Below are 134,390 nucleotides of genomic sequence, written 5' to 3' on the forward strand. Positions count from 1 at the left end.
CATGAGCCTTCTGCGCATGTGTCCGGCCTCAAAAACATGCCTATATAGGACGGCATAGAGCTGGGGCGGGTGGGCGGACCCACCTGTGATTTCTGCAATTGGTTCGGCAAACCGGTCCGAACTGGCTGAATACCACATCTGGTCAATTGCCACTTCAAGGATCAGAAATAATTATTGTATTGTATGTTATTCAAAATATGTAACAAATTAAAGTGTTTGAAGAACTTTTATACTCTAAAAGTCTGGGATGAAGACTTCACTTTGCCAAAATGGAGTCATGTGAACATTTCCTTGCAGGATTAACATCACGTATGTATTGCTAACATCTGTCCAGTGCAGATATATGCTACCATATATGTATGGCTAACTGCCATATATGTATTGCTAAAATCTGTCCATTATATGGTGATGGTGGTGGAGGTGGAGTTCTGAGTCTCTTTGCTGCCACTTTGAGGTTCCCTGGATTTTTGTAAACCTGATATGGTAGCCCTACATCACATGATTTATCTTCTTCTAAGCCAAAACTCGTTCCTCCCTTCCAGAAAGATCCCAACATATTTGCAGCATACGGTATGAAAGTCTGTTGGCTGGGTTACTAGATGGCACAGAGGGAGATAAATGGAAAATATATAATATTGACTGTGCATACACTGCACAAAGGCAGAGTTAAGCAAATATTGTATTTCCATTATCATCATATCATCAGTGACCATACTTCTGAGGTAACCAACATCTAGAACACCACAAATTGCATATTAAATTGATGTAAACTATGATAAGGTGTACATAAGAGTGTGACTGAAGCATTTCTATTTAAGTCACTAAACCTGCTGTATGTTTTGTAAGGTTCCAATTTTAGAGACAATTTGCACTGCAAGTAGAGGAAAACATTAATATAGTAAACACTGGCAATTCTGTTTTTTTTTGTATATGATTATAAAAATTCCATTAGTAAACTACTTGCCTTTAGTAAACTACTTCCAACAAGAACAGCTAAAACCATTTTAGGCTAATTGATGAATTTATTATTGTAAACACTAATAACTTGGAAAATAAGCGTTGGACTGAACAATGTTTGGACTGAAGCAACAGCAGAGTCCTAGGCTATGTATGATTGTACTCTAGTATTTGCAGAGAAACACTGTGGTACCTGTACCCTCTTTTGAATACCACTCTTCAAAAATGTATTTTATGAATTATATAAAATTTCATCTCTTACATTCCATAATATGTACTGCTTTGGGCAAAGTATTATGATGACATGATGATTTATTTTTACACTGGGAGTTGTGATGGCTATCTAAAAGAAACATTTTGAAAGAACTTTGAAATGAAGAATTACATCCTCCACGAGTCAAAATATTTGAAGTTTAAAGCCAGGTTTTGTGGTTTTAATTTCATTTTGTTAACATTTGTGGGTTACTCGCTTTTTATGAGAGGTAAATCTGAAATTACTTACAAAACACATTTAATGTTCATGAAAATTCTGAAAGAACCATTTAAAAGCTTTATTTATGGACTATTAACAATTATCAATAGGAGAAATTTTAAATAATTACACACTTCAACTAAATGCTATGAGAAATATAATGAAATGAATACTTTGGTTGTGATTTCTATAGCAAAGAACATCTTACCGCTGACATCAAACTTAAATTAAGATTTTCTTCTGACTGATGCCAATAAATTGTGGATTAACAACCACTAACTATTGATGGAGAAAATCAAGTCACTATTAAGGTACTATAATTGAAGACATAAATAGATTCATTAATTGAATTTTACTATAATTCTATCTTAAAATGAATTTTGAGAAATTCTTTGTTTTGAATTTTTTAAATATTCATTTTACCTGAAAAAGCAGTCAAATACTTACCATTTCTATACTCTATTTGGATTATATTTATAGATATATTTTTATCCTTTGTTCTTTTACTGCTAGAGTTCTAGATGACCTCTGCCACAGAGGTCATCTTCAGTTAGTTTTTTTATATTGATAATCTTTCAGTAAAGTAACAAAAACAAGGAAGATGCCAAATATAAATAGGCAATGTTAGGTAATACTAACATTGTCATACGAATAATTCCAAACAATAAAGTAAACAATGAATGACACCACCAGTTGGATCTCAGCTGCTTAGTGCAACTGTTTTGTAATACATTCAAATGATCTCAACTTTTAAAGCACACTTATAAGCCACATGCACAGTATAATTTCTGTAAGTATAAATACTGTAATATATTATGGCAATATATTCTCTAAGCTGCCTTGAGTTGCCATGGGTGAATAGGTGGCAATATAATTCAACAATTCAATAAATAAATAAATAATCCACAGTAAGTTTGTCTTGATTCTTGGAATAAGTGCAGACCAGTGTTTATTACCTGAAGGGAAAGTGGCTATAATTCCAAGCTCTCCTGATTTTCGGATCATTACCATAGAATCATAAGTTTGGAAGGAAACTTTGAGGTTTTCTATCCTTGGTGGATAACTGATTTCTTCTTCATCTCCCCACTTTTGAATTTGACTAGGTTCACACAACATACAAAACCAAACTGCTTTGTTTGTGGCTTAGTGTAAGGCATTAATCCAGCCAGAATAATTTGTAAATCATGGACTATTGGATAGCATATTGAATGAATGTACCAATTATTTGGTAGATTCATTGTTATTTAAGCATGAGAATTACAATAATAGTGACATTGTTAAGAGGCTATACTTCAGTTGTCACATCTTCATTCCCAATATTGTCTCTTTGTTACGTATGAATAGAAATAACTAGGAATTCTCCAAGGGACTGAGTCAGAGGTGGGTTGCTGCTAGTTCAGCCCGGATCAGGCAAACTAGTAGTAGCGGTGGCAAGAGCGTTGAACACGAGCGAGTGCGGGAGCGCGTCTGAACTGGTAGTAAGAAAATTGGCAACCCACCACTGGTCCCACTGTCCTTGAGTGAGAGTCCCAGCTCCAGTCTCACGATCCTCCAGGTTAGATTACTGCAGCAGACATGCACCGCACCCCCAAAGATCTGGTTAGAACACTGTAGCTACTAGTCTCAGAAGAACGGAAGATAAGCACCTGCCAATTCTCTCCATCTATTGCGCCTTTTATTACCATGCAAAACAAACTTTTATTACTGTGTCGCCACAGATCCGCAGACTTTGAACGGGCGGAGAACTTTGTTTTCGTGCAGAAAGTAACCTTGGCTCTATTACCTGTAATAACTTCAGATCCTTTATCTATGAATATGTTTGGTTTACACCATCTGTTCTCATACAGTCTCTCTCGCCTTTCAGCGAGCAACCAATAACAATGCCTCCCTTTGTAGAGAGGAGTTTCTCTCAGGGGTCTCTGGAAAGAGTCCCACCAGCATTTCTTGTCTAACAAACACTGCATTAAACCTTGATTCCTTGCCATGGGCCTGGTTTCATTCCACAGAAGAGCTTCCCTAATTTTTTATGATTGGTTAGAAAGGGGATATAAATAAAAAAGAGAAGATTACTGAACAATGTTCCCTCTAATTTTTTTTCAGTGTGTGCGGAAAAGTATAGTATTTGAGCAGCACATTTTCATGCCTGAGCACCTGAATTTTTTTCACAGATGTTTCACAGAGCAATTGATTTATAGGATCCGAATTGGAATGGAGAAAAATGGTTTTGTGCGTGAGTGTGTATGTGTGTGTGTGTGTGTGTCACTGTTCCCTCTAAGGTGCGCGGATGAGCGGCCGCGCACGTGGCAACAAAACACCGCGCAGCAGTTTCCAACTGCCGCCCAGTGGTTTTTGTGAGACGCTTTCCACGAGGGAAGAGCCAGCCTGGAGACAGCAATCACGGCAGAAAGTAGCTGAGAGAAGGGGTGCGGGGGTTGGGAGAAGGCATGGGACCGGGCCGGCTCCCAGCAGTGGCTGCTCGGATTTGCCATTTGATTGAGAGAGAGAGGAAGGGAGGGAGGAGGAGGAGGGGAGGGAGGGAGTGAGGGAGAGCGTGAGCTTCCGCTTTCGATCTGCCGCCCAAAGACTGGCACAATTACTTATGGTGTGAGGGAAATAAAGTCCACAATTATTTTAGAAGACACCATTTAAGAGGGGTACTGATTAAGGATTGGCTGGAAATTAGAAGGAAATTCTATATCCAACTACCCAAATGGATATCCCCGACGGAAGCCCTGATATACCCAAATTTGATAAATTTTGACAAAAATGTTATTTACAAACAGCTGTTAGATGACCAAAATAGACTAAATTCCAGGGAAAATTTGGCTGAAATGGGAATAAATATTGATTGGTGGCCATACTTTCAAATACAAAATAAATACAAATCAGATCTAGCACAATTTGGCTTTCAGGACAAGGACCAGGAATTGAATAAAATCTTAATAGGACCAGACGAGAAATTAATCTCGAAAATATATAACTGCTTGCTGATCCGAAAAATGGAAGCAGAAAGAGTGAAAGAAGTCATGGTAACCTGGGCCCAGAATATCGGCCACACAATTGACCTGGATGACTGGGAAAGGGTATGGGAGTGGAACCTGAAATTAACGAAGTCGACAGCCTATAAAGAAAATATATACAAAATGTTCTACCACTGGCATCTCCCTCCGACAAGACTGGCAAAAATTTCCTCAAAATTATCGGCCAAATGCTGGAAATGCAAAACAACGCTGGGCACGTACTACCACATGCGGTGGACGTGTCCGGTGGCTAAGACATATTGGAAGCGAACCCTAAGATGGCTGAATGAAATCATGTCAATTAAATTAAGTCTTAAGCCGGAAATGTTTCTATTAGGGATAACAGATCAAAAAATATGTAAAACCAATCAATACCTTCTCGTCCACATCTTGACGGTGGCAAGGATCGCTTACGCGCAGTGCTGGAAGAGTGAAAATGCCCCCACTAGCACAATGGTGATGAACAAAATCTTAGAATTAGCAGAAATGAACAGATTGACAATGCGGATTAACGATAAAGAAGACACGGACTTTTACAAAGTCTGGGAGAAATTGTACAAATGGCTTGATGAGACAGTGAGGATTCAGATATAAAAGGAGATAGTTGACTAACTTAAAATGATCTAAGCAACAACTCAAATAAACAATACACAAAGACAGAGGGACAAATGAGAGTAGAAATGTATTAGAGGTGAGAATTCACCGTTGAGTAACACCATTAGACCACAACGTTGGAAAAACTTGAAAAGCTGATAGGTAATCCGTTATAACTACCTGCATGGAATTAGCAACCTAGTTTCATACTAGGTAAGGCGAGATAAGCAATGGGAGATGAAAATATGTAAAGAGCTTTATCTATTTTTGTATCTTGTATTTTGTAAATCTTGCCTTTTTTTATATAACTTTCAAATAAGGGGGGGGGGGAAAAGAGAACCAGGTCATCCCCTGAAGAGAAGAATATGTAAACACAACAACGGATAGAGTGGATGGAGGGAGTAGTAGAAGGAAAGATAGGAAGGAGAGGAGAAAGGAGAGGAATAGGAGAAAGGGAAAGGCAGAGAAAGAATGGGAGGGAATGTAAGAGTAGGAAAGAGGGGAGGAATGGGAAGAAGAGGGGAAGGGGAAAGGGGAGGAAGGGGAAAGAGAGAAGGGAAAGGAGAGGAGGAAGGAAGGAAGGAGAGAAGAAAGAGAAGAAAGGGGGGTAGGAAGGAGGGAAGGAGGGAGGGAAGCAAGGAGGGAAGGAAGAAGGAGAGAAGAAAGGAGGGAAGGAAGGAGGGAAGGAAGAAGAGAAGGAGAGAAGAAAGGAGGGAAGGAAGGAGGGAATGTAGGAGAGAAGGAAGGGGGGAAGGAAGGAGGAAAGGAAGGGGGAAAGGAAGGAGAGAAGGAGAAAAGAGGAGGGAATGAGGGAAGGAAGGAGGGAAGGAGAGAAGGAGGGAAGGGGAAGGGGAAGGAGGGAGGGAAGGAAGGGAAGTAGGAGAGAAGAAACAAGGGAAGGAAAGAGGGAGGGAGGGAAGAAGAAGTAGGACCGTTGTAAGATAAGATGGATCTATGGGATGTTAAAAAAGCAATCTTCAAGTATATTGTTAACAGTAGGGAAAAATTGTTATAAATACATATTATTAATAAGTTATGAGATCATATAATTGTGAATGTATATATGAAATTGATAAAATAAAATAAAATAAATAATAATAATAAAAAAAACAAAGACTGAATGGAGAAGCAAAGAGGCAGGAGACACAAAGCAGGAGAGATGAAGCGAGAGCCAATCTGGGTCATTCCTTCCAAGAGGCAACTTTCCCATCGAATGACTCGCTGCCCTAGACTCGAGGAGACCCTCTGCAGTCCCTCTCATTCGTCCAGGAGGCCAGCAAGAGTGTTGGGCTGAAGGAAGGAGGGATTCTCTCTCTCTCTCTCTTTCTCTCCCTCTCTTTAAGAGAGAGAGAGAGAGAGAGAGAGAGAGAGAGAGAGAGAGAGAGAGAGAGAGAGAGGGAGGGAGAGAGAGAGAGAGTTAGTTAGTTGGTGGGCAGATTTAGCACTTTGTTAAGTTTGTTTCTCTGTGTGTTGTGTATATATACATGTCTCAATGGGTGCAATTGTGCAAGCATTTTTTTCCTCTTTAAAAGAATTTTTGGATTTCTCCTCACCAAACCTTTAAGACTGAAAGAGTTAGAGTTGAAATATAAAGAGATTGTCAATCGCCATACTGTTAGATTGATAGGCAATTATGGACTATCTTGATTATATCCTCCTTAGAAAGAATATGCTACTGTATGGTTGAGAAAAAGATCAAACTTCATTCCATGGAAACCCAACAAAGTTCATAGGGAGCGTTTATTTCTATGATGGGCTTTTTGGGTCAACGTGAATATCAGTTATCAAAAATGTAGGTAGAAAATTAAGCAGACAATAGGCAATTACAAAAAGGGAAGCCAACTTTCTGAATCTGTTTCTTTGCACTTAGTGACTTATAAATAGACTAATGTTCTGAAAACCTGACCTAAATTACTATATATTTTAAATAGCTGTAAAGCTATGCTGAAAAAGTTGTTCTCATGGTATTGTAATAAATTCAATAAAAAGAAGGGAATTCTTGATAAATTTAAGGAGAAATGAGAGTATTGGATAGTAAATGGACAAAAAAAATTACCAATCAAAGAGAATATTTGCACCTCAGGGTTGAAATGAGATGTTCTCTCTTCCTCTTCCTCTCTTCTTTCTCTGTCTCTCTCATCCTCTTTCTCTTTGTCTCTCTTCTCTTTCTCTCTCCCTCTTTTCCATTCTTCTGTCACTTTTTCCTTCTCCCTTCTCTCTCCTCTTTGTCTCTTTCTGTCTCTTTCACCCTCTTTCTCTTTGTCTCTCTTCTCTCTCCTTCTTTCCCACTCTTCTGTCACTTTCTCTGTCCTTCTCTGTCTCTTTCTGTCTCTCTTCTGTCTCTCTTCCCTCTTTTTTTCTTCCTCTCTCCCACTCTTTTATCACTTTCTCTCTACTGCCCAACCTGTCCCCATACTTATCTTTGATTGATCATGTTTGCAATAATTTACATTCTTTCCTAAATAAGCGCAGTTCCCTTACTGGATCCCTCGCTCACTCAAACACACACACACACACACAAACACACACACTCACGCACAAAACCATTTTTCTCCATTCCAATTCGGATCCTATAAATCAATTGCTCTGTGAAACATCTGTGAAAAAAATTCAGGTGCTCAGGCATGAAAATGTGCTGCTCAAATACTATACTTTTCCGCACACACTGAAAAAAAATTAGAGGGAACATTGCCACTGGACTGAGTACCATTTACTACCAATGTCTTATGCTGTATTCGTAACATTGACTTTGAAAAGTTATAAAATGACATCTACCTAGCCAAAACATGGCATCTTTCTTTAAATGTAGATAAGTGCAATTAATTTAATATGTAGCAGCTAAACAACAACAACAAATTAATACTAAATAATAGAGAACTCAACAACATATTTTTGATGGTACTGTATAAGAATGTTGAAAGTACATGAGCAAATAATTATTTTATTCTGTTATTTTAGAAATATTAACCTCAAACCTCCTCCAATGTGAATCTTAGTTATTTTGCTTTCAAGCAATTTCATATTTTTATAAAAGATTAGTATTTTGGACCCATCCTCAGCCCTTCCAGTCACTCAGGACACTTTCAAACAAGGATATTTGTTCTGTATGAATGATGGAGTATTAGGAAAACCGATAGAGTGACAAACTATCCAACTAATACAAAGTAAGTAAAACTGATAGTTAAGATAGTTAGGCATAATGAAAAGGAAAATTTGCCCTATTTTTTAAATTTAAAACATTATTATTTTTAAACAGTTTTATTTAAAACATTTGTAATTTACAGCAACTGCAAGAAGTGACTTTATAAACAAATGTCTGTAAATTAATCATTAATGAAAAACAATTTATCATTGTCAAATTTCAAATATGGATGTACACTACAGCCCTGTGGTATTACTTTCCTAAAATCATCTGTCTGCCTTTTAGATTAAGTTCCTAAACTGTTTTTAATGTTATTGTTAACAAAAAACAAAATTCACTGAAACCACCTATGTAATCATGTGTATATCTGCATGTATTACCATAATTATAAAGTGCCACTCATGAGATATATTTATGTATTACTACACATACATTCCCTATGGATATGCACCTAAATTTAAATCCAAATATTTATATATGGATAGGTATTTTAATACTCACAGATATGAATCCAGAAGTCATCCATCTGTTTCATTTTCAATTAGAATGAACATTATTTTGTAGCAGTGTTAAGCCACAATCAGACATAAGTTTGCATATCTAGAATGTCTTTAAAGGAAAATGAAAATACTAGAACTAGGATTGCAAAGATCTGATCTAATGATACCAAGTCCTGTGTTATGATAAAAAACATTATTTCAGGAAAGGACATGAAAATTTATTTTTAATATAACCATGATCTTATTTTAGTATTTTCATTTAAGGCTTCTAAATAATGTTTTCTTATAAGCTGTTGGGCAACAGGTTGGACTATATGTAATAAAGGACTGCATGCACTAAATTGCATGCAAAAAAATAAATATTTCAATCTCATAAATCATTTGTTATCTTATAAATTCTGTGAATTAATTTTTGGACTATTGTAGAGAAGGCTTCATCTCCCTCTTGACAATGCTAAGGTTTATGAGTTTTATTTAAAGATTAAATAGGAATGCTGATATCCCAACAACCTGAACTTGTAGCCATATTTATGTATTTGCAATGTGTAAATATGAAATGTATAGAATTCTTATTAAAAGAACTAGTATACAAATGCAGCTTCTACTTGTTCTTAGGTACCATCTGTTAGATTCATAAGCAATAAACAATCTGGGCCTTATGCTAAAAACTTTGATATAAAATATATGCAAAAGAATATAGATATATAACATATAGTAAAGAGATAGTAAAAATTGCTTATGAATTGATATTGAGAATTAACTTTTCAGAAATTGATATAAAGTTCCTAAGCCACAATTCATTCTTGACTTTCTGTTTGGAATAAAACATCCCCTTCCAATGTATAAAAAACTAGAACCAATGAAAAATTCTGAAAATGAAAGTTTAAAAAATGAAAATTATTAATGGTCACTTTTGCAAGACTGGCAAATTTGTAAGGATGTGGAATTCTAAATAGAAGCAAAACGCTTTCCCCATGCATTTGGGAACATCTAAAGCATTTGGATGCATCTAACTACATTTTCATGATTCACTTTATATTTAAATAACAATTCAAACAACAGAGAAGAAAATAAGCATGGCAGAAAACAAGGCTCCAAATTCAAAAAACCCATCTACCCCAAATCCAAGTTTTATTAAATAACTTTTGTTCATTCAACATAACATTATTTTCTACTTCCTTCCCCTTGTTCTATCATCCACCAGTCCTATTTACTCCACCATTATATATTTTGAAACATGAGGGATTTGGGGGAAGGGGGAGGGATACTTCTCTTCAGCTGATAGCCATTCGACAGCAAGAATAACTAACTGGATTTGATGTAAAATTTTCATTTAATCCTAATCATAAGAATAATGCCATAGTTTTATGGGAAAAAAACACTTTGTAAAAATGTGTTGGGTCTCAAATAATTTCTCCAAAAGGAAAAGAACAAATCTGTACAGATAGTTTTGCAGAAATCTATTTGTTCTTATTTGGGCTTATTTACATATTTGGATTAAGCATCATCCCTCATTGCAGCTTTATACATATATTCATACTTAAATTCTCACTGAAACTTACGAATATAAATGATTATCTCTTAAATATACATTTTAAGTCATTACAGTACTTTATGTTAAACATTCTTACACCAGGAATTTACATATCAGGTTTCTAAATAGTGGTCAACCACTAAATATGGTCAGCAGAAAACAGAAAAATGTCCACAATCTCCTTAATGCTCTTAATGTCCATTTGGAAAGGGCAACTCATAAATAAGAATTCAAAAGCATTTTGCACAAAAAATAATGGCATTTCTAGTTCTTGCAGAATTTTAAGAAAGCATTCTTTTTTTACAACCAGTTATATCAGAGTTCAAGAATGGTGTGTGTGTGTTTGAGAGAGAGAGTGGGGTCAGAGAAAAAGAGACAAAGACTGAAAGAGAGAGACAGAGAGAGAATGAAGACAAAACTAACCCCTCCTAATGTATATGTTCTATCTCAGCCAAGTATTACTTAGCCATCCAGAGATGACATTATCTTGTTTTTAATATTTTATGCTCCCCAAATACACTTGATCAGTTGATTCATATTCTTTTATAATTTCTTTTGATCTAATTCTGATCACAAAAATATTCCAGATTGATACTGTAATTGGATAATATGCAATTCCTCATTTAACAGAATTCTGCTCCAGATTAGATCAGAATCTGACTGAATTGGGATGTCACACAGAGCAGAAGATAGTTCCTGCCTGAACATTCCAGGCCCTCTTAAGGTGTGAGAGGGAATAGCTACAGTGGTATTTTACTAAACCAGATGGGTCTTCCAAACCATCTATTTCTATCACTATCGAACTGGATTTATACATAAGGACACATTAAAATAACACAAACAGCAGATGCCTATTGAGGAAAAGGAAAGGGAAAGGGGGATAAAGTGTGATTAGACTGACAGCAGTATGTAGAAACTGGTGTTGCATAGTTGAAGAATTATGAATAAAAGATTTAGATAGCCAATACTTTTTTGTTTTTACCTGTACAATGCTTTACTCTTAAAGTTATTGAAAATTAACAACTTTTTACAAAAGGCCTCTTTGTGATCAATACAGTATAGTATGTTTAAAGTGCTTTTCTCTTCAATCCATCCAAGTCTATTGCTTTAATAGGTCTTTTAAAACTGCACCTGCACTAGCATCAGGTGCTACTGGCATTGGGGTGAAGGTGGGCAAGGCATCTGAAATTGGTTTCATAAGCAGATGCCCAGATCCGCTAGTTCCAAGATTAGCTGGAGAGATGAATGGGACTGCTGCTGATCGAGGCGCAAGGAATGGATTTATATCTGGTCTTCGACTGGTTGAGCCTGTTGCTTTAATACAAAACACAGTAACACAATTAATTATTCAACAACACACAAGACATTCTTCACAACTGTTTTGTTTTCAGTTTACAACTCCATATGCTGTTCTTTTATCCACCACAAGACCAATTTAATCCTTTCTAAAGATTTAATATGCAGACATTAATAACACATTATTATTTATTTAGTTTATATCTCACATTTCCATTTGAATATTGAGAATGGTATGCAAAAAATAAAGAAATAACTCTACAATGACATGTAAATTGTAAATTTTACAGTAAATTAATTTACAGCCTGGAAGAAAGAAGAAACACCTTTAAAGATTTTCCAAGCACTAAAAATATGAGAGACAAAACCAATATACATTTCATATACATATGCAGGCAAATCATAATAAAGTAAAAAAAAAACCTTTTATTTTATAGGTATTTGAAGCTTATAACTAAATGAAGTACAGAAAATAATAAATAATGAAAAGTGAATTAACAACAAAAATATCATTTTTAAAATATAATCGTATAAAATTTAACTATGAAATTGAATTGTAATTTTGTAATGCTGAAACCTGATGAAAAATGTAAAGTTAATGTTAAATGCTTCTGGTGATTCTATTACTATGAAATTGATAAAAAATTGATTGTATAATGATACTGATAGTTAACATGAGACTTACAGTGGCCAACAATTTAATTTTGGACTTCTGTCTGAATCCTCGTTTGTCTAGTCTTTTTGAAACTAGTCATTTATGTTTCTGGAATCGGAATATTTTCATGTCAAAGTTATTTATTACACAATGCCATTAAGAGATCCAAGACAATCAGAGGTGGTTTTTTTGTGTGTGGCATTCTCCTTGTCCATTTTCTGGTCCAAATGCCCTACCAATAATACCAAGTCAATTTTCCAGTCTAAAAAGTGCAACAACTTATTTATTGTCTCAACTGTGCTTTTTGAAGAGGCAACTAGACTTTTTGGCTTTTCTTTGAAGACATTTTGCTTCTCACCCAAGAAGCATCTTCAGAGCTTCATACATTTGTATAAAGGTTTGCCACTGAGGCCTTTAGCTTTGCTTTCTCTAAAGAATCTGAACATAAACTTTGTTTTCTTTAAAACAAACAGAATTCACAAACACCAGTCACAAATCTTTCATTCATAGAAATTGATATGAGAAATGTATTTGTGGCTGTCAATCGACTGTTAATATAAAAAGCAATCCATTATCCAAACAATTAAGGGATAGAGGGTATATGTCTGGTTCTAAAAGGCAACAATCCAATTCCTGGAATAGAACTTGTCTTTCCGAAGATTTAGCCAGACAAGAAAACTGGGTGATCGCCAAGCAAAACAGGGCACTTTCACTATTATACTAACAGCAACAAGAGAACAAAAGGAATATAAAACATAAATGACTGAAAATACAAACTTTCAAGATAAGGTTTCAGACTGGAAATCTTTCAAGTTTACTACAGTAATTTAAAGCCAACATTCATAAGTGCTAAACTTTAGCAACTCTGCAGCAAGCAATGTTCTTTTTACAGGACCAAGCTTTTAATGTCACATTAAAACTATATTCAATACCCCATGTATTATTTTGCTGCCTTTGAAATGCAGATCATAATTCATAATCCTGTAATAACAATAAAAATCAGAAAATTCATTTTTAATGAATTCATTTATAATTTCTATGAGCTCATATCACACTTAGTGCAGGTAATAGAGTATTAAAAATTGCCATATTAGCATGTCTAAATCTACTCACCTTTCACCTTATGCTCTGCAACCATTTAAACAAATACAGCCTTGAAAATCCAATATAATATTATAAAATTCAATGTAATATAACATTTATGAAAATGGGAGACATTACCTGCCACATTGCTGGAAGAACTAGTACTTCCTGTCATTCCTAAAGGCTTCATGTTATCAAGAGAAAGTTTTGGTGGGGGGAGAGTTGGGCATGATTCTGTTTCAAGGAACTTCACAAACAGTTCTGAGAAAGACTGAAAAGATGATCCCAATTAAAGTACTGCAAACAGTTCAGTACAAGACATTATGCGTTTCACTTATCAATTCAAGATGGGTTGCTTAAGAATTTGACACCTTCATTAAAATTTTGACAACTTGGTAGCTAATTCCTAGGAATCAAGTTCCTGGATCATATGAAGGCCAATGCCCAAAAGAATATTCTTAATTTATCAAATTGTCTACCAGTATATTTACTTGAAAGGAAAGTAACCTGAGTTTATGATATTCCCTCTCTATTCAATACTTGATTCTGTTGCCAGATTTTCAGTTAACCTATAAATGTTACCCACTCTAAAAGGATATTGTTATGGAAATAATATTTCAACTTAGGTCAACATGATTCTAGAGCCTATGAACAGAAAATCAGAACCAGCTGGAATTTTCATTAATTACAATATCTTTGTCACTTTGTGTTTTTTTAAAATAAAAATCAACAGACGTTAAGAAGAAAGTTCTGGAGCAAAATCCTGAATGAATTGTATATAACAAAAATTTATCAACAATGTAAATGTAAAATAAAAATATAAAAGTAGAGCTTCAACCCTTAAAGTCTAAGAGTAATGGCTCAAACATCAGCTTTTACGGCATAAAATGTTCTACATTTTCTATAGAGGAATTACTTAACACACTTACCCTGTTGAAAATCGATTGTTGGCTTGGTCTGAGAGGTGTGTTGGGGACACTTTTGGATTCAGCAGCTCTTCCACCAAACCAACCAGTTACCCATTGTGTAACACCTTTGTGATCTTCAGTCAATAACTAAAAAGCAATTTGAATCAAAAGGAAAAATACAAATTGGCTATTTTTCAAGTAGAGAATTAGACTTTTCTTTTTCATTATTGACAAGAAAAAACAATTTATGCTTAAAGAATGGGAATACTACATTGCTTCAGATTGCAAAATCTACTCTTCCATATGGAATACTGTTGTTCTCCCATGTTTATCAGAATCTATAGCTAGAAAGTGGAAGAACGTTTGTCTCAAAGGATTTTTTTTCTTCTCACTAATAATTAAATCAACGTATGGCACTAGATCCATCAAGTTTAGCCCAGCATTTAAATAAGAATAAGAGTACATTGTTGATATTTAAATACACAAAACACAGAGAGATAAAAAAAAATTACCTCCTCCAGTTCATCCTTTTTTATTCCTAGGATACTTCCCATTAGCTTTAGTACCTCATGACGCTTATTCTTTGGAGTATGGAAATGCCCAATAAAAAGATTTCTCATCAAGACTCTATTAAAATGAAAATAAAACAAATGGCTTAAATCTGAGAAAAGAAGATGGGGAAGCATACAATATGTATTTTGCCATGATTGTGTATCTCTCCTAATGCTATTTTTAAATAACAAGGAATATCAGTTATAATGTGGAGGCAGTTTAAAAGGAGGGGAGAGAAGAGGAATGGAAAGGATTTCTAAATAAGAGATTAGAACATGGATATGTTTGAAAGCAATTTTGACCCTGATAGGGAATGAAGGATAAAGATTATGTGTTCTCCTATTCTGTGTCAAGCACAGAACGGAAGCAGTGCATATGCTATTCTTGTATACTGTCGCCTATTTGATACACGTTATACACTAACTCTAATTCATATTTTCTGTGCCACTGATAATGTATTAGCCTGAGGGAAAATATATGAAGAAAAATGCAAGTTTATCCCAATTGCACTAAAATTAATGGCTATCATGAAAAATATGAAGAACTTCCATGCAGAGCTTTGCATATATTTACTTGTAACAAACATCACATTTGATATGAAAATTACGTAGCAACACAATAGCCTAGAAGTGATGATGTGTGCCCTGTGCCTTCTCAACCATCATCAGCACTATGGTATTGCAAAATAATCATGTAATCATGTAATCATGAGTACCAGTATTGATACCTAATTATTTTGCTGCTTGATTTTTGTCAGTTAATCAAGTTTATGTAAAAGTAGTCATTACGGAAGAAAGTAACATACAGTATTTCCAAATAATCTGGTCCAGATTACAAAAAGTTAAACTAATACATTTAATGCTAACTAACTTTCCAAAAGAATGATCCTTAAAAGATCATGACAGGATTAGCACATGCAATTGATAAGCCAGAAATTACAAAAGTTCTATTCTGAGCACCAGCACAAGACTGCAGAAATAAAATACAGCTAATTTTTAATTTGCAGTGCTTTATTTCTTCAACTAATTCAACTATTTAAATTAGTTTTTTTAAATTATTCCCTGTTAATAAAATATTACATTGAAGAAAAATGTCATCTCTCTTCCTGTTTTAAATTATTGTCATCCCTCCCATTAAGAGCACTTTAATTAATTGGACATATTGAATAATGAATTTAATAGTGTATAATATTTAAAGACCATTTAAAAATCAGTTCGGTTTTATTTTTATGAACTTGTGCTGGCTCTCAAACTAAAGAATTTGCATCTACAAGTAAAATATAATGTGGAAAAGCAAATACTCACTTATCTACTTTTCCTTCAGTACTATTTATGAGGTTCATTAATTTATTTTGCGCATCTTCCAACATTTCTTGTTTGAGTGCACCTAGAGAAAAAAGTTACATTTATTGTATTAAGTAAGACATAAACAAAAAGAGATGCATTAGTTGAGTCTTCAGCTGGAAAAAGATTTCTAAAAATGAGATATGCACTAATAGGAATAAGTAAAAGCTATCATATACAAGCATGTTTTTCAATTTCTATTAATCGTTTTTATTATCTTAGATTTGTTTTTGTGCTGTGTTTTTCACTGTCTAGAATCTGTCAGATTCTGTCAAACAGCAGGGTATACATTAAAGGTGTGAGATTATGAAAGCCATTCAGCTTCGGTTAAATGAATTAAAATTGAGAAATTAAGTTCCCTCCATAAAAAATATGATTCTGATTAAATACATTAGTGATGTTGAAATTGTCTTTTTTCCCCATTCCATGTGCACTTCCAATCTCTTCCAGATGTTACCCAATGTCACAACTAGATATAACCCATTCCCTATCTAGTGGAGAATTGTCATTTGAGAAAGATAGATTCTCAAATGTTTGCACCATTAAATAAAACTGCATGAAGCAAGAGCGAGGTTTTTTAAAAATCTCATAAATTATAGAATAAAAAGTTCACAGATCTAATAAAGTCATTAAAAAAAGACCATCATAAAACCCATAACTATAAAGCTAATGTGGTCAAGGGTGACATACTGCATTTCATAAACAATTTATTAAAATAGTGGCAAAAGTGTGTCATTGGAAGACCAGATTAAGAACAGGCTGTCATGGGGGAAAATATATCCATGCCATTGCTAAAAGTCAAGTGACACATGATCAAAGAGATGAAGGAGCTGTCGAGTCCCAACTGAGCTCCAAACAAGTCTAGTTGACAATACCTCTAGTGCAGCAGTATAAATAATGCATCTCTAGAATAGTAATCACCCTGCCAACAAAAGTGTGTATAGGCTATGGTTTTCCCAGTCGCAATGTATGGCTATGAAAGTTGGACCATAAGGAAGGCTGAGCGCCAAAGAATTGACCCCTTTGAACTACAGTTTTGGAGGAGACTCCTGCAAGTCCCTTGGACTGCAAGGCGATCAAACCGGTCAGTCCTAGAGGAGATCAACCTCGACTGCTCTTTAGAAGGCCAGATCCTGAAGATGAAACTCAAATACTTTGGCCACCTAATGAGAAGGAAGGACTCACTGGAGAAGAGCCTAATACTTGGAAAGATTGAGGGCAAAAGAAGAAAGAGACAATAGAGAATGAGGTGGCTGGATGGAATCACTGAAACAGTTGGTGTGAGCTTAAATGGACTCTGGGGAATGGTAAAGGACAGGAAGGCCTAGAGGAACATTGTCTATGAGGTCGCGATGGATCGAGCATGACTTCACGACTAACAACTACAAAGAGTAATAAAATACTTAGATTTAAAGTTGACTCCTGTAAATTTTAGATAATACAATTCTGTAAGTGCACCTTACAAGGTGAATTAATTTAATCAATAAGTATCTGCCTAACTCAATTTATTCTAAAACAGGACGAAATTCAGAAATTGATATAATACTTTATCAATGACAAAACTGATTTAGACAGGACTAAATTTCAAAACTTCTGTTGACCCAGACACTTAAAATATTGCCTTTCAATTTGTTAACCATTTATGGAAATTCAAAAACCTAAATCTAGTATGTCTTTTGTTTTTCCACAATTGTAATATCTGGTGCCAAAATAATCAATTTAAAAATCCTTCAGCAGTTCAGGCCAAGAAAACCTTGTCTAGGAATGTATTTGGCCACTATTCAACACGACATTATATGTTTTCTTGTGCAAATAATAGTCTTTGAATAAAGTCTCCATTACTTGAGAAAAGAAAAAAAGTAGACTAGTTAAAGGTAAGATTTGATAGATATTAACCTCCAATCATTGCCATGACCTTTAACTGGGCGAAACGGTGTGTCATAGGATAACAATTTCTGAACCAAGTTACCTTAAAGGGGTTACAGAATATGTCCAAAATCTGGGACCCACAATTACCAAAGGAATGAAATTTGGGGAAGTTGTGGATGCTTCAGTGCTATTGGCTGTTGCTGCGGTCATGTGATTTTCATTTTCAGTAAATGACGGTATATAAACGTGACCCAGGATAATGTTCCAGGATCCAGTATGATTTGGTCAGCGGGACCAAATATTTATTCTTCTAAACTCTGGGCTCGTGCTTGAGCTGCTCATCAGGGAAATTCTCTCTCTCCAGAATATGTGCAAATAGAACTGCCCTGTGCATATATTCTGGAGAGAGAGAAAGGTTCCCTGATGATGGGCTCCAGCATGAGCCCAAAAATTTGGAAGAATAAAACTTTGGTCCTGGTGACCAACTGAGATTGGAACTTTCATTTCAACATTCCTTGAGAGTTTCCCAGCCAATCACCCAATCCCTTGCTCCCTCACTGCACAGTTTCTCGTGCAGTGGCTGCTGATCTCATGTGGCCATCCAGGAGCAGCCACTTACCTGCCTGCTGACAACTGTTTGTGTTAGGCTTAGGGAAAGGAACAGGGAAGATTTCTGATCATCCCTTCCAGATTCCCACAAGGAAACTCAATGGAGAAGTTGGCAGGAACTACCAGTTTTTGTTTCCACTGGTTTTTGCCTGTCTTGCTGATTGAAGCTCTGCTAAGATAATGTAATATCTCTGAAACAATGCCATTAGGGCATGGGTTCTCTAGTATATTTTAATAGCTCTGAATCTATCAAGAAACAGGCTATATAGAGTATTGTTCTTCCTTTGTCTATTACACAGTAATTTACTGAAGTATTTTTGCAAATTTCCTCCCCCTATACAGTGCAAAGCATATCTCTGTGAGATAAACTTTGTCCTGTGCCCTGAATATTTGTGTATTCAAAAGAAGCACTTGCCCTTTTCCTTGGATTTAAAGCCAATGACTTCCTTACAGAATAGAATAGCTCAACTGCATTGACAGCTGCCAAACTCTGAGTTCAGGCACACGTTCTGCTTGCTGCTGCACGAAGTTGCTTCACTGACCATTTGCAGGAAACATAACATCATAATGTCCATTTCAATATAATACTACTGTTGAAACAGACCAAAAGTGCTTTAAATGTTCCTTCTTATTCCAACAAAAGGCAATATAAGGTGTATGAAAGGGGGGCCTCATCACATTCGTATCAGTGAGCTGTTCATCTCCAAATGGCTTGATTCGTTCTACTACAGAACATTCCCTCCTGTCCAACTGCTGGGCCATATATCTGTTCTGTGATATTGCTTTTGAGAACGAAATTTCAGCCACTTTATTTGCTGAAAATATTGACATACTGATCTACAAATCTCAGAATAAGATTTGATATGGCAAAGAATATCCCATAACCTAAAATATGTTGTGCATGCCAATTACAAGAAGGCAATTCAAAGGTAAAACAATGGGTATGAAGCACAGTGAAACTTGGCTGCAGGATGTACTATGTACTTTACGTGCTAATATCCCATTAAAGTACAAACTGAAAACACACAGCTGGAATTTAGGGCAATGTTTATGCAATTAAGCAATAAACATCACAGTTTCTTGTACAGTGGCTGCTGATCTCATGTGGCCAAATCCCAAATTGCTCCACATCCCCAACTGCTTTACAGACCACAAATACTATTCTCACATCTAATGATCAAAGCAGATGTGCATTACATGAGGGTAAGGTGAAATAGTATCTTGCTCAGAATAACCCAGATACAGTTTATAGGCTTTGAACTGATTCTAATTACTGTAAAGCACTTTGATTTTATTTACTTTTTTTAGTAGAGGTAACTGCTTTCTTTAAAGGACAATAAACAAAACAGAATGTTTTTGAGAGCATTATTAAGTAATGATGAAAATACAATCTGGCTTTTTGCCTGCTGTTCTTTCTCCTGTAAATATTCTCATTTTGGATTGACAGAATCGTCATTCAGGAAATCAGCAGAATAACGAATGATTGCCATGAGAGGAGAGCTTTAAAGGCATATTTATTTTATTAAAAATATTGCCATAAAGAGAATTTTGGCTACATTTTATTAAAATACAAGTCCATATGAGTACATTTAAATTGCACTATTAAGAAACAATCTCCATCTGAGTTATGCAAAATAAGTTTGTCTGCACTGCTATTCTTACATATATATTTGCAATACTAAGATAAGCAGAATTAGCTTCATTTTTGGAAAAAAAAGTGTTTATCTTGGCAAATCTTTCTACCGTCTGGCCAAGATGTAAATAAAATATATTGTGACAGCATTTATCAACACTTCAGTATATTTAGTCCAAAAATAAGGAGGCAAAGTTGAAGGCAAATGCACAAGTGGATTCACTATATTTGTACAGCCGAGTGCGTGCTTGAAATGGTTGTTTTTTAGTCTAGAACAGTGATGGCGAACCTATGACACACGTGTCAGTGCTGACACGCGTAGCCATTTGGGGTGACACGCACAGGATTTCATGCGATTTATCCTCGGCTCCTGCACGGCCGCCGAGGATGAAAGAATCTGTGCTGGAGGAACGGGGGGGGACGTGTGATCTCCCCCGCCCACACTCACTTACTGTATCGCCGCTGCCCCTTTCTGAGCGCAGGGGCTGCTGGTAAGGCGTGCGTGCCGTGCGCACACACGTCATCAGCGCGGCGAGGGAGGACCCGCAGGAGAGGAGCGCGGGAACAGTGCGCGCCTCTCTCCAGTCAGGCCGGCACAGAAAGTCTACTCCTGGGACTGTCGGTTACGACCGCACCACAGCAGGGAACAGCGGAGTGCCAACGGGAACTGTGAGCGCCATTAGCAGCAAGTATAAATTGCGCAAAATTATGTTTTTGTCAAAGTGACACACAACGCGAGTTATGCTCGATTTTTTGCCGATTTTTGACACACCACGCCAAAAAGGTTGCCCATCACTGGTCTAGAAGTTTGTATTTTCTGAATAGAAAAGCTACCTAGTACAGGTTTCTTCTTGTGAAAGGAGATATTGATACATATTTCATTGCATCAATATAATACTTGTAATCGTCACTACATTTTAGCAGCTGTCAACCATCTTTGGCCCTACCACATTTCTCTCAGCTTCAAATCCAGTTGTTTAACCAATATGGCCAATTATGACAAATGCTGGAAAATAGAATTCAGAAATACATGGAAGGTAACAAGCTGCTGACCCAACTTTAAATTAATGAAAGCACTTCATGTAGCAGGAATCAATATTAATAGGGTCTTTTCAACTTCTGAAAAAGGTATGTATGTATCTGGAATGTATTTCCTGACAGAGGAATGTAATGGGAGCAGGGATTAAACAGCATTATAGCATAAGTACAATGAATCTCAACAAACCAAATTAACACATACCTTACCTGTAGCAATATTCTTGGCTCTCATCTGCCCAATGAAGAAATTAAATATTTGTATTTGGAGAAGATAAAAAAAGTTGAAAACAGAGGATTTACTTTTTGATGAAATATTATTTATGAAAAATTGTTGGAATTTGATTAGATTATATTCCTCACAAAGCAAGTTTCCAATTCCCATTTTCTTACAAGGACAAAATGTCTTAATTTTAATGATCAATAGATTTTATAGAATAGAATTTATGTGCAGTACAGAATTAAGGAAACTATTTTACCTTACCTGTTTTGGAAGTTTTCTAATAAAAATAAACAATGTCCAGAAAATATGTGTAAATTTCTAATGGTGTTCAGGGAAAAGTTAGCAATCAAAAAGGATCTTTTTATTTTCTATTAATGTATTCATGAAAGTATACGGAAATAATTCAATTGTACGTCCTCAAGATACAGAAAGATTCTTGACAGACTAGAACACTGGACCCTATCAAACAAAGTAAAATTCAGTGGCGAGAAAAGTAAGATTTTACATTTAGACAAGAAAAAACCAAGTGCATAGAATAGGTGGTACTTGGCTCAGTAATAGTATTGTTATCTATTATTACTATTATTATATCAATTATAATAGTAACCACTTAAATATGAGCCAGCAGTGTGCTGCAGCTGTCAAAAAGGCCAACACAGCCTCAGTCTACATTAACATAGGGATAGAATCAAGATCATGAGAAGTGTTAATACCACTTTATAATGCCCTGGTAAGGCTAAACGTGGAATATTGCATCCAGTTAGTCGCCATGATATAAAAAAAGATGTTGAGGCTCTACAATGAGTACAGCAAAGAGCAACAAAGATGATATGGGAAATGGAGGCTAAAACATATGAAGAATTGTTGCAGAAATTGGGTATGTTTAGTATAATGAAAAGAAAGACCAAGGATGGCATAGTAGCAGTATTCCAATATCTAAGGGGTTGCTACAGAAAAGAGGGGGGTCAACCTATTTTCCAATGTTGCAGAAAATGACAGGGCTTAGACGTCTCGGGATTCAAGGAGAAGTTTATTGGCAGCCAGGTTCAGAAAACTAGTCAAAGGCTAGTATTGCAAGTTCTGAACAACCTTCATCATTGAAGCACACATTCTTATACATTCTCAATGGCAGCGTAACATGGAAACACTTAACTCATTTCTTATTGGTTACCTTGAGGAAAGAAGCCTCATAAGCAGATATTGTCTGTCTTCTCCTTTTGTCTTGGACCATAGGTACTGACTACGTGTCTCAGTATGAACTTTAGCTGAACTCTGTGGTTTTGGACATTTGACATAAGAACTTTTACTGGAACTTTTACTGGACTTCTGTGGTTTAGGGCTTGTGACATTTTCCTGTTTTTGTACAAGTCTTACAAGCAGGCTTTTATCTCTCCCTTCTGCCACGTCTTTCTTTTATATTTTAATTCACATTTTTATCCTGCTTTACCACTGTACTGAAAGCAGAACAAGAAGCAATGGAGGGAAAACTAATCAAGGAGAGAACTGAGGAGAATTTTCCTAACAGTGAGAACAATTAACCAGTGGAACAACTTGCCTCCAGAAGTTGTGAATGCTCCAACATTGGAGGTTTTTAAGAAGAGATTGGACAACCATTTGTCTGAAATGTTATAGGGTTTCCTGCTTGAGCAGGCGTTTCTATTAGAAGACCTCCAAGGTTCCTTCCAACTCTGTTAAATTAAACTGTTACAGTATGTCTTATTCTGATTCTAGAATTGCCTCACTGGAGTAAGAACAACATGGGGCATACTGTGGTTGTGATCAGTGAATCCACTACAATACTAATGAAGGAAGAAATATTTGTACAAATACAAAGGAGCTACTTACTTTCTTTTTCATTAATTGTAGAAAGTAAAATGACTTTTAAAGAGGAAGATTCAGTCATAGCTTTATACTGACATTTAATCTTAGTAAAATAGAAGATAGTTTACATACTAGCACTTTGTTTACTTTTTAAAAAAATAATAATCTTGTTACCTTGTCTTTTAAATTCTTCAATTTGTTCTTCTTTCAGATCTAGTTGCTCTGTTAATCTTGATGCAGAACCTAGAGCTTCATTTGCTTCATCCAACCTTTCCTGTATGATGAGATGAATTGTTAAAGTAAGTTTACCATGGTTATCAGAGCAAACAAAAAATTATCTTATATTTCACTTTTATGGATCACACATAAACACATATATTAATTTTATTAAAGTAAAACTTGTTATAGACAGTGAGTGCAAGAAAGCAGTGAGACATTTCTATCCTTCTCACAAATTCTTTCATACACTGTTTACTCTTATCTTTCTAAATCTGTCATCTAGCATCTTGCTTCCTACAGTGGTGCTTAAAAGTTTATGAGCCCTTTTGAATTTTCAATATTTCTGAATAAATACGTAGATTAAAATATAACTTTTTGGCTTGAATGAAAACTAAACAAAAGGCAACACCACTTCCCAGCTTAATAAAGTTATTATACTCATCTGTGAAGCATGGTGGTTAGCATATAATATTTTGGGCCTAATTTGCTGCCTCAGGACCAGGACAGCTTGCCACTATTAATAAAACTATGAATTCTGAATTGTACCAGCAAATTCTACAGGAAAAATGTCAGAGTATCGGTCTATAAACTGAAGCTTAAGAAAAAGTGGCTCATGCAGCAAGGCAACAACTCAAAACAAGCAAGCTGTATGATTCAAGATTGGCTAAAGCAGAAAAAAAGTTAATATTTTAGAATGGCCAAGTTAAAGTCCTAACTTGAATCCTATAGAAATGTTAGGGAAGAACTCAAGGCAGACAGTTTATGCAAGGAACCCCACCAACATCCCTGAGTTAAATTGCTCTTTAAGGAGAAAGGGATTCAAATTCCTTCAAACTGATGTGCTAGATCAGGGGTGTCAAACTCGTGGCCCGTGGGTCGGATGTGTCATGCGCTGGCCATGCGCACCCCCATTTTAGCGAAGGGGAAAAGTCGTGATATGTCATGTGATGACAACGTGATGCTGCAAGTTTGACACCCCTGTGCTAGACTGATCAACAGCTATTGGAAACATTTAGTTGCAGTTATTGCTGCCCAAGGGGGCCACACCGGTTACTGAAAGAAAAATCATACTTTTGCCACACATAAATATGTACACAGATCATTTTCCTTCATAAATAAATGAACAAGTATAACACTTTTGTTTTATTTGTTTAACTGGGTTGTTTTTACATAGTGTTAGGACTTGCGTAGAGAACAGATCATGTTTTAGGTTGTATTTGTGCAGAAATATTGAAAATTCAAAAGAGTTCACTGATTTTAAGCAGCATTGTACAACAACTGTTACCGTTCCTTAAAATTTTTCTGATTCTTTTTCTTTGCTGAGTCAGTTTGAATAAACAAGCTGAGCTAGAGAATCATCTCAACTTACTTGCAACAAAACCACTTTGTCTTGTAACTGCTCTGCTTTCTTCTTCCATTCTGCAGTCTGCTTTTGGGCTTTTTGTAGCTCAGCTGAATACATGGCTTTCTCTTCTAAAGTTAAAATATGCTTATTTAGCTCTTTAAAACACATTCATGATTAAAATCAGATATTGAGAGAACAGCTTGTTCAACAGATTTAGTGTCATCAAAACGGTACCCAGGGGCTTCCTGGGGGCGTGGCCTGTTGCCGAGGAGGGCTCCACCGAGCTCCTCAGAGATCTGGTCTGTATATCTAAATAACATCACAGATAGCACCCCTTTTTGGCTAAGAAAGGGGCAGGGAGGGTAGCTCCGTAGACTAGGGTCTATTCGTAAGCCACAGCCTTTTTCTTTTTTTGGCTGTGGAAGAGATTAGATCCAGCCGAAGCGGAGCTTTTATCTCCGGCCAGTTCTTCTCAGCTGCCTTTTTTTTTTTTTTTTGGCAGCCCCAGACAGGCCAGCCCCCCCCAGGACAAAACAAAGTTTTTTTTCAAGCTAGATTTGATACGGGAGGGTACCACCCCTGTGAGATTTATGCTTTTATTACTATCTTAAATACCAGCACCATTCGTCTTAAAGACTTCTTTGTTTAAATAGACTTCAAAATGGCGATTTCTCTCCGTGGATGATTACTGGATGTACTTAGCCGGGCTTATCTTCCTGCAGACCGCTCCTTAACAAAATAAACTCTTTTTCTTTGGAAATAGAGGGGAGCGAAGCGCTGCTTATTTGTTTATTTATTATGGCACCCAGATCAAAGAAGCGTCTTGCTACAAATGTGTCTAAAGAATTTAAAGAATCTTTTTTGGAAATACAGCCTTTGTCTCCTACGCCCTCTACTGGAGAAGTTTTAACACAGGAATATCTCTTTAAAATCTTTGATGCCTTTAAGCAAGAACTTAAGGAATTTGTATTGCAACTTTATGATGATCTAAAATCTAAAGTTAATCAAATGAAGGCGAATACGTTTGCAGCCGTGTCTGCCCTGTCGGATTACTCTGCTGAAATAGAGAACAAATTGGAAAGTCTGGAGAAGGCTAATTTTGATTTGACTACCAATATTCAAATTTTACAAGAAAAAATTAGAAATAACGAAGAACAGCTTATGATGCTAAATTTTGATAGGAAGGCATTTTCAATAAGAGTCAGAGGATTCCGTGAAAAGGAGCAAGAGAATTTGAAACAGACCTTTGCTGAAGCCTTCAGCCATGCGCTGGGAAGCCCGGGACTTAACTTTGATTGGCAGATTCGGAAAATCTATCGCCAGAATTCATTGATAGCGGAACAGCGACAGCTCCCGAGGGATATAATTATACATTTCTCTACAAAAGAATCTAGAAACGCGATTGTGCAAAAGTTTCATAATAACAGTCTCCGAGTTGATGACCAGGACGTGATTGTCTTCAAAAATATACCTTCCCAGATGTTGAAAGCAAGAAGGGACTACACCTTTTTAACTAAAGAGCTTAGGAGTCAACAGATTCGATACAGATGGGAGGCCCCTGCCGGCATCACGGTTACATTTGAGAATCAAAGATTTCGTCTTAATTCTGTTTCAGAGGCTCAAGATTTCTATTGTAGGATTCTGAAGGCGGGACTTCCTGATGCGCTTGGAAGAGAGGAAAGACAAGCGGAAGGAGAAAGCAAACGGCTGGCCATGCGGCTGCAAGATGGAGGGGGTAGCCCCTCCTCCCTCGGAGAAGCAGAAGAACGCAGATCGAGAATTTAGATACTTCAAAAGACTTCCTAAAGTTGAGGACTGAATGGGGGTTTGAGACCTCTCTCCGGTAGAAAAAGTGGACTAATTTTTATCAGAAGGGAAAGCTGGGTGAAACTACTTTGAGCTAGATTCTAAAGTAACGTTAGCATAAATTTGATAGTGGATAAAAGAATGCGGAATGATTTATGTTTTTTAAACTTTGTTAGATGGGACTATTTTAAAATAGAAGGTTAACTGACTTCTGCTGAAAGTATTATTTGAATATGATCCATGCTATTTAACTTTTATTTGAAGGGAAAGTTGGTTGTAATAGTTTTGAGTTACATTTCAAATAAACGCTAGTATAAATTTGATAGTGGTAAATATTAGACAAGCAAGAGATGAGGGTAAAATGCATGTGGAATGAACTACGTTATTTGAGGTAAATACCAGACAAGCAAGGGAAGAGGGCAAAATTTATGTTGTTTAAAGCTTATTAGAATAAGAAGCCGCTTGGGATTATTTTAAGATAACTGTAAAAAGAATGCGGAATGATTTATGTTGTTTAAACTTTGTTAGAAGCGACTACCTTAAAATAGAAGGTTAACTGATTCTTGCTGAAAGTATTATTGGAATATGTGGAATGATTTATGCTACAAATCGCTCTGAGTTATATTTTAAACAAATGTAGTATAAATTTGATAGTGGTAAATATCAGATAAGTGGGGGATGAGGGTAAAATACATGTGGAATGAACTAAGTTATTTAAATCCTATTAGAAGGGGAAGTCGGTTGGAATTATCTTAAGATGAAATTGATTCCTGTGTAAAGTAATATCTGATCTACGCTGCTTAACTTTACTAAGAAGGGGAAATCTGGTTAGATTATTTTGAATTACTGTTTGAAAAAGGGGTAAAGAAAGATCACTTACGTTGTTTAAATTTTACTAGAAGGGAAAGTTTGATTACTTGTCTGTAAAGTTATATTTGAATATATGGCATGAACCACGTTGCTTAAATCTTATTGGAAGGGATCATAAGGTTTAGGAAGGGAACGGGAGAGCCTACAGAAGGTCGGGGTAAATAGCAAAGAAGTAAGAGATGAGAATAAAATATAGATAGAATGATTTATACTATTTAAGCATAGATAAAGATGGGGGGCTGAGATCAACACAAAGAGTGGTTTCTTTTTTTCTTTTTTCTCTTTTCTCTTTTCTTTTTTTCCCTTTTTTTTTTTTTTCTTTCTCTGCTTTTCTTTTCTTTTTTTTTTTTTTTGATATATTACTTTTATTTTTTAATCCATATGTATACAAGATATTTTAGATAGAAGGTAGTGCCAGGTGTGGGCCCTGGGAAGTCGGGAGGATTAGGGATGGGGATTGTGGGGGGTGGGGTGGGGGGGTGTTAATATAGTTTTAATAAGAACAAGAATGTATTTATATACGGTGGTCCTTTTTTTATTATTATTATTATTATTTTCCTTGGTTCACTTTACTTTTATCAGATCAAACAATACTCGAATAAAGGCATACACCAAGGAGGGAGGTAGAGGGAAGGAAGAGGGAGGAGTAAGGAAGGAGTAAGGGGAATGTAAGGAGTAGGGTGTCTGGGGAGTAAGGGGAGAAGGAAGGTTTGAGGGGAAAGGGAAGTAGGAGGGGAGTGTTAGAGGGAGAAAGGAAAGTTGGAGGGGGTAGATGGGGTGTATGGAGGATGGAAGGGTTAGGTGGGGTTGTGAATGATGAGTTGTGTTTCCTTTTTATTTGTTCGTTTTATTCCCTTTTTCTTTTTTTTTCTTTTCTTATAGTAAATACCCTGTATATAAATGATTGCAAATGGAATGTGAAAATTGAATAAAATATTTTATACTCAAAACGGTACCCAGGGCTTACCATGAAGGTCTTTTTTTCAGAGTGAAGCCAGGGAATTCTGAAATGGGGCATACCATAGGGGTGTGTGTGTGTGTGTGTGTGTGTGTGTGTGCGTGCGCGCGCGCGCGTGTATGTGATATCAGTCTCTGAGGAGGCGGCTGGCTTTTTTGCTGGAGTATTTTCTGAAGTACATTCCTAGCAAAAGATCTTTTGGCCAAGAGTTAATCTTATAGAGCTATATAAGGAATGGCACAAATACCAGATAGCAATCCTACAAATGTTACCAGAGTGCCAAAAATGTCAAGGGGAGCCAAGCTGGCTGTGCCATCTTGTCAGCAGTGCAACCATCTTGCCAGTCAGGGATATGATTAAATCAAACAGATAATCCTAGCATCCTTAAATGTTTTCACTGTCGGCATGCATGAACTGATTTTAGCCTTCCTAAACCAAGGAAGAACTTTGTAGCTAGCATGTCCAAGGGGGACCCAGTAGAAAAATAAGATTGGTGTTTTAGGCCTAAGTTCTCACAGACTTCTCTGAGTGGAATTAGATGTCCTTGCCCCTACCAAGTGACTTTTTTCTTTCCTACAATCTTCACCCTCTACAGCAGGAGTCATGAGAATGATCCAAAAAGGTACAGGACACACAGGAGGGATTGGTATGATTTTCCCCCTTACTTTACTTGCTCCTCTGGCTACAGGTCCCAAGACTGGACATCCTGCTTTTCCAGTTTCTGCCAAGAGTGTGTGGACACAGGGTTGGACCTCTTCTGATATTAGGAACCTATTGCCTTCACTTCTTTGGAGAAGAGAAAGTCATTGATGCTTCACAAGGGACTACAGGTAGTCCTAGACTTACAACTGGTAGCTTAGTGACCAAAGTTATGATGGACCTCCCCATGGCTACTTGTAATCCAGATTTGAAGTTCCTATAGCTGCCACACTCCCTGAGGTCATGTGATCGCCTTTTGGGCAACTAGTCCTCATTACAGGAAAACCTGGTCACATTTTTTCTGGCATTTACTTCCTTTTTTTGGCAAAAAAAAGTCCGTGCAGACAATGGATTCACTTAACAACCACTTAACCATTTAATAACCACAGTGGTTCATTTAATGCCTGCTGCAAAGAAGATAGAAAATTGGTCATCGTGGTACACACAATGCCTTGCTTAACAACTGGCATGGTCCATAATTCTGGGCCCAATTATGGTAATAAGCCAAAGATTAATTGTATTGCCAGTTTGATGGCAAAGATCCAGGAGATGGTGGTGAAAAACTGGTGCCTTTGGTTTTCATTTCCTCTGGTTGCCCAAGCCATAAAACATTCCAGTACTGATAAGAGGCACATGGTTTTTTATTTATTTGACTTAAATGGTTGCTGAATCAGAAAGAGTCAAAGTAATCTGCAATGTTTAACTTGGGAGTTTTGGTTTGATTGCATTGTTCTGAAGGAATAAGAAGAGGGAGATAAGGGAATATGATGCTGTAAAACTTTAAGGAATTCCTGGACAGTGTATTTCTGCCTTTACTTTGTTAGTCATTGACCTGAGGTTACTCTATAGGATGCCCAGAATACAGCAAATGGAAAAAGCAAACAAGCAAAATGTGTAATGAAGGTATATGTGTAGTGAACTTTCCAGGTGGAGGTTCGGCAGAGTTCACAATGTGTCTAATCGCCACAAAAAAGGAAGTGTTGGAATTAGAGAACATAGACATCTCCTGCTACAGAAAAGAAACTTTTCTAACCCTGCCCCTAGAGTGAATGGGATGGAACTTCCATTTTAAAATGCCCCACTACAGAAAAAAAAATCAGTAATAAAATAGTATTACATTTTTAGATTACAAGGAAAGACAATCATGGCAATGTATACTTAAACTTACCCCGTTGAAATTGCTCTAGCACCATCTGCAGGTTTGTGAGGGATATGGCATACTGTTTAACTTGGTCTTGGGAAAGTGTTAGCTGAAGCATAGTCTCATCTCTTTGTGCGGTAACAAGGTTCAATTGTTCTTGCAGAGATTCCACCTGCATGCTTGCCTGATGGCTTCAAATAAAACATAAATAGTATTAGAAATACTAATGTTTTATTTCCAATTTGTATTATCTTTTATTACACACATGCCTAGTTAAAATGTTTGGGGAGGAGCCTTTATTATACTCTGCCCAGAGTCCATTATGACTGGGCCAAGTAACATTTCTTGCATCCGTTTTTTGAATATGTCTCCATGCAAACAGCAGTTACTGAGGAGACAAACTATTACCTGACATTTTCCACTACAGTTGATGAAGACTGAAGCTTTTCCTCCAAATCGCGGACTTTCTTTTTTAGCTTTGATTCCCGATCCTCAGCGGCTAAAGCTTCACGTGTGGAGGTATCTTCCCTTTCCAAAAGATGATTGCGTAACCTGTCTAGCTCTTGATTTAGTCGCTGCTCCTTCTCACGTAAATATTGCACCTGCATGTGGATTGAAGCAATATTCTTTCAGTTCCTTATGTTACTATCACCTATGAATCACTCACTAAATTCTTGCACCCTTTATTTACCTCATTCTGTAGCGCGCTAGTCTCCATTTGTTTCTGTTTGAGGGCCAACATGACTTGGTCTCGCTCTTGTTGAAAGGCAACAGCTTTTTCATGCATTGACTTGGCTTCATTTAGCAGCTGGTTTAGTTCTCCTGTCTTTCCCTTTCACAAATAAAAATAACAAGCGGATTAAAGCTCTGGGATATCATGTCAAGATAAGCAGATTTTGTTTGTTTGAACAGGCAGAAGAGTTCAAAAAAATGTGGCCACCCACCAATTTTATTTTCTGCCGTTGCCTATGCAGCTCACATGGATTCCCAAAACATTCTTTTAAGTAAAATTGATTTGACAAACTGAAGTTTTGCATTATGCCAACTTCCTATACATGTTAATTAATTAAAAGACCTTAAGAATATAAGTGTAGCCCTGTGAGGAGTTGATGATCATGATGATAATAAATAATTTAGAGATAGTCCTTGACTTACAAGAGTTTGTTTAGTGACCATTTGAAGTTACAACGGCACTGAAAAAAGTTACTTATGACCATTTTTCACACTTCTGACTGTTACACCATCCCCATGGTGACGTGATTTACAATTGGAGGCTTGACAACTAGTTCATATTATTCATGAGATAGCTGCAGGGCCCCCGGGTCACGTGATCACTTTTTGCAACTTTCGGACAAGCGAAGACAATGGGGAAGCCAGATTCACTTAACAACCATGTTACTAATTTAACAACTTAAATGATTCACTTAACAAATGTGGGAAGAAAAGTCATAAAATGGGGCAAAATTCACTTAACAAATTTCTCACTTAACAACATAAATGTTGGGCTTAATTGTGGTCATAAGTGGAGTATTAAATTTATATGTTGCATGACCATCACATCCAATTAAGGCCCATCTAAATTTGCCATTGTGTTTCTCCTATGGCCAACCAGAAAGTAATTCAAGTCAGGTGGCCATTCCCAGGCTCCATTTTCCTTACCTATGCTCTGAATTCACTTTCTGAATTCAGCATAGGAAATGGGAATCCTACATCAAAGTTTAAGTAACATGACATAATGGCAGTCACACTTCCTATCGTATGACTTTGATGGAGAAGAATTCAAATTCATCGCATACCTGTTCTCTTTCTTTCAGCATCTTTTCAAATGTAAGCGCTTTCTCCTTCATGGAATTATGTTCAAATTCCTTCTCCCTTAACATTATTGAAAACTGCATGTTGGTCTCTTGTAGTGCTCGGAATTCCGTTTCTTTTTCCTGGCTTTTTGCTGCTATTCTGTCATTTTCTTCCTTCAATTTACAAACATCCATTTCTAAAATCAGCGTCCTCTCTTTCAGGTTAGTGACACTTTGCTTCAGCAACTCATTTTCACTCTCCTTATTACCAAGATTTTCTCTCAGAGAAAGCAACTGGTCACCTTTTGATTTTATCAGCAGATCTTTTTCTTTGAGGGACATCTGTAAAATGTCAGATTTCTCCTTTAACTGCTTTATTTCCAAGCCAAATTCCTGTTGACACTTTCTTTCGGCCTCTGATGATACAGCCATAGAATCAGACAGTCTCTGATTATTTTCTTGTAAAGTCTGGATAAGCAAATCCTTTTCCTGCAATGTTTTCTTCATGAATTCTTGCCCGTCGTTTACTGATTTACACTCACTGTCAAACATCTGAGAAGAAGTATTACTGGGAACTTCAAATGATTTCCCCTCAATAGTAGAAGTTACCAACAGTGGTGGTGTTACCATGTCAAGCTTTCCAAGAATTATATCCCGGGTATTATTAAGGTTTCCTATGCTCTGCTGAACTTGGGCTAATTCTTGAGTAAAGGTTTTTAACTTTTTCTCATTTTGTTCATAGCCCTGTATTAAGCCATTGTACTCTAGCTGTAGGTGGGAATTGTTTTCACTATCAACTGAAATTTGTACCTGAAGTTTTTGTAGTTCTTCTTGGAGATGACCAGACTCATGCTGCATATTTTGAACAGTAGTCATTACTTGTTTCTTCCACTCTTCCATTTTCTTTACTTGCTGTTTTAGCATGTCACGTTCTTGTAAAAGTTCCTCAAACTGATTACTATTAATTCCTGGTAACTCATTGCCTGAGTTTATATTGGAAGACTGCAGGACAGTTAATAAAGTTTGGCATTTCTGACTTAAAGCATCAATCTCAATATCTTTCTCTCGGATGATACGGGATAAGTTCTTTATAGTTTCTCGAGACATATCATGACTGCTACTTTCAAATTCGCTGGATAGCTTTTGGTTTTCTTCTAGTAACTTTTTGATGGCTGATTCCTTAGCTGCAACAATATCCACTAATTTGTGATAGTCTGTTTTTAACTGACTGTTTTCTCTAGTTTTTTCACTAAGAACTGCTAGCACTTGTTCCCTTTCCATGGCATAGGCCTGTAATTGCTGTTGAAGGAAAAGAACATCTTGCTTGTAAGATGGGGAGGAAACCGTTGCATGCAGTGCTTGTATTTCTAAGTTTTTTTCTTGAATGATCTGGGTAAGTTTGCCAACTTCATCATTAGATAACTGGTCAATCTGTCTACTTAGCAAAATGTTCTTTTCATTCAGAAGCTTGATTTCCCTTTCTCTCTCCTTAATGCCTCTTATCAGCCTTTCAATTTCAACCTTAGATAGGTCATACTTCTCATTCCCATTTTCACCATTAAGTGCCTGAACTTTAGATTCCTGAAAAAGATCAGGAGAGTCTTGCTGAATTACCTTTCTTTGGTTGTTTAGTTGTGTCTTCATTTGTTCTACTGTTCTCTGCAGGCTTTGGATTTCTTCATCCTTCTCCATGCATACCTGCCTATGTACTATGTTCATTTGGTCATGCTGAAATTTGGATTCCTCAGTTTCCTTTTTGTATTCTTGTAGGGATTGCTGCAGTTGAGCCATTTTCAAGTTCTGATCCTCAAATGTCTTTTTGTTTAATTTCACCTCTTCTTCCAGACTATTTTTAAGTATAGTTACTTGTGTTATTTCTGCTTCAAGTTCTGTGATGATATCCAAGGTTTTGCGCTCAGCCAAAGGAGGGGACCTACTTTGTTGTTCTTTTAATCGCTCATTCTCTTCTTTCAAATGACTGGTCTCTTCTTTCATAGCTGAAAGACTTTTCTCCCTTTCCTCTAAATTCTGCTTTAGTCCCTCAATTCTTTTCATGTTCTCAATATAATCTTCATGTTGCTGCTCTAACTCAAAAACTCTGACTTTAAATTTTTCAACAAATACTTCTTTCTCTTTTATGAGCTCTGTCAGTTGTTTTTGCCCATCTAAGCTAGTAGTTAACATCTCCTTAGTTTCTTCATGATCTATTTCCATCTGTTCAATGTTCCTTTTGAGATTTGCTATCTCAAAGTCTTTGTCTTGAGAAAGTTTTACTAACCGTTCATGTTCATATTGTAATGCAGTGGTATCCATGTTACGTGCATTTGATAACTCCTCAATGGTCTGTTCATATTTATGAGCCTGCTCCAACAATCGTTTTTCAGTCTGGTTTAATTCTCTTTCTAACTGTCCCTTCTCAAGTTTCAAAGCTTCCAGCAGAGTATCTTTTTCAAAACCAATTTTACTCTTCTCACTATTAGCTATTTGCAACTGCTGTTTAAGTTCCTCACATGCTAAATGAAGTCTTCCCTTTTCTGTTTGAAGATTCGTGATGGATTTCTCCAAATCTGTATTTATTAATTTATTTTTAGAAATTTGCTGCTTCAGGACTGATATTTCTTCTCCTCTTTCAGTGACTGAATGATCTTGATAACTATCAGATTTTTGACATAACTTGGTTAATTCATTTTTGAGAAGAGAACATTCTTCTTCTCTTTCAGTTAGATTTTTCTTTAATTCTATAATTTCCTGTTCATTTTTGGAGCTATAATGTTGGGATATTTCAAGTTGTTCTTTTAACTCTTTTATTTTATTTTCCTGGTGTTGGTTAGCCACGTGCAAATTGTTAAGGTCAAGTGAGCATTGATTCAATGCTTCTTTCTGGTTTTGCACCTCTTTGCTCATTTCCATTTTCTGCGCCTCCAACATAGATATTGTTTTTTCCCCAGATTTTACATCCTGTTTTAGCTGCCTGATAACTTCAGCGGCTTCTGCATTTTGTTTGGCTAGTTGTTCCTTTAACATAATCATATGCTAAAATAAAATAAAAATATTTTTATTTATGACATACAAGTAAACCTTTAAGTCAAAATACTCTTATTTCACAATGTTTTCAAAGCATTGTATTTATGTTACTGTAAAGTGCCAATATCTTTTCCCAAAGAAATACTCTCTCTAGCAACACTGCATTTTACTATTTTTTTTAACTAGGAAAAATTGTCTCCTCTTTTACAGAAGACTGACATTCAGGGTTTCATTAATTCCCAATTCATGATACTGACATTTGTTCAACTTATTCAATCAGAGAAGGGGGAGGGAGCATTATTTCAAGAAAATCTGTTAGGGGTTATATGGGGGAGGAGACATCAGCCAAAAATTACTGGAGTTACCTTTTTGCTTTCCCCCTTTTCAATGTATTTTTTCATCTTTTCTTTTCTTTTTTCAAAAATGCTAATTCCTCTTTTTCCAGGAAAAAGTAAATTATACTAGTTAAGAGGTCTGAAGAGGGCATTTGAAATATTTAAAAAAAACAGTTGATCAGGAAAGCCTAGAAACTCTTATAGTTTTGTTGCAGATATTTAAACACAAAAGCACATCTTTTGTAAATTACACAGTATTCTTGCCCCTCCCTTACATTTCTCACCTGGGTAGCTTCTTGGTTCTGCTTGTCCAGTTCTTCCAATTCTGCTATTAGAGTTTCTTTTTCAGCACTGCTTTCATTCAATTCATGTTGTTTCTTTAACATGTGTTGTAGCTGATTTTCCAAGTTCTGTTCTTTCATAGTACTAACAGGTTGTAAACCTCGCATTTCTTGGTTAACTTCTCCCTTAATTTAGACACAAAAAATATCTTAAATTTAATAGGATAAAATCAATTTGAACATAATTGTTTAAAGACTTATTTTTTTCTGAAATAAACAGCAAAGGAGTGATTACATTTTTAATTTTAGAAAGTTTCAAATGGGCTCAGGGACAGGTAAATATGAAAGAAGCTTTTGGATTCTTAATTATAAGAATCCTTTCTGTTGGAAAAACATGGTAGGAAGGGATTTTGAAGGTTAGATACTAGAGGGAAGTAAAAGGAACAAAATATTATAATTAAAGGTGAAGAACATTCGATATCCTGAAGGATATTTTTGAACAATAGACCTTTAATGTTGGACATATTGAAGGTTATTTTTGAACAATAGATCCAAAAATGAATTTTAAGGGTGTAGAGATACGATGAGTTTAAAAGATGTTACAGAAGAGGAAAAAGTTCTATTGAACAAGCCTGAGACTGATCTGAAAGGAGGTTTAAAGATACAAGAATGGTATGAAAAAAGATGCTACACTGGACACAAAAAAAGAAACTGGTTGATGCCTTAATAATTAAAAAGGATATTCAAATAACAAACCGAGAGTGACCTGATTAATTTTCCTATACTGGATTTACAAAAGAGGGATGTTAAAGTTTGAAGAATTTTGTTAGAAGAGACAAAGAGAAAAATGAAAAGATTTCAAATTTTAGACCATTATATGAAAAGACTAATGATTCAGATTGCTAAAAGTAAATGGAAGGAATATAAAGTTGGTTTATTTGGTTAAAATAGCTATATTGTTATTTTTTGTAACCTTTTATTGATCAAGACTGAAATGATGAGGTTTTTAAGTACTTTTCTATGGAATGGTAATTTATGGAATGATGGAATATGGGAAGAAGATACCATTTGCTGCATTTTAAGAAAAAGTGGTAAGTTACTAAAAAAAATTATATTTGTTCTCTTTATATTTGTTTTCTCTTCCATTTTACTATATTATTTTTCTTTCTTTTCTATTTTTCTATTTTCTTTTGCACCTTCATTTTTTTCTTTTGTTAGTTGCAGTTTTTAATAAAATTACTATTAAAAAAGGATTTTTGTGTGTTCAATAACTGATTCTCTGAACTGCTTGCCTTATTCCAAAACGAGTTAAGTTCAAATATTTGCCTGATGCTAAATTGAAAATAAAAGAGTATCCCTTTGTGGAAAATGTAAGCCAATGACTTCTTAAATGATATGTGCATACTGAAGGGGAAAAAGGGGGAGGGAAGAGGAAAAATATTGAGTTACAGAAACCAAGGTAAGGCACATTACTTGTTGTTTATGTTTACTCATACTGTAGCTCTGATATAGAACTGGGCTATATTTAATATTTACTTTTGATTTTTTGTCATAACTGGTTGAATTATAATTGTCTTAACTTAAGCAATCCTAAAAAAGCTTTGTTCTTGTAGTGTTTTATAAATTTTAGTATTATTTATGTCCTTTTATAGTGATCTAACATCTCATAGCATTTACATAATTCATTGTAAAAGTATTTGTAATTTGATAGGTTTTGATGTTTTTTAATTCCTGTATTCTGTAATTTTACATTAATAATATTCTTTTTATCTTATCTTAGTCTATCAATATGATTTTGTTTATTTCAGACTGAAGTGATTAGTTGTATAGTTATATTAGTTATTAGTTTTGGAAGGTTAATGGTTTACAACTGTTGCTCTAAATTTTTTATTTATATAAGAACACTAGCTTTTCTAACATCTTAAAATGTAACAAAAATCTAATTATACTTACAGCATAGTTTTTGCATGCTATATTGCACTATACTCCATTTGATGCAGAAATGTTATACTTATTGGCAAACGACAAAATAAACATATAGTGCTTATTTTTATTTATCAAATGTACATGGCCACTCATCTCACATAAGGTGACATTAGGCAGTGTACAATAAAACTAACAATTGGAACATAAAACCTGTTAAAACAATTAAATTAATTAAACATAATTAGCAACATGTTTGCATGGGAGTAGAACATAGTGTGATAAAAGGGGTAATGCAAGAACTACAGACCAAAAATAGTAGTGCCAATTTTAAAAAAATAGGTAGTATTGTGTTTCTCCAAAAACACAACCCACCCCAATAATAAGCCCAACCCTAATTTTTGGGGGATGGGCCTAATATTACCTCTACCCCGAAAATAAGTTCGGGGGGAATAGGTGTGGCCAACACAAGTGGCAGCGCAGGGGGGAAACTGTCCAGCTGCAGCCCGCTGGTTCCTTGTAACAGCGCAAATACCACTTTTGCCCTTCTCTTTCTGGGCACAGTGCTTCTGCTTGATGGGCCACTTATAGCTCACCAAGTCCAGCCTGCTGCACCTCAAAAAAAGTAAGACCGCTTCGAAAATAAGCCCAAGTGCTTATTTTCAAGAGAATTGTCTTTATTATAATCAAAATAGAACCAGGTTTCTTGATTTCAAAAACTTTATCTCATATAGCAAATATTTACTTCTATACAATAATACAATTTCAGGAACATTATTTTTTATTATTTTTATATTACCTTTTACATAGTTACCTGATTTAATGTTTTCAGTTTTGTTATTTCACTTTCTGCATCTGTAAAAATGTAAGCAGAAAGTTCATTGAAACAGAGAATTCAAATTGTTAATAGAATATTTCTTCAGGTTTTATTTATTAAGTTTATATGCCGCTCATCTCACTCTGAAAAGTGACTCTGGGCAGCTTACAATTAAAATTATAAATATAACAGATATTATAAAGATTAACTACAAAGAGAAGCAGGAAAAAAGGAAGATCAATAAAGCAGTAGCATCTTCTCAGTTAATTCACTAACAACTTCCAACTTGGAGCACTCCCATTAAGGTAGGATTTTTTAGGATTTTATTGGAAATTTATATGCCGCCCTTTTCCCTGAGGGGACTCAGGGCGGCTTACAACAGTGAAGCTGTTGTCTCTGGACAACAGGCAGAGCTAGGTTTTATCTCTTTTCCAGAAAGCCAAAAATATGGGAGCAGACTTCAACCCAGGTAGACCTCAAATACAGACATATTTCATAATGTGGAGGTTATGTGTACCACTCTAGGAGCAGCTAAAAGTGGCCAGTGGCGGATTCTATATAAGCTATACCTTCCAAACACTCTTCATGGATAGCCCCACTTGAAGCTCCTTGCAATAGTCCAAAAGGGAAGGTGATTAAAGCATGAATGACTGAGTGCATGTTCTCACGATCCAGGAAAGGGTGCAAGCAAGAGTTGTAATTCCAGGATGACTCCAAGTTGTGCAACTTTATCTAGAACTATAGATGATGAACTCCCAGATCCCAAGAAACTCTGCAGTCACTCTCTCTTACCAAGCTTCAGCTGAAGCCCATTGCCCCCTTCTAGACCACTACAAATGTCAGCACCATAAGGGCAACTTCAGCATCACTTGGGTCAACCATGATGGAGATATACAGTTGAGCATCATCAGTGTACTGAAGATCTCTCGTCTCATGGTGTCCGATGATCTCACCCAGTGGTTTCATGTAGATACTAAAAACAAGCGGAGCAAGTGCCAATCCTGCAACACCCCACAAAGGACAATCCATGGGCTAGACCTCTTACTCCCTATCAACCCTGACTGGGACCAGCTTGGAAGGAGCTGAATCAGCAGAAAACTGGGTCCCTCAACCTCAAATGCTGCAGCTGACCCAAAAGGATACTATGGTCAATGATACTGAAAGCTGCCCAAAGATCAAAGAGATCCAGATGGAGGCATTACCCATATCCCACTCTTGCTAGAAATCATCTATAATGCAACCAATATTATTTCTTTCCCAAACTAATTAAACAGGTCTGAAACCCAACTGGAAGGGGTCTAGATAATTCACTTCATCTAGGATCCTCTGGAGCTGCAATGTGACCACCTTTCTACCACCTTCCCTAAAAACGGAAGGTGAGAAACTAGATGAAAAATTGTCCAGATAGGTGGAGTCAAGTGATGGTTTCTTGAAATATACTGAGTAAAAGTACAGCAACAATTAAATATGACAAGTCCATTTATTATCATCTTTTGTATCATTTCAATACAATTTGGGGTAGAAAGAAAGACAGCCAAAAGAACTGTTTTTCAATATAATAAAGTACAGCAATACAAACAGGCCAACGGGTTTGGGATTTGTTTCCCCTTAAACTTCTTTTTCTAGAAAGGCTTGATCATCTCTTTTTAGGTATGAATATTTTCCTCACATACAATACTTGGATTAGGAATCAAAGAGCAGTATGGGAATCAACCAGCTTTCTTCTTTGAGCAGCAGCTTCTAATGCTGAAAGAGGCAGAGGAAACCACGAAAGGAAAGTACCAGAATAGAACACTGCTAAATGAAGAAGCACTTTGTGCATAAATCTCCAATCTTTGTTTCATGAAACTGTGTTCAGATGCTAAAATACAATATATTATATGGTGAATTTGCAGTGTTTTCATACCAAGTAGTGCTTGTTGCAATCGTTCCACTTCAGCCTTCAACGATTCTTCTACAAAACTAGGGACTTCCTCTACTTTTACACTGGCCTGTTTTTCAGGAATAGATATTTGGCATTCAGATTTTAGACTTTCGTATTCTTCTCTTACTTGATTTTTCTCTTTTTTTACAAATTCAAGTTCTTTCAAGAGAATATCTTTCTCCTCTTCTGCTGAAGACAATTGTTGACTTAAACATTCCACTTTATTTTGTAAGTCACTCAGGTTTTGTGGTTTTGATCCATTTTGTAGATCTATTTCAGAAGACGCTTCAGTATTTCCACCAACTAAGCAAGGAAACATAAATTTATATTAGAACTCAGAAGCACTGTATAATAATGCTATAATTATTATATTCACATAAATAAAAATAACAAAGTTAAAACATCAATCAAAATATTTTGTAAAATTAAATATTTCTTAATTTCTTTTGCATGAAAATTAAAAACAAGTATTTTGCAAAGCTTTTTGCAGCATTTCTACTGGTACTGTCAAGTTTTGTAGAAACTCACAGCCATGGTTTGGTTAAATTAGAATTTTCACTGCCAATGATAAGGAAGCAATGTACTTGATTGCTTACTGCACTACAAAAATGTCTGGACTGTATATATTCTCATAGTTTTAAATTAAGCTTTATTTCTCATGATCTACTGATTTAATGGATACTTTTCCATTAGTAGTTACAATGGAGAGTAGTCATTATAAACACAGCAGGCATTCTGTGTTTATATAACATGAAGAGAGATGAATTGCAAGGCCTTTCTGTTGGATTTGCAAATATTGCTAAATACTTGAAACAAACATAATATGCCCTGCATGCATAGCTTCCTTACTTTTCCTCTTTTCCATTGTAGAGAAACTACACAGAAAACAATAGATATCTTGGATATCTTTAATAGTATAAAACGGAGAACACATGAATATGAAGAACTAGGAAGTACCAACATCATTAATGCCATTAATGCCAAACAACTATACCCTAAGTTTTAAAGAAATTAACTGAAGGATTATCAATTAATTTTATCAATGTTTCACTTTACATAAAAATCTTATTTATGAATGAAATTTGTAAGGTTGCCCAACTCATAGTTATGACTCTAGGTGAGCTATATACACAAAAAATAGACAAAATGAAACAAAAAATAAAAAGTATTAGAAAACCAAAATATCAACAACGATCATAAAAATAGTTAAGGATGGATGAGAGAGGTAATCACTCTATAGGAAAACAGGCTCAATTACCATCCATGCTGTACAATATACAAAAGAACAAGCATGCTTTCACAACTCTACAAAAGGCTAACAGTTTTGGGATTTGTGATCTGAATCTCAGTGGATGAAATTCCAAGGCTAACAGGAGAATCAATAGCAATGTTCCTTACATTCACATCATGCCACTATTACTCTGAGATCCTGCTCTACTTCCACCACCCCAATGTACTTCACACACTCAATGGCTCAAGTCAGGCCCTTAATTGCAATAGTAGCCATGAATTCCTAAACCATTTTCAACTTTATGCTCAAGATAGATTTGTTTGTTGGTTTGTTTATTCATTTATATATTTATCATATTTATACATATGACCAATTTACTTCAAGTTAAGTCCCCAAGACCATAAGCCTGAGAAACCCAACCATCAATGTGGTCATGGTGTCCAATCATTTCCACATTTATAAAGCTCCCTTTTAAACTCATTTACAGTTGGACATAACAGAGAACAAAGAAATGATTTTTAAAAATTATTTCTTGCAGGTTACCAGTCAGCCAAACAGAATCAAAGAATCAAGATTTAGCTTAAGGAACTTCCTTACTGATGCTATTTTTAGTATTTGTGTCACAATGTTGCACTTTGGTACTTAACAGGCAAAGCATGTATCATAACATTATAATACATATTTTGTCATCCTGACAAAATCTGTGTTTTCTGTAAGAGGTTTGTATGGTAGCATCAAGTCTCTGAAGTAATCCCAATTACAAAAATATTTCTAGCATTGGAAGTACAGCATTTCCAGCTTCAGGACTAGGGATATTTATATTTCCAAGGATTTTAACTGGCCATATAATTTCACTGATTATAATGAATGTTTCCTGTTTCACAAATGTTATAGTTCCAGTTTTTCTTACGAGAACTGTACTGGTAAGTTAGAAGGGTTATACCTATGAAGATATTATTCATTTTGGGTGCTCAGTAGTCCAGAATTTGCAAATTATATAAACTACTGCTTGGAATAAAATTATACTTGAAATCAGGTACTCTTTCTACATGTTTAATATGATAACAACTTTTTAAAAATCCTTTTGGAATTCTGAAGAATAAACAAAAACCTTTCTGTAATTGATCCTCCAATTCTTCTATTCGTTCCTCATATTCACTTAGTTCTTCTCTATGACGTCGGCTTATCTCTGTTAATTTCTGATGGTGTGCATCTTGCAATACTGAAAGCTCATGCTGGTGCTCGTCTATTTCTTGGCTCAACTTGTGTTTCAGTTCCTAAAATGTGTAATTAATGAAAAGTAAATTTCATGATTTGAAAGTTTAAAGTTCATTATGGTTTTAAATTTTAAATTTAAAGTTTAAAGTTCATTCTGGGATACTTAATTCATTAACAATGCAAAATATCTGAAGACTCACTCACTTATAAAGGAAAATATGAAACTTTTAGTAAAAAAATGTCCATGAGTGATTCTGATATTGTACCTTGTTGTTTTATTAAGGAGCACTCAAAAGATACAATGCAAATCATTGCTTTCCTTCATAAGAAAGCATTATTTCTAAATATTTCAAGATGTATATTTATATTCATAGTCATATTCAAATATTTTATTCAAAATAACTTCAAAAAGCATTCATAAATGTCCCTGCATTAGAGGATTATCCTAAATCTATAGCAATTATGAGTGATCTCACTTAGGAAAAAAGGGGTGGGTGTTGTTTTTTTACCTTGATAATATTTTGCAGCTTGCAGATTTCATTTTGATCTGTACTGTTTTCTCCTTGAGGCTTAGAAAACTAAATGAGATGATGGAGAAAAAAGATTTAAAATGCTGAAAGTTTAGGCTTAACAAATTTAAAAAATGGTGTGCAGCAGCAACAAGGCAGGATCTTAAGAAAATTATTCTTGAATGGTATTTAATAAATCAAAAGTTTCAAGCTATATGACGAGTGTGGCCTAGTGAACAGAACACCAGGACCCACCACAAGGATTAAGCACGTGTCTTATGTTATACAAATTGCATCTGTTAACTTCAATTCAGTTAATAATTTAGGAGCTTCATAAGCTAAAGCTCAGCTCTATGTGCAGCAGTTTACAATTTGCCTTTTTTTCCCACCCTGCCTCATTAAACATACTGAAGCAATGCATTCCCAATATAAACTTATGATTCATGTTTATGCTGAAAGATGAAACTTTTACAGAAATATACACAGCTAACTATTCAGAAATCCTGATGCTGGGGGGTGGGGGGGCTGCAACATAGTTATCAATGTTGGTACAGGTAATCCTCAGCTTACGACCAAAATTGAGCCCAAAATTTATGTTGCTAAGTAAGAAATTTGTTCAGTGAGTTTGACCATTGGGATGATGCAATAATCATAAGTGAAAAAAGGTCATGCCATTTTTTTCAGTACTGTTTTAACTTTGAACGGTCACTAAATTACCTGTTGTAAGTCGAGGACTACCTGTATATTTTTTATTCATTGCCATAAATAAAAAAATATGTAATGATATACAATTAAATTACAAACCTGCAGAATTGTGGACTCTGAATCAAATATTAAACAGAACACTGTCACTGGAAATAAACAACTCTTGTGCCACTCAGGCAAGTTCCATTAATATTAAATTTAGAAATTAGATAATTAATAATACCTCTCTTACTAAGTCATACTGCCACTTAAAGGAAAAAGGCAGGGAGCAGATCAGGTGGAGCTGGCTGGTTGGGGAGGGGGGAGTCATGGCTGCTTAGGTGGCTGCCACCACCACCAGCAGCTTGAATGACCCAACTGAAGCCGGAGTTCATCACTACAGGGGAGAAATGAGAGGCCCTGCTGTCCCGCAGAGCCTGCCACTACTTGAGCGGGGAGGAAGAGGAGAAGAATGGCAAGACCAAGGGAGCAGGTCAGGCGGGGCTGGCTGGTTGGGGAGAGGGGGATCATGGCTGCTCAGGTGACTCCTGCTCCCCCTGCCACTGCCAGCAGCATGAGTGCCCCTGCTGAACCAGGGATCACAGTCTCTCTCTCTCTCAACCACACACAACAGTTTGAAGAGCCCCCCTCCTCCCTCTGTCTCCCTGCAGCGGTAATTGCAGCACTTCAGTGCCTGGCTGGCAGAGCCCTCAAGTAAGCTGGTGCAGGTTAGCTCCACACCTCCTGCCTAACTTAGTCCTCCACTCCCCACCACCTCGCTTTGTGGCCGCTGCACCAGTGCGTTGTTCAGCCTCCTGCTAGGTTATGGTGGCAAGCAAGGAGAAGTGATGAAGAATGAAGCAAGGCAGTGGGGGTGTGTGGAAGACAAAGCAAGGCAGGGGGTGCAGAGTTGCCCCACCCTGGCTTACCTGAGAGCCCTGCAGCCAGGCCACCCATACCAAACCCTCAACCACCCCCCCAGGGCAGCCACACCTCTTCACTAACCTGCTTTCCAGCTCCATTTTTTGTCACTCTGCAGGGCAACTAAAGTAGTCTGTGGGACTACAGTAAAAAAAAATAGTTCAGGTCTTCCAACTTCTCACAGAAAAAAAAGTGATATCGTGAGGTTGGAAGGTCTGAACTATTTTTTTACCATAGTCCCATAGAGTACTGGCGATGGAGAACTGACCCTGTGTGCGCGTGCAGGGATGGTGTGGGCCGAGCCGAAGAGACATGGGTCAGACCTTATAGTTTCCAGGATGGCCATGCAGGCTGAATTCGGCTTCATTGTGGGCTGTATCTGGCCCCTGGGCCTTAAGTTTGACACCCATGATATATGTAATCTATATTATGTTAATCTGAAAAGAGACACACCTGTGCAATCTGTTTCCAGTGCTCAATTTCAGATTCGAGCCTAGAAATTTCACTGGACAGTCTGTTTATTTCTTGTTGAGACCAGATCACATCTCCAAAATCCATATCATCTCTATGAAAATCAGAAGAATGATGTCTAACAACAGGAACAAAAGAAGCTGATGGAGAAACAACGGGTTTTAACTGTGATGACTGAGCAGCTGACTGTACTTTCTGTAGTTGCTCCTGTAAAGCATTCTGCCTGGCTTTAAGATGGCTGATTTCCACCTAGATCAAGACATGTACATTTCAGTAAAGAAAATGTTCAATCCAACATTAATGGTGACTTTTAATTTCAATTTATCTTTTAAATATTGTTTAATTTAGCTAACAGCTACTAAAATTATCCTTATTGCATTAAAATATTTCATTAATTGTATCTTTTTCTTTTGTTTCAGTACTAAGAAGAATCCCTTAAATTAAGACCAACTTCTTTCAATTGCATGGACATTTCCTTGTCAGTTTTTGTCAACAACATAGTGGTTATCCACTACACTCTTGAGACTTTTATTTCTGGCTTCCCAGGATAAGATTTGGTTATCTCCCACCTGAAAACTAATCAAGCCACTTTTACTTATCTTGTTCATAATAGAATAGAATAATAGATTTGGAAGGGACCTTGGAGGTTTTCTAGACCAACCCCCTGCTTAGGCAGGAAACCACTTCAGACAAATGGTTATCCAACATCTTAAAAACTTCCAGTGTTGGAGCATTCACAACTTCTGGAGGCAAGTTGTTCCACTGATTAATTGTTCTAACTGTCAGGAAATTTTTTCCTTAGTTCTAAGTTGCTTCTCTTCTTGATTAGTTTCCACCCACTGCTTCTTGTCCTACCTTCAGGTGCTTTGGAGAACAGACTCCCTCTTCTTTGCAACAGCCCCTCAGATATTGGAAGACTGCTATCATAGTTCAAAGCCTTTATTGTCATTGCACTTCAAGTATACAACAGAATTGGTTATCATGTCACCCCTAGTCCTTTTTTCATCAGACTAGACATACCCAGTTCCAACAACCATACATCAATCTTACATGAATAATATCGTCAAGGCTGCTGAATAGTACCACTTATGTGATTATTTTTTAATCAGAATCCTACAATAATGCCTCCATGAAATCAATTACCGTATTTTTCAGACTATAAGATGCACCTAGTTTTGGGGAGGAAACAAGGAGGAAAAAAAATCTGCCTCGGCCTCCCAGTAATTTGCCTCCTTGTAGCAAACAGCAAACAGCCTGGTCAGTTTCTGCACAGCCTGATTTAGCACAAGCAACTGATTCACGGTTGGATCTGCCTCCCGGAATACCGCATATCAGCTGTTGAAACATAGTCTATGCTGTACTGATTTTTACATATCTATATACCATATTACTAGGGTTCAATACTCTAGAGCAGTGTTTCTCAACCTTGGCCACTTGAAGATGTCCGGACTTCAACCAGGGAATTCTGGGAGTTGAAGTCCGGACATCTTCAAGTGGCCAAGGTTGAGAAACACTGCTCTAGAGAAATTTCAGCAATCTCCCTGAACTAATTCCACACTTCATAAAGAACAGTAGCTATTCCTGTTTCAAAAAAAGTTATATTACCAATGAACCATAAGCTTTCTTAAACATAAGTAGAACAATATAAAGACAACATAAAGAATATCTTGTTATGCCAATTCTTAACAATTCAAGGTAAAGTATGACTTGTAGAAAGGTTTGATGCCACATAACACACCTTTACAAGAAACAGCCATGTTGCATGCCTGGCTTTACAAAATAGGTTGCCATCCTATTTAGTATATAAAGTCACAAAATTAAACATTGTTCAACTAGCTTGAGCCATCATTTACCTCTTTCTGCTGTAGCTGATTGCGGTAATCTATAGATTTTTGCTTTATCTGAAGCTCTGCTACTTCGTTCTTTTCTTCAAGATCATTACAAAACTTTTTCAACCTTTCATTCTAGAGAAAAATGCATTGAAACATTAATAAACAAGAGCCTAAAACTAATTTAACCCAGAATACATACTAGGTCTGACTCCCAAATACAAGAACAAATATGTATTTTTTCTATTTGCTTTTATTTGTTTTTTAGAAATAGCATCGTACCTCTGATCGCAGTGTGGAATGAAGGCTTTCTACATCTTTCAGACTATTGTCAGATACAGGAAAATCAACTGCAGCACCTGAAAAGAGCAGAAAGGGAAAGAAGATGAAGATATTATATAGTCATTCTCTCTCTCCTTCCCCCCTCTCTATCACACACACACACACACACACACATACATAGACACACATTACACCACCACAAGTACCAAACATGGAATTTCTGTTTAATTCTAGGGAGATGAAAGTGCCTCACTTTGAATGACCTTTAATATCTTTTGCAGATAACATTGATCAAGTCTGCCTTTACATTTCAGCATTAAGCCAACAGTGGGATGTGACTCCAAAAATGCAAATGCACCAAAACAAATAGAATTGTGGAACTCACAATAAGCATTTATTCAACTATATCTTTCTTTAAATAGATTTCTACCCTTGAATCCTGCACTCTTTGAACAGAACTCAGAAAAAATTATGATAAGTTCAGACCAATCAATAAGAATGATTAAGGGACTAGAAACTAAGTCCTATGAAAAGACATTAAAAGAGATGAGCAAGTTTAATCTAGAAAAATATATCCAACTGTGGGGGGAGGGATACAATAGCACTGTTCAAATCCCAATGATGTCATACATAAAGTCAAGAATTGCTCTTTCTCATTCCAAAGTTCCGACACAGAAACTTTACTAGATATCACACACAAAAAAACCCAGCCCAACAGTGTGACAGTGGAACCAAATACCCAACAAAGTGGGTAGAGCCTATGCCAGGCTCCTCTTTCACAAATTCCTCTTCCTTTTGCTCCTTTTGTTCAATAGAAGGCTAGACTGCAATCCATCTGGTATTCCTGCATTGAACAGATGTTAGACGCAATAGCCTAAATGGCCCCTTTTAACTGTATGATTGAATGACTAAATCAGTTAGGCAAGACTCAACCCAAAATTAAAGGAGATTATCTACTGCATATATATCTCCTTTAGATGAGGTGAGGTTTATTCCACCCTGCTTTTAAAAAGCCAGTTATAAGTCTACTCTTGAAGAAACATTTCCTTGCATCAGAAGATTGAGCAATTATAAGTCAGTTTCAAGCATCCCATTTCACAAAAGCAACTGAGAATTTAGCAGCTTCACAATTCCAGGTGCTTCTGGATACTGTTTATCTGGCTAATTTCAATTGGACTTTCAGTTGGCAAAGCCACAGTAGCCAAAATTGGAAGAGACGGGGTTACATACAATAGCAAAGAACTGAAATCTAACAAACTGTACAAACTATTGCATAATATCCATAATTTCCCATGCTAGAGAAATATAATACTTAGGTTCGTCCAATGTAGATTTGAGTCCTCTAGGTAAAGGGAAATATTAGACATTCAAACTGGCTTTAGAAAAGACTGAGGAAGAAGATACATTATTGCTGTGGCATGCTGTATAAATGAGAAAGCCAAAAATCCTCAAAAGTAGTCAAAATATGCTTCACTTACTACACAAAACCTTTGAGTTACGTCAGCTCTGAGAATGTCCTTATGAAAAAGAAATCCCAGAATATTATACTGTCCTCATGCCAAATCTATGTGCAGGACAGATACCACAAGCCAAACAGAACATGGCAAAACAGACTGGCTCTGGTGTGGTCAAGTGGTCAAGTAATAAGAAAGACTGCATACTCTCTCCTTATTTATTCAAGCTGTATTCTGAATACAGGTAGTCTTACGACCATTCATTTAGTGACTATTCAAAGTTACAACAGCATTAAAAAAAAAGCAATTTATGACCAATCTTTGTACTTAGGACCATCACAGCATTGCTGTGGTCACCTGAACATCATTTGGATGCTTAACAACCAGCAGGTATTTGTGATATTTGAAGTGTCCCAAGGTCACATGATCATCATTTGCAACCTTCCCAGCTGGTTTCTGACAAGAAAAGTCAACAGGAAAACTGCCAGGAGGTTATAAGACACAGTCATTTGATCTCTTGCTTAGTGACCCTGGCAAATATGTTTATAAAATCAAATGCAATCGTGTGAAACCTGATTTAATGACTGCCCTGCTTAACAACAAATGTTCTGGCCCCAATATTGGTCATATGGCGAGGAATACCTGTATACTGTACATTGAATTGGAAACAATGAGCATGGTTTTAAAACTGAAGAAAGAAACATGAATAATCTGCCCCTTGAGGTTAACATAATTTAGATAATTGCACAGCCACCCAGTCATTGAGAGTTGGGTGGCATGCAAGTTTAATTATTGTTGTTGTTGTTGTTGTTATTATTAACATTCAAATTATTTGCAAGATCTAGTAATAAAACAGTGAAAAACTAGGACTGTGGTTAATTAAAAAGACCATGTCAATAGGTTCAGTAAACAGCCTTAGAACTGACAATGAAAACACAGAAATAGTAGATATTTTCTGTTTTAGAATCAGCTCTCTACAGTAAAGGAACCATCAGTCAAAAATACACTACAAACTAGAACTTAGTGGGGTATAAATGAAATATACAGCATCTGATTATATTTTCAAATAAACTTTGTAAAAGATAATCAGATGCTATAATATGTCATTAGATTAGAGATTAGAATCATATAAACATTGGCTTTCCTTGTGACATTCCATAGATGTGAAAGATTGACCTTTGAAGAAGCAGAATAGAAAGAACACTAAATTTTGGTGTTGGAAAAACAATAAATAGCAATGAAAACAAACAAATGGATCAGGGAATAAATCAGAATTCTTAGTCAAGGTGTAAATGACCAGGTTCAAGCTGTAAGAATTTGGATGCATTATGCAAAGATCTACATCCCCAGATAAATCCATAACATTGGGAAAAGAAGAAAGAAAGAGGCTAAAAGAGGCAATAAGAAGGATGGAGTTGATTACAATAGTAATGAATACATCACTGAGAAACTTTAAAAGGCCAGACTGAAGACAAGAGCATCCTGAAGAAAGTCTATCTATATGTTTGCAAAGAGAGGAAACAAACTTAAGACCACATAATCTATCAATTAATTTTCAATTTAGCTACTGAGGTCCTTTCTAACCAATCTGCCAGATTAATTTCAAATCTGGAACTATAATGCCAATCATCTGGTCTGCCTCTTTGGCGTACAAATTCATCCAGACCGTTTTTCTTGTTTGGCATCATATTTTGTAACACTCAAGAGTATAGAAAAACAACAACTCCCTACAGGGACAACTATCAAAACAAGCCCAAAGCAGATAAGACAGAAGGTTATATAAGCCCTCCCAACCAACTTTATTTCTTCAGAATAAAATAAAGAACTTCTACAACAAATTATGATATCTAAGAGGTGACTTTATTAATACGTGATTGTTGGGAAGGCCACGTCCATGCAAGAAAAGAATGAGTACTATACAAATAATGAGGTACAGAAAGAACCTATTATTTTTTTAGTTTCAAGAAATTACTTTGCGATAGTTTACTACCTTGTATACCTATGGCTTTTGCTTTGGATCAAAAATGGAGAATAGAATCTATTCTATAACCTGTATACTGTGCATATTAATTAAGCAGCTTTTCTGAAAAGAAAGTAATCCATATGGAAGAAAACACTAATCTGTACAGGAATTATGGAATGCTGCTGTTTTATATGAATGTAATACCATAATAATACTTATAACATGGGTCTTCGACTTTGGCATTTTCTCTCTTTTATCCCATCTGTTGTTATATAGCTTGCTATTGGTGTGTGTGTGTGTCTATGTTCAGATTCATCTGGTGTGTAAAGTGGACTGTAAGGCCTTGACCACTTTCCATATGGATTACATCAACATGCTGTATATGTGGCTGCATTTGAAGACTTCTCAGAAGCTATACCTGGTCCAGAAAATGGTGGTGCATGCAGTTATCAGTGTCCCTAGGTTTACCCATATTGGACCTCTGTTGTGTGAGATGCAATGACTCCCAGTTTCCTTCTGGATGCAAGTCAAGATGCTGTTTATTACCTTTAAAAGCTTATATGGCATGAGATCCGGTAATCTGCAGGGCTGCCACTCCCTACTAGACTAGATAGGGTGGGCATGTTCCTAGTCCCTTCCCTTAAATATTGCCATCTTATTGCTCTAGGAAGTATATCTTTTCCGTGGCAGTCTTTACCTTCCCAGCCTTCCTTAAAGTGCTGGGATAGTTTTAATTCATATATATATTGCGTTGCTTTAATTGTTGACCGAGAGACACCCAGAGCTTGATATGTCGAGTGGCTACAGTATATACATATACTATACATATTTTAAATACTGTATTTTTCAGAGTATAAGACGAACCTTTTTTCCTCAAAAAAGAGGCTGAAAATCTGGGTGCATCTTATACATTGAATACAGCATTTTTTGCCTCCCGAAAGCCCCACCTCCTTCACCAAAATGGCAGTGCATACCTTTATGGAGGCTTTCAGAGAGCTCCTGAGGGCTGGGGAGGGCAGAAATGAGCAAAAAATGTGCCTTTTTTGCTTCCCCCCCCCAGCCCCCAGCAGCACTCTATAAGCCTCCCTAAGGCTATCCATGCATTTTTTTTGCTTATTCCCGCCCCCCCGAGGACTCTGCAAGCCCCCCAAGGCTATTCATGCCTTATTTTTTGAAAAAAAGGCGGGCCCGTTCTCGCGAAAAATGGGTCATTTTTGGGAGGTTTGCAGAGTGCAAAAACTTTTTTTTTTCCTTTTGGAAATCTCTTTAACTGATTGATGAGAATTACATTGATCAAGTGCTGCACCAGCAGAAACAAAGTCTTAGGTGCTGCAGATTGTCAGCGATTTCCTTCTCCGGCACATGGATAAATACACCTGGAAACATCTCCCTACCTACCTACTCTCTTTCTCTCCCTACCTACCTACTCTCTTTCTCTCTCTATTTCTCCCCCCCTCTACTTACCTACTGCATTTCTCTGTCTTTCTCTCCCTCTCTATCTACCTACCTACCTACTTTTTTAAAAAAAATGCCTCTTCAAAACCTTGGTGCGTCTTATACTCTGGTGCATTTTATACTCCAAAAAATACAGTATATAATGAAAGTTGCAGTTCCACATTCTTTGTAGTATACCAGGTGGGAGATATTCTTTTGCTTGCTTGTTCCAACATTCAGAGTTGTTATTATTTAAGGGACAGAGGCTGAATTAAAAAAGAAAACATCCTACATTCAAAACAACTGCCTTCCTCTCTTTCAGAAGTACCTGGTCCAAGATCTCTTCCTTGTTTTTCCCACATAAGGGAAACATATGCCGCCATTCTCCACCTGCAGGACACAGGTTAATCTTTACAGAGAATATCTCCACAACCTCATTGGAGAAATTTTTTGGGGGGGGGAGGGGGAATCCCCATCGCCAAATCCGAAAACCTCTAACCTGTCATACCCTGACCTTCTGGGTCTTTGCCGCTTGATCCTAACCCTAACCCTAACCCACCCACCCCATCCCCGCCTTTTCTTACCTCCCACCTCTTCTGTCCCTTCTAACAGCATATCCTTGGTGAAGCTGGAGATTTGCCCGGTTAGTGTCGACAAGCTGCCTCCGACCTGTCCCACCAGGGACTGGCCGAAACCCGCACCGAGGCCCCCCAGCCACGACGACATCCTAGTCCAGGCTCAACACAGTCCTCGGAGAAAGAGAGAAAGCACGGCAGTAACAATCAGCTGGGGTCTCCGACGCCGCTTTCCCCCACCCAAGTCGGGTGCGTCCCTTGGGTTTAGTCGCTTCAAGCAGAGCAACAAGCTGCCGGGTGACTTTTTTGGGTAGGATTTCTACCGGCCAGCTGTCACGACCGGGGTTATTCAATCAGCTGTAAGGCCTCCAGATCGAGCTGCCACCTCAACGGCCGCCATGACACCTCCAGTTCATCATAGAGCACCACAGGGTAGAGAGCCCTGTTGGCGTTTCAAGAAACAAAGGTCGACGGGACGCTGGAGGGCGGAAAGTTTGCGCGCTCTCAGCCTAAGGAGGACCGGAAAGGTAGCTTTAGTTTCACCTGGCTTTACCCCCCGACCCCCAGTCCTTCCAAAAATTTGGGCGGCGCAAGCACGGCGCTTTTTGGAAATCCATTTTACCGTGGCTAATCCCCAGCTCGACATGCAACTGCATTCCTATTCTTTGAGGATAGATCTTAGAGTTAGACCTTTTCCCCGCGTAGGCAAATGTGAAATATTTAACAGGATTATAAAGTATCCAGAAATACTTGTGGCTTCCCCTCCTTTGTGATTTCCTCAGTGTTTATGAACAGTAAGAGCCCTTTTTATTCAGTTCCAGTACGATTAAAAAAAATACTTTCGCAATAGATGCCGTCTTCCTTTTTAGTTCGTTTCCCAAATCTTTAGACGGTTATAAGCGCAAAGACGGGTTGTAAGTCACTTTTTTTTCAGCGCGGTTATAATTTTGAATGGTTGCTAAAGTATTGGAAAGTTATCCAGGCCACTGGTTAGTTATTTGTATATCCCTGATCATTATTAAGACATCAGCCAGTTTCATTTGTATATCCAATATAGTATCTTTTTCTGTATCGTTTTTGTAGTCTTGAACTTTGTAGTGTCAGTCTTGTCCAAAAAAAATGTGTTCCTCTTCCATCACATTAAAACAATCTATTTATAGAGGCAGACACTGTTAATATTAACTTCTGGGTCCATTGTTCAAAAATATCCTTCAGTATGTCCAATGTTAAAATAGTTTGCTCCATTCTTTATTAGAAAGTCAAATTTAAGTGTTTAATTGTAAACTTTTTTCAGGTTCCCTCTAGTGTCCAATATTCAAATGTATCATGTTTCTTTTCAAGATACTTCAAAACCAAAGAATTTTCCCACGGGAAGGAGTCTTATAAGTAATTGAAAAATATTATTTCAAATCCAAAATCATAGTGCTAATCACCTTTTGCTGTTAATTTCAAAAGAATTTTCTTTTTAAAAAAATTAAGTCCTTGGATTTAAAATGTCTTTTGGTAAGACTGATGCTGTAAAACTGGTTGCTTCAAAGGTTCCTAATATCTGTTAACAACCAATTTCTAAAAGTGGTTAGAAAAGTAAGTGTGTGAACCCAGAATCATTTGGAAAGCCCTAACTTGGTTTGAGAGAGATGGCTATTCTCATTGCCAGAGCTCCAAACCTACCAGAGACTACTGCATTCTCCTCACAAGGAGTACTGTACGGAGCACTTCTGGGTCTTCTCTGTCCAAAGAGAAATTATGAAGAGACAGTCTACTTGTTAGTTCTTCTGCCAGAGTTGTCAGCTCTGTCTTCAGTTTGCCATTTCTTCTTTAGAAGTCCCCATTTGCAGTGTTTTTTCCCCCAGGTTTTTTTCCGTGTTTTTTGTGAAAATGCATAATTCAGCCGTTTAAAAAGTTCATGTTTGGACCTGAATAAGCATAACACTACTATTTGATGATTCAAACCAAATATGGTCAGAAACCTGATGAAGATTCTTCTCTCAACTCTAGGTGGCTTACAAAAAAAAAACCAGGCAATTGGTAATCATAGGCGCCCTGGCTCATATTTATACTTTACTCCCCATGGAGCTGTGCTTTTCCTGGGCCAATGCCCAGAGGTATAACCAGATTTCAAAACCCTTTCTGAAGCCAACAGGGTTAATTTATATAAGCTAATTTAGGCCATAATATAGTACATCATATTCCTGGGCCCAGTGGCCATAGTCCTTTGTTTGTTTGTTTGTTTTACATTGAGCATGCATTTTGTCCTGTGTGATACACTATTATTTTCAAAAAGTTCATAAAGGAGCCATTAGTTATCACAGAGCTGAAGGTAAACTGGGCTTTGCTTTGCCCTCAAATTATAGCTTGTTCTTATTTATACAAAAGTAATTGTTGTATCACAACATATTTTCATTTTGTTATTAAATTTTTATGCTGTCCATCTCCCTTATAAGGCAACTCTGGACAGCTACAGATTATTACAGGATTGGGACTGTATCTTCAGCATGTATTTTCCCAAGCACCTACCTTTGACGGAGGACAATGAACCAAGCAATGTTTGCCCTTTGGAATATTATGCCATCCCTCCCGAGGGAGTGAGATTGGCTCCATCTCTGATGTCCTTGCAGAAGTCCCCCAAAACCTGGCTCTCGGTAGGCTTGGGAATCTCAAGGAAGTGAGAAACATTCAACATTCAAGTGATTTAATGAGGTAGCTACATTGCTTGTAACATCTAATAATCTTTTCTAGCAATTAAATGTTTTAATTTTGAAATTAAAATATATTTTAAGAATAATTTTCAATATTGTGACTTTGTTTTTTATTGTATATTGCTCAGGATCATTTTTGCGAGATGGGGGCATATACGGTAAGTATGATAAATAAATTCTAGAGCATTGATCTGGTTATAATGCCAATGGAATAAAAAACTCTTAGAGGACATTATTTAAAAAGGCCTTGGCTATGAAGGAAATCCAGATTTTTTTTCAGTTCTTCCACCAAAAGTGGATTCTATAAGTTTTCAGTTTTAGGAATGTTCACTATTAGAAATGGACAATTTTCAAGGCTGTGCATTAATGTAATCCCCAAGTAGAGAAAATTTTAAACTACTAAAATCTCTCCCAAAATCTACTGCATTAACTTTATGTAAACCACGAAATGTTTTACCACAAATTGACACTTAAAGAAGGGTCCCACCTTTTTTTAAGTGTACATGTTAACTGGAAAAATTATTTTTAAAAACTTTGCTTCATAATTTATATTGTATATGTTTTGAAAAGATAACTTGCTTTGATGAAGACACGCATTTGAAAGAAGTGGACCTAAATTCATCCAGATTCAACTTGTCCACAAGGACACAATTTATTGAAAAAATAAGAAAAAATAAAACTATGGTTTTTACAGACTAGTATGATTTCATTTCATAACTTCTATACATCTTTTCATATATTTCTTTTCAAGTAGTAACTTAAACACAATTAAAATGAATGCATGTGGCTTTATGTAATTAATGCTGTTTTTTTTCCCCAAAACAATGTGCAGTAAATATGGTAATTTTTTGTTAATAAATAAATTAGGCAGATCTAAAATAGCTACCTTCTGTTTACTGACTGGCAAAGCTAGATACACTCTTATAGTATTTATCCCTGGAACAAATCGCAGTGCTTGTACTTCTGTAATAGTTTCACAGAAATCAACAGCATATGAAACATGAAAATAAGAGGCATTTGGCTTTCATATTTAACTCTCTCCTTAAATAATTTTTATAAACAGATATTATCAAAATCAATTTTAATATTGTGTTATTTTATAGTACCATAATGTGTACATTTACTAATCATTCAGTAGCAAAGAATGACACATCAACATGGTGCAATATAATAATTTTAAAATAATTTGCAAAACCTAATCAATTTCACAAGATTTTTTGTATATCTGGCAAGTATCCATAGGTTTAATGAGTATTTCATTTGTATCCAAAACTATAGCCTTAATATGTATATGTAAACAGAATGCATTTTTAAAGCATTTTTTTTACAAAAAAAAACTATTTTAATACAAAATGCCAAATTCAGTCATCCTGCAATATTTGTTATGTAACATTTGACTATCAGAATAAAACTAGCTTACAGAATTTGCTTCCCAGTTTCCCTTGGTAACAGAAACAGAATAAACAGTAAGGTGCATGAATGAAGACCATTCATGAAAAGCTGCAAATCTGTTACAAGAAGACATTCATTAATATCTGATAAAGTACATACTCATACACATTCATTTATGTATATCCATTTTTAACACCTAAGTAACTGTGCAGGGTTCATTTCAGATGTTACTAATGCATATTAATAATGTGGCACTGAAATCATGGCATCAAGATCTTTTTTAACTTCCTCACTTCAAAATTAATATGGAATCTTGGAATTGGAAAGGCTATTAGCTCAATGTAGGAAGTCCCGGTTTAATTCTAAGTGTCCTCCTTTAAAAGCAATTCAGGTAGCAGATTCTTGCTTGAGACTGGAGAATCACTGCCAGAGTAGGTAACTCTAACCTAAGTGGACCAATAAGCTGATTCAGTACAAAGTAACTTATGTCCAGCTTGATAGTATTAATACTTACAGAAATATCTAACAGAAGATAACATATTAATACCAAGTGAAATAATTATAATAACATTTATCAACTATATCCAACACTTTTGACTTCAGTTAATCGGATTCTAGGTGTTGGCTTAATATATATACTAGATCAGTGCATCATAGCCAGTATTGGCCCAACATTTAGTAAAAAAATACTAAAGGCATTTTTAGAGCAAAACAAGGAAGAAGTCTTGAGTCTGCTATTGGAGCGGGTTCCTCCTGTGTGCCCATCAAATCAGCTTTGGAAGATTGGAATGCGTGGAGGCAGATCTGGAGGAGCAGGAGAATAAAAGCAGGATGTTCCATTTTATGATGATGATTGTAATACTCTAGCACAGTCTTCCAAAATAAGTTTGATGGTCTGCAAATATCTTGCTATTCTTAGTCAAATGTTGTTAACTGATTAAATTCTGGAATTAAGCTGATGCATGTAATTCAAATATCTCACAAAAGTGAAGGTGATTTGTGTTATATTCAGTCTCTTAATCTGGAATCTTGGAAGTGCACTGTAAACATGATACTTAGAATGCCTTTGAGCATATATGTGAAACTACAATTTTTTACATTTCACATAATCTTATTTAGCAAAATTCCAAGCCTTATTCTATAATCAGGTGATGCTCGATCTTCCTGTTAAGAATACATCCTGCAAGAAAAAGCTATCACAACTGAGAAGAACTGCTCCCCATACAAAGATCTGCAGATACCATAAACTCAACCTGGACATCTATGGATCAGAAAAATATTGAATGAAATTTTATTGTATATTAATACCCCTTTTCTCACTGTTCTTCTGACTGAATAGAAATTACCCAGAAGGTCAACAGTATAACCATAAACTAATGAGATTTTATTGTATAGTAACCAATTTTTTTTTAATTCTGATCCTCAGTCTGAAATCTCACAACTGTATCTTGCTTTGGTACATCAATGAAATGAACCCTACCTTTATGCCACCCACACAGAATTAATACAGAATGTAGTGTTCAGATTAGAATAAATATAAGTATTTGTCATTTCTTTTCCTCTGTATTCAAGCTGTTTGTAACTGTTTCCAAGGACATATTCATAGCGGCTTGAAGCATATCATTTTCACTGATATCACCTCCTGAGAAGAAACAAGAAAATAAGATATATTTGTTCTAGTAAATAACAATTTAAAAAGACAGAAAAAGATCTAGTTCTGATGCTCATAGCTTACTAGTTCAAGACAGTAGTGGGGAACTTCTTGCTGTCAGACAAGCCTATCCAGGAATTACCAAAAGACCTATTAACCATTTCCTGCTTTCTGCTACCAATTGTGCAGTATAGGCAGTCAGATCCACTTTACCTTTGTCTTTTTTTTTAATGAAGAGTCAGAAGATGATCTGACTGACTGATGTAAGTTAAACCTCTGCAATGTCATGTGGTCTTCAAGTCAGGTAGGAGTTTGGATTAACTTGGAAGTAAATCTATTTCTCCACTCTAGGTTTAGGAATTTGGTAAAGAGGACTGGGGTCATTTCTCTCCCGCCCCCTCTATTTATCCTTCCCTTGGTAGATTCATAGAGAAGACTAGATTGCATTCAAGTACAGATTCCTCTGAACAGGAAAGCCCTTGGCTTAATATTAAAAATAAAATAAAAAAATTAGGAAGCTTCAAACCAAAGTTAACAGATGCCCATCTTTTTTTTTCCAGATATTTTGAGATGTGTCTGAACATTTAGCTTATACATTTATTGCAAAACTACCATAGGTTTTCAGAAAAGTTCAAAACTAAACCAAACAAAAAATAATAAAGCTGACATAAATTCTAAAAGAAAAAAAAACAGCAAATATTTATTCTATTACATTTACATTCTACCTTTCCTGTTGGGCTAAAAGAAACCAACCATATTACAATCAGTTGAATGTGAGTCTTTCTCGCCTGCCTTGTTCATTTTAAGTACTACACCACAATGGCTCACTTGCCTAGTTAGTTAGTTATTCTATTTCATTATTCATTCTTTGAATAAATACCAGAAAACATCCTCCACACAAAATGTATTTGCTGCTTCTGGTAATCTGTTCCCAAGCCTTTTACACTTTTAAAGTTGTATAAGAAGTGATGCTGAAAACATGCTAGCCACCTCTGCAATTAACACAACATTGCAATGATGATGTTCAAGATGGCTAATTCCAATGTGCATTCTGCACTAAGTGGAATTTTCTAAAGTTAGTCTCATATATAAAGCATTGTGAACCCTAGCCACAGATTTTCAACATATGGTTACGGTAATGGCAGATAAATATCTATGGTATCCAAATAAGTTCGTGATTAAAGGTGAATTTTACCCTATGCCATTGAGACCATTAAAATTAGAACTGATTCTATGAGCAGTCCCAAGTTACAAATCTAATCGAGGAGTGATACAATTTAGAGTAAACTGAACAGATTCTTTCCCCAGTTTATTAGTCCTCATCTATTACCAGATTCAAGCATCAATTCAAAACAAGTTCTACCGTGCTTGTACTTGATGAAAAAGGACAGAACTGGGTATCATTTACACAATGGTACTTCATTGCTATTCTCTATATAACCTCTATAAAGTAGATGCTCGAAATAAACACAAAATGGTATTTTAGAAGACATCCCCCACACAATGGAACTGCCACAGGGCAGAGCATCAGTGCTTTCTGAAACAAGTTGTCTAAATGTCAGGCGGCATTTCCCAGAAGGATATGCTGACAAATGATACAGAAAGCTATTAAGATATTTGATAAAATGTATTAAACAAAGAAAAGATATCTTTGGCTAATCATTTGAAAGAATAACTGGAAAAATGTGTTGAAATCTGGCAAATAAAAGCAATACCTCTATCATTAACTAGTGTGTGTGAATTAGTAGCTGCTTCACCATGGAACTGTTGAATCTGAACTTGCTTTTGCAGCTGCTGCTGTCTAAAACAATCAAAGAGAGAAGTATGCAGCATTAATTATTATATGTAGAAAAGCCTATAACTTTATGATTCCTTGCCTTTCTTCATCCAATTTAATTTTTCCTATTAAATAATGAAGTAATATTTGAAAAGTTCACAGTGCAGGAAGCTGGACCGATATATTTCAATTTTTGCACTGCACACATTAACACACGCACATATGTGTATGTATGTATGTTTAAAATATCCAATTCTAAAAAGTGATCAGGTAGGTGTAATTTTTAAAGTATATTGATTCCAGAGAATTAGCCAATAAGCTTACTAACAATTGTTGACAAAACACCACATTTTGGTCTTTTCTCCTAGATTCCATTTTTCTCCGAATATACAACACAAAAATATTTTGGAATCAAACTATTGGGAATTACATCTAATTCCAAAGCCAGGAGATGAGAAACCATCCTTGAAAAGGCTAAACCAGTGCATTCTCAGAGAAAAAAAGAAACAAAAATTTTTTCTCAGGAGCACCTGAAAGTTTTCTGATCAGGATATGGAGTTTGGCACATTACTATGGTTGAATGTGCTTCTGGTCAATAATTATAGTGATGATTATTAGAAGAAAGTAAGTCTGCCTGTTAGTGCACTTTCAGTTATTACCTTTCTTTGAATTAATGCAACATAAAAACTTTCTTCAAAATAAAAATGATAATCACAGATGATAATTATACATGTACATAAAGTAGATAAGAATTATAGGAGTACCAATTGCTAATGAATGTATTTTACTATTACATAATAAGGAGATGTATTTTGGTACTATATCCAAATTAATTTATAATCTAGAACAAGCCAAGAGATGGATTAGTAATATGCTTAGGAAATGAGGTCTTATTAAAAAGAAGCACTAAAAAGAATGATATCAAGAGGCAGGCAGTATAGCATTTTCAATTAAAAATAATAACATTGCTGTTACATGAGGTTTGCCAAGAATTAATCAATGAACACATAAATATGGCACTAGAGATCAATTATCAATTTGCTACTAGTTTATAATCTATACTGCCCTAAATAAAAAAATACTTAAGTCATCATGATAAAGCATCATACATTCATTTGCATTTCAAACTGGAACAATCATCTATATAACTGACCAATGAATTAGTTACGTAGGTAGCGTGATTTGCCCAAGAACGGAATCCTGCTATCTGCAGCCAGCATGGTGCCTCAGTCTTGTACTATAATATCAAGCCAAAAGAATCAAGGTATTTGCAAAACTGAGTGAGTGGTTCAGGAGTTTAAGAACCAGCTAAATACTGGTATGAGTTAATTCAGGGGGGACGACACCTCAGCAGTCTCCTAGTACTTTGGACTACAATTCTATGTTCTAACCAGCATAGTTGGTATTAGAAAAAATAGGAATTGTAATCCAAAATACCTGAAAAACATCAAGTAATAAATTTAACAAAGGCTTCTGGGGCTTGCCACTCACAAATTATGCTTTACACAGTTTACATTACTTTTCAAAATAGGCCTGTCTTCGACGCCGCAATTCTTCTGATGGGACAGATTCAGTTTGGCCTGTTGCAGATGAGTGTGGAATGTTCTGTGTGCAACAATCTGAGAAGCCACTTCGATGTTCTCCTAAAAGTCACACACACCCACTTATTGGGAAGGTTAAGTTAACCAGGATATTTACTACGTGCCGCATAAAATAACAAAAGCAATCTACAATACACATTTGTATAATAGTAATTATAAAATAAAAAAATTAAACAGTAATAACAAGGAACAATATCTTTTTTTTTAAGGAACAAAAGCAACTGTCATCAATTATACTTTAAAAGTATAGAACAAACCAAATCAAACCAAAAACACCCCCAGATTGGTTTCCTCCACAGCTGGCAATAAAAAGGCTGGTGCCAGTTAGACCTGCTCAGGGAGGACATTCCACAAACCAGGACAAGATCCTGGCTTTCATCCTGACTAGAATAAATGGAAGCTCAAAATGAACACTTTCACCTGTGATCTCAGTTCTTTTAATAGTACTGCTTTTCAAAACCAGGAGACCAAGAGGTCTAGTCCTCCCTTAGTAATGAAAGCCAATCGTGTGATTTAAAGCTGTCACTTTCAGTTCAACTCACTTATTTATACAAATAAATTTAAAAAACAACACTGGTATAATCCTACTTAGTAGCTGGGCTACCAACTTGAATGTTTCATATCATCTTAAAAGAAGTCCTATTCTATTGTAAGTAGCAGTTGGATTTGGATATTATAATAGCATGGATAATAAATAGCAATACATATTTTAAGATTATCAATATATTTTATATGACTATGATTAATATGAAATGGGAGGGCTGCTCAAAATTAAAACTAATAATAGCAGATTTGTATTTGCAGGAACACATTTTTTAATTTAAAAAATAAGACCAATTTCCTTTGAGTGAGCAATAAAGCCAACTCTTATAAATCTAGTCTCAATGTGTTCATATATGTTCTATCTTCTAAATGTACTGTATCTAGCTGCTAGTTCCATTTAGGCCCTTAGGAACACCTTTGTTAGGGCTAGGAATTTCAGCCTGCCATGAAGCAGATAGAAAGACAGAGATAGTTAAATCTTTTAATAACTGCCCAAAACAGTCTTGAAATGCTGTCACCTTGTAATAATATTAATGTGAGACACAGTATTTTGAAATTATTATTCCTACCTTAGACCTCAATTTGGTTACTGAATTAAGAGAAAAAGTAAGATTACTCTTTTTGCTTTTGCTCTGATGGGATGGGAAAAGCAAGAAGCTAATTTTGACACTTAACCACCCTTCTGCCATCAAAACAATCTAACTGCAGAACTCAATAAATTTTTCCTTATCATTCAACTTTCCTCACACTTTTCCATATGTTTGAAAGTAAAAAAGAAATAATTTCTTGCAAATACTCTATTTTCTTTCTTCACCAAACTTAGTATTAAATTATTCAAACTGGAGAATAAATCCTTGCATTTTGGTACCTTCAGAAAGAATCCCACTCTGCTCCAGAGAATAAATTTGTCTGAAAAACTGAAATTACCGTATTTTTCAGAGTATAAGATGCACCTTTTTCCCTCAAAAAGAAGCTGAAAATCTGGGTGCATCTTATACACTGAATACAGCATTTTTTGCCTCCCGAAACCCTACCCCTTCACCAAAATGGCCATGCAGAGCCTTTAGGAGCCTTGCAGAGTGTTCCTGGGGGCTGGGGGAGGGCAGAAATGAGCGAAAAATGGGCCATTTTTTGCTCAATTTTGCTCCCCCCACCCCAGCCATCCAGGAGCACTCTATAAGCCTCCTAAAAGCTATTCATGCCCTTTTGTTTTGAAGAAAAATAGGCCCGTTTTTGCAAAAAAACAGGCCGTTTTTGGGAGGGCTGCAGAGTGCAAAAACTTTTTTTTTAATTTGCCTCTTCAAAACCTTGGTGCGTCTTATACTCATATGAATCTTATACTCTGAAAAATGTGGTACTCCAAAGCACCTCACTAGATGAAACACTGTTATTTACTAAGATTGTGCAAGTGTTTGAAAATGATTTGGAATAAATGCTTTTGATTTAGAAATTGTGCTAAGTCCAAATAAATTTTAACTCATTTTTTAAAGTGTGCAAATCTTATCTATAAAGACATTTTAAAGGTATATAATGCTTCTGTGAGGCAGAAAATTTGGTGTAAGGGTAACCTTGGCTCACTTTGGGACAATCGCTGTCTCTCAGGAATAGGAAGAAAGTCATGGCAAATATGTCATGTATTAAGCATATGTTAAGCATACAAACTATCAAATCATTTTTTAAATCAAAATATAATCTTTTACCTTGCATACTAAGTTGAATAGCCCTCCGGAGATCTGCTTCTTCATCCTCCATATCAATTTCCTGTCTGCTGAGTGCAAGTGCTTTTTGGAAATTTTCTTCATCTTCATCTAACATATTGGTATTATCCAAGGATTGGTTAACATCTAGTGCTTGTTCTAAGTCTGGTTTTTGCACCCTGGAAAAGTTAAGCAGAAAAAAAACATTCTTGTTAATGCTGCGCTATATCTAGATGAGTGGTAGAGAGGGTTTAGTTTTTGAGTGAGCAGAACAAAGATGGCTATCAATTTGTTCATGTCAGAAGCATCCCAATTAAAATAAGGCATACCATATGACATAAAATTTAAAATATTAAATACAAGATTAATATATCTCCAAATTAAACAGATCTTGCCCAGAAACTAGCAACATTGTGTTCTGTCGTGCTGCTACCATGAAGTCCTCAAATGTACTCTGATTGGGACACAAAGGCAGGTATACATACTCTATGTGTTATTGTCTTCATGTTACCACAATCACAAAAAATAGAAGCCAGAAGTCTCTGGATCTTGTTATACCCATGCACAGTCTATTAATGAGGTCAGTGAAGTTATATATAGCACCATTGACACTATCTTTATTTAAGATTCTTCTAATAGCTGCATTTGCACAGATAGCTATGAAGGTAGTCCAAGCCTTTTTTTAAAGACTTACTTTTTAAAAATTCCCAATTCTTAAGAAAATATACAGAAATTATGCAAAACTTATTTTGTATTTGGTATATCTCCTATTAGACATAGATAATATTTTTATTATAGGCAAACACATATTTTGGTTTATTCCATGTGTAAACATAATAGTACCTTCTACTTTTTAGCTCCTATTTTCTTTGTTCATAATCAGGCCTCAAAATACTTACACTGAATCCATTAAAATACAAGGATTTATTTACCTTACCTTTGATCTCTTGATTGCAGTGTGTCTTCACCAATTAATTTTGGCCTTTGCATTTGCTGCACCCGAATCATTTGCAGTAATTGATCAGCTTCACAATCAGGTAAGTCACCTTTTACAACAAATATTGAATAACCTATGAAGGATAAAAGGATATGAACAGATTAGAAAGATAATCTAAAAATTAAAATAAAATACAGTTAGTGGGCAAGGCTCTAATGGATAGAAAAATGTTCTTTATCAATAATGGGCAATTTGGTTATGTATTCTGCATAATTCATTCAAACAACATAGGAAAAGTGTTTCCTTAGATGAATATTACAGCACTATTACAGCAGTCAGCATCTGAAAAGTAGGATTACCTTCCTGTTGTAGCTGGGCCAGAAAAAGTGCAAGGTAAGTATCAGATATTAGTTCTGGACCGGTCAAAAGAGAGTTCAAGTTGAACCACTGTTCAAAAAAAAGAAAATTAACATGCAGTGTGATTATTAATAATATATTTTAATACATAGCAAACCATATACCTACTACCAGTAAAAAATTGTTTTACTTAAAAAAATTAAGTAAATATACAGTATACGGTGCCACAGCCACAAGATGAGGCAGGGGGGTGGAGCTGCCTCACACACTCCAGACCGATTTACTTCAGGGCCCCCACAGCCAGGCCACCCACCCCCGACACCTGCCTTGCCTTGTGGCTGTGGCACCAGTACGTCATGGGAAGGGGGGAATAAGACACCCTCCGAAAATAATCCGTAATGTTTATTTTGGGGCCCAAAAGAAAATAAGTCCTGGTCTTATTTTCAGGAAAACATGGATATACCATGGAATATTATTATTTGTATAAATATGATGGCTTGCAAACCGCTTCTCAGATACAAAACTCTCTAGTCTCTTCTAGTCATTCTCAGATAGTATATGCAAGTTAATGGGTGCATTTAGTTATAGGGAAAAAAATAAGGCTGTAATCAAAGGAATGCCTTCAATATTTAGCAGGAAACTTAATATATTGCTCTTTCTGTTGTGGAAGCATCTATTGCAATACAAATGCCTGGTTTTAAATTAGAAAAACTGATGAATCAGAAACATCAAGGGAAAAAAATCTGGCTGCAACTCCCTAGTCTACATATTGCTAAAACTTTCCTGTTTGTCTCTTGTAACTTTCAATTAGCAAAATGATGCATCATAGGGCAACAATTTGTGAATCAAGATTCCTGAAATATGTTAAGTTAAAAAAATGTGTACAAAATCCAGGACCCATTACTCCCAGGGAATCTTAAGATGCAGCTGTTGCAGCAGCAGCAGCAGCACAGTCAGCTGCAACCATGTGATTGTGATTTCCAGTGCTCCCTGCCAGCTTCTCACAAAGTCAGTGAGGAAGCTCACAGGAAGTTGGAAGTCACCCTCATTCCCACTGTTGTTCCCACTGCTGCCCATCCATGGTTGTTTTATATTTAGGTAAGTAAATATTGATAAAGGATGATCCAAAAAGTTGTAGGTTGTTTAATACACAACCGTGATGGCGAACCTATGACACACGTGCCCCAGGTGGCACACAGAGCCCTCTTCAGGCATGCGAGCCGTCACCCCAGCTCAGGCTCCACTGTGCATGTGTGCTTCCCAGCAGCCAGCTGGTTTTCGGGTCTCTGCCATGCATGCGGGAGACACGTGTGTGGGGGTGCATGCCGGGGAGGGGGTCACACGTGCAAGTTCAAGGAGTGGGATGCACACGGGGGTCGTGTGCACATGCGCAGAGGATGGGGCAGCACGAGGGATTGCATGCACGGGGCGCACACAGGGTGGGGTCACACACACATGCGCAGAGCTCACAGGGGGGGTCGCATGCGCATTGCATAGCAAAAGTGGACACACACGCTTTTGACATGCAACAACAAAAAGGTTAGCCATCACTAACCTACAACATTCTAAATCTGTTCCAGCTTCAGAATGGAAATACTGAACAGTAGGAACAAAGCAGCTCTGGGAAATAACATTTTGCATAGAACCAAAATGTTTCATCAATTGTATCTATTTATCTATCTGTCTGTCTGTCAGATCTGTCAGTCTGTCTATCATCTAATTATCTATGAATGCAGTGTTTGTCATTAAAAACGCACTAAATTTTGACTGAACTTATAGCTGATTCCAATGGCAAACTTGACATTGATTTTAAAGAAGGAAAATAAAGAACTTTACCTGTTTTCCTAATTTTCGTACTGTAAACCAGTGCTCTTTATAGTTACAAATAAAAGACCTTTCATTTCTGAAAAGAAAACACAAAGTATTCAGAGAATTAATTATTTGAGCACAGAAATATTAATGTTATCATTTTTGCATTTAGAAACATCATACTGTAGTATTAAAGTTACAATTCGGATTACGTGAACTTTTCATCCACAGATAGTTCAGAATATTTAATAATATTGTTTTAGAGATATATTTATCATTATATATGCTTGATAAAGACAGACATACTGTTGATGTCATTAAGCAGATTCCATTCAAAAGCAGCATTCTATTATGCTACAGATACTGAGATGTCATGAAGGCTCAGGGGACAAATGAACATGTAAGGCCTCAATAATATGAAACAGAAAATGCTGAGTGGATGAAACCAGAACTTGAAATAGTAATTTTCAAAAGGAATTCTAAAGGAAAGGATAAGGGTTTTCTTTTTCTTGCATAACTATTATTATTCTTTAAATGAAAGCAGGGAGCTAAAAAATAAAGTCTTACATAGGTTCGATCCTGAGCCTCTGATACTCTGGGCTGTTGAAGAGGATTAGTTCTAAACCCCAAACTTTCAAGGCATTGCTTATAACCTGTCAAAAAACAGCACTTTTCATGAGATAAATCAGTCAGTTATAAAATGTAAGCAATGCAACCATTTTAGAACTATAAAGACAAATATATTAACTAAATTCACATAGTCATACTCAGAACAGACCACTGAAATCAATGGAACTTCAGTAGTCAGGACTAAAGTCACATTGAGTTTAATTTGTTTGCTCTGATTAAATCTGGACCCATCCTATTGTTTCAACTAAAGTGAGAGTGGGGGAACAACCATATTTCATTAAAAGAAAAACACTGGGCTGTTAATTAAGAATTAACCTTCATGAATCTACATTAAGCAGGCCAAATATAAAATACATTTAAGGGAGGATAACAAATATACAATTTGAAAACCAATTTGGTCTTCCAGAAAAACCAATTGATTTGGAGGGAAAATGATAGGAAGAAAAAAATTTGATTCCCCCCCCCCCCAAAAAAAAGTCACATTATACACCTGAGTTGTTTATTATCAGCAGCTAATTACAATCAATTTGCTCTGGGAAGCATCAATTTTATTCTGACTGTCAGGTCATTATGTGTATCTGGTAAGATATTTAAAACCTATTGGTCTAATTCTTTATATAGTGAAATTCCATTTCAACTGACTATTTTAGGGAGGAAGTGTCCCTAATTCAGGAATACCTGTTAAACACATAATACATTATTATACTGATAAGTGTCATTTGTGTGAATGCATGATTTATATCTTTACCCAAATTACGTGATGGTAAATCACTACTGAAATTTAGTTCTTTGTGAATGAGAACTGCTGTAATGAGATCTATAAACTATAGTTTTACTTTATATTATAAAAGACATTCATTTTTTCAAGGACAAGATGTTAACAACCATTTTAAAATGCCAATAACATAATTTAAATGTTGAGTAACTATCCCAAAGATGTTTCTTCAAAAGAAAACTAAACTTTATTTGTTCTTTCTTGAAGATGTTTCATTTTTCATCCAAGAAGCTTCTTCAAGTTTTGATTGAATGGTGGAGAATGGAAGGATTTCTATTTCTATAAATATCCTCGCATGATACCACTGATCTCTTGTTTACAACATAGTCCTATCAGCAATTCCAAGAAGGTTCCACATCCATTTGCACTATTAAGGTGATAATGAGGACTCAGATAAACCTCCAAGTAGCCTCAACAACCCCTAAAGAAAGTGCTGACTGCAAAGACTATAGATCCTTCCATTCTCCACCATTCACTCAGAACTGAAGAAGCTTCTTGGATGAGAAGTGAAATGTTTTCAAGGAAAAAAAAAAAAAGTCCAGCAGCCTTTTGAAAAAGCACCTTTAGGACAGCCATTACCTAGATGACTGAGAATCTCCATAGACATGTTGAATGACTATTTGCATGAGAAGTATATTTTTTGACATCACTGAGTCCTATAGAAACTCAGTATATTCTGCATATTTTGGACAAAGTAATATATTTGTTCTTAAATTTCTTGATTGAAATACATTATTAGTATAAAACTTGTTTGCCAATTATTGGGAAATTAAAGAGAGAAATTTATCCTGCTTCCCATTTTGTAGAAGAGGAAAAAATAAAAGCAATCTATAGAAAAGTATAATGATAAATTGCAGATTAAGTCTGCCAGCTTCAGTGATTTCAAACTTGATACAAATATAGTCAACTTTGGATAAAGTTTACTTTGTTGTTACAAACTACTGTACTTTGCAGAGCATATATACTATACAACTTACATGGCTCTGAAGTCTTTGTTCCTAGTTTACTTATTATTTACTTAGCCTAGTTATTACATACAATCAATCAATCTATCCCAGATACACACACACACACACACACACACATATATGGCTGCAGTGTGATCATCGTATGTAACCTTCCCAGTCAATTTCTGACAAGCAAACTCAATGGGGGAAGCCAGATTTGCTTAATGAGTCACTTAATTACTGCAGTGATTTCTTTAACAAGGTAAAATTGAGCATGACTCACTTAATAACTGCCTTGCTTAGCAACTGTCCCAATTGTGACTGTATGTTAAGGATAGCCTGTAATTAATTACACAGGGATGTTGTAACAGTATGTGGAGATAAGCTTGGATATGGGAGGGAAAGAGATGCTGCCAAAGAGAAAGTGGAAGGTTTGTACTATTAAGCTTACAAGATTCTATTAATGTAACCTCACAATCAAGTGGAATTAGCTCATCTGGTCATGTTTCCTGTCTTGTTTATCTGGAAATGCTGACATTAATTTTGAATAGAAACTCTGCATACGTGTGTGAGCACATATTTGCACACAGAGGGAGCCAGTTTTATCTAGGAAGCAAGTTTGCTGTAGTGATTAAGGCACCATGTTAGAAACCAGACTACGTTCTGATGCCACCATAGGCTTGAAAGCCAGCTGAGTGATTTTAGGCCAATCATTCTCTCTTAGCTCAACTCACTTTATAAGGTTGTTGTTATGAGGAAACTAGGAGAAGGGAGGAGTATTAAGTATGTTTGTTGCTTTGAGTTTATTTATAAAGTCATAAAGGTAGGATAAAAAAATCAATATCAATCTCCCGCTGTCTCTTTTATAACTTGAGAAATTGGCGAGGGTCCTTTCTAAGTCTCTCTCTGCCTATTATGCAGTTGCAAGCTATGCCTTCTCTTATTTGATCATCCCCTAGGCTGCATCTTTGCTCTCCATCTCCTGAAGTCATTCCCATATGTGTATGTATGCCAACTTTTCACTTTGTAATGATTTATTTGGAAAACTTTACACATATACCTTATAAAAAGTACATTGTACATCCTTGATGTACAATACAAAGGAAGATTTTTATTAATTACATCATTATAAATAAATAAGTTCATCTGTTTGTCCAGAAAAAAACAATGCAAACCTTTTTTTAAATCCCAAAGGACAGCTTAACTGGGGCGGGGGTGGTGGTTTGAAATAATGTATTACATTATCAGTTTTGCCTGGGGAAATCCATCCCATCCTAACCTATGTAGAAAAATTATATAATTTATTAGAATGCTAATATTCTACTGAAAATCAGTGGGATGTAAAAGCATAGAAGCTATTTACAGAATTGCAATCACAATTAGGTTTGAAACATAAAGAACTCCCTGTAACCATGGATTTGCTCCTTGTATATTTTGGGAGGCAAACATTTACTTTAAGAAATATATTCACCGAGCACAGCTGTTTCCTAAACAGCTCTTAAATAAGAGCCCAGGGTATTTCAATAAGCATTTGCAAATGTTGTATTCTAAAAAAGTTTGCACAAATTATAGAGCTAGAAACTGCTTACTTGAATTGAGAAGAAACCACTATCATCCATGTTTCCTGAAGGTTGCTGTTAAACAAAGAATGCAAAGAAAAGAAGATTAAATTATGTGCTACAGAAGCTTTTGGAAAATTATATGTAGAAAATAAATTCAGTTAATCTTAAACTATTCACTCTAAAAATATTTTTAATGAACCATTCTGAAGGCATGAGAACAAAAGTAACATTCTGGGATATGTCAATGAAAAACAGCAGATAAACTGCATATAAACACCAGACAAATACAAAAACCTAGTGGTTAGTATAGTAGCCTTTTTCATGTTGCTCTTTGTATACTCATTTGTGGCCATCAATTTAAAAGTAGCTTGGGCCAAAATAAATTCTGTACCTGAAGTTCTTGTTTCTTTAAAAAAAAAAGCTTTAGAAATGTTAAACAGAAACTTCACTGAGAAATTGACTGTAATTCTAATACAGGTAGTTCTCAATTTACAACAGTTCATTTAGTGACTGTTCAAAGTGATAATGGCACTGAAAAAAAGTGATTTATGACTGTTTTTCATACTTATGACCATTGCACCATCTCAATAGTCATGTGACCAAAATTCAGACACTTGGCAATGACATGTTATGATGGTTGCAATATCCTGGAGTCATTTGATCCATTTTTGCGACCTGACAAGCAAAGTGAATGGGGAAGCCAGATTCAGTCAACAACCGTGTTACTAACTTAACAACTGCAATGATTTCACTTAACAATTATGGCAAGAAAGGTCATAAAATGGGACAAAACTTACTTAACAAATGTTTCACTTAGCAACAGAAATTTTGGCTTCATTGTGGTCATAAGTCAAGGACTACCTGTATATCTGGAGATGCTATTCTAGGAAGGAGAATAGATAACTTTACATTTCATCATTCTGAAATTCAGCTTCAATATATGCTCTTTCAGTAAGAAAATATGCAGAACAAAAACTGGCAAATAAATGTAAAACCACCTGAAGAGCTGTTACCTGTAAAAATGTTCTATATTCTTCGCTAGAAACTCCACCCTCTGCCATTCTTATTCTCTCTTCTTCATCTAACTGCTGTGCAATAGAAGACAGTTCAACAGGACTGAAATACTCCCCTTGCAGTAAGTTATTCAAACAATGCTGGGCACACAGAGAACCTTCTTGCTAAAGTATGAAAAAATTAAAAAAAAATCAATATTGTATGATCTTTTTATGTTTATTGCTCAAAAACTAGAGTAAATATAATCTTTGAAGTTACCCTGCTTATGTGTTTAGCCGGAGATAGTAAAACAGATACATTGCGATTGTCTCTTTCATGATTATATTTTTAACATATTTTGCACTATATTTTAATGCATTTATATCAATTTGAACTATTAAATGAATACACTGTATATGAAAGTTTTTTAAATAAAGCTCATTGTTTCCATTAAACTATTCAGCTAAAATTATGCCTATGCATGCATATGTACTTGAACATACAGTATTTATATATAAGTATGTACCCAAACAAGTCCAACTAGTTCTGCGTGCAATTGCAGAAACACATTCATAATGGTTATCATTTAAGTTGCTTAAATCACAGTCCTTGATTTCCCAATATACCGTTTTTATTGTTCCATCACATTAAGCCTTACATAATACTGACTATAATTTATTTTATTACCTATTACCAAAAGAAATAATGCACATCAGCCAGCTGTGTGATATATCTGGTTTAGTGCTAAATAACAATTTTAATGTAAACTTAATCATAAGAAAATCAGAAGTATGAATTTATAATTATAGCATATATCTGTTTCTAAACATAAAAGTTGCATCTATCTATGAGGACTGAAGTATAGGTATTAAGGTTGTAACAAAGCAGAAGAACTTTAGCATAAATCATGATCAACAACAGAATATTATTGACAATGTTTAAATTATTATAGTCTTCCTGACTGGTTTAAATCAATATGACTTAGACCAAACTTCTCCAGCATTAAATACCTCTCAGTATCAGTTGCTAAACAACATAGATGGCAAAGTGCTATTACACTCACATCCTGCTTGAAGGTATTTGGTAGCCCATTGAAGAAATGGGATTAACTTCTTAATACAGCTCTTTCTCTATTCTCTGACCTAAACATTCCTAAAGAAAAGCATTTCTATATATTCCAGGGTAGCTTAAAAAAATCTTCACACCAGAATCACCGATGTTTTTAGGGACACGTAACTCTTGGGAGAGGGAAGCAATTAGCAAATTTATGTTGTGCTTTAAAATGTTCTTCCTTAATAGCTATATTAATTGGATACTTAATGCTATTAAATCTCTGCCCTCTTTCCAAAACCTCAAAGAAAAGCTGTTTGATAGGAAAATGACAATATATCATTGCCATCAAAATCAATCTGAAATGTAACATCTTATCTTCCCCCAAAAAAATTATATCTAGAGATTTCAATACTGCACAAAAGAAAGATTAAAAAGAAACCCAGAGTATTCTCTTCCCCTAGCAGAAATTATTCAGGTTATACATAATGTTGATGTCAAAGAAAAAGGGATCATATTAATGGCAGAGATGCATGAAGCAGACAGTTTCAAAACAACCAGTTCCATCAAGCAAGGCAGGAAACAATATCATGTACTTTATCATTCTGCATATATATATGTACACACACACCAATAGCTGAAAGGAAACAAGGAGGATATATACATGCAGCACCTCATATAAAATGTTAGGGTTTAGTAACACCAATTCATGTGTTCTTATCCTCCATGTTCAGCTCCCACTTCCTTGTTTTCTTGCTCATTGATCCTGCCAGCATGGTTAGGGGCCGATGATGCTCCGGAAAGGTTCACTAGTAAGCCTGGGAGAGAAAACGCTTCCTTGCACCACCCAGCTACGGGAACATACTTTAAAAGCAACATCTTAAAGAGTAAGGCGTCCGTTTTCCACAAACGTGACCGCTTCGCCGCCCGAGACAGGCGACGGGAAAGGCAACAATGTTTCAAAGCTCAGACCTTTATCGTATAATAGCCACAATCCGCTCCTCCCTATTGGAAACTCTTCGCCCGCCTTGCCTTTTCTAAGTACCTCCGAATCTCAGGAAACCCCTCGGCGGTTTGAATATAAAAGTATAAAAGACTAAAAAGAGATTTTCGTAGCCTTTGAACGACCCAAGGAACCGAAACGGCAAAGTTTTCGCTTGTCGGGCAAGCTCCCTCGCGAGCCGCCCTCCTTTCCCCTCGCTTCGCCCTCTTTTTAACCTCGCACCCCACCTTCCGTAAGAGAAGGCAAGAGCCTCACTCACCCTCTCGTGAAAGATGGCCTCCATGTTTATGTGTCTCCCACCGCCACCATCGGCTTTCACACCACATGATCCGACCCAGCCAATCAAGCTACGCTCTGCTCCGTGACCTGCTGCAGCCAATCGCGAGGCTATCTCTGCCTTCCGCCCCGCTCCCCTTGATCCGCCTCGATGAGCGCAACAAACGCCCCTTAGTAGTCCGTCGCGATGCTCTGCGTGCCTCTTGCCGTCCTGCTCCGGCGTCTCCTGACGACGGAGAGCGCAGGAAGGGACCCCACTCGGGCAGGCTGGGGTCGTATCGCCAGCGGGGCATTTTCAACAGTAAACGAGGATAGGAAGGGCAACGATAGGAAAAGAACGCAACTCTTTACTTGCCTACTGCATTTGGGTCGGAATAATAACAGAATGTAACACAGTTGGAAGGGATCTTGGAGGCCATCTAGTCCAACCCGCTGCTCAAGCAGGAGACCCTACACCAGGGGTCCCCAAACTTGGCAACTTTAAGACTTGTGGACTTCAACTCCCAACATTCTCCAGCCAGCTGGCTGCAGAATTCTGGGAGTTGAAGTCCACAAGTCTTAAAGTTGCTAAGTTTGAAGACCTCTGCCCTAATGCCATTTTTGACAAGTGGCTGTCCAGTCTCTTTTTGAGTCTCCAGTGATGAAGTACCCATAACTTCTGAAGGCAAGCTGGTTGATGGTTGGAACGATCAACAATTGATGGCAATGCTTTGCTATCATTACGATTTTATATTGTCAGTTTTTTGTTTTGATGTGCAGGGCTGCCAAATCTGGGCTGCCAAATGTTTCCTATTATTCTCTTTCTGTTTATGGTCGCCAGAACTTTGGCAACTAAGATGTCATAGTCTTAGATTTAAAGAACAAAATAATCTTTCTGTGGGGTGATGCTCAGTTATAGTGCGATGAGTGCACTTCTGGAAGACTTTAAAAGAAGAGGTTAGAGCATGGGTGTCCAACTCATTGCATCACATTGCCATCATGTGACATTTTGAGGTGTTTTCCCATTTGCAGAGCTTGGGTGGGTGTGGCCTGCGTGTGACATATCTGATCTACGGGCTGCCAGTTTGACACCCCTCCTATAACTTAGAGGAAAATGAACAGACTACTTTTGGAAGAAAAGGACATCTGCCTAGCCAGCCAAATCAACTGTGATAATGAATGGAATAATAGATGTTAGTTTGTCTGACATCCAAAACACACTTAAGTTGTGATTTGTTTAGCTGAGGCTTTTTCAGTCATTACAATTGGTTGGATTTATAACATGCCAAAGCTTAGCACATTACAGTTTTCTATAAGCACATATTTAATATGGTATATAAGTAACAGAAACTAAATATTTTAAGGAACTAAATATTACAGTCATCATAAAATATAACCCCACAAAGATGGTATCAATATTTTGTAAAAAAAAAAAATAATACGTGTTTTAAATCTATTTTAAGGTACTTTTATTTAAATGCAAGAAAAGATCAATTGTCAAGGAATAAATTCCAGAATAATTTATGCAAAAATAATACATAATTGTATTTGATCCCTCCAACTACAATCCTATAGTTTACAGGATGTAACTATATCCTCTGAAGTTGACTGAAAGGTTCAAGTTCAGAGAGACAAACAGTTTCTCAGAAACACACTATACCAACCTTCTTTATACTATATCAAATTGTTTAAATTACATTATATAGTTGGGGCTACATACTTTTTAGTAATCATACGATGAACAAAGGTAATACTAGATTCTATTTTCTTTATGGAGCAATCACTTATTCAAACTGTAGGTCAACTCTCATTTGACACATTATTTCCATGTAGCATCTTCACCAGGTTTCAATTCCCTATAAAAAGAAAATAATATTATAGGTTTAAAAATAAATTATGACAGATTAGTACATTATACATTTAAAAATATACACTTAAAGAATTAGCTTTAAAAGTGGAAAGCAAAGATAGTGTATAGGTAATCCCTATATAACAATTATATGCATAATTAGCTTGTTCTTGCAAATATTTGTGAAGAGTTTCCCCTGTTTGGTATTTATTTTTTTAATTCCACTTTTATTATTTTTTGTAAGGTAGCAAACATACTCAACACACCCTCTTCTCCTATTTTCCATACAACAACAACCCTTTGAGGTAGGTTGAGCTGAGACAAAGAGATTGGCCCAAATTCACCCAGCCAGCTTTCATGCCTATTCTAGTCTGAGTTCCCATGTTGTATACATTCAGAAAAAAATGTTTTGAATTTTCCAGCTGCAAAACATATTTGACCCCTTCCATCCACACCTGCACATATGTGGCACAAAATGAGGACAGGGAAAGTAAGTTTTCCTCCATTCAACGTACACTGCTTTGATTTCAGCTAGCTCACATTTTCCCCCAAATTGTAAAGCAATAGGAATAGCATTCAGATAACCACCAAAGATAAACTGCAATGTTGTCCAAGATGCTACTCCTGATATAATTGGGGCAGCTGATTCTCTTAACTGTGTAACAGAGAGTACAAGTTAAATCATCTATTATTTTTACTAACTGAGGAACAGTTTATTAACTGATTGTTTAAAACACTAAACAATCTGATATAAAAGTAGAAACTGTTCAGGAAATCTGCAGCATTTGCAGATAGGGCAAGAGGCAATGATACTTTATTTTAAATTCTAGAGTTGGAAGTAATACAGGCAAATCTTTCTTTTAAAATCAATAGGACAATACAAGCAAAGGAAGTTACGGAATTTAATTATATATTATGTATGTATGTATGTATGTATATATGTGTGTGTGTTATATTTGTGCTGATAAATAAAGGGAGACTAGTATAGATCTATTTCAAGCTATTTAGCTCTCATCAGCTAGCCATACCCTTACTGGGATTCGAACCTGGGCTGATTGCATATCAGGCAGAGATGTTAACCACTAAGCCACAGGCTGTCCTCTTGTGAGGAGCCGATTGACAGATAATGGAAGCAGTTAGCTTCCTCCCATAATTGGGGCTTACCAGGGGTTGTGACTTTAAATATATACCTTTCTCCCTGGCTCAAGCTGATAACAGAGGACAGCCTGTGGCTTAGTGGTTAACATCTCTGCCTGATATGCAATCAGCCCAGGTTCGAATCCCAGTAAGGATAAATAAATAAATAAATATATATATATATATATATATATATATATATATATATATATATATAATGTCACAACCCCTGGTAAGCCCCAATTATGGGAGGAAGCTAACTGCTTCCATTCTCTGTCCATCGGCTCGTCACAAGAGTCCATCACGACAGAAACCCAATATTTTTATTGTTGCCTTTGTTATATTTGTGTTTTATTTGTACAAATAAAACACACACACACACACACACACACACACACACATATATATATATATATATATATATATACGCACACACACACACACATAATATTATATATTATAATATATTATATATTATGTAACTGCTGTTTCCATTGTAAACTTTTTCATCTGCCTTGGTATAAATCAGTAAGGATAAACATCAATCAAGTATATCTAGGAACACAGTAACCATATTCAGCATTATGTATAGCTTCAAACCATATTTGGAGCAATACTACATATAACATTACAATATAAATTATTTAAAGGAATAATTTAATAATTGTGAATTTTTACACATCAATGAAAATGCAGTAACAGCTATATTTACCAATACTTTCCTCAAGTAACATCCAGAAAGAATAAAGTGCTTGTAAGAAATCAATTAAAATAATTAACCTTTGATATAATCTGCTCCTGTTTCTGAATAATGCCAGTTTCTCATCATGCCTTTTGTCAAAGTACCATCCCACCAAGAATCCTATGGGACACAATGTAAGAGGCCAGTGATCTCGCACCAAGTGGATAATATTCATGGTAGTTACTAAGAAAAAGGACAAAGAAAGGATTACAAGTAACGGCGTATTTCCACATGAGTATCATCGCTTATAATGAAAAATGAGACCTATTTGGACGCAAGTTCACTGTTATTGTGAAACAAGTCCTATTTCATTGATGTGAATTATAGAGGAAACATAACATTTTATGTGGAAAATATTTTATTGCAACTTTAATTTTGCCTGTAGCATAGATGGTGGTATGGAAGTATCCACAAATGCTGGCATTTGTAAAATGATGAAACATGAATGGGGATGTTACAGTGGAAGCTTTCAAATACACAAGGAGCCAAGTTTGTATCAAATGTATCCATCATTTGCCAGGCTTGCCCATTAGAGATTTTCTTATAATAGTGAAACAAGTCAAAGGAATTGCACTTAGTAAAAAATGAATGTAATTGAAATGTGCAAATCCTGTGCACAAATCCCAAAATTTTGTAATCCCAAATAGGATTACAAAATACTTATGTATTTTGATGTTATTTACTATATTCCATTTTGTAAATTTGTCATTTACTATCGTATAATATAGGTTAATGAAAAGCCCAAAACAATTTGCTAACAATACCAACACTTTGAAGTGTCATTAAAAAGAATCACCAACCTGCCCTTTAAACAGAACTGCAAACATTTCCCTTAACAACTTGCCTCATCCAATTAAAAAAAAAACTTTTAAAAATCTGGGAACTACAAAACCAAAAGGCCACTGTCCATCAGTTTTACCCAGTGTTTTGGTATTGTTTATGTTTTAACTGCAAATCATCCAAAAGAACTGTAGTTATATTGGGTGGGTGGGTGGGTGGGTGGCTATATACATAGAATCAATCAGCTTTATTTCTAAGAAATAAAGGTTTCATGTGTATTCTTTATTTCTAAGAAAAAAAGGTTGGCTGCAGCCTAATGCTTTGCTTGAAAGTGACACTGGCCAGGACAGGCCAATATATCTGATTTATTACTGGAATTCCTTTTCTATTGCAGAGCTGTAGCATTCTGAAATGGATATTTAATTCCCTGCCTGCTCCAGATGCAAGAAAAATGTCTAAATCCTTTCTCATGGGAGAAAGTTATACAGTACTAGAAAGAAGTCTCTTTCCCCAAAGTATTTTGCCCAGAATATGATTGTACGCCCTGAGCAACTAACCTAGAAATACCCCATATTTGGGCATAAGTGGCCATCCTTTCAGGAGATACTAAACTACAGGTGCAACCAGTCTCAATTAGTGGTTGAAAAATTAATGTGATAGAAGCCCCCGATCTTCCAACGTATATGGCTTGATACACAACACATCCACCATTGGATGTGTCGCCCCCAGGCTCCTGAAGACATCAGACGCACCCCCATCAATTCCTCTCTGACTCCCTCTCCGTTCACCACAACCCTAAGCTTACCAGTCCAGGCGACCTAGGCCTCATCCAGGGTCAACTGAATCCTAGACGACCTCTCAGTTTACCGCTTCGGATAGCTCCAGGAGGAACCATTAAGACGAGCGGGAAAGGAAGGGCGGATAACGCTATTTTATTTCACGCATCCCCTTGGGAGTCAATATCTTTTTGTTGTGTTTCCTTAAAGCATATTTAGAAATCCAATTCAGGTGGATGATATATGTATGTATCACGATACCACTGACGGGGGAAAAAACCCCGACACCATAGACGGTGTTTCCCCTCTCTTAACTGCATAGATAGTACAATCCAGATTTCTCTTTCCTCCCGGCGACTCCTCCTCTTCCAACGAGCTTACCGGTTTCTTACCCCAAAATGGTGGCGGCGGCAGCGGGAAGCAGGGCGAGGGGTGGCTGAGTGGGCACGTGCGGGTTTTTCTTTTCTCCTTTCCCTTTCCCGAATAAATGCGGGTGCCCGGAGGTAACTAGGGGGTGCTAAACAGGTAAGAACGAAGTAAGTGTGTCGGAGGGCAGCCGCTTAAGGGATACTTGGCTTTCCCTAGTGCGGCTCAGTCCTCAATGAACGCGGCTCATGACTCCCCGCTTTCCTTCCGACGAAGAATTAAGGAGATGGATACAATAGCTGGACTCGAGCTTGTGAAAGGAAGACTTCCCTGCAACTTAAGACACCGAGAATTTCGGCCTGATAGGCAGGATTCCATGAAGCCCTCTTTAGGTTTAGGCCTGGGCTCCAAAGACGAACAAGAGTGTAATAAAAGGCTGCATCTGTCAAACGAGGACTGTCCTAAGTAAATGGAGTAGTTTCTGCTTTGTGTACAACCTCGGTTTGATGTAATTTTGTTCGAGCCACCCGGGTTTCAATGAATGACTTCGATAGTTTCTTTTTTACTCTTTGAGATGGAATGGCTTCGATATAATTTCATTTTTAACTTTTGGTTGGTTATTTTGCATATCTTTGGCTGGCTTCTCTAATGCCACTACTATGGATAAAAGCCAACTTCATTTTGTGATGTGCTCCAAAGTATCAGCTACATGCTTTGGACGAACTTTATCTTCTGGTACAAAAATATAATGGATGATTTGGGGCGAGTCACATACACTCAACCCAATCCACCTTGCAGGATGGTTGTTGGGAGGGGGAATAAGAGGAAGGAGTACTGTGAATATTTGCTGCCTTGAGTTAATTGTACTTAAAAAAAATAAAGGTGAAATAAAAAAAATTAATAAGGTTAGCAGTTAGCCATTAAGAAATAAAAATGTAGATAGCTACCATAAATGTCAGAATTAAGTAAAAATGTTTAACAAAATGATATAAAAGTAGAGGAACACATATAGTAATAGGTAGGGCAGGATTGTCAAAGTTGCAGCCTGGATGCGTCAAGCGCTGGCCACACCCACACCTGCTTTAGCAAAGGGGGAAAAGTCACAATATAGCACGGTGGCGTCATGTGATGCAAGTTTGATACCCCTGAGGTCGGGTTATGTTGAAACACTGAAAATTTCTAGTTCTCGGGCTATATCAAAATGGAGGACAGCAGACACTGATAAATCTGAGCCTTGTTCTTATGTTGAATCATACTTTAAAGTTACAACCAGGTTATTGTAATACCTGTCAGTAAGTGCTGAATTCTTTTTTTCTGATGTGAGTGCGCGCATGCGCCCTGCCCTTCTGGTAACCCTGTTTATCATGTTGAGGAAATTGATACAGTTGTTCTAAGAAAGAAAGCATTTGATTTTATCTCTAACCTCACAATTTAAACCAATCACATTGAAGTCTTGATTATCATGGATTGATTCATTGATTTGGGGAAATTTTCAGTTTGCTTGTGTTGACCATATCTATGAAACATGCTGAAATAATATAATATTAAGTATATGTACATTTTCACAGCTGTATATGAAAACTAACAAAAAGGATTTTAAAACAATTTATTCCTTGTAGTAACTATTTTTGGTGAGAACATTTGGGGAATGAAAAATGACATCAATTATCAAGCTAACAACCCTCTCAGGGGTTCAGGAAGAATCTGCTCTCTGCTACTTACTTCAGGTAGATGAGTTTCGCTTTTTGTTGGATTGTGGCTGGGATGAAAATTTTTCTATGGACATCATTGATTCTCTGAGGAAGTAAGTAGAATCTGACTCAAAGTGCTGAACACTTGAAAAATGTACTGCAATGCTTTTTTTGTTATAGCATATTTATATAACATAAAACACTTTTGTTTAAATTATTAAAGTTATGGTACAAAATTATTTGTATCAATTTTTTTCTTACTATATATGAAAATAGACTTGCTAGGTATAGGTAGAACAGTTCTACTTTATATTGACCTTTGAATTGCTTTACTTAACATATTTAAAATGTTCATGAAGACAGGGACAATTGCAGAATCAAACTACAAAGAATAGTCTGTGCTACTTTTTAGGTTGGAATTACATTTATTTTCTTACAAATGCAAGAAAAGTGTGGTGATGATGGAACAGTTTATTGTACTTCTCAAATGCAGAAACAATGCCATTTGATAAGAGTTCCCAATGTGGAGATTTTGCATGCAGAATTGTATTTGATAAGAGTAGATCTACAGAGTAAGATTTTCATTAACTTTGGTTTCTTGAATGTACACTGTAATAATGTAGTACATGTAGATTTTGCATTTTTTTGCATCATATTTAGCCTTGGATGACAGAATCAACAAAATTTATTAAAAGATAGTGTTTTGAACATTGTTCTCCAAATTCAATTTCACCACTAGAACTACTACTAAAAGGTTGTTGTTGTTTTTTTGCAGTAGTCCTTTTAAGTGAAACATAGAAGCAAAAGCTTGATTTCTAAGTGTTTTTCTATTATGGCCGATTTCTTCAATTCATGAATGCTTTTAGTCCAGTTGAATGTCCTGTTATAGATAGCTACTGCAATTTTTTTAATATTCCCTTTTGTTTTGATATACTGCTCTGTAAAGCATATTGGGAGAGCAAGATATTAGAGACTATCAAGATAACATCTTTCTATTGAAATGAGCATTTTCCTATCTATTGAAAGGGAGCATTTTCTGAGAAGAACTTTTTTCATTGGAAATTTCTCCTTCAAAGTAGAACTCTAGACCCAAATTTTATTTTAGATTAAAAGTATCAGTTCTCAAATGATGTACACTATACTTCCATTAAAATAGGTGTTTTTTTAAATAGTGGAATGGAATGTTTTATCCCCTTGTTCTTGTTTTTTAGATATGTTCACCAGGTTGATGCAGTACTTCTTTCACATCCTGATCCTCTGCACTTGGGTGCTCTCCCATATGCAGTAGGAAAGATGGGGTTGAACTGTGCTATTTATGCAACTATTCCTGTATACAAAATGGGTCAGATGTTCATGTATGATCTCTATCAGGTAAAGCTCATGTCTCAGTTTTTGGAGAGGTATGATTTTAAACTTTTCCCCAATGTGGCTAATTTTAACTGAGAATATTTTCCTTTCCTTTTCTTTTGACTAGTCACGCCATAATACTGAAGACTTCACCTTGTTTACTTTGGATGATGTGGATGCAGCTTTTGATAAAATACAACAACTAAAATTTTCTCAGATTGTCAATTTGAAAGGTGAAAAGAAATACTCTTAAAGTCATTGTTATGTCCTGTTGTTTGGAATTTCTGGTTTTTTTTTTCCTAAAATCTAAATCTTCCAGTTTTAAACTTAGCAAATGGTTATACAATTGCATGATGTCAAACTAACTGAAGTACATAACATTCTAATTATTATTATTTTAATTTATCATTTCTGTGTCTCTGATCCCAGACGTTGTGGTATTGATTTGTGGCTACATAGCCCTAGTCACTACTTTATTCTAAAAATGCTAAAATCCTGAAATGTTTATTTATATTAAAAAAAATATCAAGGGAAAAGGCAATAAGAGGTGGAGTCCAAAAGCATAATGTTGCATGAATGCATGGAAGATCAAGTAATAACAAGATGGGAGAGGAAGTAGCTATAACAACTCTTGATATAAGGCTGTGTGAGGTCTTAGAATCATTGGTCAGTGGGATGAATCAGTAATGGGTAAGAGAAAACATACAGGAGTAAGGAATGAAGAATTGCTAGAATCCTGATCAGAAGTACCCCATAGGGCAACATTTTATTGGAGAACTTTATTTTTTGTCTTAATATCTAGAGACAGATTGTTCCATGAACCTGTTCATTATTTTCATAATACTTGTATGAAAGGTTTTCCTTCCCATTTTTCTTTAGAAGTAGTCTGTTATGCATTACATTAGCAAAATAATAATAATACAAAAAATACTTCAATATGTTGTATTAGTAGGAAGACTTGAAGCCACGTTATGGGGTGGTGTTGAATTATCTTTTATGTAATTGGGGTGTGAATTAAATTGTTTTTTCTTTAGGTAAAGGGCATGGTTTGTCTATCACACCATTACCAGCAGGCCACATGATAGGAGGTACGATATGGAAAATAGTTAAAGATGGAGAAGAGGAAATTGTTTATGCAGTTGATTTCAACCACAAGAGGGAGATGTATGTACACAGATGTTGCTACTTTCCTACTACAGCTTCTTAACATTTCTGATGTCTAAAGACACTCGGTACTGGATGGTTTTGTGAGTGAAAGGAGTCTTAAAATCATTTCTGCTGATTTAGTGAACATGCAAATAAAATTGTTTTGGCAGTAGTGTGAAAGTAGTTGGCATTGCTTAGGGAGAACTTCCCATGTTAGTTTGCGCCTCTGATACTTTTGGAACTTGCACACCTGGTTTGTCTTAGTTGCAAGTGGAAAAATCAATGAGTTCAAATCAGTACTACAGAGGAAACTTGTTTACTTATTCTTCCATACTTCATAATCTTAAGAATCCTGTATATGTGCCAGGATTTGCACATGCAGAAATTAAATTTGAGGGTAAGGAAATGTGGGGTAATTTCTTTTTTAAAAATTACTAGATGATGTTTAAAATGCATTAAGAAATGCATAATGTTCCTCAATCGAAGATATCCTACATTCTGCAATGCAATTGTTCAGTTGTCAGCTTCAAAATAAATTCTGACCTAAAAGAAAAAAGATGCTTCACGTGAGGATTCTCCTGGAGGACCTGTCAACAAATTCATAAGTCACCTAAATCTTTTCCTAGCACTGTGTGATGAACCCTAACATGCAGTATGATTCCATGAAAAGAAACGTGGTTTATCAAGTTTCTTATATGTGGTTTTTCCTTCTGAAACAGAAGTACTGCACAGCTCTACTAAGTAATTAAAGATGGTTTCTTTAACTCTCCTTTTAAAACATGGGAGAGGGAAAATAAGTTTCCTAATGTTTAATTTTAATTTTAAAAAAGACAATAAATTTAGAAATGTGTTACAGTGTCATCCATATTTTAATTATAGAAGTGTTATCTCTGCTTTAATTATAGAAGTAGATTCTATATTTTACCTACGGAACTGCCTAATGTCAACAGTGGTAGATCAGATTTTATTTATAAGCTAATGCATTGTTTTATATTCATTTCATTAGGATGTCATACCTTTATTTTGAGAATTCACAAATGTTACAAAAGTGAAACTAATTTGAAATCTGACATGGAAGAAAATGCTAAATTTAAATTATTCTTAATTATGACATGTTTTGAAATCTGTTTATAACATTTGTTCATTTTTAAAGAGTGAACTTTAAAACATTGTTTTCAAATAAATTGGTTTTTCTTTAGGCTTCTTCTTTGCTTTGTTTTTTACACTATATTCTTATTGTTAAGGAACTACCCATGAGCTCAGATATTTGCAGCATATAGAATAGCATGAGTTTTTACTTGCAGCACAGGATATGGTAAATAATACACCAACCAAATTAATATGACAAGAAGCATAGCCTTCTAGTGACTTTTTAGTAACTGTATTTCCCTGCACCAATCCATCTTACCTGTTTATTTTCATTTTCTTCCACTATTTATTTTTAAATTGCAGCAGATAAATTTGACTTTCTTATATCTGTAATTTTTATAAGACCATGTACATTTGTATATAAATGTATTTACATTTATAAATACATTTAAATTCATGATTGCAATTATATTGTGTTCTAGTAAAAACTGACATTTTTGAAAATTAGAGAATCATTTATTTTCAGCAAGTTTTAATTGTTTTAATTGAAATTGATACAACTTCTTTTTCAGTCATTTAAATGGATGTTCCTTGGAAATGTTAAGTAGACCTTCTTTGCTCATCACTGATTCGTTCAATGCTACTTACGTACAGCCAAGGCGGAAACAAAGAGATGAGCAACTGCTAAGTATGTCTTTTGTGACACAAATCAAATAACAATTTAGTATGGAATTCAGGATGGAATGGTTTTTGTTCTTAACAGGGATTTCATCCTCTCATTTACGTAATGTTTATAAATGTACAGGATGATCTTTGGATAAGATCGGTAATGACCTAGAAAATTGGAATAATTTCAGTTTTAATTTGAAAGGGCATATTTTAAGTGATACATGACTGATTTTATTTCATAAATTAATTTAATAGAAATATTATGTTTCTGAGGAATACTCAGAATATATTTTTGGTTTTTTTGGATGTTGTTACTTGAAAAGGTGCCTCTCCTGACATGAACATTACTTTAGCTATGAAAATCCATTCTTTTCTTGGCATTAAAATAAAAATTTAAATATGCTAAGGTCTTTTCTTTGACACCTTAATATTAAGTATGGAATCATGTAACCTGTCTTAAAGCTTTGGAAATCTATAAAAGAAATATTCTTAAGATTCTTTCTCCAGAACCATAAAAAGAGTTAGGTTATTTTAGTAATTTAGCTTGATGTAAAGTACTAAATGATAACCTCAGTTATCATTTAGTTGACATGTGTTGTATGGTTAGTGATTTTTAATTAGATACTGTCTGCTGCATGATTTTAAAAAAAAAATATTTTAAAAGGTTTTGTAGCTGGGTCATTTATGTTAAGGCATCAAATTGCCACTTATCGTGTGGATTCCGTTTGGTTTTTCCTCTGATTATTAACAAGAAAATTCTGTATATATAAGGGTTTCAATATTGTAACTCGTCTTTTTATCTTTAGCAAATATTTTGGAAACATTGAGGGGTGATGGAAATGTCCTAATAGCTGTGGACACTGCAGGGAGAGTTTTGGAACTTGCCCAGCTGCTTGATCAGATATGGAGGACAAAAGATGCTGGTTTAGGAGTTTATTCCTTGGCACTTTTAAACAATGTCAGCTACAACGTTGTGGAGTTCTCAAAATCTCAGGTTTGTTTTCTGAGGTTATTTATAATAAAACTCCTGTTGAAAAGCAGGTATTTTAGACTTATGTATCAAGTAACATAACATATAATAAGATATTGGATATTATAAGGTATGGGCCATACAAAGCATGCTTTGCAAAACAACCCAATTGTCCTTCCAAATCACTGTCTAAAATGTTGGTGGAAATTTGTTGTCATTTAGTATTTAAAAAGGCAACTGACCTGTACTTCTCTCTCAATATACAGGTGGAATGGATGAGTGACAAGCTAATGAGGTGCTTTGAAGATAAGAGAAACAATCCTTTCCAGTTTCGTCATCTGTCTCTTTGTCATGGACTTGCAGATTTGGCTCGTGTTCCTAGTCCCAAAGTTGTTCTTGCTAGCCAGCCAGATCTGGACTGCGGATTTTCAAGAGATCTCTTCATACAATGGTGTCAGGATCCCAAAAACTCTATTATTTTGACATACAGAACAACTCCTGGAACACTAGCACGGTTTTTAATAGATAATGCTTCTGAAAAAGTTATAGACATAGAGGTAAGTAAATGCAGTACTTTTTAATAAAAGTATTGCATATTTAACCTAGTGTAAGAATAGCAATACAATGAACTTGTGCAATGGTTTGCCTCAACTCAAAGCAGAGCAGAGCAAAGCAATAAAAGTACTGCAAGATAGCCACCCCTAAATCCATGCATACATTACAGTATTTTGAATTTTGTTAGTGAAAAATTAATTAAAAAAAATATGCACATTGGGGCAGTGCATATGCAATGCAGACTTTTGTGCAGGGTTTTTTGGTGAATTATATAAATTATGCTCACACTTTGAAGAAAACAAAAATGATAGAATTGTTGATTAGTTCGCTGTGAAGAGGCAGAAGCATTCCATGCTAACTGTGGCTATATAATAGGTGTACTTGCTTGAGATTTAAAATGTAGAAAAATAGTCACACATATTTATAAAAATTCCTGAGTTTCTTGAAGAATTTTCCATTGTTGTTAAGTGGTCTGTTTTGCGCAAAGGAAAATAATACCAAAATAATTTTAGAACTCATTGCATATTTTATTGCAGATTGAACTCTTATCCAATATGTACTATTGAATATTGCTGTTGCGTACCACCGTCATTACTTAAGGATTCATTGTAAAATCTGAACATGTAAGGTAGGTGAATATAAGAGTTACTAATGTATACTTTCTCTTTAGCTCAGGAAACGTGTAAAACTTGAAGGAAAAGAACTTGAAGAATACCTGGAAAAAGAAAAAATTAAAAAAGAGGCAGCAAAAAAGTTAGAGCAATCAAAAGAGTGAGTATCTACCTGCCTTCAAGACTCTTATACATTTATATAGACTCTTGTTCATTAATGTACATTCTTAGTGGATCCTCCAACACATCCAGTTTAGTTTCAGGATTATTTAAGATTTTCTTGTGTTTTTCTGACTTCAAGTCAACATGAACTCCTGGCAACTGCCTCGACTAATCATTGCAACTTTCTTGGAAGATTTTCAGAAGTGGTTTGCAATTGCTTTCCTAGATCTGAGATAGAATGATTGACCTGATATCTTACAGCTGGCCTTTTGCCTAAGGTGGGACTAGAACTCCCAGTATTCCAGTTTCATTACACTAGTAAAGCAATTTGAATTACAGTATAAATAGCCCAGTTGGAAACATATTTGAAATGGCTTTATTGAGTGCCCCAGAAGGGAGCAGCATGTGGACAGTCTTGAATGGTTTAGACAGCTAAACCAGACTGGCCTTGGTTAGAATTCACAGGGGAACCACTTAGGAATTCCATATTTGTGAACTTAATTGGATTGTGAGCCGCCCTGAGTCCCCCCAGGGAAAAGGGCGGCATACAAATAAACACAAATACAAATACAAATACAAATTGGGAAACTGAAAAAAAGATTCTGTAAGAAGGTAATTTCCATAACATTGCCAAGGAAACTGGACAGATACTTCCATGAAAGTCATCATGAACTGATCTCAGCTTAGAGGAGGCTTTACTTTTCTTTGACTTTAATGAAATTTATCTTTAAATATGGTTTATGATCTGCAATTTAAAAGTAAATACCTCCTTAGCAGAAATATAGTAATTTGTGGTTTGTTAGCTTCATTAGCTACAATAGCTATGTAGAATATATTTTGCAAGTTCATTTTACCTATATAACAAAGAATTGAGGTGCCAATGAATTAATTAGAATGTACATATTTTGTTGATTTCATATGTATAATTATTCTGGATTCCTGCTTTAGAGCAGATATAGATTCCAGTGATGAGAGTGATGCTGAAGAGGATATTGATCAACCATCTGTTCATAAGACCAAACATGATCTCATGATGAAAGGTGAAGGAAATCGTAAAGGAAGCTTTTTCAAACAAGCCAAAAAATCTTATCCTATGTTTCCTGCTCCAGAAGAGAGAATTAAATGGGACGAATATGGAGAGATTATCAAGTAAGTGGGAGATGTGGGAGTGCCTATTATTCTAATATTCTTACATTTTAGTAGATACTGACTTACTGTCTTCATTTAAAATGCACATTTTCCAAATACATTTTTATCTCAAATAAAATGAATAGTTCTCTGAAAAAAACACATGCTATATTTAAATGTATGTATCGAACCTTGATAATTCACCAAATAATAAACACCTTTGATAAAACACATTATTTGGCTCTTTTACAATTCTTTATGCTGCCAGAGGACAGGAAAGCTATCTAAAGCAATTTTGGAGGAAAGGAAACAAGCAGCTTTGAGGGGAAATGACATTTTGCAGGTAGAATTCTGGATGTATTGCAATCCCCACATTTGGATCAATACCTTTTCAGTGATTTATGCTAGTAACACATTATTAATCTATGCTATATATAGCAAATGAAGAGTATATATTATACTTTAATTTCCAAAAGTGCCACAGGTTTTCTTGACAATCTTCCTGAATATAAAATTAATAATGTTCCTGTATTTAGACCTGAGGATTTCCTCGTTCCAGAACTTCAGGCAACAGAAGAAGAAAAAAACAAATTAGAATCTGGCCTTACAAATGGAGACGAGCCTATGGATCAAGATTTATCAGATGTTCCTACTAAATGCATTTCAGCAATGGAATCAATGGAAATAAAGTGAGTGCGTAGGTTGTAGGTGGTATTAGCAAAAAGTGTGATGTGTATTAATCTATTGCAATCTCTTTTACCTTATTTGAGCCTACCTCATATCTCTTGTGGGTATATCAAAATGATCCTGAGTTTTTAATATTGTGAAAATGTTCACTCTGCATTTACTGTTCATTTTTCTATAAAATAACTAGCTTATCCTGAGGTTATGATCACACTAGAGACCGGAAAATTAATTGTTAAGTGATGCAGTTGTTAAATGAGACATTACATAATCACAATTTGTGAAGAAAAAAGTTGTTCAGCAAATAAAAATAGTTTTTTCTTCTAACTAAATACTGTGAGATGAACTGTATGATATTATATAAAATAAAATTCTAGCTGACAATGTATAGGATACAAAGCAGGACACAAAACATTAGAAGTAAGCTTCTTGGGGGAGAATATTGGAAAATAAACACACTAATATGTACATTGATCAAATAAATTGCAATGAGTATTACATTAAAGTGATTTGATAGTAGAGGAGAAATTCATTTATTTAATTTGATTTATAAGTTTGTTTAATTGCAAGCAAATTAATGCTGAGCACAGTAAATTTAAAATCACAGGAACAATCCCAGTGGATAAAAGTAACTACCAAAAATGAGGATTGTAAAAGGCGATCTGATATTTGTTAAATACAGAGTTAAAAAGGGGGTTTTAAACTTTTGCAACCCCGTTTTCTCCTTCAGCTAAGATAAAGATACAGTGGAACATGACATTAAACTTTTAAAAGAGTAGATGAGAATGGGCCATATTGAATGCAGAGAAAAAGAGTTTACAATATGTTAAAAATATCTGTGCCCCCCAAATACAAATGAATAAATTTGTCAATGTTATAAAAAGTATGCTGGGTTATAGTAAGAACACACCAAAACAATATTTTTGTGTCCATAATCAAGGAGAATGATGTACAGATGATGCTTAATAAAAGTATATTGCAAAACTTTCAAAGAAGAAATTATAGTAATGAGACACTTGAAATCTGTTGACATCAGTTGGGAGACAAACAACTGAGAATAATCTTTCTGCAGAATTACTATTTTGTTTGGCTGATAATTTTCTCCTGTAGTGTGTATAAAAATGTACAAGAAAATATGTGTCTGCTTTAATACTAAGCAATATTAACATGAGAACATTGCAGACACATGATCACATAATGAGTGCAAGTAACAGGGAATTCTATGGCTATGGGTTGGGTAAAAACAAAACAAAAATTGCAGAAAGTGGCAATGATAAGCTTCTTCTGGGCTGTTGCCAAGGAAACTTAATGGATGCATCTATGTATGCAGTTATCAGGAATCCCACATTCCCTTTTATGACATATCTACCTTGAACTCTTCTGTGTGAGAGTTAATGAGTATGCACAGTATTTAAATTGCTGATCTTCATAACTAAATAATTGATAAAAAATATTGAATACAGGAGAGTTCAATTTTTTACGCAATAAAAACTCTTATTTTCTGTTTCCACATTGTTTCTAAGATAGTGTTGATCTATAAAAAGAGTTGACCTTTTATTTCTTGATGACTAATTTTCACAGGCCTAAGTATATTTTTTTAAAATATGTAGATCACTTCCATCACTTCATCTTGATTGCAACCGTCAAATTTCTAATTATTTAATGATACAAGTTTTCACTTCACAAAAAACATTGTTAACAATGCAGAATTATGCACATTTAACAAAATGGAACTGCTGCCTTTTGTTATTAAATGTAAAAGTTCAGCGTTTTGCAAAGTTCTTAAATAACACCATCTGGTTTAATAGTTAAAGGTTGCATTATTATTAAAACATTTGCAAACATTATAGTTACAAAATGTAAGTTTACAGTTTAGTATGCTTAAATGATAGCTACGTCGTGACATGTTTATATTCAGCTCAGCCTATAAAGATTAAATTTTGTTTTTCTTCATCTCTATTTTTTTTCCTTTATCTTATTTTTAGAGCTCGAGTTACATACATAGATTATGAAGGCCGCTCTGATGGAGACTCCATTAAAAAAATTATTAATCAGATGAAGCCACGGCAATTGATTATTGTCCATGGACCTCCTGAGGCCAGTCAAGATCTCACTGAATCTTGTAGAGCTTTTGGGGGGAAAGATATTAAAGTTTATATGCCCAAACTGCATGAAACCGTAGATGCAACCAGTGAGACTCACATATATCAAGTAAGATTTGCATGTTTGAATGACAAGGCGTACTGAGCACAATTCAGCCATTTCCAAGTATTTATAAAAGGATTAACACTTGCAAGATGTACTTTAGTACATGCAACAGTACAGGTGAAACTCGAAAAATTAGAATATTGTGCAAAAGTTCATTTATTTCAGTACTGCAACTTAAAAGGTGAAACTAATATATGAGATAAGACTCATTACATGCAAAGGAAGATAGTTCAAGCTGTGATTTGTCATAATTGTGATGATTATGGCGTACAGTTCATGAAAACCCCAAATCCACCATCTCAGAAAATTAGAATGTTACATGCAATCAATAAAACAAGGATTGTACATAGAACAATATCGGACCTCTGAAAAGTATAAGCATGCATATGTACTCAGCACTTGGTTTGGGCCCCTTTTGCAGCAATTACTGCCTCAATGCGGCGTGGCATGGAAGCTATCAGCGTGTGGCACTGCTGAGGTCTTAGGGAAGACGAGCATGCTTCAATAGCGGCCTTCAGCTCTTCTGGATTGTTCGGTCTCATGTCTCTCATCTTTCTCTTGGCAATGCCCCATAGATTCTTTATGGGGTTCAGGTCAGGTGAGTTTGCTGGCCAATCAAGCACAGTAATCCCACAGTCCAGGTTTTGGTGCTTTTGGCAGTGTGGGCAGCTGGAAAATGAAGTCAGCATCCCCATAAAGCTCGTCTGCGGAAGGAAGCATGAAGTGCTCCAAATTCTCCTGGCTGCGTTGATCCTGGTCTTAATGAAGCACAGTGGTCCAAAGTCCTCTTTTCTGATGAGAGCAACTTTTGCATCTCATTTGGAAACCAAGGACCCGGAGTATGGAGGAAGAATGGAGAGGCCAATCAAGAACAATAATCCCACGGTCATTGAATCAGTTTTTGGTGCTTTTGACAAAAGTTGCTCTCATCAGAAAAGAGGACTTTGGACCACTGTGCTTCATTAAGACCAGGGTTGCTGCATAATTGTCATCACAATTATGACAAATGGCTTGAACTATCTTGCTTTGCATGTAACGAGTCTTATCTCATATATTAGTTTTACCTTTTAAGTTGCATTACTGAAACAAATGAACTTTTGCACGATAGTCTAATTTTTCGAGTTTCACCTGTATATACAAACCACTTTTTGGAATTGTTAAAGGAGCCACATCTTTTTCCAGGCTTGTAGGTCTACTTTGGAGCTTGCTCCTGACTATTTCCATGTGCGTGGAGGCACATAGTTGCTCCCATCTGTATCCGGGTGGCTCTGGTGGATATGCAGGTGGAGGCACCTGGCAATACCTTCTAGAACTACTATACTATGTATAAGCATGGAACAAGATGCCACTGTTTTAATGATTAAAAAAGTGATTTGGACATGCTCCTCCTACATGTTACAAAGAACCTACTTCAGAGGATTTGTATGCTGTTGAACTGACTCAAGATGCATTTCTAGGGCATTTTAAAGTTCTGGTATTACGTTTTGAATGGACTTTGGGCTCATTTCTTGAGGGACTCCAATCATTCTGTCAGTCTGCCCTACTTTGAGATTTGCATTTGAAGCCTCCTTACATGGCCATCCACGAAAAGAACTTGTGTGACAAACCACAGGAAGATATTTTGGGAGGGGGAGGGCAGAGCGGACAATAGTACCTTATCTATATTTTGGCCTGATAGGAAATGTCAGACCTCCTCACTGGCTCCTTTTAAAAAGATCCTTGAAAGACTTAGTTTTTCTAGGTGTTTCCTTAAAAATGATTGTGATGGGTTGGTAGAGCTTTTATATTCCGATAATAAGGTATGGTTTTTGCTGCATATATTTATGTCATTGAACTGTATTACTATGTTAACTATATTAATATTATAGAATTTTACTGTATTTATTAGCAATTGTTATTTATATCTTGTACTTCAGTGGTCTAATATAATATAGAGAATATATTTTGGATGTATTTTTATTATAAAAGAAAGGTTTCTAAATACTTTTAAGTTGATTTATAAGATGATAAACATTTGTCTACTCATAGCAAGGTTAATTTTACAATTAGCCAATATTTCCTTTTTAATTGCTTTTGTTAAGTGTGCTCTTTCCCCAAGGCTGGTACTTTCCTGTTTGAAAATCCAACAAGATAATTCCCTACAAGGCCTTCCTATTGTTTAACCTTGCACTGAGTCATTGCATCATTCCTTAGGTTTTAACTTGGAGTATTATAGGAATTAATTGTGATTGATAGAGTGATTTCTGGCTTTCTGAAATATAAAGAGTCAGGCAATTGTGTACTTTCAATAAATTACATATTGTGCCAAATCATTGCTTAGTGCAGTAAGTAGTAAGCTTGGTCCACTACGGGACATAAATGGCTCTCTGGCTCCAGTAACTTAATGGTTATTTGCTAAACCAATGCACTCCTTAACAATAAATGCTAAAAATAAAAACAATGTCTTGATGGTGTGATTTCATTGTCTTTCACACTGTCTTCTTTGGCTATTGATATTTTGCAAGCAGTGCTGCTTAGAATGTAAATTCTTTCTTGTTTGTTTATTTTAGTTTTTTTTAATTCTGTTTTAGGTTAGGTTAAAAGACTCCCTAGTCAGTTCCCTTCAGTTTTGTAAGGCTAAAGATGCAGAACTTGCATGGATAGATGGAGTTCTGGATATGCGAGTATCAAAAGTAGACACAGGGGTAATTTTGGAAGAAGGGGAACTGAGAGATGACGGTGAGGACACTGAAATGCAAGTAGATGCACCCTCTTCAGATTCCAGTGCTGTGGCACAGCAAAAGGCCATTAAAAGCCTCTTTGGTGATGATGACAAAGAAATCTGTGAGGAGAGTGAAATTATTCCTACTTTGGAGCCCTTACCACCCAATGAGGTAAGATTTAAAAGTGAACTTTTATTGCATTGGGAACATGGTCTTCTATATAAAGACATTATTGAAAAACATTTCATGACAGGAACCCAGGTTTTTACTTAAAATTGTAGATCTGTTACTGTTAAAATAAAAGCAGTTCCATGTAATAAAAAATGAAGAGCTACTGTCTTTCATGTACATAATATTAAATATTAAAAAGTAGCATTTTTCTCCCAGGATTTTTTTTCTTTTCTAAATGAAAGCTGAACTTTTTTTAAAAAAAAAAAATCACTAAGCCTCAAATGTGTCTGAATCAAATGAAATGAGTTATTTCGATACAAGAAGGGCAACAAATACCATGTCACTCCTAAGAGTATGTTAGTTAAAGATTTTGAAATTGCTTATGCTATATATCCGTGACCAGAATTGAGGCTTTTAATAAAATAAATTCTGCCACGATGTACAACATATAGGCCATTTTTTTCCTATGAAACATATGGCCTTGTACAAATTTGTATGAATTTTGTGATACAAAAACAGAATAACTTTACTGGATGCTTCAGGTATTTGAAATATATTGAAATTTTATTTTGGCTTGTATCCTCTTGACAAAAGGTTCCTGGACATCAGTCGGTCTTCATGAATGAGCCAAGATTATCTGATTTTAAGCAAGTTCTATTGCGAGAAGGAGTCCAAGCTGAATTTGTGGGAGGAGTTCTAGTGTGTAATAACTTGGTCGCTGTTCGCAGAGTAAGTACATAGGGAACATATATGTATGTATATTTAATGTATCAATTGTAGGAAATCTTTCAAAAAAGTAAATAACTATATATTTTTTATTACAGACTGAAACTGGACGTATTGGATTGGAAGGTTGTCTCTGTGAAGATTTCTATAAAATTAGAGACCTTTTATATGAACAGTATGCTATTGTCTAAGGAGAAGTGTAAATATATGTGTATATATATATATGGACTTGTTTTATTTTTATCAGATTCTTTTACAGAATGCATAAGAATAATTAGTAGCCATTACTAAACCTTTCTAGTTGATGAACCAGTATTGATACAGTCCGAGAAAGTTTACTCTATATAAATAGCCTGTATATTTGCTGGTTATATTTTTCATAATAATACAACTTTTCACGTTGTAGCTTTTCAACTTGCAGATAGATCATTTTACATAATTTTTTGAGATCCGATCTTGACAAATTTGCATTTAGTCTCTGTTGAAAGCAATGGGATTTGGCATGATTAAGATTTCCATTATTTTCAGTGGGAAGTTAAGGTTATGCTTAAAAAATATAAAATAATTGTATGTTAAAAATGTCTCTGATTTGCAACTAAATGTTTATGTCCATCCCTTGATTTTTGTAGCAAATTGTACATTTTTGTTTTGATAAAAGCAAAGTGAATATTCATTGAGAATCAATCTGTTTCTTCAGAATAATTCTTCTCTCACCATCCTCTAAAGCTTTACTCCTGAACTAATTTTTCTTAATAATTTATCTATTTAGAACAATATAAATGAAGCAGAAAAAAGACAACAGAGCAAAATCCATACAGCTATATAATGAATGGTCTCTAAAATGGTCTTATTACCACAGTAAAAAGCTAGTGCGATGACTTTAAAATACAACTATTAACTATTTCCAAAATATATACCTATACTTGCTAAAATGATATATTTTAGAAGGTACCTATGTTAACAGATAGCTGCTTCCATTAGCAGAAGAACAGATTCCAATATGTGGGAATAATCACAAATCCAGCAAGGTTTTTATATTTGCTTGGAGGTCTGTGAGAAACCCTTTGCTAATGTTAGAATGAGACTTAACTGAACAACTAATGTAGCTTTGTCTTCTTGTAGTTCTTGAAATCATGTCATAGAATTCAATGTTTCAGAGGTATTCGTATCATTTTAGCCATTTTTCACATAAAGCTTGCCAGATTTAAAAATGCTGAGTGTTTAAACATTTCATGGAAAAGTCTTTTTATAATGCTACTATCGAGCATTGTACATTAGGCTTGTCAAATTTCTTGTTTCTGATCAGATTGAATTTCACAATGCTTCAAGAGTATAATGGCTTCATTATATTAACATAATAGATATACCTTTATAGCATATGCTTGGCTTTTAAATTTATTTCCCCTCTTTTTTGTAGTATTTAACTCAGCTATCAAATCTGGTATAGTATCTTTATCAGGATCCATGTGAAAATAATTCAAGTTGAGTTATATTGTAGTATTGGAAACACCTGCAGTCTTTCTCACTGTTTCCATTGCATCCCTTAAAATACTTTGTTCTTTAAAATTAGAATTAAATCCTGAATAAAACTAAATGCTGAATTAATATATCCTGAACATTAGAGGACGTAGTTTCCGATGGCTAAATTGAAGTATACATACATTCACAGGCACACCCTGATAAAATATGTTCTCTCCATGTTTCTTTATTTTCAGCTGTAAAAAAAGTTTTTAAATATTTGTTAAGTTGTTAAATATAGATGATGCATGGTAGGACAAACAAGTTTTACATTTAGTACTGAATTTCAATTAGTTTTGGAAGTTTACTTCAAGGATTTTCTGACAATTGAAAAGTGACTCAAGACAGCAAAACATGTAATAATGCTGCAATCCCACCTTTAGTTACTTGAATAAAAGCAAAGAATAAGCTGATACAATGTTGCTCCTTTGAATAATTGTAAAACAAAATATAGTTCTTAGGACCATATCTTCTGGTATTGGTAAAGGTGTGCGAGAGTGAGCTTGCATTGGGAATACAAGCATTCTCACAATCCAATGGACCACTTCACGAATCTCTAATTCCTAGGCTGCTTTGGCAATGAGACACACACACACTGCAGACTGGGTGAAAATGGCAAGTCTCTATTCTTTTAGAGCGCCCCTTTATTAGGAAAGTTCAAAGAAAGCTAGTCAGCAGTTTAATACAAACAAAGCATCTCACAGTATGTTACAAATCACTTCTTGATTACACATTCTGGCAAAAAGGGCAGGGAGGAGGGACAAAAGGTACTCTTTGATAAGGGGAAATGAGGAGGTATGGAATTGTAAAACACATCCTGATAAGGAGAGCAGGAAGGAGGAACAAACGGTCTTAGAAAGTATAGAGTTGTAAATTACACAGAGAGCTACATTAGGCATATGGGAATGACTGATTTGTTACACGAGGCGGCAGAAGGATGCAAGGCTAATTCTGTGTGTTTATATCTCAGATAATAGAGGCCTCTCATCTCTGGTGTATCTGTGTATTGCTATTCACATAGACACCCGAAATGAATTCGGCTTCCTTATCTAAAAGCTTTCCCAGGACTGTTCTTTCCATATGGCTTTTGGCAAATGTTCACTGGGATACTTTTGATCCAGATAGATATTGATCCAGATATTCTATCCTATCCTATTGATCCCAGCTAATTTCACCCAGCCAATTATGGGATAATTTCCCACATCTCCTCCTTTTTTATTTTTTAAATAGAAGCAATTGCCATGGGTTGTTTCTTTCTCACAAATCCCCCTTCCATTGGATATCCAGGGATTATTAATTCTGATGTATTGACACTTATTAATAATGCGTGATGCTTCTGGATAGTTGCGTCCGCAATACTCTGCATATTGGATCTCAATAATGGTATTATGCATGGCAACATAGTTAATCCCAAAAATATCATCCCAATAAAAAATAAACCTTGCTTCCAATTGTTAAAAATACCTCCAAGCCAACCGTCAGTGTCCAATATGCCTTTCCAAGTTTGTACAGGAACATGTGCAGTTTGTATCATAGTTCGAGTTATTTTTTCTATCACAATTCCAGAATCATCAATTTGTATACAACAATTACTAAGATTAAATTTACCACACACTCCGCCTTCGGCAACGAGCAAATAGTCTAAGGCTAAACGATTTTGCATAATATAAGTTCTTGACAATACACTTTCTTTTGCAAGCTTAGTTAATGCCAATGCAGTTTCATTTGTAATTATTTCTAATACAGCTTGTAATCTAATAATGCGATTTATCATATATATCGGCGTTCTATATCCCCACGATCCGTCTTGTGCCCACGTCGCAGGATCATAATATGCAATAATTCTCTCAGGGGGCCACTCATCATCCTTCCAGTTACCTATTTTTATCCTTTTAGCAAGATCTATGGTACGTTTACGTCTTTCAAGAGTATCATATACAGGGACTCCCAGTTTTTGTTTTTTCTCTATAGGCATTAGGAAGAATGAAGGCTGAATCGCCCTTAAGATGCATGACCCATACCAACCCGTGGGTAACATATTATAGGCAAAATTACCACATATCCAATATAACCCATCAGGTGAATTCCACACAATAGTATCATTTTCAGGGTCTGAAAGTCCTCGTAACTTAGTTACTTCCAGCAATGAGTTTTCAGGTTTGGTCATATTAGTTTGTGAAACCCAAGTGTTATTTTCCCATTCATTAGAACATTTTAAAAATCCCATAGGTTTATTTCTTTTAGTCTGATTATTTTTATTTCTGGTATAACATATGTGACCTATTATATGAGAGGTAACTTGCCAGGTTTCATTGAAGTTGTTATTAAAGGTGAAGTTCCCTTTCCATTGAGCTATTTCAGTATAGTTTGCTTCTTGTACATGCCATGGCCAGCGATCTCCCATAGTGGTTCCTCCACATACAAAACAATTTTTTAACATAAGTTCTGTAGCAACTTCTTGAGCCAAATTAATAAACATATTTTTTGCTTTTGGAGGTGTAGGTAGATCGTTAAGTTTAGCAATCTCCTGCTCATAACTCCAAAAAAACTTTACAGGTTGATTTGTCAATTTTGTTGCTTCAGTCTTTACAATGATGTATCCATAAGGATCCTTTCCTGCTTTATCTATACCAATACCATAATGATAGTATCGGGTACCTAAAGTACCTGCTACCTGCGCAGTAAGGCAGAGTGGTGTGCAGTGATGGGATTGACAATCAGTAGTGACTGGAGTAATAGAAAGATCGAAATGGTTAGGTCCATAGCCACTTGTATACCAATATACACTTGGTTGGGTATAGCCTCCATGTGCTGAAAGTGTCGAGCGAGTAAATAAATATCTATGGTTTTGGATGTATGATTGTTCCCACGACTGTCCTCCACAGGTTACCCCCGCGGATCCTGTTCCTTGCCCTATAGCAATTGCTAAACATGTATCAAAACAAACAGTAATGGGTGCCATTCCCTTTGAAATATTATGGGCTATGTATCCTGATAATCTTTGTGCTGTAAGAAATTGATGTTTTAAACTAGATCCTCCTTTATAGCCATAAACATAGATGCTACTTGTTATAGGTCCTAACATTGTATCCCATTTGGTGTATAGCACTGATTGTATTGTGTATTGTTGTGTGTGCATGGTGGTATTAAGGTTCCATTGCATTCAGGTTTCATAGTATAATATATTAAGGTCATGGAAATTGTTTTGCCTTGTTTGGTTTTTTGTAAACAGGCTGTGCAAATGTCCTCTTTTATCTCTCTTTTTGTAAGGTGGCGAGAGCTGTCTCCTCCTATCTCTTGTTGATAACTCAATAGTGTTAAGAACCGCTCACTAACTGGGGGAAATTTTATACTTGCTCTTGAAGTTACTTCTGTTTTTATCATTGTATTAGGTAACCCTTTTTGGTATTGCGTGCATTGATACCAACCTATAGAATTCTCTGTAATTTTTACTTTAATATGTGATAAACAGCCGTTCTCTTTCGGGTGTGAAATACCTCTCACATTTTGGATTGCCTTTTTGAATTTTGCAGGCAAAAATTGCCATGTAATTAAACACGCTGCAGCTGGATTTTTCAAATAACAAGTTAAGGTAACTTGTGTATTGGCTTCTCCGTATGTATTGTGAGGGTAGATGCATATCCCTTGAGAATTGCAGTTTTCCCCATTGGAGTATGGAATGATCACTCTTTTTGAGTGGTTGTGTGTGAAAGGAATTTCTTGAATATCCTCCACTATTCCCTTCTTGTTTTTGCGTTCATATTCACATGCCCCCCATATGATTAAAAGCACAATTCCCATCCCCAACATCATTAGCAAAAGGTGCAACAGAAAATGCTTACAAGACATCGGAGGAGCCCAAAAATCCCAAAATCCCATTTCCTGTCCAGGCGAAGGTCCTCTGAAAAATGGGCATCGGGGCTGATGTACTCTGGGAACATATGACCGGCCAACGACCTGTTCCGGACGGATTTTCATCTTGAGTACTAGATATCAAAAGAGGGGTCAATAGACCCTTGGTGATAGTGGTTATAAAAAGGATTGTCAATAGCTTGTTGTACTGTTGGTGTGATACGGAGTTCAGTGTGAGAAGGATTGGTATAGGAAAAATTTTCCTCAAGATACTGTTCAATTATCACAATGTCACATGGAATTTTGCAGTGAGTGCAAAGTTCACAGGAATAACAGTGGGAACAGCAACAGGCTTCGCAGGGGCACGGGCAGAACCAGCACATTGGTCGCAATAGAAACTTTAGTCGTCTGTTGTTTGAAACAAAAGGGATAGGCTTGCTTCGGGATCCTTTTTATCATCTGTCTTCACTGGTCTCTCATGAAACGGTCGTATGCATCTTCCAGGAACCCACAGCACTCTGTCCGGGAGTTGCACAGCAGCGTATCCACGTCCCCAAGTAACGAGCTCCACTGGGCCCTTCCACTGAGGGTCTGGCAATTGTCTGTAATAAACAAGAGGGCGGGGAGAAACTACGCTATGCTGAAAATGTCTTTCCCCAGCTGTGGAAGCTATGGGTGAGCCTGTAAGATTTAAAAAATTCTGTGTGTATAAGGCTTTGCTTAAACGGTTTTGGATTTCAGGCAACCCTATCTTAAAGGGGCCTTGCTGTTTATCAAGCATCATTTTTAGTGTTAAATTTGCTCTTTCTACAATTCCTTGTCCTTGGGAATTGTATGGGATGCCAAATTTATGGACAATTTTCCATTGATCACAAAAGGTAGCGAATGCAGCGCTACTGTATGCGGGTCCATTATCTGTTTTAATCTCCAGGGGGCTCTTGCCTGCTACAGGTTGAGCACTGCTGGATAATCGCTACAGCCTCAGTTTTTGAAATTCCAAACGTCTTCACTAAGGCTTTTGCATTTTGATGAAAATACTCATGGCTTTCCCATGGAGTTGCAAATCCAATAAAACTTTCCCTAGCGGCTTTGTCTGCATAATCATTTCCCTCTGTTAGCATTCCAGGAAGTGACTGGTGACTCCTAATATGAGCCACAAAATATTGAAATTTTCTATCCATAATTAATTGTTGTAACTGTAAAAACATATCTAACAATTGCTTATCTAGGGCTGGTGAAAGATAGGCATCAAACAAGTTGTTAATCACTTGGTAAACATACAATGAATCCACAATTAAATTAAATGCTTGGTCTTTTAATTTCTCAAATGCTAATATGGATGCAGCCAACTCAGAACGCTGTGCTGAACTCTGAGGGTGCGTGTGGTAAGTTATCCACTGTCCTGAGATTTGATACACACATGCACCCCTGTTCTTAGTTCCGTCAGCAAAAACTGTAACTGCATTTTTAATTGGCAGTTTACTTTGTAAGGAAGTCAATTGTAAATGTTGTAGATTCAGTAACAAAAACCTATAATCTGTGGGATAGTGGTATTTAATTGTCCCTAAATAGTCACTTAAGGCCAATTGAAGTGCATCTGATATTTGAAAATATTTTTCCCACCAAGGTAGTGGATATGGAATGTAAAAAGTTTCTGGATCCGTTCCCAGTGTAGCTCGAGCTCTCTCTCTTAGCTTTATAATTATCTGGGATAACAATAGAGGTTTTGTTGAAACTGTTCTCCCCGGGCTGTTTGCTAAGTGTATCCATTCAATCACTAACACTTTGTTCTGTTGTGTTTGCAACAAACACCCTGTGGGCAAGTTTTTGGTATTGAAAATAGCAGCTGAGATAGGAACGTGTGAAACTATCCTGTCTACCCAGGTCTTTGTTAGGGCTGCCTCAATCACCTGAATACACTCTTTTTCTTTGTCCCCTATGGTTAGTATAGCAGCAGGCTCCTTTCCTCCTGCCAGCAATGCAAATAAGGGTTGTAATTGACTCGTAGTTAATCCCATGTAGGGACGTGCCCAGTTAATTGAACCCAAATATTGTTGTAACTGCACCAAACTACATTTATCCATCTCAGGTAGTTTTGGAATTACTGGTGAGGCATGAGATGTCATGATTCTATGTCCCAAATATAAATATGGTGGCATAGTTTGAATTTTTTCTGAAGCAATTTTAAATCCTTTATCATTAAAATCTTGTATGATCTCTGTTAAAATCTGTGGATATGCACTTTGTGCATCTTTTTCTATTGCTAGCAAGATATCATCCATGTAGTGGTAGAATAGGATACCTTTATACTTGTCTCTAAAATGTTTTAAAATTTTATTAATGTAATATTGACAAAGCGTTGGGCTATTTAGCATTCCCTGGGGTAAAACTTTCCACTGATACCTTACTGTTGGCTCACTATAATTTAGTACAGGAATTGTAAATGCAAATAATACTCTGTCCTTTTTATGTAAAGGTATTGAAAAGAAGGCATCTTTTAAATCAATAACTGTTAAAGCATAATTTTGAGGAATGATATTAGGATTTGGTAATCCGCATTGCAGGGGCCCCATGGGACAAATCACTTCATTTATCTTTCTTAAATCTTGAAGCATTCTCCACTTCCCTGATTTTTTCTTAATTAAAAATACAGGAGTATTATAAGGGCTATTTGACAATTCTATTTTTTTATCTAATAACAACTGTTGCACAATTTCTTTTAAGGCTTCTAATTTAACAATGAGGAGGGGCCACTGATAAATCCATATAGGAGTATCATTTTTTAGCGTAAGCTTCATTAAGGGGTCCATTTCATTTATTCTTAATACAAAACATTCATTACCATCAGTTCAAAAAGCTATACGTAAGCCAATGAGCTCTATTTTCTTACTGTCTCTCTCCCTCTAGGTCTGAAAGCAGTTACACACACACACACGTCTCTCTCTCCCCCCCTTCTCCTGTTTTCTTCCAAGGAAAGGCTCAGGGGGGAAAAGGGGGGGGGGAACGGCTGGGCTAACCTCTCACAAACTCTCCTTTGTTCTCACTCTGCCTTCTCTTGACAAGCTTGGAAATGATAACACACAAACATACACACATACCATTAAACAATCTTTGCAACTTACTGTTTCTTTATATGAAAGAAATCAAAGTACGTGCATACCAACTTTTACCATTTAACATATATCAACACTGCAATCAAACTGCTTGTGTAAATTAACTTCACATGCAAAATCCTTTGTCATGCATTCTTCAAACAGCGAGGAATTTCAGAGAGCAGTTTAAATCCTAACTACTCTTTTCACCCTCACGGCTTCAAGCCAAAAGCCCATTTACAAACTTCAAACATCAATTTAATTCAATTCTCCTCTTTCTCTTTACCTTTATTCACTTCCTTTTTTCTCTCTACCTCTTTCTCACTCTTTTATCACTCTTTCTCTACCTTACTCCAAAGTTAGGGTTGCCCCAAACTGAGACAACAAATCTCTCCCCCACAAATTAACATGCAATTTTAAAACAACCGGTCGGATACGTGCCTTAATTACAGAACCTGGGATGGACACCTAAGAATTTTTTTTTTTTTTAACAGACATTACGTCAAAGTAATCAAGTCCAATTACCTAGGTCTTCCCATTCAGTCAGGCTTTACCTCATTACTTACTAAATTTCTTACTTTTCTTTTAAAAGACAACTATTACAGCTGCAACAATTTTCATCTGATGGTGGCCAGAAAGTCAGCAAATTTGTTACAAAATTGAACACTTTAAAATCCCTGTCTTTTGGATTGAAAATATCTTATCTACAATTACCTTGAGGGTGCACAAAAACTTAGGCACACATTCATGCATGCATAAAAACATTTTTTTCTCCATTCCAATTCAGATCTGACACGGGCTTTTGTAATTAGAGCTGCAAAAGGTGCAGGTTTCTGAGAAATGAAACATCTGTGAAAAAGTTTCAGGTGCTCAGGCAGAAAAGTGTGCTTAAAGCAATCAGAAGAAAAATTAGATGAGTCAGTAAGAAAGGGAGTAACAAGAACTCCTTGAGACAAGAAATGAAATAGAGGTAGCCGGAATCACCGGAAGAAATAGGAAGAGCCAGGCAGATTCACTTGCCAAGAGATTGAAATAAGAAGGAAAATAAGAAGCAGCCTTTTGTGTGGGGCTAGCCGAATGCCCCAAAATTAATCTCCCGAAGTGTAATGTTGAGGAACTTCAAAGGCTAAAGATAACAAAGGCATGCATACAAGGGAAAAGAAAGCCTTGGATTCAGAGTGAGAGTGTGAATTTAGCAAAGAGGTTTTCAAATATAGCAGGGGGGTGTCTGGTCCCCCCATCACGGCTTGTTCATGAGTTTTTAAACATTCCATGATGATCTGCCAAGTGGAAAGTATTTTTGCTGCTGAGTACCATTCATTTGGCAATAAAACATAATTTTCAGACAAACTCTGCAATAAACCTTGCACATATGGAGACAATAAGCCGTAAGTTACTATGGCTGATTTTAAATCTTTTAAAATATTATGTGACAAGGGGGTGAACACAGGATTTTTTCCTGCAAAATCAACAGGAAAAGCAGCCATTAATTTTAGGTCCTCCAGTTTCACGTCCTCCCCACTTCTCTTTTTTTGCATTCCTGCAGTGAGGAGACCGAGTGAGCACTCAGTACTTTTTAAAACTGGATAAATATTAGATTTTTCTTCCTGAGGAGCCTGTTGTTTGATCTCCTCTTTTATCTTTTCTACAATCTCTGATGTGATTTCCTCTTTTACCTTTTCTACAATCTCTGTTGTTACTTCTTCATATTTAGGAGGGATATCAGATTTTTCTGGGGTGTTGGATTTTTCTTCTTGAGGAGTTTGCTTTAAAATCTCCTCTTTGCTTTCCCTTTTCTCTCCCCCTATAGCCTTTGTTGTTATTTCCTCATACTTGGAAGGGGCAGTGGGGTTTAAAGATGCTAATTCATCTGCCTGCTTTTTGGAAAGCGTGAATGTGTCTCCGTTATCCTTTAATATAATTTTGTGAGCTCCAACTATTTGTCTAATTTCCTTAAGGTGAGCGATCTGCTCTTTTTCCTTAAGGCGAACCACCTGTTCTTTAGATAAATCTGTCCCCATACTTACGGATTGGCCTGGGTAAGAGATGGGGGTGTTGGGCATGCGATGAGTCCGTTCGACCTGTCCGGGCCTCCCTGCGTCGCACCTCGACTGATTCCTGGCGTTGTGAAATGGATCACGTCGGAGGTCACCACTTGCGAGAGTGAGCTTGCATTGGGAATACAAGCATTCTCACAATCCAATGGACCACTTCACGAATCTCTAATTCCTAGGCTGCTTTGGCAATGAGACACACACACACTGCAGACTGGGTGAAAATGGCAAGTCTCTATTCTTTTAGAGCGCCCCTTTATTAGGAAAGTTCAAAGAAAGCTAGTCAGCAGTTTAATACAAACAAAGCATCTCACAGTATGTTACAAATCACTTCTTGATTACACATTCTGGCAAAAAGGGCAGGGAGGAGGGACAAAAGGTACTCTTTGATAAGGGGAAATGAGGAGGTATGGAATTGTAAAACACATCCTGATAAGGAGAGCAGGAAGGAGGAACAAACGGTCTTAGAAAGTATAGAGTTGTAAATTACACAGAGAGCTACATTAGGCATATGGGAATGACTGATTTGTTACACGAGGCGGCAGAAGGATGCAAGGCTAATTCTGTGTGTTTATATCTCAGATAATAGAGGCCTCTCATCTCTGGTGTATCTGTGTATTGCTATTCACATAGACACCCGAAATGAATTCGGCTTCCTTATCTAAAAGCTTTCCCAGGACTGTTCTTTCCATATGGCTTTTGGCAAATGTTCACTGGGATACTTTTGATCCAGATAGATATTGATCCAGATATTCTATCCTATCCTATTGATCCCAGCTAATTTCACCCAGCCAATTATGGGATAATTTCCCACAAAGGTGTGCTTGGTCTCCCAGTTCAAAACAGAATTCTGTGCTGCTTGCTAGAATGAAGTTGCTTGTTTCCTGCTTTAATCTCTGCGAGTACTAAGTAGATTTCCTGATCCCAGTTTGAATCAGCTACTTATTGCAGGTTAAGAAATATTATTAGCTTGAGCTGCTTTTGCAGTTGCAGAAGGAGGAAATCTTTTGACTGAAAGGAAGTTATCCTGCAATCAATTTCCACTATACAGATTTTTCATGTAATTTTAACATTGATGTTGGAAGTATCTTAATGCATGTAATAGCGAGAATATGAACACATGAAATACTTTCTATATCCCTTATACAAAGAGTATAATCCTGAGACTCCAGTACGATATTTACCTCTAAAAGTATTTGAATGATTCTTTCCAAAATTTACACAAATTATAGGGTTAAATATGTGAGATGAAAATCATCTTACCAGCAAAATTTTAATTTTAATTAAATCTAAATGTAAATCAATTTACTTTTTAATTTCAATCACTTTTTGGACTACTGTCCTTGGAATCTGCTCAATAGCTCAAAGTCGCCACAGTCTGGAAAAAGTTACCAATCTCTACAAACTCAAGTTATTGCTCATACAGTTATAAAGAGCCAAAGAATTAGTAAAATTCTCCTCACTTCTACCAGTACATTTTACTTCATAGGCACTTGTACAATGGCAATGTAGTGTAAGCAGTGGCCCCCAACCTTTTGAGTACCAGGAACCGGTTCCATGGAAAGAGATTTTTCTGCAGACCATTAGAGGCATGGTTTCGCACGCTGCCTGCATCCCACTGATGGGGTTTTGCTCGTATGCATGGCCCAGTTTCTAGCATGCTGCTGGCCAGTGCCGGTTCATGGACTGGGGGTTGGGGACGTCTTGTGTAAGGCATCTTGTTTTAGGCCTGTGATTGATTATGCTGGTGTTTCCTCATAATGCTACAAATTCGTGTGATGAGAAACTAGAGAAGCAATGAATATAATTATCTTATTTCAGATTAGATTTATAATATTCAAATTTAGAACTTATCAGAACTCTTAATTTAAATAGAAAATATAATGAACACTTGAAGTACAGGGTGCCATCTGTTTTATAGAAAAAGAAAAATTACTGCAGACTGTCCTAGTTTGGCTTGAACAAAAAAACTTGGATAGAGATGTTTCATCAGTTTAAGTAAGTATAGTGTAGGAAGATGTTCTATGACAGCTATTTTTCTAGTTCATATCAATCTGATACTTTATGGAGAAAGGGGTTTTTTATATTCTGTTGACAAAATCAACTAGTTTTCCTTGGGGCAATGTGTAGAAGATTAAATTCATATAACTAAATTTAACTGCAGCTTTTTATGAACTGTGAGGATTTTAAATAGCACAGAGCTCTTATACTTGCAAGAGATGAAAAGTTGAATTCCAGAAAACCAGAGATCATTTAAGCTTAATTCTTGAAAATCCACCAAAATATTTTATTCCAGCTTCTCACTACATTTGAATACAAAGATTTCTTCTTCCTATTTTCTTCCTAACCAGAGTTGCTTTGGAAAGTAAAATGTGCAGCATATAAATTTAATAAATAAAGTTATCCCTGCAGTTACCTTTCTTTTGCATTTAGCACTGCTATTATTGAGAAGACTAGTTTAGAATTAATGTCAGAATGTGAAAAGCATTCAATTTTGCAGATGATTTTGATAGTAAAGATTCAAATGCCTGCATTGTTGTGGGTACTATTTTCTGATTCCCTTTTTTCAAAAGTCTCCAGAACTTTCATTGTTATGTTTTGCAATACTTTACAAGCTTGTAAATTTTTCCTCTATCTAAAATCTTTGGCCCCCTCTAGTGTCCAGTTTTTCAAATCTTGAAATTGCTTATCTTTTTTGTTAAAAAAAACCCTCACAAAAAAAATTATTTCCCATGAGAAGTTGTTTATAACTATTTCCAAAATCGTATTCCAGAAGTTTCAGTATTTCAAATTTATCTGGCTGCTTGGTAGTCCATTTATAATTTTGTAACATCAAATTTTTATTTAGCTTTTTGCCGTTTTGTTCAGATCCTTTACATTCTTAGCCTTATAATTATGAATTCTCATTTCTCAGTGACTTTAAAATATGTATCCTGGGATATGGTTTGACTAAAAGAAGAAAGTGGAAGTATTGCTTCTTATAATTGAAACACTAATATTAATATAGCCTAATGTAGCATTAATCTCTTTAGCAACTGCCCTGTACTGGCAATTCAGATTTCAGATATAATACATTGAAATACTTACGTTCTCTTGTCCAGGTAACATTCCCAATAGAGGCCATATGTTATAATGATGTCCACTTTTTAAGGATAACAATACAAGACTACATTCACCCTTACTGAATACTTGAAGAGATATTTTTCTTAAAGCACTCCTTTCTTTCTCTTAATCCTCTTTATTTCCTAAGTGCCTGGCTTCTAAAAGAAGAACACCTGAATAATTGTATTTCTATTGTGAAGCAATATCATATTAAAGACTTCTTTGTTATTGCCTTTATAATTTATTTTCATGTTAGAAATATATGTAGGAGACTGAAAAGTGTCCAGATAATCTGCTTCACCCAAGGTCTTCCAAAGCTGTTGTGCAACCACCTTCACAATAACCTCCTTCAAAAAGGGGAGGTTTGATACTGGATGAAAATTGGTCAATACTTTGGGATCCATCGGCAACTTCTTTAGGAGGAAGCAAACTAAGGCCTCCTTAAGAGATAAAGGAAGAACTCTTTCACTAAAAGAAGAATTCACCACCATTGGAGCCCCTCCGCATGATATCCCTTATTTCTTTGATGAGATGGCTGAGAATGCAAATTTAAATTGCACTGGCCACTCCGATGCCCGATTTAGGGAAGGGGGGGGAAGTCCTGATACATCATGTGATGCTGCTCTGATGATGTGTTTTACACCTCTGGCCTAGGAGATTGGTTTTTCTAAAATTTTAAGGGTATTTGTATAAGTTCCTTCTTCAGTTTAAAAGTGAAAACAGTCCAGTAAGACAAATGTAGCCAGTACCAACAAGTCTTTAGAATTAAATTTCTGGTACGTTGCTCCTGGTATTTAGATGCATGACACATTTTCCCCCTGAATATATTTTATCTTTATTTAAAACAATCTTAACATCTGGAAACTAGAAACAATATCATATGACTAGACAACAGTCCGTAATAAATCTGGCTTTGTAAGCTTTTATGGAATATCATTTGTGAGAACTGAAAACATTGAATATCCTTGGAACTTGTTCTTACGTCAAATATTTTATTAGGTTTGCAGCTTTCATTCATTCAGACAGTTTTGTAAAAAGGAATGGCAATGCACTCTTCTCACAACTTGTCTACTTAATAATTTCTTGTACATCAGCCTTTGCAACCAACAGCTGTGTTTTAGAGGATGTTTGATAGAAAGGATGAGAACTGCCAAGGTCAGTATGGTGGATCAGGTAAATTAACAATGCATAAATAAGTTCTACAATCTTGATTCCCAATTCACCAAATCTTCCTGCATCAAGCAAACATTTTCCAATGAGTTCCATCTTGTGGAGTCAGATTCTTTTGTTTTGCAACTTTAGAGGTAAATTGCAGAGTCCTGAATATGAAAATTTGACCAGCTTGTATAGAGCTACAGGTATTTTGTATTTTTAAAACAGAAATTTATTAACCTCAAGGGATGGTTCTTCCTCTCTAATCCCAGCAATGTTGGTAGTGAACATTGTTTCAATATTCATAGTTTCATGTTGCCCAAGGCAAAGAATTCAAAGCCTTCCCAGAAGTAGCTCAGACTAGTGGCAAACCAGGAGAAATTGCAATGGAGGAAGCCAGCATAGCTATTGAACCATTCTCATTCCCAAACCAGGCACCCTCTCTTCTATCTTCTCAGAAAGAACAAGTCCTATAACGGAAAAACAAGGGGACTTGAAACAAAAAATAACTGAGCATTTAGAACAGCACACAAATGATAGAATAAGATGATCAACATTGAACTTAGTTACAAAAAAAAGCACAAATCTTAAAAAATGATAATACTGTAATAGCAAAAATAACTAATTTCACTTCCTTGTAGTATGTTGTTAAATGATTGTTAAACCGATGTGCAGCACAGCTGTAGTTACAACTGAAGATCTTGGATGCAAGATCAACAAATGGGGGGGGATCCAAACAGTGGAAGAGAAGTTGGAAAATAAGATTAGCATGCTAAGATCAGAGCAAGAAACCTAGAACAGATGAAGGAAAAGAAGCTGAATAACAAGACCAAAAATACTTGATTAAAAAAAAATCACCTAGTCCTAGAGTCAAGGAAGATCAAGGAAGTACTGGAAATAATAAAGCAGCAAATAACAGCTATCACCAAGAAAATCAGCAGATACAAATTGTGAATTGCACACTACAAGCAATTTCTGTTCAGTCAAACATGTTACTACAGTTTGTCAATGAAGCAGCTAACATCTGCTAAGAAGAAACTGCAGTTCTGGGCATAGAAATATAACCATACAAAAAGTGGCAAAGAAAAAAGAGAACTGGCAATAACAGCAGAAATGGAAAAAAATGACAAGGAAGACTCAGAACTGATCACCAGTTGAAGATGAACTGCACGGTTTTGGTTGAAACATCTGACTGATCTACACTGCATTGCCAAGCAATTTAACAACATACTACAAGGAGGTGAAATTAAAGATTGGTTAATCTTGGGCAAAACATATCTGATAAGGATACAACAAAAAAGGGGCAGCACTAGGCAGCAATTACTTGCTTACCAACAACTTGGGAGAACAGGGCTAGGTTTAATTTAGATTTCTGAAGACACTGTAACATCTGTTATCAAACTTCATTTTGGAGTTCATTTGCCACTGATTTTCTCGTAGAGTAACAAGCTTTAAATGAATCTCAGGATGTCCTGGGGCACAGATCAAAAAGGCAATGAATACAGGAGGCTATGAAATTACAGAAATTTTTAATATGATATGAACTAAGTAAAGAATCTGTAGAAAATACATCTGTGTTTGAAAATGGTTCTTCCTATCAGACTGCAACCTCAGAATGTGTAATCAGCAATTAGTGAATTATTTAACTGATTAGCTAGTATCCTTGTCACAGTCAATAATGATTATTGAACTTCGTTGGAAAAGTTAAAGAATGTGATTTTCTCCACTGGACTGGTAATTTATATGGAGTGTGAAATTTCTTGGCATATGTTCATCTTTGTTTTAATCATACTAATGCATGATTAAGCAAGCATGAAACAGTCATCATCCAGAACAGCTTATAATTAGCTTCACCTTGGTTAGCAATTTCTTCTCCCTATCAGCTGTTTAAAAAAACCAAACTTGTGATGATACAGAAGAAATAGGGTCAGACTGCAGTTTAACACGCACACTAGTATCAACATTTCCTGTTTTTATGTTATATGTTTCATTGATTGTAGATTCTGTACTGTGTTGAGGCAGATTAGATGGATAGATGGATGGACAGACAGACATATAGCCAACAGTTTTCCATTCAAAATAGCATTAAAAGGGCATCAAAACATGACTGTGGCTTTGCTTGGGGCTCACAGAGGAGTACACAGCCATGGGATGGGTTAGTGCCCTAAAAACCCTTCCTCATGTTTTAAGTAATTCTTTGCCTTTTAATTTTTAAAAAAAAATTTATATATCAATAGCACTTGGACTTATATAACATTTCACAGTGCCTTACAACCCTTTCTAAGAGGTTTACAGAGTTAGCATATTGCCCCCGAACACTCTGGGTCCTTATTTTACCGATCTCAGAAGAATGGAAAGCTGAGTCAACGTGAGCCAGTGAGAATCGAACTACTGGCAGGTGGCAAAATTAGCCTGAAATACTGCAATACTGCATTCTAATCACTGCACCATCACTGTGCCACATATTGTTTTTATGCTTTTAATATTTTAATGTACACTGCCCAGACTCCCTCTGTGAGGGAGATTGGTGGTTCTTAAATATGATAAATGAATAAAATCTTTTGCCAGGTAAATTTAATCTTGGATGTAATTAGAGTAGCATTTCACAGCTTCATACAGTGCATCCCATGCTTTCTGCCATCCTGTTTGGGTCTTGTATTTCCACTACCACCCCAAGGGATGGTTAATGTAGTAGATCTTTCCACCTTTGTCTGCCGTATCCATTTGGAGGCCAGAAGGGCATCATAAATACGTGTGACTCCTAACTAAGAAAGGGAATTTCAGTTAAATATGAATAGGGCCTTCGTGGTATCATAGGGCTGTTAGACATGCATATGTACAAATGAAATGGAAATATATTATTTGTATCCCTAGAAATATACAATGAAATATTAAAACTAAAGTTTCCTAAGAGAAAAGTCTAACTTGTTGCAGCAGGAGGCATCATAAAGACACTCTTGCGCCAATTGGTCTCATTTCTGGATCTTTCTCTTGAGTTCTTTGTAATATTGGGGCATCCCTTATTTGAAGTAAGTGTACTAGAATCACTGAACAATTTGGCAATTACTAGATATTTCTTTTAAACATGGACTTTTCAGGATCTTTTCAGATAATAAATGCTTTTATGAGGCCACCTAAGGAATTGGTACCTTACAGTTGAATCTCTTGGTACCTATAATGAGATAGTTTACCAAACCAAAATATATAGTAATTATATTTCGGAGAATCCTGTGCTGTGTTATATGTAAATACTTACTTTAAGCAAGCAATTTTCATTTTATCACAGGATGCACTGAACAATTAACACATAACTCATAACTCAGTTAATACATGTAGAATAGAATAGAATGGAATGGAATGGAATGGAATGGAATAGAATAGAATAGAATAGAATAGAATTCTTTATTGGCCAAGTGTGATTGGACACACCAGGAATTCGTCTTTGATGCATATGCTTTCAGTGTACATAAAATGACAAGATACATTCATCAAGAATCATAGGGTACAACACTTAATGATAGTCATATCATTATCATCAGTTAATACATGTATGGTACATACATAAACTAATGTTATTTTTTGACCATTTCTTCACTATTGACTTAGGGCAGTGATGGCTAACCTTTTTGCCATAGCGTACCAAAAGCAAGGGGAGGTGGGGAGAATCATGCATGCATATGCTCTCCCCTGTGCATGCTTGTGCAACCCCCCCACCCTCCCCCCTGCTTTTGGCATGCAATGACATGATGGACCTGTTTTTCACCTTCCCCAGGCTCCAGAGGCTTTCTAGGAGCACATGGAGGGCCCCTGCCCCCCTGTAGGCCCTCTGGAAGCTGGAAACAGCCCATTTTCTGACTTCTGGATTGCCCGTGGGGCTGTTTTTCTCCCTCTGGAGGCTTCTGTACTTATTGATGTTATTTTGATACAGCAAAAGTTGGGTATTTTAAAAGGTTCTGTAAATTGATAGTGGAAAAAATTACCTGAACTTAATTTCTCCTATAGATTCCTTATAGCTCTTATGGCAGTTAAGTTAAAATTAGTCAAATGTGCTAGTTGAGTCTAATTAGACCAAGTGTGGTTAACTTTTCTTTCTGTAAATGTATTAATTCACAATGACCACGGCTAGCTCCCAGATTTGAGGAGGCCTTGGATAAAGTGTTCCCTGACATGTTGCTGTTTGTTTGGTGAGGTGTGATGGTCTTGGTTGATAGCATACCTATGCTAGATCTGCAAGTAAGCCAGAGGCAGACTATATGTAACTTTGTGGGGGAGGGAGAAACAAAACAATTGAATTAGAACTCTCTAATTGTATCATGTCTCTTTCAGCCATTTTGTATTTCTGATTTATCTTTTAACTGTGATCAATGTTCAGTGGTTGATATTATTAAATAATTGATCCTAAAAACATCTCATACTTTTTTCAAGTATGACAGAATATTAATTACTAGAAAACTCCACAGTTGCCATTAAAGAATTCGGACACTTTTGAAATAAAAGTTGCACGATACTTGATATTATCCTGCTATAAAACATTAATAAAAGAACAGTTACGTAATTTACTCTCCACCAAGCACTAAACATGATAAAGCCAGCTGGTAATTATTCTTTGTTTCAAATTGACTGTGGGAAGATCTGAATTATCAGAAGGTTTGTGAGGAACTGAATGTTCTGCCCCTCATCAAATGCTCAAAACAACAAAGATTCACACTTTACCTTGAAAGCTGAATTCAGCACTTAGAACTTTCCCCCCTTTTTTCAACACTATAGGCCTGATTTACTATACTAGAAGGAAGAATGAATACCTACAGCTTCTTTCCAAATCACGGGAAAAACTTAATGAATGATCACATACTCTATTTTTAGGAAGCTTTTTGTATAATGTTGCAAAGGTCCTTCATCTTCAAAAGCTTTAAAAGAAGAGAAAGAAATCTAAGAAATATAATCTTACACTCTCCAGGATAATAATATACGGGAATCCTACTATATTACCTTCCATATGACTTCAGTTTCAAGAAACTGTTTGGCTATATTGAGAAGATAATGGGAACTCACATTTATAGCACCCTTGAAATGATTGCGTATTATTAAAAGCACACAAAACCTGTGAAAGTAGAGGTAACTTTTCTTTAAGTCAAAGACAGCAAAATTTGATTTGGAAATAAGCTATATGTGAAATATATGGGGACTTGATGGAATGGGTAATTAAATGCTCCCCCCCCCCCATCAAGCTACTCCCAACTAGAATCAACCTTAAGAGGTAGGTGGAGTCTTAAGAAATGCAAGCACATTTCTTTTCTAGCCACTAGAATTCATTTTGGCTTACACACTTGGCTGTCACAATAACAGTAGGGTTGGTAGATTGTTTTAAGTTTTGATCTAGTTGAACTATCAGTCCTAAAAGGAAAGGGGAAGAATTGTACCAAAAAGCATTATTCAGCCCTTCTAGATGAGATGTATGCTTATGAAACCACGATAGGTTTGATTACTTATCCTTCCATTTCTGTGTGATTTCTACTTAAACTGGTGAGAAAATGAACTGTTGATCTTACCAGCTTTAATGGAGAGCTCTAAGCTCCAAAAATGGCATTCAAAGGCCACATACACACCTATGTCCCCTCACCTGCCATAGACACCTTTCACAACATTTTATAAGGTCCAAATGGATACATTTTGGATCTTAAAATATGTGAACATGCATTGCTAGTGTATTCTTCAGTACATACATACCTTGAGGGATTCCAAAAGTCACGACACTGTTACATTAGGGGTAAGAAACCATTTCCCCCAATTTTTCAGTAACCAAGGGGACAGTCGCTGAGATACACAGATAGTAGGAGGATAAAAATATTGAATTAATTTGGGGAAAAAACACCATCTGGTTTTGTAATGAGTTTAGTGAATCAAATACACATACACACAGACTTTAAAATTCTCTTCTCACTCCCATGGGTAGTATATGTCTTCCTCAACTTTGGCCTGGGCATTTGAGGGTTCTGACCAGGGGTGGGTTCCTGTACCGGTTGGTACTAGTTCGTTTTGCACATGCTTTGCTTTCTCTGAGGCCTCTCTGCCTTGTCTGCATCTATATGTATGCATGTGTGTGTGCGTGTGTCTCCAAAGAAATAGCGAAAGAATAACTATGAATAAGATAAACCACATCTTATGTTCCTTTAGCTAACATCTAGTGATGCCATGCCACTTAAAAATCTAAAGATTATAAGATCTCTGAATATGTAAAATGTCAACATCTTTAATTGAATATGTAGTTCTTATCAGACTTCCAGAAGTGACAGAATTGTAAAAGAAGGTGACAGAAAGTAATGTATAGATCTCAAGTATAATGAATTATGCTATCTCAATAAAACATGCATTGTTAAATGTTTGACTATTTTAGGAATATTTTAGCATTTGGAGAAAGAGATGCATGGACAGCTAACTAAAAAACACTATCTGTCAATCATGAGATGTTAATATGAAATAAGGAATTAAATTAACAAGTGTAACAAGGAATTAATGCATGAGCCATTTCAACCATCTGAAAAAGAAACCTCATTTCCTCTTGTTTATGTCTTGATGTGCTAAGCAGCTATTTTTACATGCTGTGATGTAGAAATTAATTAGTGATTGGGTTATGTGAATGGTATTCTACGCTAATCTGTTTTGGTGATGTTCGGGCGCTATTTTAGCCTGTTTTAACCTAAAATAGATTTGCAATTTCTTTTTTTATTAAAAGAAAGGCATTTTGCTTCAGAGAATTATTTAAAGAAAAATACTGTGCATCTAAGATCTCAGGAGACACATGTACCCATTTCATTAAGCAATATTATGCAAAACACAGACTAAGTGGCAGAAATAGTAAACAAAATAATCAAAAGGTGGGTGATACGAAAAAAGAAAAAAATATGTCTAGTTTTCTCCAATATAATCCACTGTATTTTTCTACTCTATCTCGGCTTCCATCAAATCCATTTGTTTTTTAAATTTCTCATCTCTCTCTTTTTGAAGCCCTCATCAGCTCCATCCAACCATGATTTTCTTGGTCTTCCTCTCCTTCTCTAATCAGATCCGATAACTGATAAATTGACAGCTAAAAACAGGGTCATGTTAGAAGCTTTTTGAACACAGAGCAATAACTCACAATTGAAATCTATTTTCAGACTTTGCGACAGAACTATATTTCTATTGGGCTGTTTCAAAGCATTTGCTAAGCATATGAATATACATTCACATATTTTGAAGATGGGCCCAGACACGCCTTTTGTTAAGCAAAACGTCCTGAGCATCCAAAGTGTTTATGCAGTTTGGTTTCCTTTGGAATGTAGTCATTGGAGGCTTATCATCATACCTATTCAAAATTTACAGCTACACCCTACCTAGATACCAGATTAATTTATCAAGGCAATGCCCCGTATTCAATAGTTTCTGCCTCTATGTGCACCCTGAACATGTGCCATTTTTTCAGATAAGTGAATCTAATTTTATATAAATCTATCCAGGTGCAGTACTGAAGCTTAGGCATGGGGTTTCAATATTTAGAAAAGAATGCAGTATCTGACAGGTGTCAGCACTGGTTTATCAAGAATGCTTTTCTTTCTGGCATACTAGCTTCACATCTAATTTTTCATAAATTAATCTCAGAAGCATAAATTCAGGTGGGGCAAGGAAATTCAAGGGAATTTCCTTTGGGTTTGTAGTCCCATGTACCCATTCTTGGGTGCATTCTGCACAAGATTATATATATAATGTTTTCATTTCAATCCTTACTATTCTTGTAAATGCTACTGGACATTTACATCCATCTGTTCCTTTAAACCAGCATACTCCAGTACTGTGCCTGCCAGATGAACTTCAGCATGAGAATTATTAATCAAGCATAAATTCAAAGCAGCAGCTGAGACCACTGTTATTGGTTCTGTTTATTTATAATGCTAAGTCAGGATTATTAAAATCCTGCCACCTGGCATTCTGTCACATGATCTCCCAGATATATAAACTGTAGTTTGGGGTGGTAAGTCTGGGAACAGAATCAGATAGGAGGTTTTCACACAGGGAGAAAAATCTCATTGAAGGTTTGGTTGATTGATTGATTATATGCCATCAAATCATTTTCAACTCCTAGCAGTTATATAGATTTTATCCATGACAATGTATCCTTAAACTGTTTTTTTTTTTCAGGTCAATGGTCCCAGACATTGCCTCTGGGATAAATCCATTCTCCTGGCTGTTGGTCATCCTCTTCTCTTTTCTGCTACCTTTTTCAGCATTCTCCATGGAGTTGGTCTTCGAATAATAGAAAGAAGGAAGTAGAAAATGGACCAACGATCTAAATCTCTTAATCACTACATTTCTAACTGCAATGCAGACCGCAGATGACATAAATCTGTGGCCAATTCCAATTTTTAATTTGAGAGGCAAAACAGTCTATTAAAAATTTAAACAAGGATCATCTGACATGTCATTCAGAAACCATCTGAATATATTAGCTGGACAAACGTCCAAATATGCCTACATGAGAGATGAGCAATGGATGATTTTTTTAGATGTTTTTGAACACTAATGAAAACCCTGGCATGCCTAGTCAGTGGCGAGAAATAAAGGAAGTTACAGTACAACAACAGTGGAAGATGACATATTGCCTACCTTGGCTTGGGATACGCTTGGTCTAAAACTGTGCAAGAAGTTTCTGAAAACTCTTTATCCTCATGGACACAGGGATTGGAATGATTGAGAAGAATTATTGGAAAAAAACTTTCCATAGCAAGGTTTGAATTTGAGGAAGATTTATTTGGGAATAAATTTTCATGATCAGAAGTAATTTTCCCATTAGTAATTTATAGTATCTTCTAGAGTTATCCAACTGTTGTTTTCACAAAATAAAAATAACCAGACAGATTTAATATCACTTCCCTAATACTGGGTGATGCTCTGGAGATGTTATAAATCACTATTGGGTATATGGCTAGAGGATGGCAACTGTATGTAATGGCAATTTGTAAGCATGGCCAAGGAACGTAGAATCAGAAAGTTTCATTAATTAGCTTTCCTGTCTGGAAGAAAACAATGTTGAGGTTACTGTATTTTAGAATATAGGGAAGTATATCCTATTTTTAATTTATTAGTTGGCACATTAAGATGGGGTTCTGTGTTAATTGATTCTCTTTCTCATAGATGCATTAATGTGTGGATGAATGCCTTACTTAAGTGATAAAACTAGATTTTTTTTATCTTGCTAAAGTTTGAAAGAAAATTCCAGCTTGGTTTTTAATTATAATGCACCGGTATGGCACCATACAAGAATTTCTGCCTAAACCCTGTTGCTGGGAAACCTTCATTTATTTCCAAAGGGGTTGCTTGTTGATTAATTCGATAAAATAACTCTCTCCATCCCTTGTGGTTTATAGATTTTAATTTTAATAGTATTTTTAAACTTTGTTTTGTATTTTTTTATCATGGGTTTTTTTATACTGTATGTTATTTTATTTGATTGTTGCACACCACTCAGAGTCACTCCTGATGATATGAGCAGCCATATAAAATTGATTAAATAAATATGTGAATTAAGAGGACTGAGGCACAATGTTGCCCAATAAATATTTCCCAGCTGGAACATCTAATTTTGCCACAGTAAGGTTTGTGGAGTTACCCCATAAATATGGCAAAAATGTTCTCCGTGTGCACAGAGATACTCTCTCTTTTACATACATGAATCATATATGTCACTGAGTTCGAATCAAAGGGTGTTGTATAGCAACTTTGTCTGATAGATCAATTCCTAAATTTTAACTTCAAAGAGTGTAAAATCTGAAATATTTTTATTAATTAATATTCAGTTTCTAAGCCATGGATTCTGGCCTACCCCAGAAGATGGATTTTCCAATCTGGTATTTAAATATGAGCCAGCAGTGTGCAGTGGCTGCCAAAAAAGCAAACACAGTTCTAGGCTGCATAAACAGAGGGATAGAATCAAGATCACATGAAGGGTTAATACCACTTTATAATGCCTTGATAAGGCCACACTTGCATTCAGTTTTGGTCGCCAGATGTAAAAAAAGGTGTTGAGACTCTAGAAAGAGTGCAGAGAAGAGCAACAAAGATGATTAGGGGACTGGAGGCTAAAACATATGAACAATGGTTGCAGGAACTGGGTATGTCTAGTTTAATGAAAATAAGGACTAGAAGAGACATGATAGCAGTGTTCCAATATATCAGGGGCTGCCACAAAGAAGAGGGAGTCAAACTATTCTCCAAGGGAACAAGAAGCAATGGGTGGGAGAGGAGAGAAGCAACTTACTGTAGAACTGAAGAGAAATTTTCCTTACAGAATAATTAATCAACAGCTTGCCTCCAGAAGTTGTGAATGCCCCAACACTGGAAGTCTTTAAGAAGATGTTGGATAGCCATTTGTCTGAAATGGTATAAGGTTTCCTGCCTAGGCAGGGGGTTGGACTGCTATTGTATTGTATTGTATTGTATTGTATTGTATTGTATTGTATTGTATTGTATATCAGTGTTACAGTATTTGGAAAGATTGACTAATTCCCCTGACATATTTGGGGGGAATAATTTTCAGAGCCTCTGGTTGCCCAATGAAGAGATAATGGAATGTACATATAAATGCCTCTTCCTTCTACTGAAGATAACACACAAGGTACACAGTCTTCAAAAACAGCCTCATTACAGCTTTAATGAAGAAGCCGGAACCACTTGGTCTCCTGGGCAAGCAGCATGCCTGATTACGCATTGACCCAAGACACAGTCTCTCAAGTAAATAACACAGTGTTTGGAGCACACCTAATGAGCATTTACCACAGAATAGGCGGCCCTGCCAGCCAAAGAGTGATTATAAAATAAAATTATAACATGTTCTCCCATGCATTCAAAGACAGGAGACAGAAGCAGGAAGCCCCACAAGAGAACACTGACAGGTGTGTGTATTTGTGGGTGGGTCGTTAAATAAAGAGGCAGGTCACATTCAGTAAGAATGCTGGACTTACTGAATGTGGCCTGCCTTTTTATTTAACCAACCACCCCCAAATACACACCAGTATCAGTTGGTGGTGGCTCCAAGCCCTAACATCATTTTCACTAACCACGTCAGCTGGGAAAACTGCGAACTACCATCCCAACATTGCAGGAAACTGTTAGGATAGGCTTCCCAGGGAGGAGGCAGCATATTTCAAAGAAGGGCCCTAAACAAGAGATGTTATAGTCTTCAACTGCATCAGAGAGAGAAAGAATAAGGTTCATCCTAGAATCTCCCAGGTTATATTTATTAGGTTAGAAGGTTATACCTGTAGTCAGGTGAGATTCTGTCCATTTGGTGTAAGCAATAAAGGAGAAGACAACTCAATTGGATGTTTGGGTTTCGGACACACAATCTTCTCTTGCAGCCTGTATTACAGAATTTAATATCAACCTTCTTTTTAAATTTTCCCTAAGTCTCTTTTCTGCCCCCCTCCCTCCTTATGTTTAGCTTATTTTAAACGCAGTATATAGTCTTTTACTGTATTATCACTAATGCATAACTCTTTGTTTGAAAAGTAAAGTTGATGAAATCTTCTGGTAAAAAGAAGACAAAATATTGCTATATATTCCAAGAAGTGGACTGCACTATCTTATCATTGTTGCAGGATGGTTTTCCTTGTATCTCCATCTCAGTGGTGAAATCTATCCTACCAGTTCCGTGGGCGTGCTTGGTGGGGGGGGGGGTCATGTGATTGCAGGGTCAAAAGATTGAAACTCACTTTAACAATGTCTTGCTGGAGCAGAGGGAGAGGTTGGACTAGATGACCTCCAGGTCCCTTTCAGCCCTGGATTGCTGTGCTCTTTCAAGGTATCCTCTGAAGCTGCATCTAGTGCCAGGTTGGTGGCCCTTCCTCCCTCTCCTTTTTCCCTCCCTCCCTCTCCCTCTCTCTCTCTCTCTCTTTCTTTTGCAGCAGACCCTCCCCCCACCGCTTTAAGAATTTTTCCCCCTGCTGGTTCGTTTGCTTTAAAAAGTGGGGGGGGGAGCTTCCATCGATTGTGCAGATCATCTGTGAGCCACGTGATTGAGGGAAGCTTTCCCCCACCCCTGCTTTTTAAAGCATTTTTTCTCCTGCTGGTTCGCCCAAACCGGCAGGGGAAAAATGCTTTAAAGAGCGGGGGAAAAGCTTCCGACCAATGCACGGCTCACAGCTAAGCTGCACGATCCTCAGAAGCTTTTTTTTTTTTACTACCAGTTTGGCTGAACAGGAAGGATTTCACCTCTGTTCCAACTGCTCTTTGAATTCCTCTCCTCATACACTACTGTGCAGTGGTGGGTCCCAGATCCCATTGCAACCAGTATGCTGCAACGGGACTGAGCATTCACCACATGCATGCGTGCAGCGCGTACATGTGTATCCACCACCTGCAACACTCCACTGTTTGGCGGCCATACGCTCTGTGCTCATGCATAAATGGCTCGGTTGGGTCAAATACAGGTAAGGAGAGCAGGCAGGCAGGTGGGCCCTCCAGAACACCATACTGGAATGGTACCTGGTGCTCCCAGCAGGGACCGGTACGCCCATATCGGGGCGTACCGGTCGTAACCCACCACTGGTACTGTGGTATCTTTCACTTGCCACTTGAAGTGTATCTGCAGGATGAATGGTTCTGCTTTGGTTTTGCTTTCCTTCCCCTTTTCCCAGAGTTTGAAAGAATTTATATTGTTAGTAGACTTTGTTTTATTTATTTATGTAGTTTTATACCTTCCAATTAAAAATTATTTCTGAAACTTTTCAAGGATTAAAATAAAAATAGATTACAAATAGATTAAAACCAACTAGCAAGAAGAAATTCAGTATACCAAGAGCCGAGGTGCCGCAGTGGTTAGAGTGCAGTATTGCAGGCTACAATTGGCTGCTAGCTGCAGTTCGGCAGTTCAAATCTCACCAGCTCAAGGTTGACTCAGTCTTCCATCCTCCCGAGATAGGTAAAATGAGGACCCAGATTGTTGGGGGCAATAGACTGACTCTGTAAACCGCTTAGAGGGGACTGTAAAAGCATTATATAAGTCTAAGTGCTATTGATGTTGCTATACAGAATATGCCTGGCAGCACAATTACCAAGTGATTCCATAACATCAACACCCAAATGACCATTCAGACAAGGCTTGATTAGTTGTTTGATTAAAGATTTATAGTGCATCCAAAGGTTGTAACTGCAGTTTAGCCACATACATCAAATAACCTCTTCCTCCCTCCTTCCCTCCAAAATAATATTGCAATAAAACTGTAAATCTGATCCATAGGCCAATATATCAACAACATAAATCCGGGGCTTAACAACTGTTCAGGAACATCTGTAGGTAGTCCACCACTTAAAAGCATTTATTTAGTGACCATTCAAAGTCACTGAAAAAAGTGACTTACAATAAATCCTCACACTTAACAACCATTGCAGCATCCCCATGATCACATTCAGTTGTCTGGCAACTGACATGCATTTGTAAAGTTCAGCATCCCTAGTCATGTGATCCAGAAGTGGGCTCCTACTGGTTCGGCCAAACCAGTAGTAGCTTGGTGGCCTGGGTCACTGGAACCAGCAGCGACCCAGGTCTGCCATGCCCCTGAACCAGTTCTCCTGGCAGCGCCGTAGGTGCCGCCATCTTGTTTTTTTGCTTCTGTGCAGGCGCAGAGCAATTTTAATTGTGATACAGCATGGGTTGCACAGGTAAACCCACCAGTGGCTGGCCAGGTTAGGTGGTCCTAATAGAATGGACCTTATAAATTCATTTTAGTTTGGCTTTTATTCCAGTGCCCTGGAGTCCCAAAGTTGACTTTTAGCTGCAGTGAACCTTCTCCCCAACTTCCTCATAAGTATTACAAATAGGGCTGAACTGTGTGGCAAGACCCTGTAAAGTGGAGGCACAGGAAGCCAGACGTGGGTGAGAGATAGGACAGAGGTAAAAGCTGCTGACAGCTTAAGATGAAATAGGAACATCTCTTTTTTATATTTCTCCTATGTACTTTGCTGTAACAGTCCAAATGAACTTCTGCTTTTTGAAATGTCATGCTTGTCTCGTGTATGGAAACGCCTTGAGAATGCACCGTGTGGAACACGGCATAAAAGTAGGATCCTGGGCAGAGCTCAGTTCAGTTCAGATTTTGGTGTGTGAACACGCTGAACTCGATGCATCCAATAAACCTGTTTCTCTCACTTTCGTGGTCTCAAGTCCTGCTCTTTCGTAAGTAGATTACAAACCACAATCTGCTGCAACAATTGTACTGCCCATGCATGCACACTGTACACCCCTAAGCGAATGGCAGTCATCTCTCCTGGAGCCCACCACTTATGTGATCACCATTTGTGACCTTCCCATGAGGCTTTTGACAAGCAAAGTCAGTAGGGGAAGCTGGATCCGCTTAATGGTCACAATTATCTTAACAACTCTAGTGTTTAGCCTAATAACTGTGGGGGGGGGGGGGAAGGTTGTACAATTGTAAGCAACTACCTGCTTAGCCCAATGCTTAGGAGAAAGTCAAGTTTTTAAAACTGTATGCAAGGCTAACCATTCCTAACAGAGGAAGCAACATTCCTAGATCCCATCAGATGACGTTGCCTCAAACAGGGTCCTGGATCATACCCATCCTTAGAGGGCAAGGAGGAGGGATAGAAATAACTGGAGAAAGGCAGTCCTACAAATAACCTGGCCCTGTGCCAGATGGGGCTTTGTAGATTATAACCATTACTTTGAATTGCACCTAGAAGCCCAATAAGAATTATTGCAACATTGGGCATAATTATAGTTAGTCCTTATTGGAACACGACCCTGAGCACCCTATCCCTGTATGTACATAAACAAGTGTTTCCACCATGTATTCTTATATACTTTGAGCCATGGTGGAACAGTGGTTAGTGTGCAGTATTGCAGTCTACTTCTGCTGACTGCTGGTTGTCTACAATTTGGCAGTTCAAATCTCACCGAGCTCAAGTTTGACTCAGCCTTCCATCCTTCCAAGGTGGGTAAAATGAGGACCCAAATTGTTGGGGGCAATATGCTGACTCTGTAAAACCACTTAGAGAGGGCTGTAAGGCACTGTAAAGCAGTATATGTCTAAGTGCTATTGCTATTGTTATACTTCATTGTAATGTGTTTCAAAATGTGAAAATGTTTTCCTCAGGTGCGTTACAGAACAGCTCAATATCTTTTTATACACCATCCTGATGACAAAATGCCTTGTGAACTTACTAAATCTGAGGAGGTTCTGGGAAAGAAGATATTTTTTAATACCTGATACCCAACGCTTTTGATTGTTTTGTAAAAATATTGTCCTGTCCTCCTTGCACATACCCCTAGAATAAAATCTGAATTCAGAAGACAGAAAATGAAATCTGTTAGTTCCCTTTCTCCCGTTGTTTTCTTTCCTCTTACTAGGCAATGTTGAGAACACACAATAGTCTGGAGAGAAACAAATAATATCAAAACTGTTGTGGTTACCACAATATTTTGTATTTTCTTTGTATATTTAAAATAAAATTAAATTGAATGCTGTATGCATCAATACTTGGTTCACCTGTCTACATTCTCAGAAGACTTATGAGTCTAGAAATTTCCGGGGAAACAAAAATATGTATCTCAGACATCTATTAGATTTCTAGAATTTCTAGAAGTCCAGCTGTACTAATCTATTCCAGAAACAAATGGCAATTTGAAGTCTCTAAGCAGTTTTAGCTAATAACCCGCCTACATGTGGTGACAATAGCTTTAAGGCTACAATTATTTTGGATATTTCATGAGACTAAGATTGACAGAAATCAATGAGGCTTAGGAAACATAAAGATTAATGAAAGGCATAGTGATTAAAGTTTGTGCCTTTCAGTCTCTCTCAGTCCAAACTACTATACACAATTATTATGGGGAAAATGTAAGGCGGGAATAGTACATACAATGCAGGGGTGAAATGCTCTGAAGTCTGCTACTGGTTTGCTTCGCCCGCATGAGCACTGCAGGCACTACCATGCAGTGCTAAAAAAGGAGGATTAAGAAGCCTTTTCTGAGTCTGTAAAGGTAAGTAGAACAGTGAGGGGGGAAACAGCTGTGCCATGCGATTTAGTTCACTAGGAAGCAGGATCTCCTGCTTTCTAGCGAAAATAAATCACGCGGCACAGCTGATTGTCGCACAGCTGATCGTCGGAGCTACTGGTTCAGGTGAACTGGTAATTCTGACAATCAGCTGCGCAACAATCAGCTGTGCCATGTGATTTCTAATTGCACAGCACAGCTGATCATCGCACCACTGATTTTTATTATTGGTTTGGGCGAACCAGTCCAAACTGGTAGCATTTCACCCCTGATACAATGCCTTGAGCTTTTGAACAAAAGATGAAATATAAATCTATGAAATAGACAGGTACATTTTAAAACCTCTTGGTGATTATATGGGCAAACACCATCCTAACTTACACTTTTCATAGCATTTCAAAAGTCTTTCCAGTGATTTATCTGCCATCTTCATTTCTACTAATGAGATTCACTATAGGTACACTAAGCACCCAAGATTACTCTGAAGACCTTACTCTGTCTTCTTAATATTTAACATAATGCCCATATTTTTCAGTATGTATTTTTACTTTCATAATATGCTTTTCCACATCTTCTTTACTTTTAGCTAACAAAATGGTACTGCTCACATATATCTCAGACTGATACCATTTCGACTGCTATTTTAATTCCGGACTACTGTATCAGGTTTTTTAATCTTGCCATTTTTATAATTTACTTCTTATATAAGTTGAACAGCGATGAGGCACTATGAAATCTTATCTCACCCTCTTTTTCATTCCAAACCATTCTGCTCCTTCAAGTTAAGTTCTTCCAGTAGCTTCTATTCCTTGCAAAGATTCCTCAGTACAATAGCCCATAAGTCTTTATATGTTTCACATTATTGTGTGTTCTACACAAAGTCAACGGAAGAAAGATAATCTCTTGTTTTCTCTTGCGTCCTCTATTATCCACCCTATACCAGCTATCTGATCTCATGTCTCTCTCCCTTTTCTGAAACTTACCTATTTGTTGACAAAAAGGGATTAGGAATTCTGACCTAAATATAGAGATACATCGCTATCTGAAGAGACAGGTTATGTGGTATTGCTTGAAATCTAATTATTTGGATTTTTTTCTGATCTAAATTGTTTTTCTTGGTTTTAAATGTGAACTTTATTATTAGGCAACAAAAAACTCCAGTCTGAAAAAGCCAGAAAAAATGCATTACTGGAAATATGAGAAAGATAATGGAATAGAATGCAATTCTATTGGCAGGTGCATGCTCATGTTTTACATTTATATGTACATATCAGTGGTGGGTTCCTACCAATTTGGACCAGTTTTGCCAGTAGTGGTTTGGCGGCTTGGCTCGCTGGAAATGGCAGTTCTCCAGGCGGCACCATAGACACCGCCATCTTGTTTTTCGCTTCTATGCATGCACAGAACCATTTTTATTGCACTGCACATGCACGTGCAGCGCCCCCGTGAGTGAACCAGCAGTAGTGCCTGCCTGAACCCATCCTGGGTACATATAACTGATGAACTCATAAGGCCACTTTTCTTATATAGTGATAAGAATTAATTAGAAATAAGGACAGAAAACAAGAGCACCTTTCTCCTTGGGCACCAGACCATAGAGCTTCCAGCTCACACCTCACCCAAGCCCACCAGTTGTGGGAAAAGGCAGAATTTTACAATTTTCTGAAAGGCTAAAAAGATAGCTATTTTAAGGTGTGAGCCAATGTTTCTCAACCTTGGCAGCTAGGAGAGGTATGGACTTCAACTCCCAGAATTTCCCAGCCAGCATGGGAATTGAAGTCCACACATCTTCCAGCTGCCAAGGTCAAGAAACACTGGTGTAAGCTAGAACACATTGATTAGAGTGCATGCAGCAATTGAGAATCTAAGTTTTGGTCTAGGGGCTCTAAATAGAAATTCTAATTCAAGGAAGAAAAAGGCCAATATTGTCTTTAGCTGTTCACCTTTAGGATTATTTTTCTCAAATGAAGAAGGGAATTGATTGACTTCCCAATTCTGGTTCTGGCACATGTATTCTATTTCTTGATGAGGATGGTGAAAGTCCCACCAAAATTGCAATTACAGACAATAGACATTTTTAATAACAAAAAACCCCACTGGATTTCTGGATCATCTTGTGACTTTGTCCATATTGTCATGGATTTTACTATTCACCAATATGATCCAGGAATTAAGTTCTAGAACATTTTAGACCCTTCTAACATCTCTAGTTTAAGGTATACATAAGGTAAGAAATATTTGTGAATCTTTTGCGATTTTAGAAAGTATTAAGGCAACTGCTTTCTGAGTGTAAACATGTTATTTGCTTACATCTTGTGCACAATATTTTCCTGATTTTCCCAAATTCTTTTGGCAACATGGGCTACCGTATTTCATTTATAGACATCTGATTTGATTTGTCACAGAATTATCAATTTTCCCCTGAGAAGCCAGTGGAAGGAAAAAGTGGATTGAGCTTTAACTGCTTGAATCATTGTGTGGAGAAGCTCTTTGACTAAATATTAGTAAGAACTTCTTGGTAAAACAAGCAATTTGACATTAGAATGGATTGTCTTGAAAAGTTATAAATTGTAAAGGGGTTTTAACAGAGCTGGATGACTCCTTTCCAAGGATACTTTAATAATGATTTTCACTGATGGCAATGAACTGGACCAAGAGGAGTTTGAGATTCTCTAAAATTCTGCAAAACCATAAAGCCAAACCTGCTCACATTTCTTCAATGCCTGAAGATGTCTTTTTGATCTGCACTAGAATAGAATAGAATTTTTTTATTGGGCAAGTTTGATTGCGCATACAAAAAGGCTATGAAATATTTGCATTTGATGAGGAGGGGACATTCTGAAGCTGGAGTATTGCAATCAAAGATGTCCTTACCAGGGGAGAGAGGAACACCAGTAAGCAACGTAAAATAACTTTTAAAGTGCTAATTAAACCTTCTGTGACTTTCCCCACTGTTCTGTGCTTCTAACGAAACTGCAGTTCCCCAGTCAGCAGTAACCTAACTTCAGAGAAAGGGGCACTCAGAGAACAGCCCACAGCTATAGATTTAATGCATTGGCAGAGATAAGGAGGGAAAAGTCTCACTACTTTTAGAAGAGTACCCAACCCCTAGGCAATTGAAGCCCAGCACGGTTCCTTATTACTGCACATTATTCCCCTTTCCAATACAATTGCTTTTCTTAAATGTTTTAATAAGCAAAAAATTCCATTGAAATCTTTTATTCTCAATTGCCAATTGACTCTATAATCTCAGCCTGTTTACCTTGCTTGCTGCCACATTCAAACACCTTCTCTTGGTTTTCTAAGCTTGCTGATAATCCCACTAATTGATTTCTGAAACAACCTCTAATGAGATGGGGAGACATTTTACTAGAGGTGCTATCCAAGCAGGCAGTGCCTAAAGCAATATAGAAAAAAATTGATGCAAGAACAACATCACCATTTCCTCAAAATCTTTTCTGCAAAATTATTTCCTTTGCCAAGTGCCCATTCCTGTTTGGTCAGCTGTAACCATCTTCAGTCTTTCATGACCATAAGGTTTCAACATGATCAGGTCAGTATGGGAATACAGTCAGTAACTTTCCTAGGCATATCGTTTCACAAGAGTTTCCACTGCCACTGCAAGACCAACCAAAGCACTGTTAGGCCATACACACAATGACTTAAAATATTTGGACACAAAATATAGTGTGAAAAATGGCATCTTCTCCCACTTGAATGATCTGTAATGTGTGTGTGTGTGTGTGTGTGTGTGTAGTGTTTTTTTTCTTCTGTGAAAGCTAAATAGCTTGAAATAGATCTATACTAATCTCCCTTCATTTTCTTTATCAGCAAAAATGTAACACATAATGGTTTGTCATGTAAGCGACTGCCTGGAAGGCTCCTGGAGTGGGGCTGAAAGGTGAAAGAAAAGCAGTATGCTCCTTCCCATATTTGGGCAGACCAAGTGCTTTGACAGAAGAAAAAACACTTAATCTCTCCCCTGGGCCAGCTGATAAAGGGAGGAGAACTTGTGGCTTAGAGGTTAATACAACTGCCTAATATGTAAGCAGCCCAATTTTGAATCCCAGCGAGGGTGTGGCTAGCTGATGAGAGCTAAATACCTTGAAATAGATCTATATTAGTCTCCCTTCATTTTCTTTATCAGCAAAAATGTAACAATACATACACATACACATACACATACACATACACATACACATACACATACACATACACATACACACACACACACACACACACACACACTGACTCAAGTGGTTGAATTTATTAAACATTGGAACTGTTAAATACCATATTTTTCAGAGTATAAGACACACTTTTTTTCCTCAAAAAAGAGGCTGAAAATCTGGGTGTGTCTTATACATCGAATACAGCATTTTTTGTCTCCCCACCCCCTTCACCAAAATGGCCGTGCATACCCTTATGGAGGATTTTAGACAGTTCCTGGGGGCTGAGGAGGGCAGAAATGAGCAACAAATGGGCTGTTTTTGCCCCCCAGCCCCCAGCAGGACTCTATAAGCCTCCATAAGGCTATCATGCAATTTTTTGGACAAAAAATGGGCCTGTTTTTGTGAAAAACTGGAAGTTTTTTGCTCATTTTTGACCCCCCCGCCCCCCAAGAAGCACTGCAATCCCCCCCCCCCAAGGCTAATAATGCCTCTCTTTGTCTTGAAAAAAAACGGGCCTTTTGTGAAAAATGGCCTGTTTTGGGGAGTTTTGCAGAGTGCAAAACCTTTTTTTCCCTTTTGGAAAGCTCTTTAACTGATTGATGAGAATTACATTGATCAAGTGCTGTGCCAGCAGAAACAAAATCTTAGGTGCTGCAGATTGTCAGCGATTTCCTTCTCCGGCACATGGATAAATATACCTGGAAATATCTACCTACCTACCTACCTACCTACCTACCTACCTACCTACCTATCTACTCTCTCTCTCTCTCTCTCTATCTCTCTCTCTCTCTCTCTCTCTCCCTACCTATCTACTCTATTTCTCTCTCTCTCTCTCTCTCTCTCTCTCTATCCCTCTACTTACTTACCTACCTACCTACACTATCTCCCCCCTACCTTCCTACCTACTGTATTTATCTCTCTATCTATCTCTATTTATCTCTCTCTCCCTTTATCTACCTACCTACTTACCTAACTACTCTCTCTCTCTTTACCTACTTTCTCTCTCTTTCTCTCCCTCTCTATCCCTCTATCTACCTACCTACTTTTTAAAAATTTGTCTCTTCAAAACCTTGGTGCGTCTTATACTCCAAAAATATGGTAGGCATAAAACACATGTTATTCTAGGACAATAGATAAAGTGACTAACTTTGCTTCTTTGTATGCATGAATGTGAAGCTCCACAAGAAAAAGGGTTAGAAGCAGCATACTGTACTTCTAAAATAAATATAAAACATTGTGGAAATAAGAGCCCCTTTCACTGGGTGAAGGAGTGCAGTGGCAAGGGTTATTAAAATATAATTGCCATTCAGGAAGCATGTGACACATTTTGCAAGATAATAGCTAACATGTTTCTGTAACTAGAGGCAGAAATTGATAGTATTGTTGCCTCAAATTTTAGGCTTTGTTATTAGCATTTTAAAAGGTAGCAAAGGTGATCAAGCATATCAAAGCTTGAAGTCTGAAACCCATGCAAACCTTTTAAAGAACTTTACATTCGTTGCTGGAACCAAAGGTAATGAATCCAAACGCGATTGCAGAAAATATGACTTCAGCAACAGAGTGGCCAATGCCTGGAATGCTCTACCTGACTCCGTTGTTACATCCTCTAATCCTCATAGCTTCAACCTTAAACTGTCTACCATGGTCCTCACCCCATTCATAAGAGGAATGTAAAGGGGGTGAGGTCCATGAGGGTCTTGCATAAGGGTCCGTAAAGGGGGCACCAGCGTGCACCAGCGCACCTATCATCCCTGTCCTACTGTCCTCATTTATTTGTATTCATTTCTTTCATTCATGTCCATGTTTATATTTATACCTGCTATCTTGTACATGTTAGACAAACTAATAAATACAAATACAAGATCAAGCTGCATTTATCTACGTAGTTCCTAGGTTAGGTATACATAGGGATTATGCTGCAATAATAGCAACACATTATTAAGCCGGTAGTAGCGGCAGCGGGAAGCTCTGCCCACTCGCCTGGATGCTTCTGCGCATGCACAGAAGCATTGCGGGCGGGTGGGAGAGCAGCCAAACTGGTAGTAAAAAAATTGGCAACCCATCTCTGAACTGGACATATTGTTTGCTGGGCAGATACATAAAAAATAAGACCGAGACAAAATGTGGCACCATGACTTTTGAACTATGATTTCTAAGGTATGCACTAAGAATGTGAATAGTTTAGAAAAATAATGTCTCTTTCGTGATTTTTTTTTTAAATGTGACATGCTAAACACTATTCATTTCTAATTCATTATCCCAAAGGTGCTTTTTCAGGAGGCAACTGGACTTTCTTGTTTTTTCCTTTGAAGATGTTTTACTTCTCATCCAAGAAGCTTCTTCAGCTCTGACTGGATGGTGGAAAATGGAAGGATTTATACTCCTTGCAGACATCTGGTCATTTGCATCCTGTTAGAAAGTTGTTGAAGCACTTAGAGATATATCTGTGACCTCAGGGTCACTTGAGTAGTGCTCCTGGTTCCTGTAGCCTACAATATATTTTTTATTCATTGTTGTCAAGTCATTATTGACAGATATTTTGGATTGAATGTTGTTTCTGAGGATCCCTAACAATATGGTCTCCTTCTTGAGTCTGAGGCTTGGCACAGAAAACAATTTTATATAAATGAGGAAAAAAACCTTATTCTGCTGATGTTTAAGAACATATTCAAGATACACATCATCAGTTTTTAAAACGTCTGTATATTTTAAAAATGAAAAGATCAAACAATGTATTTCTATATAGCCTAGATTTAATGGCAAGTTTAATGATGGAATAAATTTTATATTAATATTGTATAGATCTTTTTTTTCTGTTGCCTTCTTTGAGGACTTTTTAATTTTGTTTTTTAGACTAAGTCCAGCCTACAGCTCTAGAATTTCCTAGTGGTCTTCTATCCACTAGGTCCAGTCCTTGATTTTTCAGCTGTTCAGCAGAGGTCATACATCAGACCTAAATTCATAAACAAGAGGGAAATCCAATATAGTCCAATCCTTTATTTCCTTACACCTAATGCATAAAATCTTGCCAAACTAAAGCTATAATCCTCTACCCTAATAGATGTATCCTAAGAGAGTTTAGAGTGTGGCTATCCTAAACCTTGTCCCCTCCCTCCCATCCAGCTCAGGACTGGGCAGTCTCTTAATCTGGACTTCTCTTTGGCATCTACTGCCTCTTCCCTGAGAAACTGTGGTGCTGTTGAGAAAAAAAACAGCCCTCCCCTGCATTCCTTCCCCAGGTTTATATTCTATCACATCCTAACA

At 36.4% G+C, this 134,390-nt stretch overlaps 4 protein-coding genes across 10 annotated transcripts; 1 reads left to right on the forward strand and 3 right to left on the reverse strand.

The window, feature by feature from the left end:
• Positions 1 to 9,079: 9,079 nt before the first annotated feature.
• On the reverse strand, positions 9,080 to 53,383 carry TRIP11 (thyroid hormone receptor interactor 11). 2 transcript variants are annotated; one of them, XM_032233187.1, is made up of 20 exons: positions 52,962 to 53,383; positions 47,527 to 47,603; positions 47,269 to 47,379; positions 45,398 to 45,664; positions 43,340 to 43,408; positions 42,724 to 42,889; positions 40,364 to 40,684; positions 38,455 to 38,495; positions 35,721 to 35,903; positions 32,081 to 35,110; positions 30,976 to 31,116; positions 30,693 to 30,886; positions 30,312 to 30,475; positions 24,835 to 24,938; positions 23,421 to 23,520; positions 16,018 to 16,099; positions 14,674 to 14,788; positions 14,183 to 14,308; positions 13,392 to 13,524; positions 9,080 to 11,527 (listed from the first exon to the last, which is right to left on the reverse strand). In XM_032233187.1, exons 1-20 carry the CDS (start codon positions 53,101 to 53,103, stop codon positions 11,319 to 11,321), a joined length of 5,775 nt encoding a protein of 1,924 aa, XP_032089078.1. In that variant the 5' UTR covers positions 53,104 to 53,383; the 3' UTR covers positions 9,080 to 11,318. The 2 variants fall into 2 exon arrangements, with proteins under 2 accessions (XP_032089078.1, XP_032089071.1); XM_032233180.1 differs by having other exon boundaries at positions 9,080 to 11,533.
• A 2,895-nt stretch (positions 53,384 to 56,278) lies between these two features.
• Positions 56,279 to 75,042, reverse strand: ATXN3 (ataxin 3). 6 transcript variants are annotated; one of them, XR_004256642.1, is made up of 12 exons: positions 74,635 to 75,042; positions 72,343 to 72,507; positions 71,357 to 71,401; positions 67,983 to 68,068; positions 67,443 to 67,509; positions 65,609 to 65,696; positions 65,250 to 65,382; positions 64,316 to 64,491; positions 61,991 to 62,114; positions 60,410 to 60,495; positions 58,524 to 58,685; positions 56,279 to 57,489 (listed from the first exon to the last, which is right to left on the reverse strand). XR_004256642.1 is itself a non-coding variant. In XM_032233197.1 (11 exons), exons 1-11 carry the CDS (start codon positions 74,656 to 74,658, stop codon positions 58,591 to 58,593), a joined length of 1,089 nt encoding a protein of 362 aa, XP_032089088.1. In that variant the 5' UTR covers positions 74,659 to 75,042; the 3' UTR covers positions 56,279 to 58,590. The 6 variants fall into 6 exon arrangements, 3 of the variants coding, with proteins under 3 accessions (XP_032089088.1, XP_032089115.1, XP_032089105.1); XR_004256641.1 differs by having other exon boundaries at positions 56,279 to 57,847; XM_032233197.1 differs by having other exon boundaries at positions 56,279 to 58,685.
• Positions 75,043 to 76,075: 1,033 nt separating this feature from the next.
• Positions 76,076 to 80,044, reverse strand: NDUFB1 (NADH:ubiquinone oxidoreductase subunit B1). The gene is made up of 3 exons (XM_032224309.1): positions 79,944 to 80,044; positions 78,397 to 78,541; positions 76,076 to 76,486 (listed from the first exon to the last, which is right to left on the reverse strand). The coding sequence occupies exons 2-3, from the start codon at positions 78,531 to 78,533 to the stop codon at positions 76,450 to 76,452; spliced, it is 174 nt and encodes a 57-aa protein (XP_032080200.1). The 5' UTR covers positions 78,534 to 78,541; positions 79,944 to 80,044; the 3' UTR covers positions 76,076 to 76,449.
• Positions 80,045 to 80,287: 243 nt separating this feature from the next.
• On the forward strand, positions 80,288 to 96,823 carry CPSF2 (cleavage and polyadenylation specific factor 2). Its single transcript, XM_032233236.1, has 15 exons — positions 80,288 to 80,439; positions 81,900 to 82,084; positions 83,183 to 83,342; positions 83,446 to 83,551; positions 84,353 to 84,482; positions 86,126 to 86,241; positions 87,029 to 87,216; positions 87,459 to 87,749; positions 88,418 to 88,518; positions 89,469 to 89,669; positions 90,185 to 90,337; positions 92,318 to 92,543; positions 95,111 to 95,413; positions 96,008 to 96,142; positions 96,238 to 96,823. Exons 2-15 carry the CDS (start codon positions 81,936 to 81,938, stop codon positions 96,328 to 96,330), a joined length of 2,352 nt encoding a protein of 783 aa, XP_032089127.1. The 5' UTR covers positions 80,288 to 80,439; positions 81,900 to 81,935; the 3' UTR covers positions 96,331 to 96,823.
• Positions 96,824 to 134,390: the final 37,567 nt, after the last annotated feature.

This window comes from Thamnophis elegans, chromosome 1 (genome assembly GCF_009769535.1).
Source record: "Thamnophis elegans isolate rThaEle1 chromosome 1, rThaEle1.pri, whole genome shotgun sequence".
Taxonomy (NCBI): domain Eukaryota; kingdom Metazoa; phylum Chordata; class Lepidosauria; order Squamata; family Colubridae; genus Thamnophis; species Thamnophis elegans.

Bases quoted from the DNA above. Each gene is read 5' to 3' on its own strand.
- TRIP11 (XM_032233180.1), bottom strand. From the start codon at position 53,103: ATGTCGTCGTGGCTGGGGGGCCTCGGTGCGGGTTTCGGCCAGTCCCTG. The intron at 38,496-40,363 runs GTATGAAAACAC...ACATTTTTACAG, and splicing joins ATTGCAACAAGCACTACTTG to ATGCAGAAAGTGAAATAACA. The intron at 30,887-30,975 runs GTAAATAAAGGG...ATCCACATGCAG, and splicing joins CTAGCGCGCTACAGAATGAG to GTGCAATATTTACGTGAGAA.
- ATXN3 (XM_032233197.1), bottom strand. From the start codon at position 74,658: ATGGAGGCCATCTTTCACGAGAGG. The intron at 65,383-65,608 runs GTAATCCTACTT...TATCCTTCATAG, and splicing joins GGCCCAGCTACAACAGGAAG to GTTATTCAATATTTGTTGTA. The intron at 58,686-60,409 runs GTATTGCTTTTA...GTTTCTTCTCAG, and splicing joins CACACTAGTTAATGATAGAG to GAGGTGATATCAGTGAAAAT.
- NDUFB1 (XM_032224309.1), bottom strand. From the start codon at position 78,533: ATGAATATTATCCACTTGGTGCGAGATCACTGGCCTCTTACATTGTGT. The intron at 76,487-78,396 runs GTTAATTATTTT...TTCTTTTTATAG, and splicing joins AGGAGCAGATTATATCAAAG to GGAATTGAAACCTGGTGAAG.
- CPSF2 (XM_032233236.1), top strand. From the start codon at position 81,936: ATGACATCAATTATCAAGCTAACAACCCTCTCAGGGGTTCAGGAAGAA. The intron at 83,552-84,352 runs GTGAAAAGAAAT...TTTTTTCTTTAG, and splicing joins TCAGATTGTCAATTTGAAAG to GTAAAGGGCATGGTTTGTCT. The intron at 95,414-96,007 runs GTAAGATTTAAA...TCTTGACAAAAG, and splicing joins AGCCCTTACCACCCAATGAG to GTTCCTGGACATCAGTCGGT.